Below are 131,570 nucleotides of genomic sequence, written 5' to 3'. Positions count from 1 at the left end.
GTATCTGTTCTTCGTACACTGTTTACATGCTGGAAATGTTAATGCCACACTTAAAATACCATCCTATATATTCTAAAGCAATTAACTCTCATTCATTCATTCATTACCATTGCATTCAAGCCCCAGAGCTAAGCATCTGTTTTCTGAAAAACAAAGTCATCCTAGCTGGAGATGTTTGACACACCCTGATTGCTTAAAAACAGTGAAATTCCTTGAGCTGAAGATATTTCCAGAATCCTAAAAACTTATTTTAACCATGTGGATTTTTAGAATATTGATATACAGTATTTCCATGATTTAAAGCAAAATCTAATTGCAATACCAAATCAACAAACTGGGTTAAAGCGGGAAGTCAAGGACCTACCTATCAAGTGCCTGATGTTCTTCCCACCGAGTGCGGTGAATGAGCAAATGCCAGGTATGACTGTGTGGAATATATGATTCATATCTTGAAGGTCACAGCCTGGGTCAAACCTCCTTTTACAAGTGTGTATTCTTATCTAGACTTGATAGTTTTGTGGGTTCCTTGCCCCCTCGGTCATGACAGCAGAGTAACACACAGAAAACATGGAGGTGACTCATCCACAGCATCAGCAGTGGATATCAATATGTAAGTACATACTGTATGTACCATGTCAATTTAGAAAATAAATACTTTTCCTGCTTGCATAAAGTCAGTTCTTTGCTAAACACAGTTGAGAATATTTAAGAAATACAATTAGAGCAGGGTCATTTTGGTCAACAAATGTGCTCTAAATGTGTAATGATTTAGGAAGGTGAACATAGTGTAGGTAGCAGTTAAAAAATCTGACTTTTCACTCTGGAATTGGTGGAGACCAAAACAGAGGTAACGGAAGAGTGAATAGCACACAGCTCCAATTGTTGCTCTGTGTCTGCTTGATCTGTAAATACGCCACTGTTTGCCAACATACATACTGAACTAAGTTCATAATATCAATGTTGTGTTTACAGCTTGTTTCCGCCATCCTCGGCTGGCTAATACATGTATTGCAGCTTTAAAACTGTCTATGAACTGTACTTTCTGCATTGTACAGTATCTACAGTACACTGCCATCCTTGCATTTGTAGTTGCACAAGTTTGACAAAAACCCACTAATCAGCATCCTTTCTGGTATTAGTGTTAGGTAATAGTGGTGTCTTGCATGGATTTTTCATTGGTGATTAGTGTTGTCTCCATTTGTCTATTAAACGTATATAGTCCAACTGTTTTTAGATATCAAGGTTTCTTTTTGTTTTAAGTTTCAACTACAGCACACATCAAGCCACTCTGGCCTGTTCTGCATTGATTACCCTGTTGATGGAGGTGTCCAATCGAATCAGTTTCATTTAATAGACATTTGCCTCCGTGGGCTTCACAGTCCATTCACAATATGTACCCCTCTGCCCTTAGATCCTTCCTTTTTGAAGGAAAAAAATAAGAAACTTCAGGGAGAGTGACAGGGGAGGGGATCCCTCATCCCTCTTCATGAGTTTACTGTAAGTACACATTTGTATCATCAAGCTTCATAAAGCCAAGGTGGCCTCTAGGGGTCACCAGGAGAGCCACTTATATGAACCTAGACTGTCTTCTGCACCCATAGTGATCCATAGTGATCGTTTAAAAACAAACTACTCATCTAGTTTGATTTGCAAATCTTGCTGTTTTTTTATATCAGTTTTTGTTTAATTTTATTTGTCACTATTATTATTTTCATTATTATTGTTTTTTACATGTTCTTGTTATGCTTATGTTTTGTTGGACACTACATTTTATTCTGATTACATGAGAATCGTGACATTTCTATTTACTTGTGACAGAGATGTTGATCCCAAACTTGTGAATCGCATCTTCAGCCTTCCTTCCATCTTCAGAATGAAACCAAATCTTTTATATTTTCCTCTCAAAAATAGAGATCTTTGGCACACCCTGCTGTTCAGGTATGCAATTAAAAGCTAATTAGTCAATTAAATCATTACATGGTATTTGTCAACCAGAGGCAGAGATGACCTCCTCACCTTTCTATTAAGTGCCCAGTCCTTCATGAGTGAGTGGGGGAAGATCTCCACATTCCAGAATCTTTAACAGGTGCCAAATCTCATGGTGCGCCGTGCAGGGAGCTGCTGGATCAGATGCACGGACAGGGAGAGGAAAATATAGTACACCGTCACTGTAGAAAATATATGGTGTGCCATAATGCGTCTGAGATAACGCCTTTTTTATGCATTTATATTTTCAGTGTCAAGTTTAATGCTTACAACCAATAAATCAATCAAATCAAACAGCTGTCTATATTGACAGTATACTGTATATGTTTCTTATATTTCCCTCACCTACCGCGAGGCCAGAGGTGAAACATAATATACTATCTATGGGTGAAACCTATAGCCTACACCAACCATCGCCGCTATTGGGGGGGTGAGGGGGGGTTGCAAAAGGAGGCGGTCCCAATGCGACCCCCACAGTTGAGGTTCAGAGGGTTTTACTATGCCGACCATTTCTCCAAGTGCATTTCGTAGTTTCTGGCTCAGAGAGCGACGGTCCCTGTGTGCGTAAAAACCACACAGAAGTCAGACACTATATCACCTTCAGGGAGAGAAAAGGAACGAGAGAAAAACGTGAGGAGGAAGAGCTCAAGATCCCATTCATCAGAGGAATTTACTCGAAGTTTCCCTGACAGGAACCTTGGGTAAGACTGAACACTTGATGATAGTATGTTACTTTACATAGAAATCAATTAGAATGAGTTTCTAGAAAAGATGATGCAGTTGTGTTTGACATGGTGTTTGTAGCCCATTTAACTGGGTTGATTGAAGGCTTCAGAAGAAGTAAAACCTGTTGCCATAGAAGCCTATCTTTCTTTTCAATCATATAGGCTATAGATTATAGTAGCCGAGGATGGAAGAATGACAACACATATAATGAGTATGTGTTCCTATTATGATCAGATGGCACACGACACTGGGACAAATGGCTTTGTTTCCCACTGTGGGGAGAGTGATCAATCAATAAAGAAAGAATCGCGTGTTTGGTACTCCTGCAGTAAGCGCCAAGTCCAGATGTCATGCCGATGTGCTTCAAGGAGTCGGTGACAGATTGCTGTCCATCTATTGTCCAGGGCGACTCGCGTTGCAGTGTTTAAATCTGTGTCAAACGCACGCTGCCTGAAAGTTAAAGTAGCCTTTGAAACAGGTTGGGAGGGGAAAAAAGCCAACAGCCCCGGTTCGACCAATGTTTAGGCTTACGCGCAGATTTTGCCTGGAGAGAGTGTTTCGCCAAAGTTTCCCTTGGCGCTGTCCACGCCGCATGGTAGCCTATCGAGGAAACGCACAGACTATTTCCTTTTTCCTCCGACCACCGAAACCATATCCGACTGACTGACTGAGTGAGATTAATAAGCGCAACTTGTTCTAAATAGCCTAACCATTCAGAAGCAGCGCACTCGGTTTGCGTCAAGACATGAGTGGTAGCTTTAACACCCGGTAGCAGCAGTTCTTCAGAGCACTTTGTCTTTGTTATCGTGGGCTAAATATGTGGAGGAAGAGCGCCCTGTGTATTCAGTCACCATCACTGAACCACATGTGATATTGTCTTATTAGTGTGTGATTGACAGTAATGGCTTTGAAAAACAAGAAATGGAAAGTTCTTCTGCATGTTTCTGTAGGTGTTCGTGTGAGGGAGAGTCCCTCTCTGGCCCAAAAGTTGCTGCAGTTTTCTTACATAATGAATTTATGATATTTGTATACATAGTTATATTCCTTTTTTTTGTCTGGTTTTTCATGTTGAACGCCATTACATTTAAATAAGAAAATAACATGAACTGCATTTAATTGATTTATTTTTTCATCAGTGATCAGTCAATTACAGAACAATTTATCAACAATTTTTTCTAACCTAAGTCGTTTTGTAAAGCAAAGTTCTTGAACATAGCCGTCTAACTTTGAGGTTTTTTCTTTGTCTTATGTGAGTGTAAAATGTTGCTCTGTGATTTTTGTGCTCTTGATCAGACAATAAGCACAATCCATACCAGGTGTGTCACTCCTGACTTATTCAAATTGTGATGGCCATTTTCACAATTTTGCAGACATTTATTGACCAAAAGATCAAATCTATGCCACTTAACTGCTAAGTGTCCTGTGTCCTGTAAAATGCTGAAGGTCGGAGAAGTTTGCAAGTGTGTTGCAGGTTGTGGGTTACTGACGTGTGTAAATGTGAATATTTCTGTGCAACAAAGTTAATATGATGGGAAACAAGGCACTCAACTGCAGGTTTATAGGTCATCATGGGGAAACTGTGGTTGTACTGGTAACACACGTGCAACTTTCTCAGTGTGAGACTTTGATCAAAGTTTAGAGTTACATTTCAAGAAAAGCTATTGAAAATATTTTAACATATTCAGGGACAGAGATAGAGTATCCAGAACACTTCTGAATGTGTATTCAAGGCTGTGTGGGGGACTGAGTGGGTATCTTTTTGACTTTGGCCCCCGATCTAAACGCCAACACCGTATATGGGGTTTCCTGCTGGGTTCACCACGGTGGGGAATGGGCAGATAAACCTGAGCGCGGTCACTGACCCGAGCGTGAGCAGTGATCAAAGTGGCCTAAAGTTTGAGGAGGGAGCCTGACTGGAGCACGGTGTGTGCCGGTTGATGATTTATCAATGTGGGAAGCAGCCAGCTGTGTTCCCCTGTCACACTACAGAGAGCTGGGACTATCTGAGTTTGAGTCAGCCCAAGTGTTAAGTGTCAGACAGGTTATTATTATCTTTGTCAGCGGGCTCGTAATCCGACGGGGTTGAACTTGACCATATCATGTGTTGTTAGTCATGGGAAAGTTATTGTCCTTTGTTGATGTTGTGAAATGGCATGTGTTCAAAAAGAGAATACAGTTTTATTGTGTGGTCTATTATTCCACTGAGGGACCTTTAATACATTTAAGGTTCCCTACAGGCACCTTAAACAACTTGTGTTTTCCCAACAACATGTGTTTTTTTTCATTGTCTTATGATAAAGTTCAAACTTAAAATTGATGAATTCTCTGTAGAGGGATGGTTTTAAATATTCCACTTACACTCCAATGAGCTGTTGTCCCTCTGGATTGATCAATTGCAAAATAAAAGTTCTAAAGTTAATATATGCTGCCTGAACCTGATGTTAATTTATTCGAAGACCCCGAGGAAATAAAACACTGTACACTTGGCAAGACACTCCACCTGGTGATTACAAGTCCAATATTCACTCTTTAATAGACAGGTCAGGTGAGAAAACTCTCTAGTTCAAAATGTAAGGCAAATAAAGACCTGTTATAAGTTGCTATATTAGAGCGCTTCAATTGTTATCATTTTGCATTCTGAACACGGCACACATGAGTATGGGTTGATTTACAGAGCCTGCCAACACAGTCGATATAAACTGGTCCTGATGTCACACCTGACCCCCATAAACACCTCTCATGTGGTGTGTTTATTTTTTACATAGATTAGTTTGTCTTAGTCTGAAGAGGGTCTCCGACAGCACATAGAAATACACATGCTGACTAAAACACCTCAGTCTGGAAGTTGCTTCAGACTTAGGTTAAACTATGCAATAAGTAACTATAGTAACATGTTAAAATGGGGATAGTTTTTAAAACATCTTTCGTCTTAATCAATAAATGTAGCATTTTGGATTGTGTTGACCCATAAAGACAGACTTGTTCTCAAGTGTACATCTGCCTGAAATGTCTGCCCAGAGTATAATTGCCCCTTACCTCCTGCTGCCTGCTGTTGGTTACCGAGCTATTTCTTAGAAAAATGCCCCGCCGCTTGTCAACTTGTACTCGCAACTAATGAAAGTTAATTGATTCCTTATGTAACTGACAGGGGCGTATTTTTTGTTTAAGAAATGCTTATTCAAACACAGCTTCTCTCCATTCTTCCTTATGACCTTTTCCTCCCGTTGATTTTTTCAAGTATAAGTGATCAAGACGATATTTGTGGAATTTCCATTCTTTTACTGAAACACGTTTTAGCTCAGCTGCTCCTTGGATGCTACGTATGTCCTTACTTTTTTATTTTTTTACTTTCTTGCATAGGCTATCATCTCTATCAGCTATGACATTATCCTGTTGTCTTCCTTCTAGAAACTGCAGACACCTGCGCACAATGGAATTATCAACAGTAAGAGGGTTACACATGCCCAAACTGTTCAATGTACCTTATTTATAAGTGGAAACACAAGTGGAAGTTATAGCATAAAGCAAAGGGCTACATCCTCTCTACTTTATTATTATGTCCAGGGGATGGACAAAACACCTGGATCACCTAACAGCACAATGCAGTCCGGTTTAAATACCAGCCTGAGTGAAGTTGGGAACAAAAAATGAACGTTACTGGGCTCATCATTTTCTTTTCATTGTCATTGTCATTATTGTCAGATTGCACTACTTTGTGCAGGTGTTCCTGTGTTTGTGTAGTACCTCCTGTATTACAGCCATGATTAGGGATGTGTCATCACATACATAACACACGTCTTTATTGTTGCCTGAGCTAACACGTACGGCCCAATGGATCAATACCAACTCTTCACTTCATCATGTCATGCAACAAAAAGTGGCGGACCTTCTATTGAGGAAGCCACCTCGGCAGCATTCAAGACATGCCCATGCTCATAAATCATCACTGAATTTACAGCTGAGATTAATTTTCCCAGCTAAATCCTTGTGTCAACACATATCGTATCAGCTTCTTGTAAAACAGGGTATTGCATTTGATCTTGGCTGCTTGTTTGCCCCCTGGTAATGCTTCTACCTGTTTGTGATATGCCATCTTCTCTACCACATGACCAAATGCTTGTCACTAACAGGAAATTGAGAACCTTGCTAAAAAGTTTGTATTGCTCTTAAAGCTAGTATAAACACACTGTTGAAGCTGCTTCGCTCACATGAGAGCATATGTGCTGAGAGCTATACAGAAGTAATTCTAATCCATGAAGACTTGATGATCTTCCACGAGAAATATAATATAATTCTAAAACTTACACAAAGTTTTTCTTGTAGTTTGCACGATTCTTCACACATGTACACAGTGTTTACAAATGTGAATACTTGGTTCACCATGTAGGATGCGAAGAAGCTGTTACGTTGTATGCATATTTTTCACGTCAACATTCAGGATTGGTGAATGTGGATCATCAAGTCAGAAAAAATTTAATTATTAATTTGCCATTACACCTATTCCATAATATTCCGGGTCCAGTGTAAAGCATGATGTCTATCATGTTTCAACTATTTAATACAGTATCACTGCTGTTGAAGGGACATTGTTAAAGTGTGTGCACTATTAGTGTATCTTTCTGTCTGACAAAGATATTTCTACAGAAAGAGGGTTTAGAAAAAGTAAATGTTAGTTCCAAAAGAAAAAAAAGTATTTTCTCATTAAGGCACTGCACATTCAATAGCAACATTATCAGCCAAATAATTGTTATTCAATTCAACAATTAAAAGTGATTTGGAGCTTTACAAAAGTGTTTTAGTTGATGAGAAATGTACCAAAATAAAAGTAATCTCTTCATACTCTTGCTGCAGAGTAGAATATGTGATACAGGTAGTGGCGGCCAATATCGCAGGACGTGTGCATGTGTTCGTCTATCCCCAGCCGGCACGTGGCTGAGATGAGCTGGTGCTGCCAGGCGCTGTTGGCTAAACCTCGTGCCTGTTTCTGATACACCAGCACCACATGGGCATCTCCTCATCTACATGTGCTCTTCCACTGACCCCCACTTGTCCCCATGCCTGCCCTGTTTGAAGTCTGAGACAAGATACAGATTGAAATTAATGGTGGTGAACGCTGCTATGTTTGAATTTTTTTTAAAGAGCAAACAGTAATTCTCTCACATCAACATTAACATTTGACACTTGAAAAAAAATCAAACTGCTAATCAGTATTCACCCTCCCACCTTGTTCAAACATTTCAAATGTCACCAAGTCAGCTTGGGACCTTTCACTCTCATACACCTTTTAGGGGCCAATTTGTTACATAATAGAAGTCACCATGGGCTGCACCAAAGCTCAAGAGTATAAGGTGACCATCCTGGTGCTCCGTAGAAGAAGATATGCTCATTGGGCATTTTCTCATAGTGGAAAAGGATCAGTATCAGTTAGTAGTCGAGCAGTCTTTTAAACCTGACAGGAATTGACTTAATGTGTTTTATTTGATTTAGAAACTAAATATCTAATTTATTTTTAATAAAAAGTTTAAAGTTAAGTTACCAGTTAGTTTAATACACATGTTCTTCAATATAACATGTGAATTTGTTCATGACTTGACAGCTTTAACCTTATAACCTTTGCCGCTCTTGCCACTCCCAAGAACGTGAATGTCTCTTCATTTGAAGCACATTTTGTGCCAAGTACCCGGGTTGCTATTGTTAAATTGGTGCAAATAAGTAATGCAGACATTGAGCAGCATGCCAGCTCCCAGTCCTCATCTTAAACATTCATCAGTATTTATACCTTTTAATCAATCAATCAAAACCGTCAATTGTTTTCACATTAAATTATCCACTGCCGAGTCTCTTACAAACAGTCCTGTTCATCTTGAGGGACGTATTTAAAGACACACCTATGACTAAACTGTCCCATCTGCCAATTGTCCATCACTACATTACACAACAGCAACAGTGCCCGCATTCTGTGTGTTGTAACACTCACATGGCACTTGGTATGGGTTCACCTTTGGCCATGAACTTTTACAGAGAACTGCAACAAATTGACCTGGCCTGACGGGTTTTCATGATACTTCTCAAGAGTCAAGAGAGCAGTGCGTAATGCTTTATTCAATGGCTCTATATAAGTTAGTAATAGTTTCTTGGAAATAGCTAAATAATTTGGTATTATTAATAAGTAAACTAGGGACTTCATCAAATTAATGGCTCAATTTGAACTAAAGTAGCCTAAGCATTTATTGATTATCGATTATGTATTGTAACCTTGACTCTCCAACCTTGACTCTCCAAAAAATAAATGTATTTTGATCATTTGTATTTGAGCCATCTCATCAGTGCATAGATCAGTTAAAATACGTCTGGGAATATCATATTTGTCTTCAGGCAAAACACAATTCAGCAAATATGATATTCCCAGACGTATTTTAACTGATCTATGCACTGATGAGATGGCTCAAATACAAATTATCAAAATACATTTATTTTTTTCAAGGAAGGTTCTGGAAAAGTATTAGCAAAAATGAATATGTGGTGATTTTTGCCTTTATTTGCTGTAATTGTATAATTTTTTTAATTGTAAAACCGAGGTATTTCTCTCTGGTCAGCACAATTTGGGATGTTGAAAGTGTATTTATTTTGCCGTTACAATTTATATTGTAATGCTAAACATTCACCACCAATGAGATAAATGAGGTGTAACCCTGTGTGGGAAGAACATCAACATCATGGGACTGCATAATAGTCCTCCTACTGTATTTACTGTAAACGGAGGACAGTGCCACAGCAGGCTCACTCATACCATTTATAGGGAGAAGAGTTGAACAATGTCTTGTTGTGATGCTACCGATCAGCCTGTTTATCACTGACAATACAAAACACAAATTGGTGTGTGTGAAGCTTCATCTTTTCCCTCTCCATCTCTCTGGAAATGATTGTTATCAAAGCTGGCTATTGCAACAGAACCTATTGCCATTAGGGGCTCTTACAGTCGTGGCTAAGTTAAGGGACATGTTAACTTTGGTCAAATAAGATGAGCAGATCACTGCACTAACACTTACGGTAGGGGAGTTTTGGTTAAGGTTCAAATAAGATTTGCCCTGATTTTAAGAGAGTCATTCATTTGTAGGTATTTGTACATGATACATTTGTTTAAAGATTTGTTTTATTCCTCTCCGGTTTGCTTTGAAGCCGCAGTGGCGTGGTATCAATGGCCCTCTCTTTGAGTGTTCAGTATGAATTGCAGTAGCAGTCATCTTCTGGCTGAGAGGACTCTGAACACAATTGAGCCACAGTACATCAGAGCACATCTAGAGGAAGCAGCTTACAACAGGCCACTGTCTCTCTGTGGTATAGAGAGGTGGATTCATTTGTGTCATTGGGGTCATTGGGGAGGCAGTGAAGGCTTTTTAATAGTTCTTAATTAATCTTAGTGTCGATTTGAATGTGAGTAATCTGAATGTTCCCAAATAGATCTTATCTTGATAGTGTGCCAGTCTTATACCTCTTTTCTCCTCAAACAATGGTTAAGGAAAAATAATGTTCAATGCATAATTATAGTTGTACAGTAATAACTGTTTTGTATTCTTAGTTATCTAAGGCATAAAGACCACTGTGTCATTTTGTGGAATCTGAGCAGGAGCTCTGAGAATCCACATGCTTTTGACATTACCTACACTTAAGTCAAGAGCAAACAAAAGCAAAAAAAAAAAAATCTAATTGACCTGGACCTTTGACCATGAGCTGTCTGGACTTGTTTTCTCTGCTCTGTGTTGTAGTTCTATGAAGCACAACAAAATCAGCCAGTATTTTATCCCAGCATGTTTCGTTCATGTCTTCATACGTATTATTGCCAAAGTTCCAAGGGATTGAAAGAGTGAGTGAATGAGGTCAGGTTTCAGGTAAGGGAAGTCACAGTGTGATCAGTAGAACTAAGTCATTGCTACATATGCAAATATTAGACATAAGGATACATGACGGTCATCATCGATCGCAGCCTTAACAGAAACCTGCAATGTCACTATGTACACACAATAGTTATTTCTACTTGAGCAGCTACACTATAATACTACACTTTTTAAGATTTAAATGAAATTGTAATTAGGTGAGAAACTGACTGGGGAAATATGTTTTCATGTCCGTAAAACATTCAAAGTATGTTGCATCATTTTAATTGACGTGTGCACTAATGACATATCCTTGGCTTTCTCCCTCTGCGTTAGATATTCAAAATATTGAGTGACATCAAAGGATCATCGTCATTGAACAAACGCAAACCAAAAATAGTGTGTAACGACTTGGACCATGGAGACGCCTGACTCAGAGATGAACATCTTATCCAACGGGAAAAGTCACGGCCTCGGTGAAGTCCTGAGTGGGCCAATGAAGACGTTTCAAGAGGATGATCAGTGAGTCTTCAACTGTTGTTTTAGACACAGATAAATGGCTGCCCTTTGTCGCTTACTGGGAATGGCATTTTAACACAGCATGCGTAAAGCACTTTTTATACTGAGTCTGTGTGTACTTGTGTGAAAACCACATCCTTGATTATTTCAAGTCAATCGACTTCGCAAAAGCAAAACAATGTGTTTGACTGTTTGATTTATGTGCCTTTGTACCTGTGATAAGAGTTGCCCATTGATAATGAGCAGAATTATGGATGTAGTGAGCGACATACAGAATGACATATGCATAATCTTTGCTTTTTTAAATGCATGTTTTGCTCGCCTCAACGGGTGGATCCTTATTCAGAAATGGCACTCAAACCGTCAGGTATGTCTTCAGAGATTTGTAATAAAGGTTTTTTTCAGCACGCTTATTTTCATAATAATGCAACAACAAAAAAAGCATCTTATTTTAACTCCTGTCCACTGCATATATGTGCACAGTATCCAGAGGTAAATAGAGAGACAATTGATAAACAGCTGTACATTTGCCCCCTAGATTCGAAGATCCCGATGGAGGACTTGAGAACGAGGAGTTTTTGCCCACTGAGGACAGAAAGAAATCGATACGCTTCACAGATGTAAGTGTAAAAGCCGAACTTAACAGAGATAAAAAAAACAGAAAGAACATGTTTTTTGTTTAAATAAAATGGAGACTTATTGTATGCTTTCCACTCCCTCCCAGTTTGAAGGAAAGACCTCTTTTGGCATGTCTGTCTTCAACTTGGGTAATGCTATTATGGGCAGTGGAATCCTGGGATTGGCCTATGCCATGGCTAACACTGGCATACTCCTCTTCTTGTGAGTAAATAAGTACATTTATTAGTTGTTGGCCATTTTACAAAAATAGGATATAATCTATAACTATATAACACAGGATAAATCACTTAAAATAAAGGTTGCCATAATGAATTGTCAATTTATTAACATATCAATGAGTTTCTGTGGAACTGTAACTATTCTACTCCACCCAAGTCTGTTAAATCGTCAAATGCACAACAAATTGCTTAAAAAGCCTATGATTCACTTGCTAATGTACTTTCTCAGGGATTCAGGGATTACAGCCAACTAGTGGGCTTCTTTGGGGGCGGGGGGTGGATACTAATAGGAGTGATTTATTTCCTGTCATTAAATCTTGTGGCATATCATGTTCCATGATATCTCCACCTCTATTCATGCCCTTTTTCTCAGGCTCCCGCCTGCGCCCTCGTTTTTACGTGTAGACCCCAGTTAAGGCGATAGCCTAGACTATTCAACCATTCGCGAGGAATCTCATTTACTGCCTTCTGCTCCTTGCAGAATGCAGCTGTCAGACCGTGACCCTGATTGTCTTGGTCATGTAGTCTGTGTTTGTGTAGCACCCTCCTCAGCATTAGCCTCAACTGTCAAAGTCAGTTTAACACTAGAGCATTCAGTATCAGCTCTACTAATGAAGGAAGCTGTAGGTCATTTCCTACGAAATACCTCCTAGTAATTGAGTCATTGGTATTCCAACTATAGCTGGTGACTGGTTTGATTGTAGGGCCTAAGTGAATCGGTGCAAAAGGCATTACAGTTACACTAACATTGAATTTTCAAAGCATCCTGTTGTTATCTGAACATATCAGGAGGAAAACTAATGTCAAACATACAGTGAACAGTACTTGCATAAATAATTGGTAAACTGCTTATATTTATTTGGGGACAAAACACGCAGGGGAAAGGGTATAAGCCTCCAGAGTGATTAACAGCATTACTTATGATGTGATTAATGTAGCATCAATAGCATACACCATTCTTTTATATTTCTTCATAAACACAGCATGTACTGAACATGCTAATTATAACATGCATGGGCTGTAGTTCAATGTTTGTAATAAGGAACAGTCCATCCATCTTTGCCTTGTTAATGATAAGGTGATGATACAGAGCCAAACACCTAAACCGTAGGCTATAATTGAGAAAGAGAACATGACAGTCAGTATTTAAAACATTTAGGTTTGTTTTCTTTTTATCCTTATAACCTATTTCAATGATACTGTATCTCAATGTAATCTTTCTTACTTTGGTTTTGATTACTTTAAACAACACCTTTGAGCTCAAAGTTTATTTCCTAGAAAGCAAATACTGTATATTTCTAGGCACTTGAACCTAACTTTTATAAATTAGATAACTTTAAAAGCTAGTGTTGCTTTCATATGTCTGTATTAAGTCAAATAAGTCAAAAAGGACCATAAGTTTATATAAATATAAATCAAGCAGATTTTTTTACCCTGTAGTTTCTAATGTGTTAAACTACAACATGTCATTCGTATACAGGTTTGCGCTGATGTTTGTGGCCCCTGTTAGTACTACAAACTGTATTGAGGCTGTGGAGGAGATTATGGCCTGTGGCGTTAAGAGAACTCTTGATCCACCGGCCGAGATACAAATAGACATTCTCATTCCTCGTCAGCATATTTCCAGTCGGACACAGAAATAGAGCAGGCATGAAAAGCCTGGTGCCAGTTTGCCAGGATCTAGAGAAGGATATTTCATCATTTACACTTGGCATCACACACACGCTTAACTTTTTCCAAAAGACACAAAGCCATAGGTTTAATAAATGCTACAGGTTTTCACGGCTGTTGTAATGCTGCTAATGACACAATTGGTCTCACCTCAGTTGTGGCTACAATGAAATATAGTATGCAAAAATGCTTGGAGAAGGCGTGAGAAAGGTGAATAATTCGGAAGCTCCCACCAATTAGGAATGCTTATCTGAAGACAGTGTTCGGACCTGCTCGGGTTTATCCATGTGTAGGACTATTGATTTTTTTGAATCAATTGGAGTACATTCATATTCAATGAGAGACAAACTTGTTATTTCAAGAATGCCTCGTTCCATGCTGAAAAATTGTTTCAACTGTCAATAAATGTGTCACAATAAAACAATTAGTATTTTGAAGCAGTGAACGGTGCTGTTCAGGACAGTGACATAGTGGAAAAATCAACTAGATTTAATGAACAAGGTTTTGTCCCTCATGCAAGTGTTTGATTGCAATGTATACTAAAAAAGGAATGCCAGTATTTTAATCCCAGGGGGATTTTAGAATTTAGTGTAATATAACGTTGAGATGTATAAAAGAGTATGTCATAACAGATAATGTAATTTTCCCTTCTGTGTTGTGTCACAGGTTCCTCCTGACCGCAGTTGCACTTTTATCATCTTATTCCATCGGTCTGATGCTCAAGGCTGCAGGCATTGTGGGTAAGAATTGTGTCATGTCATGTCTGTTGCTATATATTTTAGTGTACAGCTATGTTATCGAAATTACATGTTGGCCTCAAAGTCCAGCTACTTGTACCAAATTGAAACATCCGATACAGTCAAAGTGGTTAAGGACCAATTTTTCGACACTTAAAAACCATGCTTGACACCAACCGGATTAAAAGATAAACAGGCATGGATTACAAATGTAAAAAGATATATAGTGTGATCGCTTCAAAGTCTCACACTATGGTAGTTGGTATGCCAATTACTATTAAATTGTTGTTTCCGTGCCAGAATGATGTATTGGAATGATTTGGTTTTCCAGTCAATCTAACTTCTCCAATGGCTTAATGTGATTATGAAAAGGAAAATCAATGATAAAGGGATTCTGTAATGGGGATTAAATAAAGTTTGTAATATGTAGAAACAAACTCTGGAATTGACATCTCAGCAAACAAGTGAGCATTATTGTCTGTAATCTGCTTTCAGGAATTCGAGCTTATGAACAGCTGGGGTACAGAGCCTTTGGCACTCCTGGAAAAATGGCTGCTGGTATAGCAATCACCCTGCAGAATATCGGAGGTGAGGAGTCAATGTGATGCCAATGATTAATGAGTTGGCAAATACACTATGTCGACTGTTTGCAAACTCCCTGTGGGAGAAAACATGAATTATGCACCATAACGTAGTTAAGAGCTTTAACCAGGCCACTATATTCACTTAAAACAATAGTTTCACACGGAGATATGTGCCTTTAATTCTGCATATTGTGTGCATGTCTTCGGTCTACAACTAACAATTATTTCCATTATCAATTAATTAGCTGAATTATGGAAGTAAATGAGTGTCATCGGATTTTGAAAATAAAAAGCCATTGAATTTTAAGCACTGAATATTTATGCATTGAAATAACGTATCTGAATTTTTTGCAGCATTGAAACAATGTATCTACATTTTTGCCCGCACTGAAATAATGTATCTGAATGTTTTGCCTCTGAATTTAACTCATTACATTTTAAACAACAAATTTTCACCTTTATTTTACAATGTTCTCAAATTCAAAATCTAATTTTCAACGTTAAAAAATTCAACGTGCCAAATTCAACTGCAAAATCCCATGTATGAAATTCAGAGTAAAACTTTGGGGACCCAAGGAAGAGCAATCGATCATAGATAGTAGATTGCGTTCAACAAAGAGAGCAAGTGGTAAACAAACATGTTTCTATATATATGCTAGCCATTATATTCTTCCCTATATAGAAACATGTTTGTACTCACCCAAGCACCATCGTTACTTGTGTTGCCGTTTGACATGGCTAAAACCTGATTTGCCTTCCTGCATCAGTCAGGGGTATCCAAGGCAACAAGCTAATATTCCCACTGGCTCTCATTGTTTGAACGCGATCTAGCATCTATGATCGATTGCTCTTCCTTGGTTCCCCAAAGTTTTACTCTGAATTTCATACATGGGATTTTGCAGTTGAATTTGGCACGTTGAATTTTTTAACGTTGAATATTTAATTTAGAATTTGAGAACATTGTCAAATAAAGGTGAACATTAGTTATTTAAAATGTAATGAGGCAAAAAATTCAGATGCATTATTTCAATGCGGCAAAAAATTCAGATACATTATTTCAATGCTGCAAAAAATTCAGATACGTTATTTCAATGCATAAATATTCAGTGCTTAAAATTCAATGGCTTTTTATTTTCAAAATCCGATGACACTCATTTACTTCCATACTGAATTAATTAACAAACTGTCTGGTTTATAAAATGTCTATACTTGTGGAAAATGCTTACGAAAATTCCCTAGAGCATAAGAGGATACAATAAAGTTGTTTGTCCAACCAAGTCGGCTTTACTACCACCTAACAAAACAGAGAAAAAATCACTAAGATTCTCACATTGGAGGTTAAATGTGATCATATTTCAATATACTGAGTCTAACACAGTTGGAATCTGCTGATAGAAAACACAGTGTCAGTGTAATAAGTACGGCAATGTCACTTGTCCAAAGTGATGACTACATGTGCCATTGCTTAATGGATATCTTTTCTCTTTTTGTTTTTTATAAGTCAACGTACTTCAACTCAAGCATGCTTGTCCACACATTCTCACATATCCTTTGTGTTGTCTGTCACAGCTATGTCCAGCTACCTGTACATTGTGAAATCTGAGTTACCGCTGGTCATCCAAGCTTTCCTGAAGGTAGAACCCACCTCTGAGTGAGTATTAATCTTTATTAAAGGCCCAACATCTATTGATATGTATATTATCGAGTTGTGTTGTAAAAATATCACAAATGTTTTCCATCAATTTTCAGAATCAGATCAATTATAATTTTTAATTAAGTGACCGTGGAAAAAAGAAAAGAAAAGGAAGAAGTAGTAGCTTAGTTTAGCATTGGATTTTAGTTTGTTGTATTGTATTGTATTGTATTGTTTTGTTTGGGCCATTGTGATGAAACAGGATTAGACCTTGTCATCCGCTTCCTTACTTCATCAAACCCCTCTTTTGTTATTGTATATTGAGCCCCCTAGTGGTGGTACATTGTGCGTTTAAGTGCTTTCCATTATCATCATCACTGTGCTGCTAGTGACAGGTATGTGCCTCGTGCCTGCTGTTGGCCCAGAGCTCAGAAGGTGTCCATAGGAGTCAAGGGGCCTGGCCGAATAATTCCATCTGCACAATTCATTAATTCAGTCAGTGTGGGGTGGGGTGGGCTGGGGCTGGGGCTGGGGGTGGGGCGGGGGTGTGATGAGTAACAAAGCTTGCAATTGGCTGAGCATACGGTTAGGCATACACACAACATAAACCGCCAGTGCAGTCAGCTTGTTGAGGTAAGTGGTGTTCACGTCAGAGTCACCCCACAGACACGGCCACTCTGCATAAGGCCATGGAGGACTGAAGTGAATTCCAGTTGCCTGTTCGTATCTAAAAACAAACCATGTGCTCAAAAGGGATATAGCAGCGACTGCAGCCAAACCCCTTAATGAAACGTCTCAGACCTGGAAACATTAAAAAGAAAACTTCAAAAAAAATCTTGCTTAGAAATGTCTGCAACCCATGTCAACCTTTTTGTTTTACATATTGTAGCTAAACATCCAGACAGTCCTTTTAGGGATCTCACATTCGATGCAATACACACAGTTTGTGTTCCTCTACACCACTGCTCAGGGCCTGACCCGTCGAAAGGACATGTCGTTGGCCCTTTATCATTGATTAATGTTAGGAACAGAATACTACTTACATACAGTATCTGTGTATGTGTGTGTCCATGGCAGGTTCAGAGGCTTAGCTACCATTGGACTTGAAGTATGGAGTGCTATGACTCTCGCTTTCTCTGCGCGTCACACAGACACAAATGACAGCAGCAGGTGGTGTGACACGGCTGCCAAATTCCAAGCCGAGCATAGGGTTAGGTCAGCTCAGGCCTATTCAGATCAGGTGGCAGGAGATCTGAGCAGAATGAGTGGTGGGCTGCAGACGTGGGACTGGGGGTTTGCAGTGGAAGATTAGCATTTTAGCAACAGAAGCTCGAAAATGTTGTAATATAATGACTACAACTGCTATCATGGGCGCAATAACAAAAACAAAAGAAGTGAAAATAAGTATACAAAAACAGTGCTACGCAGACCCTAGTTGACACACATTGTAAAAAAAAAGGTCAGTCAGCCCTATGTTTTTAACACATCTCTCATAGCAAAATGTTCAATTGTAAGACAGTAAAATACGAAGATTTATAACTTGACCTTGATGTGTTCTCCTCGGAACTTGTCCTGGACTTTCCCTTAACAGTTCTGGATTCACAGTAGCCATGTGAAAGCTGATCGTCTGAAATTACCTTTTGACAAATTTTGAGGAAATGACCTGTGATTTGTGTAGCTTCCCTCTGCTTTCAAGAGACCCCGTAGCACACACACACACACACACACACACCAGACACACAAACACACACACACACACACACACACACACACACACCAGACACACAAACACACACACACGCAAATACACATGCACGCACACACACGCACACGCACACACACACACACACACACACACACACACACACACATACACACACACACACATGCACGCACATGCACACATGCACGCACAGACAGAGCTACAGTAGTGACATAGATCCTTGTATGCCCCAGTCTGTTCAGAGGGTAAAGAGTAACAGGCTTAGCAGCTTAAATGGGGGGCTATACGACACAAAGACCATTATACACTAAGGATTTAGGAGACAAGGTTCTTGAATGGTTTGGTTTCATTTGATGCCGCCAGATTAAGTTGTATGGAGAGGATGTCTTTTGTTGTTTGCGCATCTGAAGGACTGAGACACTTTTCACATAACAATAAACAAGCTGTTTAACCACATATATTACAGTATGTTTACTGTAAGCAGCCATTACCAGGTTGTTGGAGAGGAAGTGAAATATCCATTACCAATGTTGTTTCCATATAACAAAACTGGGTCTGAACACCATGTAACAGTCAGCTGTGCCCACATGTGGAAAGCACATATACGTGTCTTGTCATATGAGGTAGTTATGTTCAGGACATTTGGGACAGATATGTGTGGTGCCACCATATACTGTAGCAGATGATCATACGGCAGCATTGGATTCAAAAGGAAGCAGGGCTAAGTTTGGTCTTGTCATTCCATCATCACATGATTTTTTTTGTTGCCTTGATCCAAAACTGTGTAAGCAATGCTTTCAACATGGAAACATTTTGGAAGTGTGTTGTGGTATGGTGTGAGTAAAAAAGATGTCTTTAAGGAGGGTTGGTAAGAAAGAAAAAAAGAGACGGAGATGATCAAGGAGGGATGGAACACTGGTAATACAGTATTTACTGACTTGGTCAGCGCTGGCTGGTTTAGTCTCCACTATGTCCTCCTTTTCTGCAACGTCAACGCTCAAATAAATCATCAGAGTTATACAACAGTCTAGATCCACTGGTGACGGTGGGAGCAACATGAGCGGTCACATTTTTTCCACAATCTTAAGGCCAAGGATGTTCCAAGCAGGTTGCCATTGGTCTGCCAAAATGCAGCAGCTCAAGAGTAGTTTTTATAACAACCGTACGTCAGACAAACAAGTGCTCTCTGGCTATGTGGTTTAAGAAAAAGTTGCACCACCGACAGTTTCACTAAATGTGTAAACCAATGTTTCAGTATGCTACACCCTATTTTTTCTCTTTCTCTCTCTCTCTCTCTCTCTCTCTCTCTCTCTCTCTTTGTGTACTGTGCCTCTTTGCCAATGTTTGAAGCATCGAACTCCCCAAAGTAAACTAGATTTTTTTTTCTCCAAACAGTCTGTGGTACTTGAATGGAAACTACCTGGTCATCATGGTCTCTGCCAGTATCATCCTGCCCCTGGCTTTAATGAAACAGCTCGGTGAGTATAGAGCTAACACAGGGGTGACCTGTCTTGAGGTTTCATCCACCCAAATTAATTGAGGCATATTCATCTTCACATTGGATGGACCTGTGAAAAATCTTAAATAACAAAATTTTAATGGAGTTGCTTCAAAGTCAAGCAATTAGTGTGGGCCTTTTATCCGACCCCTTGCTGTGGGGAAACAGCAGGTGCCCAATTAGACATAATTTTCACTGAGATGAAAACACCTGACTGTAAACCTGGTGCACTTCTTGTGTAACTCACAGAGCTTACAGTAGTCCCCAACGACACACAAGGCCCAAATGTGTCAGATCAGTTTAGGGAGCTGTAACATAAATCTCTTTTATCCCTTTTTCTTTTCTTTTTTTTTTAGGTTACCTCGGCTATACCAGTGGATTTTCTCTCGGCTGCATGGTGTTTTTTCTCAGTGCTGTAAGTTGGTTGCTCACATAACGGCACATCATCACAGTGACTTTTCAAAAGAACCTCTCTCTGGCATGACATTTTTGGCACACGTTACATTCTTTTCCACCTTTGTCACTTTCCCACCCTTGTCTCTATATTCAGTGGTATGTGGCTATGTTTGATAAGGCGAATATAAGAGCTGCTTAGAAAGGTTCAGAATAAAACCTATGTACTTGAGGCCAAGTCACACTAATCGGATGCATGAGAAATGGCTTTTTGCAGCTTGGCCGTGATGATTATGAGTATTCTATAGAGCCCTTTGTTTATTGACTCTGACGCATCCCCCCATAACAACATCTTATATTTTCTACCATTGCTTCCTTACCATCATTTGTGCATCTCTTTGCAGGTTATCTATAAGAAGTTTCAGATTCCCTGCCCATTTGAAGTGTACTCATCCAACAGCACTGCTGCACACCTCGGCCTGAATGTCTCCAGCCATGGCCATGAGTACAACAACGGTCTGGTTCACGAGGAAGAAGATGACTCCTACTGCACCCCGCGCATGTTCACCATCAACTCACAGGTAGGTCAACAACATAGTCCACTTAACTGGATTGTTTTTTTGTTTTGTTTTTAAATCTGCAGGTGTACTCTACTCTACTCTGAATTCTCACACATATTTTGAGAGGCTTGTTGCACTGCTGTTAACCAAAGTAACAGCTTTATTATGTGCTCTTCACAGACAGCGTACACCATTCCCATCTTGGCTTTCGCCTTCGTTTGCCATCCAGAGGTTCTCCCTATCTACACCGAGCTCCGCAAGTGAGTCACCCCTGTGACCCAGGATATCTGATAACATGTTGATGCTAAATGATGCAATGAAATAACTTTCAACTCTCTGATTGTAGCCCAACACAGAAGAAGATGCAGAAGGTGTCCAACCTATCCATCTTAGTCATGTACACCATGTACTTTCTGGCTGCTCTCTTCGGCTATCTGACATTTAAAGGTGAGAATGTTATTCGCTGGCACCTTTTTTTGGGGGGGGTGGGGGGGGGGTGTAGTACAGCATGAGTGGTAAAATACAAATGTTTATGCAAAAAAAGCAGAGTCGTTACATTGATAGATGGTTCTCATTGTTACAAGTTACACAGTAAAGCGAAATGAGTGCTGCTTTGGTTGAGAGATACACGTTCATTGTGACTTAATCTAAAAAAATCGTTGTTTTGCTGGTTTCTATATCTTACAATGAATAAGCCATATCTTTAAAATTACAGATTTGGCCAAATCTACAGGGCCTGACAATGTGGTGATGAGGGGATGCTGCTGTCTATTGCATTTCTGATTTAACCTTTGAGACATTTCCAATTTGAAATTCAAATGTTGGTACCATTGGTATAATGATATTCAGTACTCATGGCAAGTATTTTTATGTATTGAGAAAAAAAAACAGAGCCTGCATGGTAGGCCTACATTATTACTTTCTATACATACATTGAGCTCGAGTGCCCTCTTGTGGTGACTATGTGCTGTCCAGTGCGAGAAGCCATTTTTACTGGGTGACCTTCACATGAGAAAAACTTTATTAATAAGGTGTTTTTTCCTTCACATTTCTATAGGTAAAGTGGAGCCTGAACTGCTGCACACCTACAGCCAGATTGACCCTTACGACACTTTGATCCTGTGTGTGCGAGTGGCCGTACTCACAGCCGTCACACTGACCGTCCCTATTGTGTTGTTCCCGGTACGTTTCTTGTTGATTTTATTCTCTGCAGTGCAAAGGTGTTGTATTGCGGCATCATTTCCTTACTGAGCCGTCTGTCTGCTTCTGTCCACAGGTCCGTAGAGCCATCCAGCAGATGGCTTTCCCCACCAAGCCTTTTAACTGGTTGCGTCACATTGCCATTGCTCTAGTTCTACTCACCTTCATCAACATGCTGGTGATATTTGCTCCAAACATCCTGGGCATCTTCGGCTTCATTGGTTAGTATAGCTCCGAACATAAAGCGGAAGTATTATCAGTAAAGTATCACAATGATGTTATGATTAGCCTATCAATGATTGCCCAATAGGCTTAAAATCATCACCATGACGTACTATGGACAAGTAGCAAACATGTTATCCTATCTACATAACATTAGAAAAAATCACTGGGGTTTCCTGACTTATCTATCCGTCTGTATGGATTTTTTAAAAAGTTTTTTCTACATTCTACATGACGTGATCATGGGTAACTTATTCCATCCCTGTTGACCGCCTGGACCCTCCTTTCGACACGGTGGTGTCTGTTATGGGTCAAGCTTTCTGGTTCGAAACAGAAAACAACATCAAAAGCAAAACTAATAAAATGTGACCGGTGCATGTTTACTCGCGGAAAACATGACGATCTGAGTCAATATTATTGTCATGCGCTGTCCTAAGGTTGGCGGTCATGGTTCAGAGGTCAGAGATGAAAGATGAAAACATTTTTAGTTAAGGGACGCCAAGGCCAACTAGTGCTAGCCCTTAGGTACACATGCAAGTCATTCAGAGCGGACTTGAAAACACATTATTGTACAAAAACACAACACAGATGTCGCAATATTTAGCTGTTTGTATATTTTTCAAGGGCTATTCAGTAGTTACTTCAAAGTAGCCATTCATTTTTCAACTCTGCTTGGCAAGATAATCTCTTTAATGCTTTGGCGCTTGGATTAACTATATACAGTAGTTACTCTTAATAAAAAGTATTGTATCTGTCGCCCTGATCTCAATGTCCACTGTCTTGTCTTGCCATAGTCATGTTAATATCTCTTCAAACACACACACACACACATCGCATAAGAGCTCATCATTCCAATCCAAAAGATCATTATCCTTTAGGCTGAGCTGGACCTGAAATGTAATGTTTGCCCCCATACATTTATTTTGACGGAAATGTACCATTGTAAATGGGCAATTGGCCATTCAAGCACAGAACAGGAATCACGACAATGGTGAAAATATTAGAAATATGTCCATTTCCTCCAGAGAAAATACATTTCATCTGAAAAAGATCACACGTACACGTGATACCATTTTTGTTTAATGCTGTATGCTGTATTATTAACCAGCCCTCTCTCATTCTCTATACAGGTGCCACGTCGGCTCCCTGCCTCATTTTCATCTTCCCCGCTGTCTTTTACATACGCATCGTTCCCAATGAAGAAGAACCCATGAACTCGAAACCTAAAATACTGGTGAGGAAAATGTTCCCTTTTACTGGTGCTTTATGTTAACCTAAGGGTAACACTTTACAATAAGGGTACACATTTATTAACTGATAGTTCACGCTTACTTACTGCTATTAATGTTTAGTTAATGCATATTAAGCATCAACTAACTGTTAATCTTTAGTTATAACGTTTAATTAATGATTGGTTAACAACTAAGCATAAATGTTATTTAATGCTTAGTTCATTCTAATTAAGCATTAGATAAGCAGTTAATAACAGTTAGTTAATGCTTCGTTAATGCTTATTAAGCAATAATTTAGCATTAACTATCAGTTCATTAATGTACCCTTATTGTGAAGTGTTACCAACATAAGTGATTAACCTGTGTGATATACAGGCTTTTTTATCATGGTACAGTAGATTGGACACACCAGAGTTCTTGATATTTAAGCATCTGTTCCACTTTCCCCCCTCATTTTCAGGCTGCCTGTTTTGCTGCTTTGGGCGTCTCCTTCATGGTGATGAGTCTGAGCTTCATATTCATAGACTGGACAACAGGGGGCGGCATGTCTGCAGGAGGCCACTAGATGCTGTTTCAGTGTGTGTGTGTGTGTGTGTGTGTGTGTGTGTGTGTGTGTGTGTGTGTGTGTGTGTGTGTGTGTGTGTGTGTGTGTGTGTGTGTGTGTGTGTGAGAGAGAGAGAAAGAAGTGTATGTGTGTGAGAGCGTTGGAAAATGGAGGGTAGGGGGAGAGTAAAACTGTTCAATGTAAAGGAAGCACTATCACCTCAGTGGGAACACACTACAGGGCTTCCCGGCACAGAGCCTGGGCTTCATAACAAAGTGAACTGTATAGAATGTCAGTTGGAATCACATTTATATTGATACAATTTAAATTAACTTTCTTGACTGTAAAATAACACATAACAAAGCCCTTTCGTAACGACTTTCAATAACTGAGTTTTAAAATTTGTATGAATAATCAGGGCTAGACAGGGTCTTTTTTTATTATGTGCGTGACTAAGTCCATCCATGATGGTGTAACGGGCCTCTTGTTGTGGCTTCCTCTTTATTTTCACACAAATAACTGCAGCTGGTACTGTACCGACAAAGAAGGCGCTATCACCTGTCAAGATGAAGACAGGGATGCATCAAAATGTACACAAGAAGTGGTTGTAAGAAAGTCATTTTTACACAAATATTAATAATTTTCCACAAGACGCACACATATCAGGACAGTCAGATGATCTCCTTTCTTAACCACCAGCACTCTGAATGGTTCATCGTGGTGTAATATTGGCCAACAAAAAGTGCTCTTAAGGCCTGCAGGTGACATTTCATTTCATGGTCTGTCAAATTCCAGAGTTGTTATGTAGTGTATCACATTAAGTCTGAGCTTTTGTTTCCAGATCTGCTATCTCTCTACAGAAACCCTGGTGCCTTTTAGCATCTGGAACAGCACACAAACATACAGTCAAAGGAAAACAGGAGTGTATATTTATTTAGCTATTATATCTGTGTCTTTAATTTTTAATTAACTATATTTAACTACTGCATATGATGAAGTTAATAATTATAGTACTACATTTATAATTAAGTTCTTACAAAAAATATTTTTTTTCCCCACACTTTATCACATCACAATGAATTCTTCTATTTATATATTTAAATACTACTCAAGACTCCATGAGTGAACATTTAAATCCCAGATGCAACAGTGCTTCACTGTTCACTGGATGGTAGTTTTCTCTGCTCTGAAAAGCTCAAGTGAAAAGAACAGTTTGACATTCTTGGAAAACATGTATTCCCTTTTTTCTGCAGAGAGTTCGGTGAAGATTCATATCACTCTCATATCTGTGTAATACACAACTACAGCCAAATTAGCTTAGCATTAAGACTGGAAGGACATGGAAACTGCTACCCAAACATGTAGTTTTGGAAGTATTTGCCCAGTTCATTTTAATTTTATTATTATTATTATTTTGAGGCAACAATATGTGGAAACCAATGTATAGCTACAGTATATCTCAGTATATCAAGTAAAACCAACGGCACTTACACGACTATGGGACACTTATTACCCAACCCAAGCTCTGTGGGTTTGATCAACGCCTGGGCATGCAGAATTATGATGAACCTGCTGGTGGGTGGGGCAGAGTTTAACAAATTAAATTGTATTAATTTGAAGATGTATTACGTTTTTTTTTCTTCTGCCCTAACGTTTTTGCTGTACCGGTTTGTTGTAATTGAACCTTTTGTCACCCTTGTTGACTTAGTAGACCTGCGCTAAATGTTTTGTATGCTGTCATGTACAGTCTAGATGGCGTAGTGAACTGTAACACAGGGACAAAGAAGTTCCTGCTGACACCGTCATTCATAGATATTATTGTGACACTGTACACCTGGCATCTAATAGTGAAGTGTATTGAGGTCCCATTCTGTGTTATATTAGTGTTATGAAGGCCTTATTTAAAGATGCTTATTCAACCTAACTGTTGTGATGTTTCAAACAGTGAGCTTTATTTAGGGAGGTTGATAGCTACCTTCAGTAATCATTCAGGTGATTAGCACTGACAGCCTGCATATACTGTACATTAATTTTGTATTGATTATTTAGAAATATAGATCACAAATGAGCAAGTTTTGAAAACGGCATATCATTTTAAAGCTTTTTTAAAAAACGTAGATAAATATTATAGCAAATAATTGCTGCTCTTAACCAAAGATGTTTTTTTGTATCATATTGCAACTCTCAGGCTTCAAAATGTCCTGGTAAACTATCCCATCCCTCATTTTATTTATATATTACTATACATATATCACTATTTTATGTTTGTTTAGCTGCTTTGATTCCGGATTAATCACAGATACATTTTTTTAAAGTATCACAGGGAAATATGTGGTGCACATATTAACCTCGTCCCTTGCTTCCCCACATGTATTTCCCCAGTGTTTGCTGAGCAAAGGGAGGTTTAGTTTGGTCATATTTAGTGAACAGGGATTTTCTTCACTTTGAGGGATTATGCCAAAATAATAACTCACTACCTACTGCTTTGAAATGCCTTTAGCTTTTAAAACAGGTGCCAACACATGAATACCAGACGCAGTATATCAATTTCTGCATTCTTCATGTATCCTTAAACAAATATGTGATACTCTATTTTTAGCTGTTGTTCAAGACAAAAGTCTTTGGAAAACGACACAACTATAAATGAATATCAAGGTACATGAATTTTGGTGAACAAGATGTGGCTTTATATAAATAATGTATATAAATGTAAACCTTTTATATTTGTGATGATGCATATTTACAGTAGCTTGTAAAGTGTACATAGCAGGTACAGTTTTAGTTTGCCAATAAAAATAATTGTAAATGTTTTTACATTGTCTCTGTTGTCATCATACCCCCTTGTTTAAGTGGCACACATTGTGTTAAAGCAAAACAGTAAAAGTCAACTACAATCACTCAGATTTGTTTTTTGCACGTGTGTTACTATTAACTTGTTTGACATTTAATTAATTGATTAGACATGTTTTAAACAATGTATGAATATAACAAAAAAACATATAGCCTATTTTGTGTACATCAGTTAAAAGAAGAGTTTATCGATTCCGATGTCAGTGTTCTTATCACATCTGGCAAGGCTAAGTTGTGTTTACACACTTAAAACAAACATTAACCCCAACCTTTATGCCACCATGATTGCTCACTGCTGACGTTATGCAAGAATACTTCAGGATTTGTGTAACATATCAACATTGGCTCAATTAGATTTTTTTATGATTGAAATAGCAGACCATATGCTTGTGTGTTGGTCTTTCTGACACCCTCAGCCAATTCAAATCTACATTACCTGCCACATTTAGGCTCCTATAAGAAAAACATGTAGCATAATGAACCCATCCACAGTAAGTGAGCAACATTTAAAATGGCGCATAACACATTTTCTCATAGGCTTATCAGCATATTAGGCTACTGTTTTTCACAAATGGGAATACAAGTTTAAAGACTTGTTGTGTTTTGACTTCACTGTATTTTAGTGTATTTTTCTATTTTAACTCACACAAATAGTTTAAACTGCCAGCTTTTTTATTTTGTTATTTTGTAAAGAACCCCTTGAGCTCAATTTATGAAAGGTCTAAAACAAATACAGATATTATTTATTACTATTAGGCCTACTGTATTATGGCTCTGGGATTTCTCTTAACGAAGGCATACAGCCCAGTAAAGTACCAGAGAAAATATATATTTCTGCCCATTTGGGGGCACTGTCAACTAACTCTTCTATGAGCCTGATAAAACATGCCAAGATATTTATTTCATAAACATGTGACATATAGACCCATTAGCCATTTTAACAACCCGTACTGCACCTTGCTTAGACCATCCTGTTCTTGTAGCCTATAGCTCAGAGTTGTTCAGACTGCTGTGTAACGTTGTGTGATTGCCCTGTGAGAGGCAGCATCCATAAGGAATGCAGAGGAACGGTGCCTCAGGCACAGTGCCCACTGCAGTCTGCACGCTCCGCGCGCCAAGGAAATCACGCCTCACTGGCTCCCCTTTTAATTGGCTCCACACAAGCTACCGCGGGGAGCTCACCTGTTTTAACAGGACTACTGCGACAAGTTGTCGAAGTGGCCTCGATTCGAGTGGTCCAATAATTCCAATAGTCGTAGGAATATCTGAGGGAGTGAGCACTAATTGGGCACCGACGAGGACTGCAGCAGCCGCTCGAGCGAGGGACGCGCTGCTCACCGGGCCGAGAAGACAAGTGAGGCAGTGTGCAGCGGATGCTGGACGGATAGGGCTCTGAGCGTTTCGACATGGACCATAGGTAACAGCCTCAGATTCATTGGAAGAACTCAAATGATTTGTGCGCACATGCTTCATCTTTGAGCTCCCTACATTAGCAAGATAGCAGGGGCATAGACTTTTTACGCGTGGGTATAAACTCTGGAATCAGTTGCTTTCCTCTCCCGGGCGCAGGCACTGCTCTGTTGTTATTTTTGGCATCGGCTGGTACGTTCAGACCATCAGCATTGAAGCACCTCTTTCTCTCTCTCTTTTTTGCGCAAGTGGTCGGTGCGCCCCTGCGTTTGGAGCCATGGGTTGTACGGTGAGCGCGGAGGATAAGGCTGCCGCTGAGAGGTCAAAGATGATTGACAAAAACCTCCGAGAGGACGGAGAGAAAGCAGCCAGAGAAGTCAAACTGCTTTTATTAGGTAGGTCACAGGTACTTAGTTATGTTTGCTGTTGGTGCAGAGAAGAAACATCTCCACTGTGTGAAATTCAGAAAATCCACCATTTGATTGCTATAAATAATAAAGTTTAGACTTGAATTAGCATTTAAACTTAACCATCCCATCAAAAATAACCAAGACAGGAAGGTGCCTGTGCACATCATATACAACACAGGAAATAATTCAGCCACTCAAGAGCTTGTGTTTCGTATTTATATACAACCTGTAAAACTGTATTCCTTAGCCAACAAAAGACACCATGCAATAGGGGATAAGTCATATATCATTAAGCCCATGACATGATGCACAGCTTCTCAGAGCTCTGAGCTGACATTTTGCCCAGAAAGCTTCATATAAAACCCGTAGATGTCTTAACATTAACAGGGTTACATTTCAACAGCACTACAGTCTATTCTTACAGAGAAAGACAGTATAAACAATTCCTCTGTGTGCGTGTCTGCTGACAACAGTGCAAAATGAGCTGTAATAGATTCTGGAGCTGTAAACACACACACACACACACACCTAAAAAAGTGAATATGAAAATAGGTTTATCTTTGAAACATGGTGTTGCAGTGATAATAGTTCATGACAACAAAGCAAGAGAAACAGCAACTCTTTCGGAAACAGCAAAAATCATATTAAAAGAAAAAAAGCAAACTGGAGACAGGTACAGGGCTTTGAGGTAACAGCATTACTTAAATATCCCATATCGACAGAGGACATTTTGACATGTCACAGTATGAAAAGAATGTTTAAATAATGAATGGCTGAAGTCACTGTCACTGGAATGGAATGGAGCCATTGTTAATGTCTTTTGAAACTTGTGCTTTTTCTAACTCTGAAATGATCTACTGTTGGCTATAAAAGGGTCTATTAATATCATGCAGAGGTTATCGATAACCTTTATGACAATGTGTAACATGTACTGTAGTGCAATAGTGTTCACAAGTCTTTTTTCGTAAAACTGGATATTTAGAAATACATGTTTACTTGCAGAATGCGTCAAATGTAGCCACCATAATTTTTTTTAGAGACCAACAAAGTCACATAATGAAGATAAAGTTCCATGTTGCCAATTACTAAAAGCAGTGCAAACACGCAGGAGGTTGCTGCTTGTTGACCTTTTACTGTAAGGTTGACCTGAGGACATAATGTGGTTGACAGAATGGTTGTATTTGTCCCCTGTTTGTATAAGAGAAGACACTGACCTGCTCTGGTAAAGAGAAGATGAGTCATTTGATGGCAGCAACTGAAGCATGATACATTTGCATCAAATTTTTAATGGGTTTCTCAATTTGGCCAAGTCTTTTTTTTTTATCTCTCTCTCTCTCTCTCTCTCTCTCTCTCTCTCTCTCTCTCTCTCATCACAAGTCCTTGGGCAAACTAAAAAGCTTGTTCCCTTGTCTTTTAGGATAAGACAAGTTCTGACGTTGCCAACGATGTTGTTCAGTGTTTAAAACAGATTACTTCTCAGGTGTTAGATTTATTTACCAGCTCATTGTAAGTGTCAGTAGGCACTATAGGGACGGACACTCACAAACAAAATGATATGGAAGAGACATTTTGTTGAGAAGTTAGCAGACATTAAGAGCTTTTACGCATCCTTTAATTGGCTGTGCTGATACTTTAAGGCATATTTCATCACTGGGCTGTAAAAGAAAACGTGACAGGTCCATATGAAAGTCTTCTCTCCCCCATCTCAGGGTTTTAAGAAAACTCTGATTGCACCGTGTTGCGCCATACCGGCGAGCTCTCAGTGTCATTGGCTGAATAGATGGCAGGTTGTTTGTTTTCAAAGTTGAAACCAGCAACATGAACTCATAAAAAGTGCATAAAAAGTCAACATCTCAGGAGTGAGGATCATCAGTGCTTGACATTGTGTGTATGCCAATACATACATGAACAACGCTTTTGGTTATTGATTGTGACAGTATCAGTATTTCCCAGTTTTCACTTTTTGATAATTATTTGTTATGTTGTAAATCTTGTCAATAGCCTAGTCAAGGGTTCAGTTTGGGTACAAATTAACTCAGTTGTTCCTTGACAAAATAAAATATCTGCCCCATCTGAGGGGCAGTTCCAGTTCGCCAGTCACTTATTTTTCCCCAAAAAATTATCCGTGAAGATATTCTATTATTTTTCTTTTTAAACTTCCTTTGGATCTGGCTTTAAATGAGCCTCCACTACAGCTCATCTCTTATTCCCACCGCAGGCAGATGATAATAATAGTGCTTCACAAACATGACTCACTTCTCTTAACAGAGAGGAGCTCGGGCTCAGGGTGAGATTGTCAATCCAGAGATGACAACTTCACAGCAGCCCACAGACTAAAGGAATATACTTACATACTGTTAGTCATGTCTATGCTGAACACCAATAAGTCCTGGCTTAATGCATGTGTGCATGTGTGCTGAACTAAAGGGATCCTCACTGCAAATCATAGCCAGGATACAGTTTTGACTTTGATTTGGATGTTGCACCCTTACAGCTTACACAGAGCTCTCCTGTATTAAGACGATACACAATGTCCATGAAATCCCCCGATAGAGATTAGTTTAAAAGAGTGACCTCTACTCAGAGAATATCAGAGGCAATTTAAGAATTTTTCTTAACGAGGCAGCTTGGCACAGTGGACTAACGAGCAGAGGCACGACACATCTTTCAGACTGTGTGTGTGTGTGTAAAACAGAGAGAGAGAGAGAGAGAGAGAGATAGAGAGAGAGATTTTGGTTATGTGAATGAGATTATAAGGTAGTGTATATATCTGTGCTTGATATTTAGCCTGGTCCAACCAGACCATCGTACTTAATTTCATTTGTACAGAAGGTCTGGAAGTGCTGTAATTGGCAAACGTTCACTCACTTGGAGGCGGGTGTCTGTTGAAGTTTAAAACTATTGGATCTGCCCAGCAGTGCCACTCTGGATTAGCCAACCAATCACATCACGTTTGGTCAGACGTATGTCATGAGCCGGCTTCTCATGGTGCGTTTCAGTTGTCCAGGGAAATAGGAAATTTCCAACTTCACTATAGTATTGTAGTGTAGTCTATGAATCTACCAGTACCTGGCAACGATAACTTGCTAGAGCCTAACGTTTAGTTATTTGGATGAGAAAGGTTGTAGGCGTCCATACTTTCCCGAGCAGATGCACTGGAACACAGACAGGTCGGAACTACCAAGTCGGAAATTTCCGAGTTCCGAGTATAAAGGAACGCAGCATTCAACTGAAACTGGAGCGCGACTTCGACGTCATCGTTCTCAGCCACTCGCTCTGATTGCTGATTGGACCGCCAAAAATTTGGACGAGGAGAATCCCACTAACACACCCCACCCCCAGACTGACTACTGAAGTGAAATGAAAATTGAGCGGAAGTAGGTAGGCAGGCGGAGCCAGGCTACTTGATATTAAGGGTAGTGAGTAAATAAATATTTTCTGAGGAAGGATTGTGGTTAAAGACATCCTGTGAGGGTTTAAGGTGTACTTAATGAAAACATTAGACCACACAATATATTGTGCCTGTGACAAAAACAGAGAACACGAAAAGAAGAAAAGGAGATGAAAGCTCCGACCAGCTGTAGAGTACAGGTATAATTCTTGACTGGTTTGTGCGGCATATTGCATATAATTCCCTTGATTCAGTGACATATTGATACAAATGGTAAATTTGGGTACGGTTTAAGCGCACCTAACTGCTCTGAGCCGCTCCTAATTTCGGTACTCCTCCGTTGGGGTAGAATATGTTCAGCATCATTTTAGGTTACAGCAGTTGGAGAAAGTGTGTCTGTTGAATGTATGATAACCGTTGTTATCCAGCAGTTTTCTCTTTGAAGCTATAATGGATGTTTTAGATGAAAGCTACAAATGTGCTAATTGGGAGACAGTTTTAGCTTAGAAATATATACTGGATGGTATTACTTCCAAAAGCTCCTTTCTCAATCCTTATCTGGTGCAGATGATAAACCTTCCCCATTTTTCATTTCACAAATCCCATTACAGTTATTAGAGCCATTTATAATTTAGGAGGCTGCTTTTATCTCTTTCCCTTCTCGTCTTTTACATATTCTGCTCTACCCGTCTCATACAGCAGGTGAAGAGTGCTAGAGTGCCTCAGCATGCGGCCAAGTCTTGTTACGACCAAGACATCATCAAGATGTTACCTGTGTCAACATCAATCCACTCACATTAGTTGCATTTGACGTCCAAGCCAGTTGACATATTGTTGGAGGTGCTGGATGTATTGTGGTAGGGCCTTGACCAGCGGCGGCTCGCCCATAGAGGGCGATAGGGCGACGCCCTCCTTGAGCCATACCAGCAAAAAACAAAAATATAATAAGGATAATAATAATGATGACATTTTTTATTTTTTTTGTATCTATAATCATAATTTATTATTTCAATACAGTTTTTACCTGCATCTAAGTCTGAATATCATTGTACAATCAGCGTCTGTGCTCTGTACCGTCACTCTGGGGCGATTTCGAGCTGGTTGAAAATCGCCCTGAGCGCTCTCATAGACTTCAATGTAAAACTTTCAGGCCTCCCAATGCAATCTCTATGGGTTCCGGGGGTGCTCACCCTGACGTGTTGTCGTCATACATAGGCTACAGTAAACAATGAACCAATTACAGTGACTGTTACAGTCACATGTTCGGTCTGCTGCCCAAAGCGGTCATATTCAAGAGTCAAGACCAACATAACTAATATCAACTCAGGCTAGGCTGGCAAGCTACTTGATCATGTCATTAAAAGGACTAAGTCCTTTCCAGACAAAATTTATTTATTTATTTATTATTATTCTTTCGGACAATTCCACACAATACACAATTTTCTCTTGCAAATATTCATACATCATACTTTGTGTTGTCCGAATGTAACCATCAAGCAAGTATCTACCAAGATGGATTGGAGGATCGTATAAACGTGGATTTTCACGGGGCTCGTTTGAACGGCTAACGAGGCTAGCAGGATGCTAAGGAGCTCACGCTATGTCCTGCTGCCGCTGCATGATGATTATGGACTGTATACTGGCTTTGTATCCATCCTGATGGCAGCACAGACACCACATGGATAACTTTGGATGTCACCCCTATGCATCATCTCTCAGAAAAGGTAAAATAAACATTAAACATCAATCTGCATATGGACGAGCCTGCGCCGTTCAACAGCTGATCCATAGACTGTTTGTTTACGCGGCATAAACCCGCCTACCGAGTAACGGTGCTGTAGACAGCATGGACATATAAAGAAAGGTAGACAGTAGTAACGTAAAGGAAGCCTATCTGAGGAGCACACTGGTAGATGACAAGTTATCTGTGATGGCCACGGCCAGATAATTAAATCATTTTAGAGCTAAAATAATTTTATTCAAGAAATTAACTAACTTAATGTCCAAAAATACTAGAGTACAATGCTTGTCTAATGTTGCCAGAGTGGTTATGCCAGGTGAACAGGAAAAACAAACTGTTAAATGCAATATGACATTGTCATATTAGCTATCTGATTTAGGTTCATTTTGGGTCATTTTACCCATCATGGCAACAATTGCCCCCCCCCCCCCTGAGATTATTGTCAGGAGCCGCCACTGGCCTTGACATCTTTAATTTCATTCATTCTTTTCATTTCGTCTTTATTTCAAAGCAAAAAATTAAAAAAGCAAGTTTGACAAATCATACAAATACACATAACACAAAACAACACTAATTATAAAGTGTCATAAACAATATTTCTAAAATAAATGTATCATCTGTGTCCGAAAAGGAGTGGGAGGAAGCCAAAGCTTATGTTATTCCACCCCTTATTCAACTGCTCATGATTATCTGATATTAATTTATCAGCTTTAAACAACTATATATATAACGTGCATCAAATAGTTTATATTTATACAATAACATACTATTATTAATTTTTTTTTACAAAGCCTTACAAGAAAAACACACACACACACACACACACACACACACACAGAGAGAGCTTGTAAAGCACACCCACAGTGGTGTACTGGTCAAATTAAGTTATAGCCAGGTTTAATATAAAGTTAGTTAGTGTATAAACTCTCTCAACCCGAAAAGGTCCAACTAGCTCATCTTTAAAGGGAACTATTAATATCTTTAAAGATGAGCTAGTTGGACCTTTTCGGGTTGAAGATGGCCTCAAAATCAACTCCCAAACCTACTGCCAGTTTCTAGAAGATACTTTCTTCAAGCAGTGGTACAGGAAAAAGTCTGCATCTTTCAAGAAGACCTCGATTTTAATACAGGACCATGCTCCATCACATGCATTGAAGTACTCAATTGCATGGCTAGTCAGTAAAGGCCTTAAGGATGAAAAAATTATGACATGACCCCCTTCTTCACCTGACTTAAACGGTATTGAGAACCTGTGAGCCCTGCTTAAACGGGATATTTACAGTGAAGGAAATCAGTACACCTCTCGGAACAGTGTCTGGGAGGCTGTGGTTGCTGCTGCACAAAAAGTTGATCGTCAACAGATCAAGAAACTGACACTCCATGAATGGAAGGCTTGTGACAGTTATTGAAAAGAAGGGTGGCTATATTGGTCACTGTTTATTTTTTTTGACATGTCGGAAATTTGTATTTGTAAATTTTGAGTTGTTTTATTATTCTCACTTTAACAGATGAAAATAAACAAGTGAGATGGGAACATTTTCTTTTTTTTATTTAGTTGCATAATAATTCTGCACACTAATAGTTGCCTAATAATAGCAAACCATATATATATTCTCGTAAGAAAGACAAAACCTCACTTTTACTTTTGTAAACATTCAGGTGTAGGTTCATTAACATTTTGGATTGACCGAGAGCACTGTAGTTGTTCAATAATAAAATTAATCCTCAAAAATACAACTTGCCTAATAATTGTGCACACAGTGTACATTAATCCAACACAGCTAAATGTATGCTGTAGAAGGTTCATTTATTTGCCTATGAACCTTAGAAAATGTCATTATGGGGTTATTAAGTATATTGGATTTGTGTGAGTGATTTTGAAATACTTACATAAAAACCCAGTGATTCTCGTTCCCAAAGATGCCAGTCATGTCTCCATTCCTCTGTGCCTGGTTGCCATGGTAATATCCATACTGAATGATACTCTTAATACATGTTTTATCCACTGACTTCATTCTGCAAAAACAGCAGGCATTAAAAGGCTTTCAGTGATCATATTTCACAACCATATCTAAATGTAACACAAGTCTATGCTAACTGCCAGTTGAGACATTTTAGATCAAAAGTCAACACAGGGGGAACAGATTTAGTAGATGATTATTCTGCTGCCTGTTTACTCCAAAATAAATCAATTCTTAAAAATAATTGTCCTGTCATACTCTAAAAAGAGCTGCCAACAGTCTAATGAATGCAATCTTAAATCGTCAAAGTACTGTCATTAAAAGTTGAATCTCAACACTTAAGAGATCGATACTCCTACAGCTTTGCTACCTCTTATTAGCAGGTGTACCTCTCTTTTAAGTTCATACAGATACAAATCAGTTGGCAGTGACACCACTTGATTGTGACCTGGATATGTATTCCCACCACAGGGCATCATTACCTTCTACACAGATTAAGTCTTTTTAAGAGGTCGTTTGAAGTATTTCCTCAAATATTAATGCCATTATGAAAAATTCATACAGTAGTGATTGATGGTTCTATAATCTACGGTGGCATTCTGACAATATCTAATTGTGATTGTGATTTTTTTATTACAACTAACAATTCATTTCATCATAGTGCCTGTTAATGTTCATTGCCCCCAATTAACATTATGTATAAAAGGCTGGCAGTTGATTATACTTTGCTTACTACTTCTTTGTTTGTTTTTTTCCATCTGTGATTAATGCTGAAAAGCTTTGCTGTTGTTCATTGTCTTGGACGTAATTAACATTAAGTAATCCCACCCGCTCTACAGTTACTTAGTTATAAAAACTAAATGGTTGTATTGATATTGTATAATTATTAATTCAGGTTGACAATTAACAACATAGTGTAAGCCTTGATGGTTTGCGATGTATGAATATGGATAAAGGTTTTGTGAATAATAAGATTGGATTCTTTGTCGGATGAGTTTATTGCTGCAGTAAAGGTTTTGATTCAGAGTGTTCATGTAGTTGAATTGTGTGGTGTGTGTCGAATAATATATACTTGAGTCTAATCAGTTTTAGTGCTTCCCTCTAAACAACTCAAGTATCTGTTTAATAGTGTATTGATCTCCAATTTCACCAGATGCAATGCAGAGGAGATTTAATACACTCTGCTCTCCAGATGAATGGATAGGTTAAGCTTTTAAGTGCAAGTAGTAAAGCACTGCTACAGCATGCGTCCTGTCTGAACCCTGGTTCCCCTGAATGAATCACATAAGTCAGGTACGGTTTATTAACATGTCTTTGAGCAAAGATGATGTGGTGGTTACAGCTAGAATTGTGAGTGACTGTTTGATTTGTTGCCAAAAGTTTATACCACCCATATACCCGTATGGTAAATATGAAACAACAGCATTCTCAATGATAGTGACATACAGTACCTTGTGCTTCTTGCATAGTGAATATGACATTATTCCCTTCTTTAATGGGAAAGTAAGTTACAGTATTTCGACTCACGCCTGTGTTACAAGTTACCCCATGAAGGGATCATTAGAGGTATTACCAGAGTGTGACAATATTCATAATAAGTCATTTCCAAGTCATACACAGGAAAATGTTAAAGTGTTTTTTTTGGTAACTTTGTTTGTCACTTACAACATAGGCTACTACAAATTAAAAAAAATGTCTTTGACTTTTTCCTCCATCACTGTTTACTTGAAGCTCCATCAAAAACAAACTGAGCCCAGAAGAAGCTGTGACTGAATGGGTCTGTGCTGTGAGTGTTATAGTTTCTCAGCCCACGTGAACATGTAAATGTGTTGATGTTCGTTATTTTGTTTTGGTGAGGCAACGTGGCGATGTAACCATGGCAACCAACCAAGTGCATGCACATGCCAGGCCACTTTTAATACTAGCTCTGCCAGGTCTGTATCATGGTATACCGACATGTAAACATGTTTTCCAGGTGGAAGAGACAGTAGCAGCAGCAGTGAAACAGCTGCTATAATGCACAGCAAACAACTAATCGTTGCAAGGGAATTTCATGAAAAAAAAATAGTTGTTGGTTTTAGGTTGACAGATAGGTCACAAGTACACAGAGGGACATATACGTACTCTATGCATGCAAAAAGGTTACTTTGTTAATTGCACTGACGAAGCTCTCTAAGATGAAGCAGAGGAGCAAACACAAGGGATTTTTATTGCACTGATGACATTTCCTTCCCAGTGTCCCTGTGATAATTATTTTCATTTCAAATGGCCTCCCTGTTTTAAAGATACCTTCAGAGAAATCGGGTTTGACTCTTAACCTTCCTCCTGTCTTAACTTGCTGTTACCATCCATGGTGTTAGCGGGTCGGTTTCGACCCGTGTCTGAAATCAGCTGTAAAAACCACTAAAAACAATTATCTATCATCCAGTTTGTTTCTCATCTCTTGGTTACCTTGTTAGGCTTCCTTATCCATGAAAATATTGTTTTTAATATTTTTGGTGTAGGCGGTTGGGCCTTTTTTTTGTCAGTATGCGCCTTAATTTCAATAAAAAAAATTGTAAAATGAACCTCAAGAGAATCATATAAATAAATATTTGGTTGTTGTGTTACCTGATTATCACTGAGGGGTATGAGAACACATTTCTTAACTAAATTAGTTTTATTTATTTTTTCATATTAATATTATTGACCTTTTTAACATCTATGGTGTTACTGGTCAATTACGACCCATATATATTTATTTCAGAAAACAGCAAAAAAACTTTTATTTCAGCATTATACAAACACACAATGAAAACTAGAAAAAGTCACAACACAAAATATAGATTTGTAAGGTCAAATACACAACAACCAATCAACAAATCAAACCAATCGAAATCAATTACTAGTTCCAAAACTAGTAAAAAAAACTGAGTAAAAGTCTCTGTGTGCATGTGTATGTATGTGTGTACAGATGTGTGATAAAGAGCAACACTTTTAGTGTTCTTTGCAGAGATATTTCTTGCAGGTAAAGCACAATACGTTTATCTTTCTGTCCTTAGTGCTTCGGCAGACCTTACACCACTTAGTTTTAGAATCAGGAGGCCATTTTGACCAAAAACATGATCCATAACTTGGCTCACTGTATATCTCCTCATTTTTGAATACTGCAAATAGGAGATGTGCACTCTGCAAGTCACCAACTCTATACTGAATTGGCCTCACATGTATGGATATGCCCGTCTGTTTGTTTCGCTTTTATGCAGGTATAAGGGTGAAAAAAGTCAAAATGAGAACCTCCCCAGAGTTCACATGATTGGGAGAGGAGCTGACTGTCATTGTGTTGGCTGACAGTGCACTTATGATTTCAGTTTTGGCTCTAGTTATTGTTTTTTACATCTTATTCTATAACCGGGTCGAAAACGACCCTAACACCACCAGTGTTATAATTTCCACCAGAGCATTTTATAATTAAGTGAAACATTTTTTATTTTTTTTATTTTGTTGAAATGGAGGTTCCTGACAAAGTCAAGAAATCTTGATGCAATAAACAAAATGTAAGTGGTTCTTTTATGCATTTGAAATCCAAAACGGGTCGGTGGCGACCCTAACACGAGAGGAAGGTTAAGGCTTAGCATATAGCCTTTTTATTTTATTTTAAGGTTTTGTATCCCTTTTTTTCTTTTGCATTTTCATGTAGCCTGAGCACATACTGTGTGTATGAGGCACAGCAGCACTGTTTGCCCTGTGCCACTGATTCAGCTAAACAAAACCCTCACTCCTCCGACAATCTGGTGTGCCAGCAGACTGCAGGATGGTTTTATTGAGCCCTTCTAGCAATGCAGCAACCATCTGTCTCATCAGTAGCAGTGGAATGATTGGTGGAAGGTTGAGCCATGAATATAAAACGCTTTCTAGATTTGTTTAATTATGTTTGTTCTTAATATTTAATTTCCTACATTTCCCATAGCAGTTGTATCACCATCATATCGAAAGCCACGTTTTACTTGCAGTGAATAGACAGTATTATTTTTCAGAATAGGGGATCTGCCAAAGTAAATAGAGAGATTAGATGAATTTTCTTTTGATTAGCACACTATTAATCTGTGATTGCAACTATGTACTGTATATGAACTTGTACGTAACGCTGTGCATCTTATATTTATTAGTTTCACATATCTTCCATTTCCTTACGACAAACCAAACACAAACATCGTTTACCTCCAAGCTCCTCTACATTGTATTGGGCCGCGCAGGAATTTCAAAATACTTGTCACACGCTGTTATCTGTGATTAATACACATTCACTTAATTAGTGTTATTACAGTAACAGGGACTCTAGCAGGGCTGAGCACATATTGATTTAATTCTAAATTACCTAGGTGATTGGTGTACGTTCTCTGCGTGATGTCTTATTCTTACGAGAGTTTGGAATCAGTCAGTAAAAACTAAGCATTCAGAGATCACGTGAGTAAAATGAGGAGATTGTCTGTTAAAGTGTAATTGATACCTCTTATTGACAGGTTTAACTTCAAATATGATGATTTAAAATCAAGACAGAATTCTTCTTATTTTTATTCAATGCTGTTAACCGTGACTCCTGCTCAGCCATCAAACAATCAGTCACTTTAACATTTGTTTTAAAATAACCAATTAATTATCTTGGAGTTCCACCAGTTTTTAAAGCGTCATATGTGATGTGTTGTTATGAGCAAGAAAAATAATCTCTCTGCCAGTGTCAATTCCAACCAATACCAATGAATTAAGCCTTGGGTATGGCAACAAGCATCTATTAGTGATATATGACTGGCTTTTAAGCAAAAACAATCAAGTACCAAAAATGCCAACACATGTTTAGTCAGAATCGTCGTAAAGTCTTTGCATGTCAGCTTGCATTTTTACAAGATTTAACATTTAAGAAGCTAAACTGATTTTTCGTATGAAAAAAAAAATCCTCAAAGTGATAAATCTACTAATATAAAAATTGTATATTTCCAAACATAATACATTTCAAATAACATCTAGTGCTCAAGATTAGACCCCAGATGGGATTTAAAGCTCAATTTTGAATCTAATGTCTCCATGAACAGCCAAAAATCTCCTGAGCCAATAAGAGCCAGATAGTTTCTGTCTGCACTGGCTGACATCAAGAAAGATGACCCTCGCTGACGGGGGAATAATTTGCCGGTATAATAAGTTTGAATGCTCAAGTGGTCTACAAAGGCGTATTGCTGTGTGTTTGTTTTAGCACTGCACTTTATTCCCTCAATTAGTCAGAGCGTGGGTTCTGCTGGTGAACCATCAATCCAAAGACATGTGCCTTTCTGTGCACTATCCCCGCATTTTATTTCCTCCTAGAGACTTGTAACTCTATCCACGTGTCACTATGCAACTGCCAAAAGCGCTTGAGAATATTAAAATTAATTTCAATTTCGCCAGGTGTCAAACTTTTTCAAGGCTTGAAATATGATGTATGGGTGTTTTTTATGCTGCACTGGTAGCACTGCTCCATTCTGGTACACGCTGAATATGTCAAATATAATAGAATGAACAGTACAGAGATGGCTGAAGAAAAAAAGAATCAGGACAGTGCTTCATTCATCACCTCATCCTATCACTGTGAAAAAGTACCACAAAGGATCTGATGACGTTAGCAGATTGACTTATTTTGCTGAAAAAACGTCAAGTATTACATCAGGCAGGATATCACTGAGATGTAACACGTTTTTGAGTCACTCTTCTTAAAATGTCAAGGGTGGTTGGATCATTGACTTGTAAGAGGATTCACAGTCGGATGTAACTGTCATCGCAATGACATGACATGATTTGTTTTGCTTGTGGCTTACACCACCGTTAGGGAGCATGTACAAAGAAAAGTGGATTGAAACAAGAATAGCACATTCTGGTTTTTAATGAGGTTGAGGAAGAGGAGAAGTTGCCTAAGGTGAGAAAATGTTGTATTGGAAAATGATGTGGCATTCGAGAGCAGTACCGGTGACCTGCTTTCAGTCATTCAATTAAAACAGGATGGTGCTGAAGGATGCACCGAGGTCTAAAAGGATCCAAAGCAGAGACGCTTACTTCTGTTATTTAAAGACAGTAGCGAGCTGCTCTCCTATAAGCTCAGTGTTTTTTTTAATAGATACTACTGCATTGGCTTTGGAAATTTCCAATTAAATAATTGTGTGATATATATTAAGCATCCACATCGCATAAAAGCATTAATACATTCGCTTGGAGCCCACGCAACGCAGGATTAAAAACCGTTAACATTGGCTGTGCAGTCTGAATGCAGCAGGAGGAATTCTACTCTGCAGAGAAAAGCAGTGAAGCTCCACTGCTCCCTGTGAGGATGATGACCTACTTTTCCACTTCAGGCGATAACATACTGTACTGTATCTGGCTATGTAAAATTCCTCCATCGGGCTTTCCACTCTGCATGTGAAAAAGGGCTTGGGGAGGTTGGTGTATGTGTGTGTGTGTGTGTGTGTGTGTGTGTGTGTGTGTGTGTGTGTGTGTGTGTGTGTGTGTGTGTGTGTGTGTGTGTGTGTGTGTGTGTGTGTTGGGGAGCTGCCTGACTTGGCTGAAACACCTGAGCTACTGATGCTAGTTTGTTCAAAGTCCCTTTGCCACTGTCTGTAGGTCAATAAAGAAAGAAGGCAGAGAACGGCTTGATTTCAAGCTTAGTGAAAGAAAGAGGAGGTCATTAAAAACAGCTTGCTGACAGAGGGCAATGTACTAGGAAACATACACAACTGCTACTCCTATAAATGACTGTCTTGGATCAACTTGCTCTCGCTGATTAATGTGGCCCTTCTACCGGCGCTACCTTCAGGAAAAACTAAAAAATTGTTTACCCCACCAGTTTGTTGTTGTCCATCAAACACTCTAACTTACACACACACACACACACACCCACACACACACACACACACACACACACACACACACACACAATATTTGGTTTCCTTTCTTCTACGAATGACCTATGGGAAGAGCATCTCTTTGATCGACCAGAACACGGTATCTGCTTCCAATGGCTAGGAACATTCAGGGTTTGGTTCTAAAGTTGGTAAGATTTCTAACAATATATATTTTTAATTAATTTAGAAAAAATAAAAGATAGTTGTTTATAAATTAAAAAAATGGTACTCATGTAAGTGGAAGATAATATGAACAAATTCTGGAATTCCAATCTGTTCTTAAATATTAGGTTAATTATAACCTAATTAATAAAGTTTGCTTCAGTTTTAACTAAATGCCATTGACATCAACCTCACCTACACTCATATTTCAGTAATTATTCATTATGGGTCAGGAAGAAAAACAGTACTTGCAATGTATTTACTCATATTTATACCTCAGTCCACTTCGACAGGGCTTTAAATAGCGACGGCATCATTGTTGTGTATTCTGCTCAGTGTCATTAACGCCCAGAGGGGGTTAACCTTTAAATGGCTGTAAAAGCCAGTTGGATGGGAGCGCTGCATGGTGGCCAGGGCAGTGGGCCAGAATGAGAGCGCAGGAGGAATCATGTCACAGCCGGGCCTGTGAGTCATTCTCTCATGGCAGTCACATAGACAATAGATGGCCTATGACGCTGGCATATGCTCAGACGTGTTACAAGTCTCCTCAAAAAGAATTCAATGGCAGTGGGCTGTGTGACAAAAAAAAGCCGCAAAACGCAGTGTTTGTGATTATAGGACTCACACGTATGCTGGGATATTCTGTTAAAATGGGGCAAAAGGGATTTATGACGTTGCCAGTTTCTAGACAACATAGAATGGTGTGTGCTCGTTAGTAAAGCTGTTCATCAATTCAAGACTATCCCATGCTATAATACCCACACTGTTTAGCGTGTCACAAAAAGTTTAACGATGTCCCAAATTGTGTGCCCAAAATTCCCATATGTAATAGGGCATCAGATTATCATTGTTATGATCCTCTATACTTCCCCTCTTGCATTTTAACAAATCTTTTTTTACAGTTTTATGACCAAAAAAAAGATAACAACGTTCCCACCAGCCTCCCCTGTACTTTCTGTTATGTGCACCATCTTCATACAGCACCATCAAAACAAGTCATACATTACATTTGGCAAAGATCAAAGCATCCCAGTGATACTATACTGTAAAAGTTCAAGATTCTCCTATGGAGTAAACTAAGGTGCTGGAAACTATTATTGTGGAACAGATATTTTTTGAAAAAGTACAGTGCTCACCATAATTTTTCTTTGTATATATTACAATTTCTATATTGTAACAAATGCATGTGTGTTGACTGGTACATAAACTGTTATGTTAATAGCAGTAATCTGCATAGCATAATCTGCTGTTCGTTGAATTGACAGAGACAAAACAAGTGATAGCAAGATGCTTTTCACTGAATGCTTTGCCGCTTGCTCTTAAGTATTACTCTCTCTGTTCACATCTGTTTATGATTTTGACATCTGTTTAAACCTCATAATTTACATATTGCAATTACATGTAGTCTGAATGCTAAAAATGTAATGCCAATAACTGCTTTTGTAACTGTTGAGCACATGATGATAAAGAACGTTCCAACACATTCACTCTAAAGCCTTCATAAACGGTCTCGCTTGTCATTTTGTTCGTATTTGCTTGACTGAACTCTGCATTTATGCGTAACCTGCAGATAACCTTTTATGAATATTCATTCATTAACCAGGCACTCTAGTTCGTCCTCGTCCCAGTACTATGTCTCTTAAAGTGGCTTCCACACTCATTCCTCTCACATGCTCAGTTTCTCTGCACACTCATCTTCCTCCTCTGTCTCCTCCCTATTTGTCCACCTTTACTGTCAGTGTCCTCTACTCTAACGGCCTTTTCATTACAGTGCCTTCTCTTCTCAAGCTTTCCTCCATAACGTCCACCATCTCATTCTATTTATATTAGTGATAATTAAAACTTTTAGGGTTCTTTTTAGCAGTTTTGACCTCCTCCCTGTTGTGTGAAGCTATTCTCATCAGGTTTATAATGTGACTATGCTTTGCCTAATGCTCATGATTAAAGCATATGGATCAAGAACAGGCCAACTCCCCTTGCACTGCAGCCCTCAACATTAATTCTAAGAATATGTAGACACTAGACAACCACTTGTCAAAACACTACAGTGTCTATAAGTTGCTCATGCAGAAACAAAGACATGATTCCCCATGGCTTCCCAGTTGCTTACAAGCAATGCCAACTCTAATAAGAAGTCTATCAAAATAAGAAGTGTGATGCATGGGATTAACTCCATACTTTATTTTTTTTAATACAGATTTTTTTTTTTGTAAATTGAAATGTAAATATATATATATATATATATATATATATATATATATATATATATATATATATATATATATATATATATATATATATATATATATATATATATGTATATATATATATATATATATATATATACAATGGTGCAGTCACACGGCATTACCTTTCCTTGTTAAATGGGTATAATAGAATAGGGCTGCAACTAATGGATATTTAGAATGATGTTTCCCCCTTTTCGCGATTGATCATTTAGCCAATAAATCAAATGCCACTTTCCCAGAACCCAAGTGTCTTCTTCTAATTACTTGATTTGTTTGCCAAATGGTCCAAACCCCAGAACTATTCGATTTAAGATGTTATAAAAAAGCAAAAAGCAGCAAATGCTAACATTTGAGAAGCTAGAAACCCCCAAAAAGTACTTGGTTATCAAAATGGAGGCTCCAAATGTTCTGTCAATTAAATAAATAGTGAATAAAAAAATATGATAAGCACTTAAGCAGAGAAAACAACCGTCCGATCCACTGCCCTTGTTTATCTCAGATGTGGATTCATGAGGGGGCTGGCTGGCTGACAGGTGATTGACCTTATCCGCGTTGAGAATATGTGTTTTTGCATGTCCGCCAATAGCTCATCAGTCCGTCAATGGAGACTTTGTGTCATCAGCAGTGGGTTACTGAGACTGTGTTGTCACTGGTTTGAGAGAATTGGATGCATTTAGAGAGATGGTTCTGTTTGTTTGTTTTTTTGCCTGGGGACTTGTGATCTTCACACTACAAATCATGTTGTTAACTTGCATTTTCAGGCACTCCCTAAAAAAGCAACTCAGGGACAATAGATAGGGGTGGAAGAAGCAAAAAAGGGAGGGTGCCATGTCTGGGTCGGTTGTAACAATGCTAAAGAGAAAGTGCTGGTCAACTCTGCCAAAACAGCACACAGAGTCCTTCTTTGTAATACTAATCAGTCCTCATTGCTGCTCCAGCTCGGTGGAACCACAGGGCTACATGTGCAGTGGATACATCTGTTCAGTTAGAATATTCAAAAAATGGGCGTAATGGAATAATTTAAAGTTGTTTTTACCAAAACTGGTTGAAGTTCTATCACATTAGAGAGTTGCTGAAATCAACCATGCATGTAGTCATTTGATATGCACATAAAACTGTGTTGGAATTCTGTGTAGTGGTAATTGATGAATCCCTTGCAAAGCTCTTTTTGTTCCCTGATTATAAACGTAATGTTGACTGTCAGCAATGTACTTGACTTAACAATGAGATGGAAGTTTGGTTATGTCCTCTAGGGATGAATTACAGTAACATTCTACATTGTTTGTTTTCATAAATACTTTTTGTGACTCTGAGATTGTTGCTCTGTCAGGGGAATATGAACTATTTATCTCCAATTTGCTTGGAAGACTAGCAATATAGAGAGAGGGATAATACATTCTATTTATTCTGATTTTATCATCATTCATTAACAGTTCCAGTCTAAAGATTAATTAAAAACCTGTATATAACTCTGTCAGCTCCTCTCTAGCTGCTGTGTTAAGATAACTTGAAAATAAAAAAACAAAAGTAAATTCATAAGATTTCCGCCTATATATCTGATGCTGTTTTTGTATTATTAGTTAATATTCATCTTCACTAAAGGAAACCTTGATGTTCCATTTGGACGAAGATGGCCGTTTCAGAGACAAAAACCTATAATAGATCCTTTGATAAAACATTGAGCTCCAATGGATAAGATGGTAAAAAGAAGTGGCAGCCTGGTTACATAATTTTATCCTGATGAGCTTTAAATAAGATTAAAAAGTTTCTACTTTCTCTCAATGTTAGGAACACAAAAGGATCCTGCTTTTTTTTAGCAGAAATAAAACATTTAAATAATGGATGTAATATTATTTTTCGTTGTAAAGACACAAATCATCTGGAGATCCACCCACCTACTGTACCTCTCAGCCTAGGAGCCTGTCTGGCAGTGTCGGCTCATTGGACAGCATGCATTAACCCCAGACATTGCTTTTACACCCCTCCCCTCGCCCTGCATCTACCCCCTCTCTCTCAGAGAAGTGCTGGATGTGGGTGAATATGATGAGTGTTGACAGCATGGAGGGGGGAGTGCTTGGCCCTTCTGCCTCGGGCTGGACTAGTGTTTGTTGGCAGGGCAGATTCAGGTGGTGTAAAGGGGACATAGCAAGGTGGCACGATAGTGACAGTACAAGGGAAAGAGGCTCATACACTATATACTTTACATTTCAACTACATAAAAATATAAGTACATCTCGTTCTTGATTCAAAGTAAAATACCAATGTTCTTCATTTTTAATCCTTACTGAATCGTTTAAATGATCAAGCCACATAGACGTTCATGCCCTTCAGGTTTTAAAGCTGTCTTGCCATAACAGTTAACAATCCATGATAGTGTTTCATTTCACTTTCTATTAATATTTTACATTATTTCAAAACTGCTTCAGATCTTATACTTTTCTAGATTTTTCTAAACCCATAGTTTATTTCAGTTTTCTGTTGATTGCAATGCAACCTACTAAAATGCATTGTATAAACAGTATATACTTTATGTGTTAACTTGTGTATACATGTGGAATGCATTTCTTTTCACCAAAACATTGCAATGTCGATGAAACAATATAAACCTTGTATTGTTTACATCCATGTCTGCTCGCTTGCAGCCTTTTTTCCCCCCTTTGCTTCCTTTGATGGCACATTGATGTGTTTCTTTGCGCATTAATTTGTGTAATGTCAGCAGAATAACATTACACAAAACATTTACAATTTATGGAAACATAGCTGCATAGTGGTCGCAAACTCCACACAATTCCTTTACATTGCACAGATTAGAACCTTGGTCATCTTGCACAATGAAGATTATCTTGTTTTTCTCATCATCTTATTGAGTCGTCACACCACAGTTGTGATTTGTTTTTGTAAACTCAGAAGTGAATATGATTGTGTGAATTTGGCAGTTAACAGCATTATAAATTTGCTATTTGACAGCAAACTCCTCAGATTTGGTTTCGATCTTACGGCTGAATTGCCATGAGACGATTACTTTGAAAAGGTAATAAATTGAAGGTATAGTCGCAGGGATTGATTTCCTGCTTCAAGTGTCCAAGTCATTAGATAAATGTATGGTTTTGTAGGTATAAGTTTTTGAGAATTGTCTAAATTGGTCTCAGTTCCTGCCTGGTCATTGCTGAAATATTAGTAAGCTAGGATCTTAGTTAAGCGTTTATGCAACGTTTATTTCTCTAAGCAAGGGCAGCATTTTGAAATTCCGCCTTAAGATGCCAAAGCAGTTTGCATTAGGCCATTGCAATTGAAGTAACTTAATGTATAACGTGCTCTCCAGTCATTGCTGACAGGGCAACACTTTCAAAGTGTGGGCTCAAAACATGCAAAGCCACATGTATATTTTTTTTTATTTCCCTCGTGCAATAAGAATTAGCTTGGAAATCTATTCCTACTATGCAGTATCTTAAAAATTCATGCTTACAGGCATCCTTCTTCTATCAGAGTGAAAAATAAAGAGATGAGACAATAAACAGTGAATGGAGGAACTTTTCATAGCTGTACATCATGTCCTCAAAAAGGAAAACGGGTAAATAAACAAGACAACCCAGAGTACAACATGTGTTATCAGTGGCAGTTCATTGCTGGGTCGCTCAAGTTATTTAAAGCAGAAACCGAGTTAGCAACTTGATTCCACACACAAAGACAACGGCTTGAAGTCACGTTGTAACTCTAATCTTTTCATGTTTCAACAGGTGCTGGGGAGTCTGGGAAGAGCACAATTGTAAAGCAGATGAAGTAAGTTACAACAGCACTCTTTATCTTACTTTATTTTTTATATTTGGTCTTTGCTGTTTAATCCAAGATTGGAACAAGAGTATTCACTCCAACACTCACACCTGATGATTTTCTGCTCGCTGTAAAAGTTGCCATATCTTATCTTCAGCATTTGATCCGGACACAGGCACTGATCTATAGCCTGGCACCGCCCGCCCATCAATTTTCATTTCCCTTCAGTAGTCACTGGCTGTGTTCGGAAAGCCATACTAACGTCCTCCCTCCTACATACTCAACATCTTTATACTACATACTGTCTACTTAAAGATCGATTGTGTATGCGAGGTGCGTCGAAACATTCACACTTAAGTATACTCAAGCAATAAATAATTTATTCTTCTTCTTATAAGATTCCGGCCGTTTAGATGCTGTTTAGCGTATTACCACCCTCCACAGGTTAGATATAGAACTAGATTTTTACATACAGTCCTGTGTTGTGCAGGAAATGCGGAATTGTAAATAAAGAATAAAAATAAACCTTCATTGTCGTTTGAAAAGACGCAGTACATTGTGGGGCGGTTGAGTAGGAAAAGTATCCAATACTTACCCAAAATATTCCCGGAAGTTAGCACTCATCCGGGCAATTCTCGCATACCCAAACTCGCATACCCAAAACCGTCACATACTCAAATTGAAGTCATAATGAGTATGAGTAGGGCGTCAGTATGGCTTTCCGAACACAGCCAGTCTGGGTCTGCGGTATATTCGCGGGTTTTCTCCTGCATATTCTTTACCTGTCCAATCAGCGAACAGAGGGAGTGGCTGAGAACAATGACGTGCGCCAGTTTCAGTTACAGAAGCCGGTGCATGACATACATCACGACCAAACTTTATGCGATTGGTTGGCAGATCCAGAGTGGCACTGAGCAGATCCAATAGTTTTAAACTTCAACAGACACCTGCCAGACAAATGCCCGGATGAGTACTAACTTCCGGGAAGATTTTGTGTATGGATCGAAAGGTTACTTTTCCTACTCAACAGACCCACAATGCATTGCGTCCTTTCAAACGACATGGAAGGTTTTTTCTTTATTGCTTCTGTATACTTCAGTGTAAACAGTCCGACGAACTTCGCATATACAATCGATCGTTAAGTAGATAGTATGGAGTATATACTGTACATGTTGAGTATGTAGGAGGGAGGACGTTAGTATGGCTTTTCGAACGCAGCCACTCTGTACAAATGAAATTAAGTGCGATGGTCACAGGACCAGGCTAGCACTGACAACCAATGAACCCATTTTAAAACAGATAAGTTGGAGCTTAATAGTTGTACAAAAAAATAATTATGTTGTTAAATAAAATAATTTTGACTTCCTCCTACGTGGTTTCTAGGGGACAGTGCGGCCTCTCCTGTTTAATATTGTCTTTCACTGATCACAGGGGGAATGAGCAGTACAAGAGGATATTGCAAATCCTTTGCACCAATCAGAAAACAAACACACACGCACACACACACACAAGGAAACACACACGCACACACACACAACCACACACACACAAATGCACAAACGCACGTCCGAAATGGCTTGATTATTCAAATTCCTTTGGGCAAGCTAGGAAATTGAATCCATGTTTTATGAGCTTGGAGATGGAACACTCCGTCACTTTCTAAAGACAGGTTATTAACACGTGCATGGGTACCGATAAACCAGCACTCTAGACAGAAGTTTTTATAACACTGGTCTGTTTCGTAAAATGACAAATCAATGTGTGACAGCAGAGAAATTCATGAATGCATAGATGGTCTCATGTAACAACTGAATAATTTGCCAACTATTTGCCCACTAAATTGCTACCGTTTGCATCAAAACACTCATTGTTAAAAACATTAATGTGGGGTGACGCCTTCTCTGCACTTCCCTCTGCAGTCTGATCATGTCTGGATGAATGCATCACATGATGGGTGCACTGCACACTAGCGCATGCATTCCTTCACACTCAGGTTCAGAGTTATAATATTGCAAGAGGTTGGCTCAGGATACTGCATCAACTGGGTGCTGCTGATGATCTGAGGCACTTTTTCTGTGTGTTAACCGCACTGCTATGCATTATCCTCCACAGCATGCTGTCATGATAACTAGGATGCAGAATGTACAGTTATGCTTCTTTGCAGACTAGGTAGGAATTGAACCAAACAAAAAAGCTGCTTTTCAACTTGAAATTGTTTTGCCTTTCCACACTTTGGAAACTTCCCATTAAATGTGGTTAATTTAGGTATCTGAAGCCTTATGATAACTTGAGATGAACTTTTTAATAACTATACTGTACATTTTGTCCCCCATTAACTGCATTGGAATCACTTTAGGAACAGATCTTTAAATGGCCAATGTGAAAAGAGGAAGGAAATTATCCTTTAATGAACGCTTTAAACATGTTGCATATTTCTGTCATTCCCAGGATCATCCATGAAGATGGCTACTCAGAAGATGAGTGTAAGCAGTACCGAGCAGTGGTTTATAGTAATACCATCCAGTCTATTATGGCCATTGTTAAAGCTATGGCCAGTCTCAAGGTAGACTACAGCAACTCCTCCAGAGTGGTAAGACACACAGGCACACAATCACAAAACAACAGTATGTAGCTGTTAAAGAAAGACATTTCTGTATATATCACTTCAATCATATTCTTTATTTTCATCATCCCAAACAAATCTTACATCTGATTGCATAAGCATGGGTTGGCCACTTAAGAGAACAGAGCTTAAGTTTGGCTCGGGAGTATAAGCACCCATGATCGTGTAAATTCCTTCAAATGTCAAAACTGTTTCAAATCCACAAAGATTGTTGAAAATCAGTGGTTTTATAAGAGTGAGCGCAGAAAGCTGACCAGCATGAAAACCGTCAGCATTGTGTGAGAATACAGAATTTACTTGGCTTTACCAACCGTGGACATATCGGAATCTCCCTCAGGCCACAACAAAACAAAGCCTGTTTCATCAGCAGCATCTTTCAGTTGTATATCTCTAGTCCTCAAGACTTATGCTTGCCCAGAATTCAAATTACAAGAGTTTGCCTTTGTTTCTATAACCCACAGTGTCTCTTTCACTTTTCTCACTGTCTTAAAATAATTGGACAGCAAAACTCAGTTGCATGCCATGCCCATTATCTCTGAAACAAACATTCACTCCCGCGCTTATCCGTATTACAGAATAACCCAGTGCTTAGAGAATATTTAGGGGCTGTTCTGCCTCTAGGAAAACACATTTTTTGTCGAGCATCATCCCCCCTCTCTGCAATTCTAGTTATGTCAATAACCCTGGTAAGCTGTGCGAGTGTTTTTGTGTGGGATCATGTGATTTGTAACATTTACCTGTTCAAAGCCCCCACCTCCCCTTTTTCAGCTGCTCTGTTCCATTTGTGTAACCTGCAGCGAAACGGTCCCTGTCTTAACCTCCTCCATCTTTGATCTGCTCTATCCTCAGAGTTGTAATAACACCAGCAGCTGCTGTAGCGGCAGTCAACCCACTGAGGGCTCTTCTTTGGGATTTGATTTATTCAAATGTGCTGGCATTTGAAAAACCCATTTAGTTTGGCTGGAACTTTCTGCAGTCTCAGCAATGACACAAATTGATTCCTTGTTTTGAAGGCAATGACCTGTAAAAGGAAGTCATTTGTTGCCCAGAATTGTCTGCTTTTCAGTTTTTTTAGACAACTAGCATCCACCACCTGAAATCTTTTCTCTTATGTGTTGCGACTTACATCACATTCCCAACCTCAATTGACCTTTCGCTAAACTCCTACCCCATGCTCCAATTTTCCAATCATGACTTAGCAACTTTCTGGGCTGGAAATTTAGATTAGATTTAGATTAAATGTTTAATCAATTAATAAAAAAAATTGGTTAATCACCATTAGGTGCAGCCCTAATTAACACACATATTCACTGAACCTCATCAACACATTGATTCAATTATTATACAGAAACACAGACACACAGACACACACACAAACACACCAATCAACATCATCAACAAGTCCCCGGTCCAGGCCGAGATCTGGTCTGCTGCCACCTCTGATCACCCACTTATCAGCCTATGAGCAAGCTGTCAGTGGCTGAACCCATTTCTCTGGGAGTGTGTGTGTCAGTGTGATTATAAAGGACTAGCCAGCGCATGTGCTGTATTGAAGCTGTTATCGAAGGTTTGAGGAGTCAGTTCTTTTCATTAGAGCAGAATGGATAGCCTTTTTTCCTCCCTCTCATATATTTGTCAAATGTCTGTATAGATGTGACAATACTCTCACTGACTCCCACACTAGCAATTAATGTGCTGCTGCTAGCCTGACCATAGTTGCACACATCAGCAATGTAGATATGCACACACACACACACACACACACACACACACACACACACACACACACACACACACAATGTGAGAAAATGGACATCACTACGCTGAAAAAAAGATCCAAAGAAAATATTAAAACTTGTTTGCCTACGAAAGCAGTGGTTGCTGCCTGACAGGGAAGCAGGCTGATAGTGAAATGCATGGAAAGACCAGAGATTTTTTTACAATTTTTTAAAAACATGTTTTATCATATCACTGATTCTGAATAAAGCGCAAAGGTGATTGTTATTTCATATCGACAGGAAGATGAAGAATTGAGAGAAAGCAAGGTGGCAGACAGCAGGATGCCAAACCACACTCTGTTATACCAACCCTGCATGCTGTTAAACTTCAGGCACACAGTCACCTCTCACATTACGTACGTGCTGAGACCAGATTGGCTCATCATGGGGTTCAGTGGTCACATTACATTGCTGATATCATAACCATTGCCTCCTTGGCTGTATAGTTCAAAGACACGGCCCTCCATGACTACATATTATTTATTTAGCATTATGTATCCAAATACTTGGGTACTGTTCGATATAACCATTATTTATAGTTTTAAGTTCCCATTATGTTACTGTAATACCATGATAGTATTTGAAGAACGATTAAAACTTGTGTTATGTTGTCCTTAAAGGATAGGCTCATGTCTGCCGTAGAATACTAGAGTCAATGGTCATTGTTGTTATTCCTCCTGCACATACTGGCTGCAAAATGATCCCCTTTCAATAGAAATGTCAATATAAGTGTTAAAAGACATAACCAAAATGTCTGATTAAAAGACTTACCTTGGAAAGACTCCTGAAAAGTAATTTTAGCTTCAGCAACAAAAAAATAGGCTTTTTCACAGATAGAAAGGACTGTGCATAACCATTTTACTGTAGTAGGTACACAATGTCATTGTATCTTTTTAATAGTTTTCATGTCTTTTTTGCTAGTGATGCCCTCATTGGAAATATCTGCTCCTGTGCCCTTTATCGCCCCCTACAGGATGATGCCCAGCAGCTCTTCTCCCTGTCTGCAGCTGCTGAGGAGCAGGGCCTCCTGCCTGAAGACCTGGCCAACGTTGCCATGCGATTGTGGGCTGACAGCGGCATACAGAGTTGCTTTACACGGTCACGAGAGTACCAGCTCAACGACTCTGCAGCATAGTGAGTGTGATCCCACTAAAGGGATGAGATACATGTTCTGGCAGCTTGCTAAAATCTATATGATTTTTAAAATTCTGCTCGTCGTAAAATTCATGCTGCCATACTTATCAATGTGGTCTCTATATATTAACTCTCATACCTGTGCATCGAACAATATGCAATCTGCCCATGCAATCTCTACACTGTGGGTTTTGCCACTATACATGTAAATGTAAACCTCACAGCCACCCGTCGAATGTGCTCTGTTTGTCATTTACAAAAGAAAATTGTCCAGCAACTAATACACTGAGCTTTAACAATTTTTTAATAAGGTTATAAAACATCTGTCACAGAAAAGTGACAGTGAGAAAAGTGCTGGTGCATTTTCATTTTTTATGTGGTCATAGAAAGGTCTTTTTAATATTCTTCACAATATGTTCAGTCTCTCTCATGTGCTCTGCAGTAAAAAAAAAAAAAAAAAATGTCTTTAACTTCTCTGGGGAGCAACTGACACTGGATGGATAGTCTAATAACTTCCATTTATTTCTACCTCAGTCGGTTTTATTCTTGATAATTGTAACCTTATACACAGTGAACAGAATATTGTGTGCTGGGGGAGGGAAAAAAAGAGACCCAAGAAACAACAACAAAATACACTTTTGCCATAAGATTTCACAGAAGAAATGAATTCACAAGTCAACCATCAGCGCCAGGAAGCAGAGTGACTCCAACCAAGATGTTGGCTAGAACAGGTAGTAAATGTGTACTTGCAATAGCTTGGTAAAGTAAGGTTGTGATCCACAGCAACTCAGAAACAATTTCTTTTGGAAGAGAGGCCTTTGTCCAAATCTACATGCAACAGTATGGGAAACCATCGCTTCCAGTAAGAAGTGCATGGTCAAACCCAAAGCTAATGTTATTGATTATTCCAACAATGTAGGCCAAAATCCCTTTGCTAAGCCACTGATAATAATATGTTACAAGTGCTAGCAGCTAGCATGTTAAGGCAGGCAGGGCACTAGGTTTAAATAGATAGACCCCTAATTGTGGTCTCTCACGATTTGTCAAGATTTGTCATTTGAATCTGCAGCTTCCCTTGTCGTTCATGTTTCCTATATCAATTGAAAAGGTTGCTATGTTATTTGTTTCACAACTTGTTCCAGCTGCCTTCAATGTCGTCAAAATAATCAATCGACTTCGGTTTATTTAAACCTGATTTCTGCCAACCATCGGTGGGAGCCACAGATTTCGGGGTGTGTCCTGCTTAATGCATTTGGTCATAAATTTATCATTTCAAGACTTCAGCATAAAAGTTTCAAACAGTCAAATGAAATGCTATTAAGTAAATATCCTTATTGAGGGCAGCAGGATATGACTCACTCCACACTAAATTCACAAAATTGCTAGAGTTCGTTATTCGGGCAAAATGCAATGTGTTTTCTCTCTGTCTCTTAGTTACCTGAATGACCTGGAGAGGATAGCCAAAGCCGATTACATCCCCACCCAGCAGGATGTGCTGCGAACTCGGGTCAAGACCACAGGCATCGTGGAGACTCACTTCACTTTCAAGGAACTGCACTTCAAGTGAGGCCACAGCACTGACCCGATATCAACTTTCATAGACGTTTAAATATTTTAATAATAAAAGACAAATGCGTGATAGAAAAACACGCAGCCATTTCCACGTCCTCAACTTTTTAAAAGTAATTCCTACAAGCCACACAAGAGCACAGGAAATATGATGGATGCTGAGTAAAAGGTAGCTTATCGTTGGTGATATGTTGGCAGCGATGCAAGTCAGAAACCTATCTTGGATACTAATGTACCAGGGTAAATGTGGCGGGTATTTCATCAAAGTGTTGTGTTAATTGAATTGAGCTGTATTAGTGTGAGCAGTGACATCACAATACCATCTTCCTCAACAAACTGCTAGGCGTCATTTTAGTCTAAAATGAATATCATGGAGGGGTGGTGGTGACGGACCCTACCGGCTTGGGATCTGCAACTACAGCTACTGAAGCCAAATTATACCAGCAATTAAAAGCTTTATCATCACGACTAAGCACTTAGAGCTGAGCGAATAAATGAGATCTCGCCCACTGTATCCTCGCTCTATAAAGCTAGAACTTTTATATACTGTAGTACTAACATTTGAGAATGTCCTCTGTGGTATTAGTGCTGTAGGTCTTGCATAAAATATGCTCTGACCCAGCCTGAGTGCTCTTGTGTAGGATCGTAATGGATGTTTAGAAATATCTCTTAATGGAGCGAGAGGTACAGTCAGTGTTCAAGCATTTGATATGTATCCAGGCCTGTATTTAAGCATATCCAATTCTAGTGTTTAAGTGAACATCTGTCATATATGTATAAGTGCACATATAGATCAATTGGCTTCTATTTATTTACATCTCCGTTGTTGGTCTGACTTTCTATCACCTGACCTTTGTAAAACAGATAAAAACATCACACCAGCAGCTGCAGGGGGCTCTGGTGTGACTCGCTTCCTGATAAACTCTTTGATATTTACCCTCCGCCACAGCCTCAATATTTGCCCTGAATAATACATAGAGGCAATCAATATGAAGAAAGTCATTTATTTTTTTCTAATTCTGTCCTGTTTGCCACAAGAAGGAAATACTTATAGATACAGAAATATTCTCATCTTTTGACTGTAGTTCAATTAAAGGAATACTTCAACCATACGGAACCGGCGTTCTATCAATATAAAATCGCTATTATAATATAATGAATGAGGTTTTTCTTCCCTCAGTCTTTCCTCAGTCTTCCCTTGGCCCCGCTGTCCTGTAAATCCTAACCCTACATTTTTACTAGTGCGATGTCACACTAGTAAAATGTAGGGTAAGGCAGTGAGACTCTGTGAAACACTCTTTCTCAGGCTAGGATGAACCAATTTAAAAAATGTTTGCACATATATACTACATAGGATCTCAGAGTTCAGTACACCTTCATATTCCCATCGGTAAAGTAGGTCTTTAAGATTCGTCAAAATGGAGCTTCTCAGGCGACTGTCGGCCAAAACAGATTGTGGGCGTGCTGAAAGCTCATATTTGCCCTCTGTATCATCAAATATGGCAGCAGTTCTGGCTGTGTTGAGCTTTCATTGTTAAGCTGTCTAAAGGGTTTTTCGCAGACCTCTTACAGCTATGATCACAGTTCTTAGGTCCCATATCAAAACACAATGTATCACCTTTGCTTCATCCGCTCTGCAGAATGTTTGACGTGGGAGGCCAACGCTCGGAGAGAAAGAAGTGGATCCACTGTTTCGAAGGAGTCACAGCCATTATTTTTTGTGTTGCACTGAGTGCTTATGACCTGGTGCTGGCTGAGGATGAGGAAATGGTAAGGGGGGGGGGATCCACCATCTGCTGTGTGTGTGTGTCTTCATCGACATGGATGATATAACCTTATTAGCTTTATAAATCTGGGCTCATTTTCACTATGAAGTAGTTTAGATTGTAAGACATTACACAGTTTTTTTAATATCACCTGTCTCTCCTTTATCATGGCTTAATAAAAGTGACCTCCAGGTGGTGGAATTGGCTTAAATTGAGCTTTAATGGTGCAGTTAAAGTTAAACTAATGGAGTAAAATGTTGTAATAAAATCATAATAACCTTCTTGAACCATTTGACAGCAATTTCTTGAAATTTGAATGAGTCTGCAACTCGTGCCCATAAATGACTTGCCAAAACAGGCCGTGAATGAGCTCCTATGCACTGCTTTATCCTCTCAATTAAACAATGAAACAATGTCTTCCCATGGTGATCTATGTGTTCAGTGGTGGCCATGAGCCGTGACCAAACTCTGCTTCTCTCTAGAACCGAATGCACGAGAGCATGAAGCTGTTTGACTCCATCTGCAACAACAAGTGGTTCACCGAGACCTCCATCATCCTCTTCCTCAACAAGAAAGATCTCTTTGAGGAGAAGATTACACGCAGCCCCCTCACCATCTGTTTCCCAGAATACACAGGTATACACAGTGGAATACAAGTGGCCTTCAAGATTCGCTACCTGTCCGTACTGTGTGTGTGCTGGAGAAAATAAATCTGGTGTTAATACACAGCCTAGGCTCTGTAAACTGGTATTTTAACAAACAAAAGGGGGTCACCATAGCTATAGCATCATGCACATTTACAAAGCCTAGGATGTGCATTAACTGGACTTTTTTTCCAGCACACAGTCAGTACGGACAGGTAGAATGTAGTGAGGAGATATTCGCCAGTTCTGACAAAAAAAGTGATTTTGACAATATGCGTTCTCAAGAATCAGTGACTCCACCTTTTAAATATTCATTGCACGACCACAGACAGGTCACTGTGGCTGCGGTTGGCACAGTGCTGGCCTAACTAACAAATCACAACATACATCAAATGTGATCTTTACTCTTATCTTAATAACAAATCACTTCTGTCCAGGAGCCAACAAGTTTGATGAAGCAGCCAGTTACATTCAGACCAAGTTTGAGGACCTGAACAAGAAAAAGGACACAAAGGAGATCTACACCCACTTCACCTGTGCCACCGACACCAAGAACGTGCAGTTTGTCTTCGACGCCGTCACTGACGTGATTATCAAGAACAACCTGAAAGACTGCGGCCTCTTCTAAAGGTATAGCAATAGTGATGACAGCTGGGTGGAAATATAAAATGTTGTCGGATGGTCTCATGTCATTGAAGTGACCTATTGAGTTAACCTGTAGCCAAATCAATTTGTCAATGAATCAAATAACCGGCAACAATTTGATCATTGATTTTGCTTAAGTCATTTTTTTTTACTGCTGTATGTCTTTATTTTTTGGTTGGTTTGTCAATTTGTCAGAGAGGGGGGGGGGGGGGGGTGGCTACATTACAAGCGCCAGTGGAGTTTTGTGGTCATAAATTATGTCATATTCGTGATTTTGGGCCAAAAAAAAATATTTTACAGAGAAAATATGTTTTTGTGATTTGGGTGAACAACATATTTGTGTGTTCGGAAGGTAAAGTGTAAATGTACTTGCTGAGTACCATAATAAACCGAATAAATTAGTCAACATAAAATCAAGTCATGCACATACAAAGAGTGAACCATTTATTGTCTGGTTTATAGTCTGAATGTGTTTTCTTTTTGTCCCTCCTTTTATGCAGGACCAGGCTTGATGCACACAGCATGCATGTGAGACTGCAACAGCCATGTGACGATTACTGCTTTTCATAATGAAAACCACAACAGACTTTATTCCTGGAGGGGAAACCTTTGAAGAACTCCAACAATCACTGATTTGAAAACACCACGCTCCCTGTCAATTGTGTTCTAAGTTTTTATTAACTATATTTCTTACCGCCCTCAACTGAGCGCCTGTAAATAGATATTTGACCAAGGACCTCCTTATTGGACAAGGATATCTAACAATCAAGGGCCACTCAACTGAGAATGTCGCTGTTTTTAAATTAAATGTTACATTAAATGTTAAATTATTGAACTGGATTAAGTAGAAAAATAATGGTCGCAAGAGTAAAACGTATCATAATAATTACTCATTATGCTTCGTAGCAAATGAAAATACGACGGCACTACAGTCCTTTTCATTATTAATAGGTCTCACCAGTTTGAGAAGCACTTGTTTAAACGGTTGTTATTTGATTTGAAAAGTCTCATAGTTTTGTATTCAAATATCTTTTAAGTTTAATTGTCCTTTCCTTTTTTTCTTTTGAAGTTTTTTTCAATTTATGTTAACCAATGAAGGCATTTTGCTAACCTTTTGACTGCACAGAGCTTATTTTTTAGAAGAAAACAAACGAGCATGGACAATGAAAATGGATGAAGGGACATTTTTTTTCTTTGTATGATGTTTACACTGAGTCAATATTCACAGTTGTAATATAGTGCTTTGTTCTGCATGACTGCCCATAGATTAGCTCCTGTCCCCCACAAACTGAATAACATTCCTTAAGCAACTTCCTTAAAAGAAACAAAACAGAAATGGTTATGTGTCACAAGATATCTGCAAGATTTTTAAGTGCTAATGTCTATTCCTAACACGGATTGTTCTGCACTCTTTGTTTCATTCCAAGTCTTTTTACATATGTTTGTGCCTTGACATCTGTTTACACTTGTTCTTTAGAGACATGCTATCTCCATAGTGTGAATTAGGGCTATTTCTACTCCACTTGGGTTCACATAATCCATGATTTAAGATGCACCACAACACGGAGACAAATGGATGATAGTGGTTCATTAATATAATAGGATAAGAGTCATTGACTTGATAAATGTAAATAAAAGTTTGGTCACATGATCTTTTTTTTCTACAGTGTGATGTGTCAAAAAGAAAAAAAAAGCATTTTATTCTGTCCCTCCATGTCTTGAACAAAACTCTGCTAAAATATACTGAACAGAATCAAGAAATATCACAGAAACCGACACCATTCGCTGATGAAGCCTTTTTTAAAGACTAATTCAAAATGCAGTTGGCCTATATTATTATAGTAATTTATGTTTAATGGCTCAGAACAGAACTGCAGACCTTTGCTGATTTCTTTATGGTAAACATGCAACAGGTGGATCTGTTGTGGTGCCACTAAGTCATTGGCGGAAAAAAAATGTTGAACATTTCCTAAAGTGCTGTATTTAAGAATTATTCTGGCGTACTTGAGAAATAGTTAAGTATTTCACTTCAATGCCACTTCTTACTTCTACTCCACTACATTAGAGATGAAAGTATTATCATTGTCACGTAACCGTATTTATTTGATCAATTTATTTACTAGTTTTCAGATTACTATTTGACATAAACTTATCTTATATAATTGCAAGGAGGTACATTTATTTTTTATATTTTACCAAAAAGATTCAAATGAATAGTCACCTGTGAAGCATACTTCCCTTTTATATCCCATCAATCATCTCCTGACCCCCCAGATGTATCATGCGAACCATTTCAGGGGCCCAACCTCTACGTTGGTAACTACTGGACTAAACTACTTGAACAGTAGGCCTACATAAAGAAGTAAAAACTATCTCCATCTCAACAGCTTAGCAGTGCAATGACGCTTACACAATGATGCATTACTATTGAAAGGGAAAAATGTCATGTATGATAGTATGTGAATTTCTACAGAACAGAGTGAGTAGCTACTAACTTTTCATCGTTCATACATTTTGCTGCTAATGTGTGTTTTTACTTCCATATGATTTGAAATGCAAGACGTTTGCTCATAATATTTATATATATGGTTTGGTGTTTTTACAGTGCTGAATGATTTTAGCAGCTCTCCCACCACTGTACCTGGCTGAATTGCAATACAAAGCATCAATACATCAACATCCGAGGAGGTGAGCTGAGGGGGCACAGACATGAATGGTTTGCTTATCTGCTAATTAAAGGAGAACTCCCCCTCAGTACCTTGTTTGCATTGCTAAACACCATTTAAGAAAAGAGTGGTAATAAATGGTGTGAAGGGGTTTATATGCAGCAGAGACAATGGAGAATGTTAATATGGGAGGTTCTGTTTAAACAGATCCACCAGGTGGCGACATGTAGAAATCAGTAAATCAGCACGTGTATAGAGAGGGTTTCATCCACAGCAGTGGTCCAAGACAGCTTTTACAGAAGTGCCTTTTTTGTTTTAACTCCACATTAGCGTACACAGCCTTGCGACACTACAATGAGTGATATTATAAATGAAGTAGAATTTGATTGACTACAACAAGCATTGCGAGCAATTTGCAATGTAAATTATATGTAAAGGCATTTGGATAAATGGTTGAATGGACAACCTTTAAAAATGATCCGTGATCATTTTACCTGGTAATTGGTAAATACAAAATGTCAAATTACCCACACGTGTGTAATACGACATCTGGACGTGTCCAGATATAGTCAGTCTATATCCTACAGTGAAGTTCTCTACAATAAATGTAGCCTACTGTAAATGCACATGGAGGTATCTTGTTTCAGGCGGCCTGCCATTGGCTGATTCCGTGATGCCCTTCGCTGATTCGCTGCGGTGAAAAGCTCAGCATCGTCAAAAGTCCGCTGACAAACCTTCATGTAGTTCAGAGGACTGAGAAGAGAACATTCAGAGTGACATCCTACATTAACTCTGATCGGCTGTAAATCTGTGCTCGGGATTAATATTGAACCAAATGGTAAGGTGAGCGCTGCTGCTACTCAATTGACTATATCTCTTTAAACGTTTACTAGCCTAAATGTGAAAAACGCCCCCATCACATATCTAATGCATATTGACATTTTGTTACAGGGACTATTAACAGGATCCTGAATTCACTGCAGAAATTAACTCACAAGCAATGGTAAGTTTATTTTATTTCCTCTCCACCACGTGTTTTCATATGCTTTGGACAGTTTTATTGATGCATTGCAGTGGCTTTGATTGTGAAGACACACATTTTAAAGTGTTTTTGTTTTGTCTGTTATGCACAGGGCAATAACATTTTCTTTTGTAGGCTACCTAGCTTCTTACAAGGTATTCCTTTTAATGACTGCTCTTATTGTTGAGTTATTGGGGAGCAGGAGTGTTTTTAATCCGCACAAGTCAAAGTCAATTCAACCCAAACTGTGTTTGCCAAATGCATACAACTGGGTGAATCTCTTCTCCTCGTTGTGTGAAAGCAGCCAAGGAGAACAGGGCATTTTAAAGGGTGCACACTGACCACAGAGCCCCACTGAGGATGTCTCTGTATGTCAGATAGGTCTCCCCCGGGGGCCAAATGGTTCAGCACCCACAGCTGTGATAACATCATGGCATTGTGGTGTCCTCACTGCTCCAAGCCAAACACCGGCAGGACAGGGAGGCACAGCAAACTAAATATTATAAGAACCTTAAATAACAAAACGTATGACAGCGAAAAGAACATGTTCAGCTCCTGTTTCTTTAAAGGATTTTTTTGGAGTTGGCTTTCTGTCAGAGGAAAGCTTGGTTAAATCTTGTTGTTTAGTTGTTGGAAAGATCATCTGGTTTAGAACTATAGATGGAACTGTACAAATCATCAACTCAATGGCTTTGATTTCGGGTCACCTGAAGGCTACTATATGGTGTGATTCATAATTAAAACATGATCACTAGGAGATTCCAACATGTGGCGGTCATTTCCTGCTTTATAATAAAGACCAGCCAACATCCTGTGAGTTAGGGGAGTCCAGAGAGGATACGTGCCTCTGCACTCCTCCATGATTCAGCTCCACTTTGTTCCAACTTCCCCTCTCTTCTGGAGGTAGGGAGAGTTTCCCCAGTGTTAAATGTGCATCCTGCTGTCTGGGCCAAGACCTTTTCATTTTCTGGGATCGTCGTGCTGCATGAGACGGTCTCCATACACTTCTCTGAGGTTTTGTCAGGAATGCTTCACTTGTAGCATTGATCACAGACCAGAATGATCTCAGCTGGTAAAAATTCCTTTTGGCCCAGTTCTGAAAATATCAGTGGGAACTGTTCAGGCCTAGACCAACCACGGCATTATGGGATATTTTGGAGGCCAGGCTAAGTGCTCTGCTGCAAAAAGCCAGCTGCAATTTTTTGGTCAGAATAAGTGAGTTTTAGTAGAATAGTCTTGCATTTTTATTCTGTCTTCACCACTAAGTGTCTGTCTGTTTGTCTCATTGTGCAGCTGTGTTTAGGAGATTCTACCGACTGCCTCCGAGACCAAATGCAGTGCGTGATGAGATCCCTGCAGGACCTGAAGCCGACCAGCAGGCCCAGGCCACTGAGTGAACCGTGCGTTCGCTCCTTCGCTGTCACGCGGCTCTGTAAACTGAGGGCACAGCAAGAGAGACTGACCCGTCTGCGTGCTTCTGACGCCAGTGAAGGCAGCACATATGACTCTGCCTGCTGCCTGGCCAGCCCTCTGGAGGAAGAAGAGGAAGAGCTGCAGCAGCATGAGCGCTTGACACAAGGCTCCCCGAGCAGTGAGAAGAGTCTGGACTTTGACTCTGGATACTCTGAGGCCTCCTGGCAGGATGAAGGTGTGGTGCTGAGGAGGACCAGGAACGTAAGGGTCTCCTCCTCCGCCTGCCTGCGTACAAACAGAGGGCCTTCAGGACGCATTCGGCCCAAATCCACCTCTGACGCCTGTCTGGAGCGCTGGACCTCCTTTGAGGCCAGCGACCCGGAGGATTGGACCACGTCGCTGCTGAGTCGCAGCAGGAATAGACAGCCCCTGGTTCTGGGGGACAACAGCTTCGCCGACCTCATAAAGAACTGGATGGACCTACCAGAGTGCCCTGAGCCAGCACAACTTCAGCCCAGTGCGGGCCGGCGCCTGGCCAAAGACATTTTGGTCAACATGCGCCGCAAACTGGCAGGGATGTCTAAGAGTGTGGAGGTGAGGCCGAGGCCGGCAGACTGCAACAGGGTCAGAAGGGCAGCAGAGGCTCCCCAGAGAATGTCCTGTCCTGTTGGACTGCAGGGTCTCAAACCTTTCTTTCACCAGTCACACACAGGCCTGCATCAATTAGACACTGACTTCCATCACTTCACCGCTCTCATGAAGACAGGCAGCCGACAACCCATCATATGCAATGACATTATTGGATACATTTGAGTGAGGCTCTAAGTACAGACTGACTCTTTAACACAAATGTGAATAAGATGGTTCTATTTTAATAATTAGATTTTTTTTCCACGCTGTTGATACATTTGGAATAAAGTTTTTACTTTTGATTAAGTTAAAATGTGTTGTATTCCTTTGTCAGTTTGAGCACTGCTAAGTAGTCTACCAATATGGGTTTTTCAATGGCTGAGAGCAGGTCCGGCCAATGGCCGATATATAATGGCAATATCAGGTTGTTGTTGTTTTGTTTGTTTTTTTGCATTTGAAAAAATACAACAATTTAATAAGAATTAATGAGAACAAAAAAAAATGACACAGAAAAATGTTGTATTGCCAAAAGGAACTTCTGGATCTCTATCCAGTTGTCTGTAATTATTGAAATAGAAAACATTTCCAGGTAAATTAAAAACGCGCTAACATTGCTCCTCAGCAGCCACACTGATGAGGTTGCCTGCAGGCATAATTTGATAAATTGTTTTAACCAGCCTCTTGAGCCCAGGTATCGGCCACTGCCAATGATCTGAGATGCCATTAATCAGTCTATCTCTAGTGTTAAAGCTCCCATATTATACACTTTTCGGTTCTATTATACACCATATTATATGGTCTTAGTGGTCCCTAATACGTTTTTCTTTAATTGTTTGCTGAAAAAAACTTTCAGATAATTTATTGTACTATGCTGATCTTCAGCTAATCTCACAATGGCCTATTTTAAAAAAAAGAGCTGCAGCTCCCCTCGTAAATATACAATCTTTGAGCTCCCCCCGCCCCCTGTCCGGAAGCGAAGCCAGATACGCCTCGCCCTCTGTCTGTCAGGGCCGTGGACCAATAAAAAATAGGGGTGTGGGCTGCACAGTGGAAGCTTCTGGCTTTCCAGTTTGTGAGGTCAGAAAAGGGGAGAATTCTGACTGGAGTATATTGGGTGGGGGAGGGGTGGTGGTTTCAGAAAGGGGGAGAGTGAGAAAAGGAGAGTGTTATTTTTTTAAATATTTTGGCAGTCTCTAGGCACACCGTGGACCCATGGATATGTTATAACACATTTAAAAAGTGCATTTAGCATAATATGTGACCTTTAAGAGTTACCTTACTATTCTAGCCATCTGTCATTGTTCTTTTAAGCAATAGCTCACGACAGACACCGCAAAATATGAGGTCGAACAACGCACCTTAACTGTGATATTATAAGCGTATACCACGGCCAGAGGTGAGCTATTGGTTTTATAAAATGGATACAAGTATGGCAAAATGAAAGAAATAGACAGTCAAATTAGAATATTTTATTATATAAAATTTTAATGAATACAAAAAGTAGTCATACACTTAACATAGTGGTAGAAGTGTCTGCTATTGTCATTGATGGAATATCTTGATTCAAGCACTGAAGCATTTAAGCTCAATCAGCCATTCTTTTGGCGGTCACAGTGGGAAAAAAACAAAGTAAGGGCTTTGAATCTTTGTGAACCAAGTAAATTCACTGTTTAAAAATTGGAGGTTGCGTGTGGAGTGGTCATCATGAATTGATAAATGATTTGCATGAACTGTTTTAAAGATGGTAAGGGAACAAAAGCCATTTAGTCAAGAGGACAGATACAACATGGTTCCTCAAAAACACACATTGTTAGCACGATTGTTCAAACAGAATTTAATCTCAAACAGCATCACACTCGCTGAATTACACAATGAATAAATTACTTCTATTAAACATTTCATTAGTATTTCTTATTAGAATTCAAATACAGGAGACTACAGCAGAGTATAGATGCTCAAAAGCCATCCAAGGACACATCAACGCCTCGAGATGTGCCCAGCTTCTGCTCTCTGACCAACTGTTTTGGGGATGGAGTGGGGCGCACGTGAGATTGGGAGCTGAATTTACACAGGACAGCTGTGTTCAGATGTCATGAGCACCCTGGATCGCCAAAGTGCTGCACCCATACCGTGCCAAATACTGCCTGTTATGACTGCACCCCTTCAACATCGTGCTCAGTCTGACCTCAATTAAACCTTGAACACAGGCCAGCCCTTGCCCCAGCAGAGCCAGAACAGCTAATCCATATGCCTTGGCAAAGCATCTTCTCAACCTCTTAGCCTCTGAACTCTTAAAAGACACGAGCGTTACATGTTCATGAAAAGCAAAAAGTTACCTAACAGAACCTTCTGGTAAAAATAGTAAAGAAATAACAGTCTGCTAAGTTTCTCTTTTTGCAACATAATTATTTTTTTTAAATGAGGAAATGGATATCAAGGACAGGACAATAGATTAGTCAGAGTGAGTCTGGAATGATTCACTTCACATGATCAAAGTGTGATTTACAGTTAAAAGGTATTCCCGCCATGCCAGTTCAATAATAACGGCAAACTGTTTGTAGAGAGGCAACAAAAAGTTGATGGACAGTGGAGAATCTTCATTTTAAATAACAGCGATAGGATTGGGTTGTTTTAAACCGACACAGTGTCATTGGAGTGTTAGATTAGTTCTATCATATTGGATGCTGATGGCCTTACAAGAGCAGGTATCTGATGGGTGGGGCTGAGTCAGAGTCCTCGTCTTCAGCAAATGAAGGGATCAACTCCAGCATCTTCTTATGTGGAGGGATATCTTTCCTGGTGACCATCCTCACCACGTCAGACACGCTGCGAAAACACAAACGGGATATGTAACTTCTGCGTGGTCAGGAGTAGTATGATGGAAAAACTATCAATTTAAGATAAGTCTGACTCATTTTAACATTTGTTTTGTTTGTTTAGCTTTTAAAATGTGTCTGCTCTTCATCAACAAGCGCCATGAATATTGCTCTCTCCTGCCAGCAGACAACAATCTTTCACCATTAGATTTTTCCAATTGTCAACGAATTCAGTAAAAAGTAAATGAATTCTCCTAAAAAGTAGTGTATATGCCTTCATGTCCAAAGCTGGGAGACAGAACCCTATACCTTTTATATAATAAAAAAATAAATAACCCATGACCCATACTGTAGCAACTGGGTGACATCACTACAGTCTATTGTTCCCTCATTATAATGATGATTAAGCAATGTAGTTTATTTTAGTCAATCCAACATATAATATCCAGTTGCTGGAAATATTCACTACACCAAATGTGTGTTAAATGCACATTTGAAAATGGTCCGAAACAAAACTACATTGTCAAACAGTGTTAAGGAACTATGTAACTTAATTCAGTTACTTTATTAGTCAATGGTTACATTGAAATTTGTCTTTCCGCATAACCTTTTTTGTTTGTTTTAAATGACCCATTTTGAAGGATCTACATCTTCCAGCGTAGGGATCAAAAGGACTCTGGGCCAAAAACAGGGTGGGGAAGTCAAAAAAAGTACTAAGGCACTGTCTGGACAAGAAGAAAGCTATAGAATAATAAGAATGCACATACAATAAAATTACAAAAATTTGTTATCTTCTATCTTTAATGGTATTTAACTTTCAAAGTACCATGTCCCCCCTTCACTGGCCCAACACAGGAAGCTTGGGGCAGGGCGACAGCACAGGAAGGGAGTATTGGAGAGGGGCATTTGTCTTGCACAGCCTGCTGTCCACATGGCCGGCACTCTGCCCCTCTCTCCCCCCTGAAGCTAAATCTAACCACAACACCAACACCAGCTCCCCAGAGACATGAGCGCCAAGAACCATAAACGGACGTGGTGCACTCACTCTGTTTTCAAGATGAACTGAAAGGACCTCAAAACAATTTTAAAATTGTGATTTTCTTATTGCCTAAACGTTCAAAGTTAAACCTGGTTTTATTTATTAAAATGTTTCCCTTTTTATCCTGTGATTACAACATCCCTCTGAGGGAGCATTTTGTGCAGTGACTAAGCTGTTAACTGATGAGGAGAGTCCACAGCAGCACAAGACATTTAGATGTATTTCACACACCCTGGGGCTCATCATAAGATGTGTTTTTTCTTAAGTGCTGCAATGTTGAACAGGCCCAAACGGCTTGGCTCTTCAGATGCAGAGTTCACGCTAATTAACCGTTTAACTCTTGTCCTCAACAAACAGAATGACACCCGAGCAGCAGCGGCCTCAATCGTCACTGTGCAGTGATGCATCGGTCGTGTGTCAACAGGGCTCTCTCCTCACAGGCTCACAAGGAAACACCTCATCCTGCCATTAGCCTCTAAACAAACACAGGGAGGCTGTGCATTGTGATTGTTTGTTTATCGTAGAGTTGCTTACCATGTGTATAGACATAAATAAGCAAAAATCGTACTGAATCGTTCTTATTTTCACTGGACATACCTCTTCTGGTGTCTCTCCTCTTGCCCCATGTATATGGCGGCTTGTCCATAGTAGAGCTGGGTGATGCTCAAGCTGTATTGTTCCTGCACAAGGACAAATAATTAAATTTAAAGTACAATATGACACACATATCAAGGCATAAGTAGTGTATGGCCTGTGTGCATTATTGCATGGTCATTTTCTACAGAGACAGCAGTCCGCAGAGCTTAAAGTCTGACGGTGACCAGTGGCCACAAACGGGTCAGGAAGCTTTTCAGTGCCTCCACACAAACAAACCAAGGGGAACCCGGCCATTCAAAGGTTAAACGAAACCTGGAGCAAATAAGATCACTTGCCAATTTATTTTCCCTTGGCCTCCTCAGAAGAAACTCCAGCAGAAACAATAAAGCAAACATCAGGGCAAGGGCAAGAAGGTGCGTGCATTGAAAAGACAGGTTTAAACAACACCACAGGGTAATTTACAATTTCTTTAGAGGGTTTGAAGACTACTATCCAGGTTGCAGCTGGTTTATGAAATATATTTTATCTAGCTGTAACAGCCATCCTTTTCTTCATGTTGTATACGTGTGTATTATTATTTAGAATATTGATTGATTTATTACATGGCAAAGGGCGTGTTTTTGTCCGCCCGCAAATTCACCCGGGAATGGCAGCCGATGTCAGTCTGGCAATGGCGCAATCGGGAGTTTAAACTTTGGAAACATATACTTTTGACCACTCACATTTCAGTGTTTGTTTTGTATCACCCTAAGCTTTTCGTTTAAGATAAACGTTTATTTGTTTACTTTTTTACTCAATTTTGGAAACAGTTTTTTTTATATATAGCACCACAAAGTTGGAAGAAAAACGGTGTATTTTGGAGTGCGTATATAAACACCACACTATAATACCCCGGAAGCATCACTCCCTTGGACGCCGTGACAATAGCATTGTGAACGTATCAGTCAGAAAAATAAACATTCTGATGGTTAGAATGATCTATCGAGTTTAAATGCAACAAGATTAGTAGATTTTTTTTTTAAGATATTTTTTGGGCATTTTTATGCTTTATTGACAGTGCAGAGAGACAGAGGTGAAATGGGGCAGAGAGGGGAGTGACGTGCAGAGAACGACCGCGGGCGGGAATAGAGTAGTAGATTTAGGGGCACTTTACACGGTGAAAACGTGAGTTTTCCCGTTTTTGGTTTAAAAAAAAAAAACCCGTTCAGACACAATTTATCTGACATCTTCACCCGTACACAAAGTTTTCAGAGGAAACGGGCCGAAATCGCTGAAGTAGCAGCCATGCCAAGCCAATAGTCAGCGGTGACACAGCCTAGTAGATAGCTCTTCCGGTACAATTTGATGCATAAAACCTTACTGTAACCGAAAATTAATGCCACTAACGTTCATAAAGCGGTTGGTGTAAGCTTGGGGTTACAAATATTGTAAAAGACAAGCTTTCTGTCCTCTTATTTCACCGCATTGAACTCGGAAAAACAGCAGACTTGCTGATAGTGAAGGGGCTTCGTGAGCGGATATTTTCCTGTTAGGCGTACTTCAAAATAAAAGTCAACTCACGTGTGTCAAGCGAAATGCTATGAATGTTTAGCCAGTGAAATGCTTTTACTGTGAAGCCGTAGCCTTAATGCTCCTTTTGTTGAACAGTAGCCTAACTTAACCGCTGCACGCTGATAGTGTTTTTTTAATGTAGAGCCGTGTCCCTGGCATATAGAAGTGACACACGTTTATTTAGCTAGAAAAACAGGCAGAGCACAACTCTTTCCATATTTGCTTGTAGGAGCGATTGGTGGCACGATAACAAATGCATCAGCAACAGCACAACGTCCATGAGCACAACGAATACAGCTCGGTGATCCGCCATTGTTGTTGTTGTTTTCCAACTGGCGCACGTGGACCTACAAAGACGGCGCATGCCTATTTATATCCAAACGCAATGCGCATGTGTGAGGGTGGAGCCGTGACGTCAGCGTTATCAGGGGAAATGGTTTCGGTGTTTACAGGAAACCAAAACCGTTAAGTTTTCCAAAAAATCCTCCCTCGGAGGTGATCTCAAAAATCTGCGGTTCATGCCTGCGTTTGCGTTTGCGTTTGCTGTTTTCCTGTAAATGATATAGTGCAACCGCAGAAATTTTTCTGCGTATGCACCGTTTTGCGTGGCCGTGTAAAGTGCCCCTTAAAGACGTGAAATAGGGCTCAAACTTATGTCACCCCTCAAACAAGTTGATACAAGATGAAATGGGAACACGGCATCATCTATTGGCCTAGTACTTAGTACTTAAAAACAATGTTTTTAAACTAATTTACCAATGTAAGCAAAGTCCATTAAAATCAATAAATAAAATAAATAAAAAAGTGTTGCTTGTATGAAGGTAAGTAGAAGCCTTATATGCAAAGTTACAGGAGTACACATATGATCTGGGGGAAAGTTGACGGTTCAGCAACAGCATGACCTTCCTCCAGGATGTCAGAATAGAGTCCTGTAGTTGTGAATGGAAGGTGTAAAGTGGACCATCATTTCTAACAATGGGCATTGTGTCCACTGGAGGAGGGTGAACAGGGTTAGGTGGAAAGAAAACATGCATAAAATATTCACTCATTAGCCCCGGGTGTGAAGAAAGTGTGTGTTTCCTCACGAGAGGAATGAGAGGGCCCTACCTTAAGATACTGGATCAGATCTCCCAAGGTCATTTCCTGCTGACCGCCGCGTCTGCCCTCAACCAGGAAGTCATCCCACAGGGTGTATTTCTTTCCTGCGACCTGCCGATGGACACGTTACATACGCCAACACACACACACACACACACACACACACACACACACACACACACACACACACACACACACACACACACACACACACACACACACACACACACACACACACACACACACACACACACACACACACACACACACACACACACACACACACACACACACACACACACACACACACACACAAGTTGACAGATGGATTACTTTTTGCTGTGACTGAAGGATGTGCAGAACATTGTTTGGGTCCATAGCAGAAGTCCCGGATAACTCGCACAGACAGAGAGACTGCATTTTTCATCACCGTGCTATAAAGCAGCTGAGAGCAATCAGCAGCCCTTTAAACTCTGCGGTTTAGACACCAACAAGCCACTATGAGGTCAACAAGGTGCTTCCTCTCATATGATGAAGTGACTCTCTTGCCTTTCTCAAGTTTCCATCTACGAGACTTAGGCTGTGTATTAATACCAGTTTTTTTTTCAGCGCAGACACAGTACAGACAGGTAGTGGATTGTGAGGAGATATGCACTGATTTAAACAAAAAGCTGTTCTCCAGAATCCACCTTTAATTCAGTTTGAAATGTTATCAACCTGATCCGGTAGAAAAGAAAAGAAAATGCATGCAGCCATGTGTAGTCAGTGTAATTTGGGATAGATGATTTAAGAGCAACTCGAGAAAAGGTCGAAGAATGTTGCTTAGAAAACTTGTATCCGTGTGATTATGAATGTGTTGCTCTAGGCGGTGAAATAACAACATAGGAATTTTTCCAGACACCTCGCCAGAGTGCACTTTAAGTAGCTGAAGTTCCAGCACTGAGGGGCCACTTTTCCTTTCTGAATTTCCTGTAGCTATTTGGGTATTCCGTGTTAAAGAGAGACACTGGTTTAAACAAGCGTTGACTGTTTAAAAATAACTGACTCAAAACAGAAAACATTTGTAATGTTGTGCTCAAACTATTTTTCAAATTCGCAATGAGGTAATTAGAAGAAACTAACTCCATGACTGTTATGTATACAGGGCAGTGTTAGTGTATCATACATACCCCAGTGCAATGTTTTTGCTGACCAGAATGTGTCTATAGCGGAGTGTTGAGAGTATCCAAACCAAGTACTGAAAGCTCTTATTTGTCATTTGCCATTTGTGATGTCTTAATACTGATTTTTCAGATCCAAAATCTATACTAAATACTTACTACCAAAGTTCAGATACCATGTCAGCAAGTTAAATCTAAACCTTGAGTTTTATATCAGTTTAAAGGCATGAGTTTGGGCTGTATGGAATGGACATTTTTTATTAACTCAAATTAATAATAAAAAAGACATAACCGCATCAGAAAAGAAGCATGAGTCTTGTGAGTCATAACAAAGCATGACACACACACACACACACACACACACACACACACACACACACACACACACACACACACACACACACTTACATTCACAGAGACAACTTCTTAACAGTTCAAACACTTCTCTCTCTCTCTGCTGCCTCAGGCTCCACTGTCCTTCTACAGCACTAGCCGTCACAACCCTCACATCCCATGAGATCACATTTGAGGACAGACGACCCGACAGCTAGAGGAATGACCTTCCACCTCTAAACAATGGCAGAATACAAAGTCCTGACACCAAGACGGATCAATTTAAGCCCCTGCAAACCTAAATGCAGTGGTTTCTGCTGTCGCTGCACAGATATTGGTTATCACATGAACTCACATGTTTAACATAAACATACTAATCCATGCAGGTAGGACCACAAAGGGGGGAAAACACACCACCTGACCTGAAATGGCTTAGGATTTCTCGCATGCACAGAACTATTTCAACATATATGTCGGACGACCCCGCTCACACCAGCGCTGTCTGCTGAGAGGAGCTGTGAAGATCAAAACTTGGCTCGAGATGTGAATACCAAGACTCCGGCTAAACCTGGGTCCAATTATCTCTGCTCCAGCAGCCAAGGGGAACGTTTTCGACTAGCCCTCACAACTCCCTCCACTTATGGGGTTTGGGGTTATGGGAGACACACCACTTGAGGCAAACTTCTACTGGAGTCTGACAGGGTATCTAGGCCCTTTGTCCCATTTTTTTGGGACAGAGTGCTTTTTGTTTGCAAGATGCACATCTTTCCCCTGGTCATGTTAGCTTTTACAATGTTTACACAGAGTGAATCACAATTACAACCTAAAACTTTCCTCCGGCAGAACAGAACTTGAGACTGAAATGCACATACGGTACAAAAGACCATTATTCTAAGTAATCTTGCAAACGCAAAGTCATTGTTGGAATTTAAAATGGACCTCCTTCGCTCAGTGGTTTTCATGCAAGAGTTTTTAATGGGTGCTTTTGTGTACAGATGCTTATTTTACACAATGCAAAGCAGGCATGCAGGCTATATTTACTCGCTCTCCTCCCTTCCTCTCTCTCATATCTGTCGCACAACTCTGGCAGCAAATTCACTGCCCTATTGGTCGCCATGCTAGAGTGACGTCAACTATTCAACGCTATATGGCAGGGGAGAAAAAGTAAGCAAGAAAGCTGGAACCAAACTGGCTGCTGGAAACAATTACAAACGGTTCCCCACAAGCACAGCTACAGCATTTGTTTGTGTCATGGAACCTCTGCCAGTATTCAAATGCAAGAGAAGAAATGTGAAGCGGACACTCATTGTTTTCCTCTCAGTGTGCAAATTGAGGAAAATAACACAAAATCTGCCCGCAAGCAAATCTCTGCAGTAATACACAGAAACACATACAGTTTTTGATTATTCAATAAATCAACTGAGCTGAAATGGACACTGCACTAACAAACAAGGCCAATCGATAGGAAAGAGCTACAGTATACTGATAATAGTATTACATAATATCACCACACAGTTAAAGTTGGGCAAGGTTGTCTGGAGGTTAGAGAGTAGAATTGCTGTCTTAGGGGTCTGCTTGGTGGCCAATCACAGCTGCACAAAATCAACTGGGCCTCGTTTGAAGTGTCCATTTTGAAAATGGCATGCTAGGAGTTTAGAGTGGGCTCAAGGTAATGCATTAAAAACAAGTATAGTATCCAGTGATGAAGATTAAAAAAAGCTAGAGCTAAACCACATGAAACACAAACTCGTCCCCTATACTTGACAAGTTCTTTTGACCTCAGGTAAAGCCTTATTTACTTAAATATCATGGGTGCTGTGTTAAAGTACTGATCAGAAGCCTGTTTGGAAAAAAAGCAGAACCATCAGGATTTGGGGTGGTTAAAATACAATCAAGTTTGACTTCAGAGGACCAGACAAACGGCCACTTTGCCGGCTTGAGTGGAATAAAGCCACGGTGCTGGAAATATAAGTTTATAATCTTTCTGCTCTGTTTTTGGAGGACGGCCAAGTCTGTCATGTGCTCCACAGATAGTGTGCTGTTTTATAAATATGGCTTTGAACTTCCCTCTAAAACATGACACAGCTGGTCTTTCCAAAACAATAACGGAACATAACGACATTTAAAAAAATGTTTTATTGCTTCTCACTTCACGGCTACGCCCGTCACTGTTACACTGACGCTATGGCTGACCGCAAATTATATCATTTGAATACAAACTGTCCTTTTGAAAGTAACAGAAACACAAATCATCTTAAATTCATACTTTCATATTTGGCCTGTTCCCCCTTTTCCAGTCCTCTTGTCCTTAGATAAAAGGCCACATTTAAAATGTATCTTTATAAATGAGACCAAATCCTTTTTTTGTCTGTGTGTATGGCTTCTGGATATAAAGTGTGGTGATAAAGTCTCTCTCCTTTATGTGGCTTGTTCAGACATTCGTTTCCCCAACATTTGACACGAACATCCCAAACTTAATGCTGCTTCCTCTTGTTGACAGGAAGCCCTGCGAGTTCCCCTTGCTCTTCCTGAAAAATCTGACCTTGGACAGTATAAGCATCCAGGAAAATATTAATATTAATCTCATCATACAAAAAGACACATATCAAATATCACATACATGCACACCCCTTTATCCTTCCACATTTCTAGCCATTGAACTGTAAAACAGGATCAGAAATGAAAAGACAAACAGAACATAAGAGATGTTCGAAGTTGACTTTAGCAGTTATTTAGCAGCAGTTATTGTGTCTTTGTACAAGACGTACATTGAATGCATCTAATCCAAAGAACTTTAACTCAAAAATGACCTTTTAGCGGTAGGCAATGTAGCAATGGCCAATCAAATGTCAGCCATCCTTGAGCAAATATACACACCAACTTCACAGAATGACACAATTCAAAAGGTCAAAAGCATCTGGCTTCATCACAAAATGTTATTTCCATTGAGTCACATTACAGTCTGAGATTCTCTGGGAATACCTGAGTCAAAAATACCAAGCTTCGCTGTGATAGTGTGGGACAATGATCAGAGGATAACAGTTAGCTGCAATGCTCTTTAAATATATTGTTTGTCAATTTTATCACATTTTATAATTAGCTGTAGGTTAACAGGTTGTCACTCAAAAGTAATAGAATTGAAGAAAAATAATTTAACATTAATATTAACATTTAGAGCACTGGAAATTAAGGTATTCCACTAAGGCAGTTTAGCAGCACAAGACCTGACACACAAAAAGTATCTTATCATAACAAGAGCTACTGAATGACGGAACCCAAAAATAGACGTCTCTGGCTGTGCTACATTCCCATGCCCTTAAGTGTATCCGCCGCCGGAGGAAGTTTAGTACTGGATAAAGATGTGGAATGAATCCAAGTCAGATTGCGACCCCCTTCAGGGAACCCAATCAATGCTGGTCATTTTGCACAGGTCGCTGCATGATTGTAGTGTGAGTTTTAATCTTGCCCTTTAAGACAATGGAGGGTTTTTTTGGATAAAGGAAGCTGAGATTGGTACGCAAACTTCGATAAGTCCTCCTCCCTGCAGACTGCCACAAGAAATAGCACACTCCTGCCTCAGCTTCATTATCTGGCCAGAATCCCAACAGTGGAAACATCTTTACAACCAACTGTGGCTGTAGGCCTGCTTCTTCAAAGGGAACTCTTTTCCTTTGGTAAGCTTCAAAGTGAGCTTTAGGGAAGGCAGATGGAGCATCTGTGTGGTCTTTTTAGATCATATTTTTTATCTTAATCTCCTATAGCAATCTGGTAACTCTTTTACCAAGACCTCATGTCCAAGATAAGTCCTTGATTGAGCCTCAACGTCAAGCCACAGTTCACTTCTGAGCATATGGCAAGTGATGCAGCTGACAACTGTTTATGCTGCATATTGCAGTACAAGCATCTATGCAAAAAGGTTTTTGAAAATACACAAAGTTAAATCATGGATAGTCTTTTTTAATAGCAGTATTACATGGAATAACACTTTCACTGTAAGCTACATTTAAAGATGTTGCATGGGACAGTTTTAAACGACTATAGTTGCAACAACATAACATATTCTTAAAACTAGTTCATAGCAAATAAAACGATAATTCCGGAAATATATTTCATTTTATAACAACTACTGCATTTGCTGGAAACATGAGTGGACAATCAATGTCTTCCTCACCCATCCAGTATTAACATGCCTTTCTTTACGAAAGACTTCTATGGCACAGAGCCAATGGGGACGTGCAGCGATACTGGCAGCGACATTACAAAATCAATGTGGAAGCTCACAGCTGTAAATGTTCTAGGAGGTAAATAATAGTTTATAGTTCATATGTGTGTGTGTGTGTGTGTGTGTGTGTGTGTGTGCTATAATGAGTAAGGATGTTTAAAAAACTTTAGCATGAAACCATAGTCAATGCTTCAAACAATATGTATTAGGAGAGAGCTGGACCTGCCTGTTTGATTGTGTAATTGCTCATAAAGTTTTTATTTATATATACAAATTTAATTTAATACATGATAATTGTTATTGAACATATCAGTGTACTTGGATAATGTCTCGGAAATGAACTGTTGTTCATTTTTAAAGCTGCGCTGCTTTAAAAAAGAAAAACAACTTTCCATTGTAATGACATCAATGTAAAAGGAGTACAATGCAATCCGTGGACTACTCTTTTAATGTTAATGTAGAGACCAAACCTATCAAAAATAAGGCTGGTTATCTACGGGTTGTTTATGTTTTCCTGTATGGCCTTTTTATAAAGAAAGGGACAAAAGTACTGTCATGTAAAGTGTGCCCTTTGTCTGAACGGGAGTGTCATCTGCTACCTGATCACTATTGATCACCACTCTCTTTGGACTGCAAAGAAGAAACAGATGGCTTGGACCTCCAACTGCTTACCCTAGAGAATTGACAGGATACCAGCTTACACACTCCCCAAAGACATTGAAATACATCGAGAAAATATGGCCAACAAAAACACAACAACATCAAATAATTGGACATAGATGTTTTTATGTATCTTGGATAATAAACTATATTTTTTGTAAGACAGCTTCTCATAAACCTGTGCAGGGCGGAGCAGGAGCTCAGCAGACACTTCTCAGACGAGTGCCGAGTTTGTCACACAGACTAAAAGCAGTCCGTTCCTTTTGAAAGACCTCCATTGACGTGTAAAACAGCAAACAGAATCTCAATGTGATTGTCTTTCAAATGAGAAGATAACAGTGTTCCACCTGACTGGAAATGACCTGGGGCAGAAGGTCTGAGTCAATAAAATGCTCCTCTTACAAATGGGCCACTGACATGCTGGGGCCTGCAGACACACTCGGGACAGCCATAGTATTACGACTAGAGCCACAGATAAAGCAATGAATTATCATCATCATCAAAGTGGCTCATCTACAAAAGACCACGAATTATGAGTGATGGTGCTACAGCGTTTGTTTGTGTCATTCAAAGGGATCAATCAACAACAACGCACACCTCTTAACATAAACTGTGACCCCTGTGCTCTTAGCTTGTATCATTGATGAAATGATTTTGTATTCAAAGGTCACAATCTTTGGTTAAGTGCATGGTGTAATGCAGTATGGAATGATGTAACTCTCCCATGTATTGGCCACTGGAGTAAGTTATTTATATCTGCAGATCAATATGATGTTGAGTTGTTGTCAGCAGTAAATAAGCTGAAAGATTAGCCGTTGTTGGACACAAACAAATGGGACAGACTCAATTCAATACCGCTCACAAGGGGTTGAACTCTAATCAAGGAAATTAAAAACCACACCTACAAAGATACCCAGATACCCAGAAGAAATATTGCTTCACTTTAAGGCATGATTCCAGGTTTATCAAGATCTTAACTTTGCACACTAAAAAGAGAGATACCACAAGTACTTTTCCCAATTAAAAATGATATAAATAATAACTTTGCCCAAAAGCACTTTATAATACAAGGGAATCAAGAGACAGCTTTTTCAGCCTAATAAACGCACAAGCCTCGACACAACATGCAAGCATTAGGAGACATGTTGCATTGGCTGTTTTGTACAATACTTAAGACTCTGACATAAAGATGACGAGAGACCTTTTTGTAGTTTGCCTAAAGAAAGCTTCCAGATTTGTATTGGGTTATATTACTGGCTGTGAGCAGAAAGAAGCAAGGCACATGTCTCAACATTGGATTGGTAGCCATTACGTTTTGATACAGATACTCATGCTTTCCACAGTATGAATTGTAATCACTTTGCAGTTGCATTAGCACAATAAACGATTTATTTTGACTGTAAACAAGCAATATAATATCCAAGTGTGTGTCTAATTCTCTACAAAGGAAACCAATGAATGAAAAATAAAATAATTATTTGTCATTTAAGCATACAAAATAATATGAAATCCACTAATTAGGAGCTATTAACAACTCTGCAACCAGGGTTTTATGGATGTACTCAAACTGTTCCATTTCCTTTATGAGCACATTCATGTGGATTTTAAGACCAGACCAGTAAATAGTTGTTTTATTTCTATTTCCATTACTAAACCTCAACATGTGTGTGTTGTGAGTCAGTGCCCCATGTGCAACGGCTACAAAGGGCAGGACTCCATACAGTCTGCAGACAAACCAACTATCCTGCTGTGCCTCCCATAGCCGAGGACACAATCTATGTGCTTCATGCACCACCTGTGACATTATTATTACAGAGAGCCAAGCAGGGTTTTGTGTATGGATGTATGAGGTAACAGTTTCTGTGTGTGTTGCTAGAGAAAGCAGGAAAGAATGATGCGGCATAATGTTATGAGAATTCATGGGTACATTTTGTAAATGCATGATGTCAGGAGCAGCCTAGAAACTTAAATTCATTGTCACTAATGAGAAACCTGCAGGCCATATCCTGCCAGCATCGGTGCTGTAATGAGTGGATAATGAAACAGGATGACAGAGACCTCTAATAACTCCCACATTCTACTACTTCCCCTGAGTCCAACAGGCCTGAAGAAAATAGGATGTGAGAAACATGCTTAATACTGGGAATAACAATGTAAGAGTCAAAAGAGAAAATGGAAAGACATATCATTGACCTCATACATGCAGGATATAGTGCTTAAAGACTGTGGCTTTAGCTGCATGGACCAGTAAAAAAAAGTCAGCATCCCCGCCAGTTATCTGAATGTTACCACAGGGTACTAAGCTAGTTAGCAGGCATTCAAATGTCTTAAACTTTAGCTTGATTTCATTTGGTTTTGGAAAGTTAAACTGAAAGACACAAAACTCAAAACCTGTTATACTTTTTGCTTTAAGCTCCCCATGCATACTACTTTAATCATATGCCTCATAGATTGGTTGTAATGGAAAGGAAGGCAATGGCCAATTCATTGTTCATGCTATTTTACATATTTTGAATATGATCCAACAATTCATTCAGAGTAAAGTATATTATCAAGCTTTAAGGACCCTTCAGGAAAGAGAAATCGGCATCAGTGTTGAGACAGTTAGAGGCTTGAAGCAAGAGTCAGCTATCTGAAGGGTCGTCTTTCTAACCAAAAAGCCACCTTTGTCATTGTCACTGGCCTGGGGATTAAATATGTATGAGATGAGGAGATATGGTTGAGGATGAATTGAAAGAGCTGCTAACATTCAAACCCCACTGGCTTTTAATTTGGCTACATTCATGCTGAGTTTTTGAGCCGGACCACATACTGTATGGTGCTAAATACAACTTTTTATTGAATGATCTCCTAAGTCTGTGTCTAACCGTTTTCCCACTTAACTGTCTAACCTGTGTGATGTCTGATGTTACAAAAATAAACTGTGCATGGCCATAATATTGCTGTTGATGACACAAATGGGAAGGTAACGATCTATGGGGAACTAAAGAACAGCAGAGACGGAACAATACAACGCAATTCAACAGATGACTTAAAAACACACAATGACACCAACAACAAAAACAACTGGAAAACAACAGAAGGCACAAGCCGTCTATGTTGATCACAGATTACTCATTACCCCGTGAGCACAATTCACGTATGGGGCTCCAGTTACAAACTGCACAATGCAGCTTCATGCTGGAGCTCCCGGTGGAGTACTGAGGGCCGCGGATCATGTTCACCCTTTTTCTTACACTGGCACAATCCGAGGAGGCAAACACAGATTTAACCACATGAGGTAAATCTCCTCCATTGTTGTTTTTTCTTTCCCTCTCTGAGCCAGTCCCTGTTATTTGTGTGACAGATGTGTGACCTTCAATTATAAACATGTAAGTCCTCAAACCACACATTCCTTCCCATAAAGGCCAGGACACACCGGCCCGATAATCGCCGTCGTAGAGTCGGGAGGGGGCGGGGACACAAATCTGTTTGGTGTGTGCCGTGAAATCGGTCGTCGTAGATGTCGTCGGGCTTCTTTTGAGCCGATTCAATCGGCGGCTGGCAGTCTTTCAGTTGGAGCAATTTGATTTGTGGAGGGCTAGCGAATCAGTGAAGCCCGGAAGTGAGGCGGGTAGCACAAACAGCTAACAACAGTTAGCCATCGTTTTAATGTGTTTGTTTGTTTCGTTCAGCGAGTACTCACATGCATCAACCCTTGTTGACTGCTCGACACCATGCTCGACACACCCTGCTCTTTATGGTCCATAAATATAAATACGTATTTCTATCTATGTTTATGGTCTAGAGAGCCGTCCCATCATTTCCGGCTTCCGTATTTTTTCGGGCCACAATACAGATTAGCGCCGCCTGCTGTTATGGAGACATTACGTCCCGCGCAAGCGCAGAGCGTACGGAAAGTCAGCAGTCGGTTTGGTGTGTTCTTTGCACTTTTTCGGCCGCAACGGGAAGACTGGAGCTCCCTGAATCGGCAGTGTCCATTTTCGGGTAGTCGGACTGGTGTGTCCTGGCCTTAAGAACAACATATAACCATCCCTTGACTACTCTGCGAAACTGCAAACATCTCTGTTTCTTCCTTATATCCCCAATGGTGGATCGAGAAAACAAGATGCCAAGTTGATTCTTTTTTCCCCTGAGTAAGTTATGAATGGAGGGTTATCAGAAACAAGCTTGAGCAGATGAACAAAAAAAACCCTGTCTGCTCCTGGTGCTCTACATACTTATGTAGAAAGATCAGGTATAGACAGTGCACACTGGGAAATCTGGTTCCAATACACTGCTTCCAGCGAAGGCAGGAAACTGCCCTCATTTCTGTAGGTAATTAACAAAGAACCAGTGTGACAGCCGACCTTGGAGAGGCTTCTCTGAGATCAGGAGCCTGGCCTACAACACTACTAATTCAATTAAGAGGCTGAAAGGGCAAGCTGGGGAAGGGGGGGCACCAAGGGAGCGTGAAAGGGCACGCAGTTAAAACCAGGGTGTGAGCACAGAAATGGAAGAGGGAGTGTTTCCATGGTACACAACTAGCAGGCAGCCTAGCAGACAAGTCAAGGCAGCATACACCAATACAGAGAGTTGGGCATGGAGCTGGAGGGGTAAAGGATGGAGCTTTTAAATACCCAGCTATAACATGTCCTCTTTTGTCCTGGCCTCAGGTGATGTTTCTCTGTGTCTTACTGAAGCTTCACCTCAATTAAGACCACAGGAGCACAGCACTCGTTAGACTTTGCTGTGCTTGAAAAAAAATCCTTGTATGTTTAGTGATGTCGTTTTTCTGCTAAAACAATGCATGCACCGTTTATGATCTGAGGGAAACTCCTTGCATCTTTCAGTTACAAAGAGTTTATTAAAAGGTGCTCAGAGAAATTTTCAGTTTTTGTTCATTCTAACCCCCTTTGGACAAAAGCAGTAGTGTTTTTACTACCCCAGCTGTTGTTCATGGGTGACCCATGACAAAGGCATTAAGAAAAACTATATAAAAAAAAGCATTAATTGCACTGATGCAAATGTAATTTATGATCATCAGAGGAAAATTTGGACTGTTAGAAATATTGAAGAAATGAAGAAATATTATAAATAAAATATAGCTAATGTGTTAGCCAAAACAAATAACTGTTATACACATCCAGAAGGCACTGAGCAATATAGGTATTCTTTTGTTTAGCTCTTACACTGCTACATGCTCCCCGTTCACTAGCTTGTCACTAACTGTGTCTGCCTGCCATGCATACAGACATGATAGGAGTTTTTCAGCCTTCAGAAACAGCCTTGCCAAACTAGATACCCCTTTTAAGGCCGGTGCCTTGTTGGCCCTGACTGAAAAACATAAACACAAGGCGGAAAACGATACTAGAGAATCGCACACAAGGCCAGCATCCCGTTTGTTTACATATTTGGGTCTCCATACAGAGGACAGCAGCGAGGGCGAAGCCAGGGGAACTTCCTATTTTGGGAAACAGCTGCTTTAAAGCAACAGTCACTGGAAAAGGGCAAAAGCATGTTGGGAGAATGAGCAGTCATTTAGAGAACAGAGTGTGAGTGAAACAGTTATGTGTGGACATAGTGGAACACAGCCACATCGAAAACATATTTTTCAAAAGCCTTCAATCACAACAAGTGAGGTACGTTACGGTGGCAAACATCTGGCCGTGTTGTGATGTGGGGGTTAAAATATACTCCGCTTTGGATGAACACTGGCTGGGCCACCAGTACTACCAGTGAGATGAGAGTATTGTTACTTGATATTAATGAACTGAGGCTGATCTCATGGGGGGAGAGGTCTAAGTCATTGCAAAAGTAAGCCGAGCACTCGATACTGCATGTCTGATCAGTGATATTTAACAGCTGCACGTCTGCAGTTGCTTCAAATCCTGCTTAGTAAAAACGTTCTCTAATCTCAAGATAAGTGAACATTGATATGGATTTTTCTGCTTTCATTGCTGCCATCTTAAATCATTCATATTTATACCATTCAATTTGATTTCCACTTTTCAGTAGGGCAGTGGGGTAGGAACAACATTCTGACAAAGGGAACCCTAGAAACATCTGCAAATATAATTAAAAAAAAAGTATTTAAAAATTAGTACTCAATTATTAGTTTTGGTATTTCTACATTAATTGCAATTTTATTTCAGGCTATAGTTTGCAATTGACTCGATGTTGATAATCAAGATATTTACAGTAATACACAACTTACATTTCGAGTGATCATATCAAATGACCTTGACTTCATCTTCCCATGCTGTGTGTTTTCAGAATGAAAGTACAGCTATCTATGTGGATCATCTAATGCATAAAAAAGGGGAGAGTAGACTCACGGAGCTGAACTGACTTTTTTTTAGAAGGCATCAAAAGGCACAAATGTTGATCGAATGCATTAATTTTTTTTTCGTTTGGCATACATTACAGCATCTCCCACTCAGATGGCTGAGGGGTTCACCAGCCATCTTGCTCTCTCTCTTTCTGTCTCGCTCTCTCTATCTTTGACGTGACTAAACAGTAAAAGTGCTTTACTCATCTACGAGCTCCTATGAATATTCAACTTTGTAATATTTTCCCTAACCCTCTAAACACTCTCTGGACCTCAACCTAGCTTTTTTCTCTGGTCTTTGCTGCGGCTCCTCTGCTGAATTGAGCTGGAAAATGTAACATCTTCCCAACCCTGAGACTTAATGATTCAACACTTGAATGCATGACCTCTGGCTGGGATGATGTCAGGTATACTTTGTCTACATTGACTGCAATCATCCACTGACTGTTGTTGAGTGTATCCAACTTTCCATGCTGCTTGGGCAAATGCTTGTGTTTCGGCCAGCGGAATTTTAGAAGACCATAGGGAAAAAAAGAAAGTCATACAAGTATGTGCAAACATTTTGACCGCGATTACGGAAAACAACTGTGAGAACAGCGGGGTCTTTGTGTGCAAGGAAAAGGGCATGCATGGAACTCCAGCACTGCGCAGAGAAGTCACAGCTGCCTCTGTCATCGCAGCAGACTTGAATGCAGCTGCAGCATTTTTTATTTTTTTTTGCCTGTAACCGGACCTACACTGTCTCAGAGCTCCCTGTCACTGCAGCCTCACGTCCCACAGGACACGGTTACCCCACTCACTGACCCCCAGTGACCCCCCCCCCGTCTGTCAGAGGTTTATTGCTCTCAGTGAGAAAGCTGGCAAAGGCATCTCCAATATCTGGTCCTTTCAAGAGGTGAGATATTGAGGGGAAAAGCAGTCGGGCCTGTAAAGTAGGGTCAGCAGAATCATTTGACTGGATATGCTTTTAGATTTGTCCTAAAATGTGACCCAAAGAGTGGTTTGGCATTTTGAATCTCTGGCTGGTAACCATTTTGTGTTTTTGTTTTAAAGCTCGGTATGACCTCATGAACCGGGTCTATACTCAAACAGTAGGCTGGATCGGGTCCTAAAAGGAGTCTGTCTGAAGAGAATAAGCTTCTGTCCCTTTGCTTTGAATTACAGTTGCCTTGAATTCAATTAATTTGTGCAAACACAGAAGCCAGACATGGGTGTACTTGTTCCTTACCTGCACCTGAAATGCCCTGAGGATTATACTGAGCCAGCTAAAGACTGGGTTTATATGCGAGAGATGGACAGTTAGCAGGGGTCTTTTATACTCTGAGAGCACCCATTCATGACTTAATGCTCTCCAACCAGAGAGGAAGGGCGTAAATCTACAAAGGACCAAACAGATTTATCCCCATCCTAGACAGGCTTAAATTACAAATGTATATACAGTAAGAGTCTGTCAGGGTGTATAAAGTGCCTTACTCAGGTCCTGTTATGTGAATGACTGCTGTGGGTGCATAGAGTTGTTGTTACTCACTTCGAAGTGCTTGGGCGGGCTTGGCCAAGAGAACACAAAGTGCTGGACAGACAGGGTGAAATAGGCTCCGCGATAGGAGCTGATCTTCTGGTGACCCTGCACCAGTTTATACAGCTCCAGACACATCAGGCCTGCCACTGCGGCTGTGGTCGTGGCTATAGCTGGGATGATCCTTCCAGCGATGCGTTTACTCTGTGAAGGAGTCAGAGGAAAGTTCGTGTTTGAAATGCACTGCAGGTAATTGAGAGCTGGACAACGTAAATGTAATATTGCCATGTCAACTTGAATCAATGGGTTCCATTTTTTTATTTTATTTTTTTATTATTAATATTCTTTTTACAAATGCTCATACTTGAGTACAATTTTGAGTACTTTTCACTTGTTTGAAACAATGCAAAGTTTCAGCATTCAAAATCTTCCTTTCGTGTAAGCAATAAAGCAAAATGTACTTAAACTATCACAATTATGCATTAAGTGTTTTGCATTTGTTATTACAAATTCATGAACAAAAAAGAAGCTTTTTGACATTACAGCTTGTCCAAGTGCAGATCTTATGAAGTACTTTAACATCTGTTGAAAAGTTTGATCAGCATCGTGTATCATATTTGAAATGGTTATGTGTTGTAACATTTCAAACAGCGAAGTCAAATATATTTAGTTGAGTAAAAAACATTTTTACAATGTTCCATTCGGAAATTCTGAGGAATAGTGGTCTAAAGCAGAAAACAATTAAGTAAATAATAACATTTCAGTTTACTGAACTGCTGTTTTTATATTCCTATATATATATAGTATGTGTGTAAAGAAGAGCTTTGTTTGATGTAATGCATACAGTACAATACATCAAGTTTTATCATATTACACAATCATCGGATCATTTCTACAGTATATAAATGTCATGTCACATGTGCAGTAGATATCTATACAGGATCAATATTCATATTGTAATTCTAATACTGACACCGACATATCCCTTAGTTACTGTACAGTTTGTACTGTGAATATATTGTATTGAGTTGAAAAAAAGTATGTAAACAGGGTTGGATGTTGAGTAAAAGTTTTTTCCCCAACAAGATTCAACATGTGGAAATCTCTATGAGTACACAAGGGTAACGCACTTTTGTCTCCCCTCACTCAGCAGTACCCATCCCCCCACCCTCCATCTGTCTTGGCTGTGTGTGTGTGTGTGTGTGTGTGTGTGGGGGGGGGGGGGGGGGTTGGGTGTGTTTGTCTGCAGCCGAGGCTGGTACAAGACCTGGCTCAGGTGTCACCTCCCAGGCGACAGGTAAAGTGCTGTGATTAGTTCTCCTCCAGGAACAATGGGCGAGCAGGCTCCTTCTGTGGCTTTAGGGCAGGTGTGCCCGGCACAAACTCAAAGATATGAACCCCAAGGGAGCGGGAGCAGTCTGCAGCATTTCTATTCTTTTTCTAATCTATTACCGCCTCTCACTTCAACCTCATCTCACTGATTGCCCTGTGTATTCTTTTTTTACCCTGCTCCACAGAGATTTGATTAGATGTTGCACTATAGTGAAAATGCTGACCTGGTGCCGATCCACTGCGGGGATGTTGTAGTTCTCTGCCCTCAGGTTAGATGCGGCCACAATATAGTCCATGTGGAAGTTAGAGTCGTCATCCTGTGAAAGACGGGATTGTTAAACATACAGAACACATCAGTCATCCATATAACACACTCCAAAGCGTGATACACAAGAAGAAAATATATCTATGTGTGCATCCAAATCCAAGCCAAGTGACACATCCCTTTTCTCGGCTTGCCTGCTTTGGGGCTTTGAAGGCTTTGTTACTGTGCAACTTCAATCACTCTAATACATGACTTGGTCACCCCATCAGAATGCAGTTGGAAATCAGATTTCTGTTGTGATCGACATGGCCAGTGAGGTCATGCCTCTGCTGCTGCGGCTCTACAAAAGGCTGTGAAGGCGACTGTCACTCAGGGATGGCTTTAGGGGCAGTGAGGAAGCTCCTCGCTCGCAACCCGATGCATGCGACACCCTCCTACGCACATTCCATCTATCTGCAGCATGACCTGGGCACGTAGGGATGATAATGAAGACGAAAAAGGGGGGAGCGCGGCTAGTTTGGGGATCCCATTCTTATTTGAAATGACATTCGATATGTGCCTGACTTACCTCATGCGCCTTTATTGCTGCATCTCCTGAGTCACTGAATGCGTTACCACAACCTCATTAAAGGCTGCCTTTTTCATCATCTTATATAGCTACTCCAAATTCCCCTAACGCTCACCTCTGCAGCTACAGCAACTGCACCCTGTCTGGCATGCTTTGTTTGGAGCCTGGAGCAGGCCATGCCGGGAATTAGGATTTTTAACTCTGCACTCCACACTCCCAACCTCCGTGACTATAGACAACAAGCTTGTATAGAGGTGAGAATTCTAATTGTTTCACTCCTTTGACAAGGTTTCCCAGGAAACCCGGGAGCCCACTGGAGGGGTCATAGATCAACAGGTAAATTGGATAAGTCAGATGCAAAGGTCAAATTTCCCCCAGTTAATTTGAACTATAACTAGATCACATTCATACTCAGAAAACCCAAATTACACATTATGTTATTAGAAAACAATTGCCTATGTTTAATGTAACCACTAAAGACATTAAAACAAGAATTATGTTTCTGTTTTGAAATGTGCATGGCACATATTGTGGCACTGATTTATGATTAAATCTAAATTGTACAAGTTCTAGGTCCCTTGAGAGTGTATTTTCTCCCATTTCGTTTTTGTAGAGTTGTATCTTTGGGTTGGTTCGGTGAATGGGTTGACCTGTGTACTGTTTCACAAATTTGTCATGAATAAATAAGGGAGTTTGAAGCCAACCGTTAACCCTCTGATAATTTGTTTTGTGACTAATTGCCAAGGTTGCACTGATTGGTCCCTTTGTGATTAAAACTGGTTTTCATGGTGGACAATTCGAGTCCAAAAGCAATCTTGAGTTTGGACATTTCTGGGAGCTTCAGGGAGCACAGCACATTGTCACAGTTAAGAGTACAAAGTGTTGGCTCCCCAGCACCTAGCCACAGGCAATTCAAGATGTTAACCAAGCATAAGCCTGATTTAATGTTCCGGCAGAGAGTCCCTATTTGTTGATAGGTGATGTGAAGGAGTGCGAGGAGGGACATTGACCGTGGCTTTCTGCACAATGGACGTGCTACAGAGGGAAATCTACCTTCAGGGCTTAGTGTGCCACTTCAAAAACACCAATCCTTATATCCCTACCCTCCTACATCTGTTCCGTGTGAGCTGGCAGACTAAAATGTCCTTTTTGCTATTTGTGTTCACACAGCTAACCCCAAGGTGTTATACCCCCAGTAGACACAGAATACAAGCAAGCCCTGTTTCACAAATCTCTTGAGTAAAAGCACAGATTCGGGTCTCCAGGGACCTAAATATGAAAAAAAGGGGGAGCGGGGGGGAGGGGGACATATTATTCAAGCAACTATAGATTTGAGTGCAGCTCCCTGCTAACACTGAGCCGCCAGCATGTCTATATTGCTTCTACTGCAGAGCGTGCAGTAGAGGTGTGTCACTGCACTCTCACGCGCCCCACACACATCCTGCGTCTACCTCTGGAGCGCGTCGCCTTACCTTACTGCTGCGTCTCTCGGACTTTTCTCGGACACACATGCAACGTCTCAGCAGCTGCTGCTGCTGCAGCGCTGCTTCTAAAAGCCCTATCTTTCTACATAGAGTTTTCATCGATAATTCCCATCAAAAATGAAGTTCTTTCATGTCATCTATGATGCATATGATTTATATTGAGTCTGGACAGTAATCCGTGTGCCCCATTGCCATTTTTTTTCTTTTTTTTTGCCATATGTTCGCTTGTTGGAAGTTTTATTTTGAAGGGGACACACCAGGAAATGGTGAAACTACAGCGAAAGCTGCCAGTATGAAGTCAATATGACTCTCAGCAGAGTATTTCAAAAATCACTTTACTGATTTATACGGGAGAGAGAGAGGGGGGTGTGGTCGGGGAAGAAGAAGGCCGTAGACACAGATAGAGCAACGGAAAACTGTTGCGCTCATCATGATCTTTTTTATTTCTTCACTATATTGGATCTCTATATGTGTCATTTATCCAAAAATGAAATGCCAGAACTAATTGAAAATTAGGTTTTAAATCCCTCGGATTTTGATTGCACAATTAAATCGTGAAATAAAGGGATTATTCGCGTATACGACTGAGGGATGTTTTATTTTGAAATAAACACACCGGGTAAACGTGTAACTAGAGTGAATGCTGCTGGTATGACTGTCAGCAGAGTATTTCTCTATCAGTTAAAGCACAGAGACGCGAGAGAGACGCGCTGCTCTCAGAAAAAAAATAGGCGAGCCTCCTGAGGGGAAGGGGAGCGTCGCTGCAGACGTGCCTCCGACGCGCCTCAGCAGTGCGTCTGAGGTTGGATGTGTGCTCGCTCTACGTTGATTTCACAGTCTGTGACAAAAAGTCAGACGCAGACGCGAGGTAGACGCGCAGTAGAGGTAGGATGTGTGTGGGGGCCGTCAGCCTACCTTCTCAAAGTCCATGGGGTTCATCTGCATGGCTGAGCTTTTCACAGACGGTGACGCCAACTTTCCTTTCAACTCCTCAAGGCGGGCTTTTTCTGGTGTAAAGACATAGAGAGGGGAGAGAGGGGGGTAACGAAAAGAAACGAGGCAATGCCAGAAAATCTCAGCGGGTTACAAATAACTCACCAGCGTCATCACTGTCCCTGTCTTTCTCCGCCTTCATCTCCTCATCAGTGGCACTGATCTTCACGGACGACTGGGAACTGAAAGATGGAACACGGACCTCCTCTAAGATCTTTCTGATAGAAGCGCAGTCTCTTGTCCCGTTGACTCCATTGATCTGGCCGTACAGATTAGCCGCTGCCACCACATACTCCATATGGGTGGTCTAAAACACAAGAGTGAAAATATAAACTGATAATTAAGCTGAAGCCGTTTGCTTATGTCGTGTTTTAATAGCTAAGATCCACATTGTACAATAACACTGTATTTAGGTGACTGATGCATAGAATCGCAGGCAATGTAAGCCCTGAGTCTCAAACTATTTATAAAACAGAGGAGCTTGTAAGATAGATGATATTTGCAGAAGGAATTTCTTTTGGCAAAAAAGTGGACTTACACACTTATACTCTTAGGTTCACCTTTAGGCACTTACCCTAGCCTTCGCAAATGTAAATGAAATGAAATCAGTTGTATTTGCAGATGATAAAACAATTGTAGCATTGTCACTCAAAGGTGGGAGCTTAAAAATGATACATGTCAAACTTATGGAAGGGCAAAAATAAATGGTAAAGGACAAGAGAGTCAGATGGCAGGAGATGGAAACAATGCAGACGCCAGGAAAGGTGAGGTGTCATGATTGGGGGAGTCAGGAAAGCAAATCTTCTTTGTGGGCCATTGTGAATTGTCTGTTTCTCACCGCTATAACGGCCTCATTAAAACCTTCCAAATTACAGTGTTTTTTCAGCTCAACATAAGCTTTGTTTCCCCTTGAGATGACAGTGTGTAGAAATCAGCTTGGGCGATCTAGAATGCGAACACATGTCGGGAGCGAGATTATTATCTGCCTTTTCATTGTCTGTATGCAGGTGAAGTGGCGTTCACAGGCCAGATAAGAATCCGGTATATGGTGGGAGTGAGGAAGAGCCACTAGGGGAGAACGGGGTAAGTAGGCACACTTTTTACTCTAGTGAGAATTGCTCATCACCAAAACATCTGTCAATAGCCATTCCTACATTACATTGAAGCTTAAGGTGTTGGCTTGAAATGTGTGTCTCTCTTTTTTTCCAACTTATTGTAATGAAGAAGTAATTTACCATCAAAGACACTCTGACACATTGTGACAACCAACCCCATCAAGGGGTCGGTTGTCAAACACTATGGGGTTGTTTGTCACAATGTTATCTTAATGGGAAAAATCTTAAAAAGAAGGCAATGAGGCAGAACCAAATTTGAAAGTTTAATTGCATTGTCAAGTTGACAAATAGGCCTACATAACTTACTGTAGCCTTGGCAGCTGGTCTAGTTTGGGATGCACTGGGTTGTTTTGATTTTGTTGCCCTTTTTTCTTTTGCTTGCTAGCTGCCTTTTCCTGCTCTATTCTTTCCTTCTCTGGGGTGTCAGTGAGGATACAGCTTGACAATTTCTTTCGTTATTGGGTTCCTTTTCTGGCTGCAGCCTTGAGATAACATGTGACAACCAACCCCCCAAAAAATTTGACGACCAACCCCAACCTGAATTTCTTGCTAGCATCAAGGCCAACAACCATCTGACAACTAATTAGCTTGCTAACAACAATCTAAACTATAGCTTACCCTTCACACTTTCTGAGGGTAACAAGTGTTTTGTTATAAACCCATTGTGTAAAAGCCTAGAAGAAAAATACTGAGAAGCAAAATATTTTGAATTTGACATGAAAAACACAAAACATCCTCTCACCTGAAATGCAGCCGTCTTCCTCCAAGGAAGTCTATGTATGTGACCTCTGATCCCAATTCTGGACCTTTTTTATATCAACATTTCAGAGCTAGCGCGCTCTGGTGGCGAGATATAACGAATGTGACATCCAACCCATGTGACAAATTACCCCGTTCTCCCCTATCAGACCAGATAAAGACAGAATGCCAGCGGCCTTCACCAAAAAAAAACTCAGCATTTCTGCAGTCATTGCTGTATACTGTTTTAGGGTACATATCAGGATTACTACCGCAAGAGGAAGCAGGGACCAGACTCTACTCACATTGTTGGGGTTAAAGGTTAGCGGGTGAGGGCATCTCTTGGATCCCGACCAGAAGGGCAGACCAGTAGAAGTCACCTAGATAGGAAGCAGTTCAAATAATACACTCATCACAATGATCAACAGCCGGATATTTTACATGAGAAACATACTGTAGTTTACTTAGTTCCTACTTACGAGTCACTTAGTCATTATTCTCTTATCAAATATGACACCATAGTTTTTTCAACGACATCTTTGACTATATTCCAAACAATTCCCTTTTTAAAGAAAGACTTGTTACAAAGACTTCCTTCCACCTTTCATCATAAACAACCCACTGTATCAATGTATAGCTTGATAGAACCTCACTAGAACTTTAGCTTTCTGACACATAGCTGTCTTCCCGTGTCAAAGCCAGACTATTATTGTTATCAGTTGTGTGCTGACAACACAATTTGTATGTCTGATAGAGGAACAAAGGGAGCCGAGAGCTTTGATGTATCCAAATGGTCTGTATGCTGGGAAAAAAGAGAGAGTCTTCTGCTGGTGGTGCCAGTTTTCACTGCAGGGGTCCCCCCTCTAGCAGCCAAAAGGCATCAACAACATTCTCCTTTTCTAAATCTGGATGCAGATGGCTTTAAGGCAGAACATGGCATCAACAATGCTGCCAGATTACTCACCCACACCCGCTCAAGAGAACACATCACTCCCATCCTCAAAAAACTCCACTGGCTCCCAATACAGCACCGAATAAATTTTAAGATCCTGCTCATCACTTACAAAGCCCTCAATAACCTTGCCCCCCCCTACCTCACCGACCTCCTCAAACGTCACTCCCCCACTCGCCAACTCAGATCATCTGACACTAACCTTCTCACCCCCATCACAAGATCAAAGCACCGTACCACAGGAGACAGAGCGTTTGCCATTGCTGCCCCAACCCTCTGGAACTCCCTCCCCATAAACATCCGAAATGCAGACTCAATCAACTCATTCAAAAGCCAACTCAAAACTCACCTTTTCAAGAACGCATATGACCCCTGACCCACCCACACCGCACCTGACTATTCCAAACCCCATCTTAAATTTGTATCTTGCTTTCCGTTGTTTCCGTTTCTTTTTTTTGTTTTGTTCTTTGTTTCTTTTCTTATGTAGGCCTATTGCATATTCTATGTCATGTTAAGCGTCTTTGAGTGACCTCCAAAAAAGCGCTATATAAATTTGATCAATTATTATTATTATTATTATCCTTTTTTTTTTTTAAATGATACCGGTATTAAATTCACAATTTTATGAAACAGACTCAGCAACCCATCACTAACTTGAAGGAATAATCAACAATAAAAAATGTTTTAAATTAAGTGACTGAAACAACAATGCAACTCGATAGCAGGCACAAATGAAGTATAAATACAGCAGATACACTGTACAACTTAACATTATTCGTTTGCATTTACAATATGAGGTCTTTTTTTCTCAAAGGTCATTTTAGCTACATCCATATTTTCACATCTCTCATTCTATCTTTCCTTTGTACATTGAGTTGAGCCTTGTGTGGAAACTGATCAGTGTAGATTCAGTCCTGTGCGAAGACTTACACCCACCAAAGTATCTGTTATGTTATGTAAATGTTAAGTCATGTCATGCGTGTGTTCTCCAATTTGTCAGCTTGGTTTGTGACCGTTAACTGACGTTAGCTGCCTTATCATAGTTCCTCAGAAAGTTTGTGGTCGAAAGCGACTTTCCAAGAAGTCAGTGAAAATGTAACTCTTGTGTAGGTAACAAGGACAAAGAGAACTACAGAAGAAAAAGAGAAGCAAACCATTAGAGCTACCACAGTTTCCCTATCGTGAAATGTGATTATGAGGCTAAACAAATGTTTATTTTCTGGATTGGTGTAAACACTTATTGTAACATATGAGATCGGTTCATTTGAACAGCATGAGACATAATAAAGCCAATAGTTGTGGATTCTCCAAAGTCGTTTATGGGAATGCTACTATAAATATTTCAGCAGAACTGAAATTCCTCTTCAGAGGAATGTCTATAACTCTACAGGGACATATAATGAGGGTAGAAACGGCCAGTTGCTGTACTGGGACTGGGGTTAGTGAGGGGTCTGTTTGGGTTGATACTGATCCGTGCCCCCCCAAGGTGTGACATCATTCTGTCTGCATGCTTCACCAGATTACAAACCCTCACAACCCCTATTTATCAGCAATGGCTTTCAGTAGTTCAGGTTTCAAACGATAAAAGGACAGTGGTCCCTGAGCCCGGGGGAAATATGCTTTGTGACCTGGTGTTGCGAAATGTGAAAAAAACAAAACAACGATTGTGCCAAATCACATTAGAGTGTTTGATTGATTAGTATGCAGGGATCTGACATACTCAACAGTGCCCCTATGTGTCCATAATCACAAATTACAGCCATACTTGACTTTGGTTATGTAAATGGACACGCATCTAGCTATAGTGGGCCCCTTTGTTTACATACCCTTTGTGTACATACCAGTTCACAGAGCCTAGGCTGTGTAAGAACACTGGATTACTTTTCAGCGCAAACACAGTACGGACAGGTAGCGGATGGTGAGGAGATGTTGATCATTTTTGACACAAAAAAAATTGATTTTGTCCACAAGCATTCTCCAGAATCGCTGGACCCACATTTAAGTGAGAGATGCTGTTTTGTTTTTCCTCTTGTGTGATTTTACCTGTCCAGAAGGGAAACAGTGCAGAAGCTGTCGGATCTCGTTGTTGTAAAGAGTCTCCCACTTGCATCGTGCCCATGTGACACAGTCCTCCCAGCTGGTTGGTCGTTGTCCTCCAGCATTCATGTCCTCCAGGCTGCTCCACACACCACCAAGAACCTCCAGGGCCTCAGCGTCCCCATGGCCCAGAGTCCGCTCTATAAACCCGGCATCTCTGCTTGAAAACAGTGCAGCAATTCCCTTTGATTTAATGATACACATGCACTAAACAGAAGGTACTGTAGTAATCTCTTTGTATGATACATGCTCAGTGTCAGACTTCCAGAGTAATTTTTTTTGAATTTTTTATAGCAGTATTTTGTCAACAGTCAAACTATGAGCAGAATATTTGTTGCGGAACGTGAAAAGAGGGAAAGTCTGGTTCTATCAAGAGCAGAGCAGAATGAATAAAGAGATCTTTGTAAATTAGTAGGGCTGCAACTGTCGATTATTTTCTCAATTAATCGATTATTAATCGATTAGTGTTTTGGTCTGTAAAAATTGTGAAAAATGTTGATACATTTTCACACAGATATTTCAGTTTACTGTCATAATAGGATTAAAGAAACCAGAAAATATTCACATTTGAGAAACTGAAATCGGAGATTTTGGATTTTTTTATAAAAAATTACTCAAAACGATTAATCAATTATCAAAATAGTTGCCGATTATTTTAGTAATCGATTAATAATCGATTTGTCGATTAATCGTTGCAGCTCTAGGGTGTAGTCTTGCTTGTGACTCATAGGGGATTCCTTGGACACTTGGATGTGATCTAATAAGCAGAGGTGAAGAAGGTGTTTAGAAAGCTTGTATTGTGTCAGTGCAACTTCATGTGTCAGCTGATCTGCGTGCGAGTACAAACAGAAGGGTTGACAGTTTTCCGTAACTTCATTAACCAATCCATAAAAATGTACTTTACATCTAGCCGAGTCAATTGCATTTTCCAATCAAATGTTTTCCAGGACAGCACCACAAAGAGGCCTCTGGGGAAAGTATTCCTAAATACATGTTCTTATCTAAACAATCAGTGTAATGTGAGAGACTTTAATGGCTAAGTGAACCAACCAGCACCATTTCTGCTCATCTCCCATTTTTGCTTTAAAGACACAAGACAAGTGCTTTACAATGATGGGAGGGTTATATCAAATCTCACAAAAACAAACAGAGAGACGTTGCAAACCATGGACGGATTAGAAGGGCTCCGAGGCTCTTAGCTCGGACAGAGTCTAGGCCTTGGAGGCTCAAATGTGTCTTTGACGTGCTGGTTCATTATAATAAGGTCAACACTTTATGGTAAGATCAGGGTATTTCAGGGTGTATGACATAAAATTCATGTGTTATCAAACTTGGAGATTGAAAAAATGGGATACTGCTTATTCCTGAATTAAACTAATCTCTTATCGCTTTCATTAGATGTTTCTAAACCGGAGACTGTAAGTACAGTAAGTGAGTACAGCCTTGGCAGGAGAGACTGTTTATGCCATGTGTATAAGGGGTTTACTGCTAAAAGCCAACCACATGTTTTCCTGGTTAATAAAACAAAATAATGAGCTTGCACAACTTCATTCACTTTTGTAGGTCTGTAGGCAACACTTGTTGTGGAACACGGTAAATAGCTTGAGGATGACATCATATCTTACCCCAGGAAGAGATTCAGATTTTCAGGTGTTTGTTTGAACAGTCCTTCAAACTGATCTCTGGCCCACTAAGAGAAATGCAAAGTGCAAAGACAACCCCACTTTAAATGTATGTTTTTACATATAATACATCAGTTATAAATCAGTTAAATAATGACATTTCAGGCTGGATAAGTATACACTGAGTGGCTAATACGGCATACTTGTAAGAAATCTAGGTTTTGGCTGATATGGTCATATTATAGATGACAGAGAAGCATGGATTCAAATCTGGTGTATTTTGTTTTAGCCAGCAGAGTGACTGAATGAACATCACTGTTGTTGCGTTTAAGGGTTGATAAGACTTTTGATTGGCCTGCTTTTTCATTGAAATGTCACAACAACTTGTGGTGGATTGCACGCATTGATGCCCACCCAAGAATAATTTCTGAAAGCTTGAGTTATCCCTTAACTTCTCTTTTAGAGTCATTGTCTGGTAAAAGGTTTCATTCTTCCAATGATATGAATGTTTCTTGGCATTCACTGCAGGGTCAAACAATCTGTGTAACTTAAACACAAAGCTTCATTAGAAGTACTGTACCTGCAGGGTGTGCTCAATGCGATGAGGGAAGTTCTTGAGCGTGCACAGAGGGATGGCTTTATTAGAACTGGAATTGACCCGCCCATAAGAATCTGTCAGGTGAGGGACAACCACCAGAGTGTGACCCTGACTTCCTAGAGTTCCTCCCTCCAGCATCGGCTTCTTGTGTTGGACGCAGAGCCCATCGAGGTAGACCCCTAGGCAGCAACAAAACAAGGGGTTTCTCGCTTAAATGTATATACTTTTACATGATTTTGCTGTAATGTTCTGGTATATTGATTGACTCATATAATAATGGTAATGAAGACAGAGTAAGTTCCCTCACTGGCTTCCACATTATCAAGGGCTGCAGCCACTCCATCGAGACCATTGAAGAAGTTGTAGTCATACACTTCTTCACTGTCAGGGTCCAGGCGATTCTGGTGAGGGGTGATATTAATCCGCGGGTTCATCTCTCGAACAGCTTTCGCTGCAACTTCCGATTTAGGTTTCTGTGTATGGATAAGCAAGCAAGTGGGCTGTGCGTCTGGGAGATAATGTATGTGAGGAATGTGGGTAAAATTGCATGCAAACAATGGTAGCAATGACAGACAGAGAGAGAATTGCAGGAAATTGTATTTTTTTAAACAAAATCAACATCCAGCTTTGTTATTGGAGCTTTCTATGAAACTATTCTTGGAAATCATCAGGATCTAACGCCTAACGGAAACATCCTCTGTCTTATAATATATTATAATTCATGTGGTATTTTTACTGTACTGTCAAGACACTATAGTCTGAGTGTCTTCCTGTTGTACAAAAGTGGAATCAGCACATTTATCTCTGGAATTTCGGAGCAGTTGAAGATTTTTTGTCGACATACTGCACTCAACTATCTGTTGCGTAACTCGGTGAGATACTGGTAGTTGTTTACTCCGACTCAGATCAGAGGCCTGTTTCAGGTAGCTGGTTTTGAGGCAACCCAGAGTTTGTTCGCTCTGAGTTAGTGGAAACTCTGGGTTTTCAGTTTCAGGAAGCAGGTTCAGCGCAACCGAGAGTCAGTTACTGCGGCAACATACGCCGTGGGTCTAACCTGCTCGGGAGGTGGTTAGACCTACTCTGAGTTTGTTTTCACTTTACGCTGCAGCTCCGACTGAAGAAAGAGTGTCCCTGTCACAACGCGTCCCTGTACAGTTTGAAGCAAAATCACTCCAAAGAAATCTCCATCGGGATGTTTTTATCATTTCCTGATGATTTTACGTTTTGATCGATAATTAATCTGATTAGTAGCCTAGTTCTCAGCCGTTCATATAGGCGGCCACCTTACACATCGTGAACATGCTCTACATTCAGATTAATAAACCTATTTGTATTGTATGCTTTTTAACGTCTGTGTCACTGAACAGATTTATGTCAGGTGGAGTCATGTAACCATGCGGCTGCACGCGATCGTTACTGTTCACTTGTGCGATCCTAAAGTCACAGACGAGCCTCGTTAAACAGCCTAATATGAATATAAAAATTATATAATAATTTAAACTGTGATCACTTGAGGAAAATGGATCTGGTAATAAATAAATCGGGCTCTTCAATGGAAAGTCTGTTTACTGCACAGTATTAGGCTATAGCTTGCCAACATATTATACAGCGAATATAAAACACTGTCAGCAATGCTGTGCCGCGCCAGCTTAATACTTTACTGCTGATATGCGTAACTTTTTAAAATAGACTATGGCTTCTCATACGGAAGCAAAATTATTCTCTTGACAAAAAATGTTTGCTCTGTTTTTTTCTGAATTGCAGAGGAGATTAGATCAGAGTTATGAGATAATATCCCCGTTAATTCTTCTCCATACCATAAACTCATTCGTTAATAATTCTAACCCTAGTGGGAGGAGCAGAGATTTTTTTTTCTTTTCTTTTTTGAGAAGTGGAGAAGTGGGAGGATCAATCATTTGTTTCTTCTGTTTCCATGGTGATCATGTTATCAGCGATCCATTGACGATGGCTTTTACGCACACGCTCAGAGTTGATTAACCCAACGCTGATCCACTGTTCTGAAACCAAAAACCCAGAGTTGCTCGTCAATCCTGCGCTCTGAGTTAACCAACTCAGAGCACAGGATTTAACTCAGAGTATGTAAAACCAGCTACCTGAAACAGGCCTCAGCTGATATACCCCTAAAATAACCTGCAAAACAAAACAAGCACAAATGGTGGAGAATGGCAGCTCTGTGAAATTTAACACAAGCTACCTCATACAGTCACAAAACCTTCACCCCGAAACCTGTCCCTTTAGCCAAGCCCTCTGACTCCTTCCACTTAACCAGGTCAAATAAGAAGTGATGTAAGGTGGCCAGATAGAGTGAGATTCTTCAACACCTAGAGGGGCTGCTTTTTTTCTCACCCCGATATCCCCAGACCTGAACAGGAACTGTCGGTTCAAGTTGGATCTTTCTATGAAGTCCATGTCTGTCACTGTGATGTGCCCCTCTTCTCCAGCGCCCAGCCCAATCAGGGCAAAGTTCTTTAGAAGCTCACAGCCAATGGCTCCAGCTCCAACCTTTAAAACATTACAGAGAGACAATGGTAGCATATTAAATGAATAGTGGCTCATGCAATGCAAGTTTATACATTTAAATTAAAGTTTGGACAGATATAACTGCTACAATGATGTAGCAGAAAATTATTCACATATCATAACTTGTTTTCCCTGTGCCAATAGAAACACATGCATCCACTTTTTTTAAATTAAACACACAGTAAACAACAGTAAAAAAATAACACTTTCAAAAGGAAACAGAGAAAGGGCTTGGCACCGCTGAACGGCCCCCTGCACACCAAGAGATCAGCGCCGGCAGGAAATGCCACCTGAATCACAGGCGCTTCCTGCATGTGCCATCGTTAACACCAAGCAAGATCAGAGGAAAAAACAACAGATGGAGCTCCTGCATTACCAGTGCAGAGTGTGCCCCCTGCTGGACAAACACTGAACCTGCCCTCACCAGGAAATACTTCAGCCTCTCAAGCTTCTCCTGGAATGCTGAGCCGAACACAGCAATCTGTCCATCATACCTTGTGCCTCTCTGTCACAGAGGAAAAAACAAAGAAGTTTGTTTACAACCAAGTTCTGACTGAATGGTCCTGACCGGTGTATTTGAAATGTGTTTTAAATCGAGGCATCTCTTAACATACAGCTGAAAAACAGCTCTCTGCCAGTTGGTCCTCCTCTTCAGGGAGGCACTTCAGTCCATCAAAATATAACCACTGCTGAAGAGGCGTGAATTTCCCACTACATGCCTGCAGGAACATTATAGTGTTTATAGAGCGTATGTATAGAGCAATGGAACTAATGTCTGAGGCAATTGACCTTTGACCTCACCTTAATAACTTCTTGAGCAGCAAGGCCCCCGATGAAAGCATTGACAGGAGCCAAGTCCCCCTGGGCTGTGTAGGACAGGTTACGCACAGCAGCTTCATCCAGCTGTTCCAGCTGGGCGACCTCATTCAGCTGTCTCACTATGGCAATCAGGGCATCTGCATCTGGCTGTTTGGGGATGAATCATCTCAAGAAGTCAGTGGAAAAAAATGCTTTCTACAGATAATCAAGTGTGATTCACTTGTCCTGTCATTTTGAAGTTATCATACAACTTGTTTTGTAAGATGTATTGAATATTGGCCGTGATATCCGGTCACCTTAACTGACCTTGGACCGTGGACAAGGGAGTCGCCCCTCTCTCTTCACAAAGCTATGGAGCGCTTGGAAAGCCAAGTGCAGGGTATTGTAATCGTTCTTTGTCAGCAGCTTATGGTCCAGTAGAGCCTCACTCAGTGGTTTCTGCAATGTATATTGTAGCTCTATTACAAGGTTTAAGAAAGGGGATATGTGAAAAATAGAAATAAATTAAAAATTATGATACTTACAAAACTCATCATACAGGGCTGTTTAACCTCTGTCACTACTCCACCTCTTTCATACTCAGAAAAGGCTGAGGTGTCACCGATGCTGAAGGAGTACTGCTGGTCTGGTGATGGAGTATGACATACAGATAGTGAAATCAAAACTAAATCTAATCACAACTACACAATTCGAATTGGACTCTCTTTAGAATAGTTGAATATGTCGAGCATTACTACATGACTAAAGAAACAAAGTTATCATGGCAAAGTGACACTAACCGCGGACTCTGATCTCCACAGGGCCGATATGGTTGAGCTCTGTCATGCCTTGGACGTTGGAAAAAGAAACTTTGGAGCCATCTCTTAGTCCATGTTTCTGGTCATCTGTGCAGAACACCTCTCCAGGGTTCCCCTTAAAAAAAAACATTTTAACAAACATTTGATTTTAAGCAAGTATTCTAGTAATCATACTCAAGAAAGCTTATTTTCTTCTCTTTTAGAAAACCTGTCAAATACATTGGATCAATCAGAAAGGAGAGAGGCCTTATATACATTTCCAATAGATGTAAATGTAACCCATCAAAACTCTCAGCAGGTTATTTTAAGTAATACTGGATGTGTTAGAGAGTCTTGTATGCACCAGTGACATAAAACAATAAGGCGGTTTTACCTTAGTGATACTTTGTATCATCGCTGATTTAGGCACCTCTCCATCCTTGTCCAAGACGACAAACTTCTCCCCAAAGTCACAGAACAACTGACTGCAAATAAATCATAAAGTTTTCATTTCTATATACCGTCCATTTTAGCCAGGTTGTCTTACCAAAGACCAATATCTTACTGTCAGGCTATATTAGAAGAAAAAAGCCCATGCACAACGATTTCCTGTACTCTGCAGCAAAAGGAAATACCAATCATTTTCAAAACAAGAGCCTTACTGAAAGCAATTATTTAAAGATGAAGTCACCAATTCTGGAAAATGCTTGTAGTCAAACTCAATTTGTGTCAAGATCAGTAAATATCTCCTCACGATCTGCTTGCTGCTGAATATTATTATACACAGCCTAGGCTCTTTTAACGGGTATGTAAACTAAGGGTCTCGGACCAACCCCCTGTAGCAAGCAACATGCCTCTTTAAAGAGCCTAGGCTTTGTATGGTGAAGCAAATTGTGAGGAGATATTCATTGATTTTGACAAAAAAAGTTATTTTGACAACAATAATTTGCTGATTCCACCTTTAAAAAATTGACTCATGTAATTTGTCACATACAGTCATATGAAAAAGTTTGGGAACCCCTCTCAGCCGGCATTATAATTGACTCTGCTTTCACAAAAAAAATATAAAAGTGGTATGTCTTTAATTTACCAGGAACAGTTAAGTACTGGGATGTTTTCCAAACAAAGATTTTTTGAAAAGCAGTATTTGGTTGTATGAAATAAAATAAAATGTGAAAAACTGGCTGTGCAAAAATATGGGTACCCTTGTGGTTTTGTTGATTTTAATGCCTGTAACAGCATGTAAAACTGATGACTTTAAACACAAAGTTGGTTGGATTATGTTGTTAAGCCTTGAACCTCATATAATTGTCTGTTTAATCATGAGAAAATGTATTTTAGGTGCCTAAATGCAAGTTGCACTTCTCTTTGACTCTCTGCTGAAGTGAGACAGAATGGGATCATCAAAACAGCTCCCAAAAGATCTGAAAAACAAAGATTGTTCATTGTCATGGTTTAGGGGAAGGCTACAAGAAGCTTTCCCAAAGGTTTCAATTGTCAATTTCGACAGTAGGGAACATTGTCAGGAAATGGAAGGACACAGGCATAGTGGCAGTTAAACCCAGGCATGGCAGACCAAGAAAAAAACAGGAGCGGCATAGGTGGAGGATTGTGAGAATGGTTGCACACAACCCACAGATCACCTCCAAAGACCTGCAAGAACATCTGGCTGCAGATGGTGCATCTGTACATCATTCAACAATGCAGCGCAATTTGCACCAAAACATCTGATTTTTATAAAGACCAAATAACTTAATTTTTGTCTCATCAGTCCAAAGCATTTTCTTCCAATATGAAGCTGGCTTGTCTAAATGAACTTTTGCATACTCCATGCAACTGTATCTGTGGCGTGGGCGCAGAAAGGGCTTCCTTCTCATCACCCGGCCATACAGATGTTTTGGTGCAAATTGCACTGAATTGTAGAACCATGTACAGATACACAATCTGCAGCCAGATGTTCTTGCAGGTCTTTAGAGGTGATCTTTGGGTTGTGTGCAACCATTCTCACAATCCGCCGCATATGCCGCTCTTGTACTTTTCTTGGTCTGCTAGACCTGGGTTTAACTGCAACTGTGCCTGTGTCCTTCCATTCCCTGACAACGTTCCTTACAGTAGAAATTGACAATTGAAACCTTTGGGAAAGCTTCTTGTAGCCTTCCCCTAAACCATGACAATGAATAGTCTTTGTTTTTAAGATCTTTTGGGAGCTGTTTTGATGATCCCATTCTGTTACACTTCAGCAGAGAGTCAAAGAGAAGTGCAACTTGCATTTAGGCACCTAAAATAGATTTTCTCATGATTAAACAGACACTTCTATGAGGTTCAAGGCTTAACAACATAATCCAACCAACTTTGTGTTTAAAGTCATCAGTTTTACATGCTGTTACAGGCATTAAAATCAACAAAACCACAAGGGTACCCATATTTTTGCACAGCCAGTTTTTCACATTTTATTTTATTTCATACAACCAAATACTGCTTTTCAAAAAATCTTTGTTTGGAACACATCCCAGTACTTAACTGTTCCTGGTAAATTAAAGACATACCACTTTTATATTTTTTTTGTGAAAGCAGAGTCAATTATAATGCCGGCTGAGAGGGGTTCCCAAACTTTTTCATATGACTGTATATAGTTTCTTCATGTTACTGTATGTCTGTCTAGACAACCGGTCGCTTTCTGCACTTTATTTGAACTTGAATTTAAAAAATATATAATACATCTTATACATCTAGCAGGGGCATGCTGAGCATTTCCTCTCTTTACATTCGCTTCCTCTTGGCGTTTTCGACTGCAGGTTAAATTGGAAGTGTTTGTTATTGTGTTAGCATACTCATCTCATTATTTCCCTTACCCACAGAGTCCTCTGGTGTCTGCTACAATGAACTGAATTCCATGCGAATGGCAGAGATCACCAAAGCGCTTCTGATCATCCAGCGAGGAGTCAGTGAGGACCACCACCTGAACAAATGACAGTCCGCCTCCATAAAGAAAAGTGTCTTTGTTTGCTACTGACTGTTAGAAATCACCAAATCTTTTTAGTTATAACTTACAACAACAGTTTTGAAATGTGGGCTGGAAGGTAGAATTGGAAAATTAGAGAATGTAATTTATTATGCCTTGGCAGGTTGATGTTAATAAACTTGTACAATCATAAATAAAACTGGATTAATTGTGTGCAGCTGTTAAACCACCGAGCATTTATAGGACATTAGGTTTGATAGTGAAGTACCTGGAATTGCCGAAGGAGGTCATCATGCAGTGGTCCAGTGTGGGCCTTCACAAGCACATGTGGGTTAAGGGCAGACAGCTGTTGTAGAGAACATGTGGCCCGGTTTTGACCAAGATGAGCTTCCTTCAGGAAAAACTGATGCGACAAATGAAAATCAAGGTTGACAAAACAATCCCAACTCAAAGGTCCACCTTGTTTGTTCTGGAGCTTTTGACTGTGACACAATAGTCTTCAAGGTGTCATGCAACAAACAGTTAGTGCTCAAACGTTCCTAATTCTGGGCACCTATTGAATATTTTCAACAGCTTTTTCAAAGGTCAAGAATCAACCATCAAACTCAAACTTAACCTACCTCTTAAACTAATGTGACTGTGTGTACCTTCTAGATAATGTTGCTCCTGCCCAATTTTCAGTTATTTTATATCAACATTTTATTTTGTATTTATGGTACCTTGTTTGTTCTTTCTGTCTTCCTCCTTTATTTTTAATATAAGTTATGTCTTGTCTTAAAATCATGTTGTTAAAAAAAATTCAAAAATGTCATTTAAAGGTGCTACAAGGAACTTGTAATTTTTTCTCTGATAAAGTACATAACAGCAAACAAGGCCATCAGTGAAAAGAATGCTATTTTTATATAGTTTGTCTTTATGCTTTTGTCATGGGTCCCTCACCCTCAACTGTAGCTGGCACAATAAAAACACTGCTGCTTTTGTCCAAAAGGGGTGCAAGAATTAACAAAAACTAAAAGTTCTTATGAGCACCTTTAAATTCTCAATGGCTCCTCTAACAGGAAATCCTCTAGTCTAACTTCAGACACAAACAGTATATCTCCTGTAAGATTATTCTTTCATCCATATTAAAAGATCAACACCATGGGGTGGCCGGCGTAGCTTATAGCCTACCTGGGAGGACAGGTCGGCCCACACTGTCTGGACCTCGTCCTGGACCGTGACAGACTTGACTCCGGACAGAATCACATTCTTGGCTATCTCAACTCCAAGTCCCCGCATGCCTGCAATGAGGACGTTGGCTTTGCCCATCCGGTGCATGGCGTCATGGCCCAGAACATACCTGTACAGGTAAAAGGACAAGTAGACCCGATATGACAGCAACCCGTAGCCCACTGTTATTTTGCCGTCATTAATGTGCAGGGAATAGCTACTTACAGCTGTCTGGAGTAGAATCCTTCGTCGATTCGACCGGCTTCGGACATGTTGCACTTGCGGTTAACTCCAATATGACCAGACTCAATTGAGGGAACAGCAGGACGACCTTGACAGTTATAGCTAGGAACAGAATATAGACCGGCAGTGGCCAATGGCTTTATAAAAGTATTTCACTTTCGTTTAAAAACCAATTCACTTTCGTTTTAGAGGAATATTTGCAAGGCACTGTCGTTCTGATATGGGATAGTTCCTGTCTTGGCCTCAAGAGGGCGATTTAGGACAAATACACTCAAACCTCCTACTGCTCCTCAGAAAATCTACACCATTTCAGTCTGTTTTTCTTCAAGTGGGCTGGAAGAAGGAACTGAAAGATATGAGTGCGAGGGGTAGGCTACAAAAGTGAATTTATTCGAGAATTTTGAAGAACTCAAATCTCAAGGGTTTCATTTATTTATAATAATTTACCTTGTTACTAAGTGAGTTCAACTGAATATCTGACCTTTCTGAGACCCCGTTTCCATTTGTCTTTCATGTGGTTTGTGTCATCGGATCACATGTGGATAGCTCTAACTACAGGTGGAAACACTCTCAAGACGCATTGAAGACGTTTTGAGATCGGATCACAAAAACCACATTCGGAGGTGGTTTATGTCGCTTGTGTCGCGTGTGTCCGCATTCAAATAATAGTGGAAACAGCTATGTGACTCTTGTCCACATTAGGGACCTCCTACTCAACTGCCTGAGCGGAAATACGAAGAAAATGCTTCACTGGCGGCTGCAACTAAAGGTTTTAGTGTGCGCCCAGTTAAAAGTATTGCAAATGACAAGCTATCTGTCCTCTGTTTTCATTTAACCGAGTAAAACTGTGATAACACGGAAGTCGCTGATTTTTTTTTCTGGCGCCCTGCAAGCTGCAGGCATGTGGAGCGCTAACTTCCTATTCTTATCTGCTTCAAAATAAAGGTCAACTCGCGCTTGGCTAGTAACAGGCTTTTAATGTGAAGGTGTACAGGAAATGTTCTATTTGCACAAGGAATAACTTAACTGCATTAATATAGAAATCCATGGACTGGTGGCGGTGACAAGAGTTTATCAGAGGCAGACGTTAGAATATCCACACAGCGAGCACACATCTTTCACCAGCCAAAGTGGCGTGATAACTTACTCGCCTAAGAGTTTTTACTTTTATATACTATCTATGATATTTCCCGCATTTGGCGAGTGTTAATGTAGAGCCCTCTAAGCAGTGTTGTGCATCGCTCCTCCTTGTCTAAACGAGACAGTAATTATCTCGTCAACCTAGACTGGTAATTATCTTTGCATGCAATGCATTTTAATAGCAAATGCGATTAAAACTGTGGCACTGTACAGCCCTGTATGTTTACTTGTTTGAACCCCACCGGTTAAAAACAGCAATGCAAACGGAAATTATGTAGGCCTACGTGTTGATTTAAATACAGCGCGGGTAGGCTAAATGGAATCGGATCACATAGACAATTAAAGAAGTCACATTTGAAAATACAAGTGGGAACACACGGACTGAGAGCTGGCCACCTTAGATCGGATTACCAAAGTCAGATGTTAAAGACAAGTGGAAACGGGGTCTGACACAATGGATTAATAAAGTTTATTTTACACTAGAAAATTGTGTTCACACTCATCTGCTTATTTTCTGTTTTTAGATTAAATCTTTGAGACATCACATCTAGTCGTGAAGCCAATATGAAGCCAATCATACTACAATATACACTTACGTATAAATAAAGGTTGAATACATTTATTCAACCCTTATTTATATGCAAGAGATCATTAAGGGGTGACCCTCATTTACAATGACGTTGAGTTGAGGAACACACATGGGTTGTGAAATATACTGTAACTCATGCTACACTGAGAACAGTAGGCTACTTTCACTGAAGTAGCAGACATCTTGTAGAAACTATACACACTTCAGTATACTGTTGACACAAAACATACGCCTGTGTACCATGTAACCATGTAAAGCAAAGTGCTAGCCTATAGCCTAAATAAAAATGTGTTTACTTACTTGCATGCCTGGAGGGGATCTTTTAAAATGTCCATGGTGACTAAAACATACACCCAAGTATTGCTTAATGTGTCTGTCATTCGTTTTAACAATCTCAGCGTAGCGTTAACAAAAAACTTCAAGAAGAAATCACTTCCCGCTTAGGAGTGACCAGAAAGAATTCATGTATCAAGTAGAGGTTACAAAGATGACAAACCATTAAGTTAATTGTGGTGTGTACATGAGTAACAGACAACCACCAAGACACCTAGACCTAAAATAAAAAATAAAATAAAAACAGTAAATTTTCAAAACATAAATAACTAGTAATGAATGAACACATTTAAAAACATCAGACAAAGTGTGAGCTGTTGATACAATTTATTGGACAACACTAATCCATGTAAGGTCATTTAAAATGTGCTTTTTTCTTCTTTTTACTGTAGTTATATATCAAAATGATTTCTTATTGACTTGTTCTGCTATGGGATATAATTACTGTATAAAGCCAATAAAAACAAAGCAGATTTTTTAAATATGATTTTAGGCTTTGACTTGTGAGAAGCAAACCATTTTGGGGCAGCTTATCGTAAAACCTCTCCTGGGAATCTGGTACTCCCAACTTTATAACAACATGAAATATTCCTTGTATGGACCTTATCTAAATCTATTTTCCACTGCCATGTATTTTCGCTGTCTCAAGGACTGGATGTGACGTTATTAACACTGTTGTTTTGGACAGCTTGTTTGATTAGTCCCTCGATATCTAAGCCCTCCATAAGTGCTCAGACCAGAACAGTTTCTCATATAGCCTTGCATATTTCTGTTTCAGTTTGCCTCTGTTGTAAGCTATACCTATTCAATATTTCTGTGTAACATCAAGACAAACCAATGCCGGATCGTTGTGGTCAGAGGTTTGGGAACAGTGACACCTTGAGGAATGACACTCTGAAGTGCACTTTCCTTAGGAGGAATATAACGCAGACTTTTTCAAACAGCCTGTGATTACTGAACTTTGGATTCAGTGGTAGATGTTTAACTTTTGGATAACACTTCTTTATGTGAATGATAGCTTTTCTATTAGGACATTGTATGATGCTGAATAGCCTAATTTATTGGAGTTACACAATATCCTACAAAGACACCTATAGGCCTAAGTGTGCCTTCATGTTAGTGTTTTTATGTAGGCCTAGGCTACTATCCGACTATCCATTGAAGGTCACGTTATAGGAGGTGACTAGAGAATGAATAGTACATGCTTTTCATAGCTTCCTGACTGGAGTTGTCTACATTTGAAGAATAACTTAATTCCTCATCTGAAAGCAATGCGTTTTTGGCAAAGATCCCACAGGCGTGGATGGAACAGACGTTTTTTTTCTTCTTTTTTTAAATAGCCTAGATAAGCTTTTTCCTGTATATTTGACCCAGTGACGCCTTAATGGAAACAAGTCATAGTATATATGATATATGACTCTTAAGAGAACGGAAACGATGAGGGTATTTTAAACGTGGTCAGATTTCGCAACTATTTCATACTTCCTTGTTGCGGGCGCGGCATTATAGGACAGCTCCCACTTGAGGTAGACTACATCAAAGTCAAGTACGTCAGAATGACGATAGCATTTCCAGTATTCAACTTTCAAAATAAGTCTTAGCTTTCACACTCAAGAAACAGGTTGCAGTGTTCCCCGATAGGCACTAAAAAAAGAAGGTTGGAATTGTTGAATGAAGGAAGTGATAGGCTATTACAATTTGCGTTGAGAAAGTGAGAAAGGCAATCAAACAAAACATTACAACAAATAATATAGGCTAGGTCCTGCACCGATTTGTATGAATGGGCTAATCAGAAGCATGAGTGCCAGGTTGGTTCTGCTAAATTTCAAGAATGTTTAAATTAAAAGTAGAATTTACTAAACAAACTTAAACGTATATGTTAGCTTAATATGTGAACTATAAGTTAATGCAATATAGGCCAATGTCTTGAATTGTTTACATATTATTATCATAAATATTATGTTTAGGCTTGTAATTGTAGGCTATATAAATACAATTGAATGTATAAGCTATTGAATGTCATTACTATCATCACTATCGTTTTTTCAACAGGGTCATTTTACATCATGTGAATTTCCCCTCTTTGTACCTATTAAAAAAGTGTAATCTTTTGTTGCTGTTTTGGTTGACTCACACTGAATGAAGATCAAATCAACAGTTGACCATAAATAAAATTAGAAACTTAATATTTGATGAGGCATTGAAGATTTGTTGAAAGCACTAGAAGTGATTTGAATCATATTCATCGTCACTCACTTTAAGGACTTTGTCCTGGGGAGCCTTTATTTTGAAGGGGAGTGTTAGGTCCCGTATGCCTCTAGACTGTATGTTAACTCCACGGCTTTATTAAGTTCAGTATCCGTGCATAACTCCGTGCTAGTGGGACTAGGTGCTGTCAGGTGAGTGCGCTACTGCAGGTCATTGAGCGGAGCTTCACCAACACAGGACATTACTCTTAAAGAATTCCATTTTTGAGACTGTAGTACAAATCAGGGTTGACCCATTTCCAAAGCGAGGTAAGAGGATATTTTTTTAAATGTTTTTCTTCATATGGAGTTTGTCTGGAGTAGGCCTATAGTTATTGGTCCAGGAGTTAATGAATGACTGGACTAACTTTCCTTATAAATCTCAGCTTATTGCGCATTTCCTGCACAAGATAACATTGTAGAAGTTATTATCAAATTATCCTAACTATTGTCATTTTGACTTAAATGTTCTGACTTTATGGAGAGTTTTGTGTTTACATATAAAGTAAATTGCCCATTGGTGAAATACAATATAACTACTGAATAATTTGCTTTATATGATTGAGTATTCATTCAGTTATTATTATTATTATTAATATTATTATTATTATTATTATTATTATTATTATTATTATTATTATTATTATTATTATTATTATTATTATTATTATTATTATTATTATAATAATAATAATTATTATTATTATTATTAATAAATATCATCTTTTTTTACTGTGTATGGCTCTGGAGGACTAAACATTTCAGGGGTTGCTTGCTTCACATGTTGCAGCAAGTCATGTCTTGCCCATGGCAGCTTTCATCTAGACTCAACCGACTTGTTATTTTTCAGTTGTATAGCTCATTAAGTTACACAGCCATGCCATACTTGTGCATATCCAATCCAAATGATCTCAATAGATGCACCATTTAGAAGAAAAACAATATGTATGCTTTTTTTAAAACAGCAGCTACTTACCGTAATAACAAGGTTAGGGGAGGAAACTGCAGCTTTTGCTTTTTTCCTCTTTCTTCAGTTATCTGTTGAATGTAAAACGTCTTGTGGTATTACTCTTGTCTCTTAAATCTAAGCATTCCTCCTCTGTTTTCCTTCTCAGAGCTCCTGCCGGCTCTCCAGAATGTTCTCTGTGAGGAAAGTTTCTTATAGGTAACACTCAATCACGGTGGACTGTGACGTGGAGATGGTCACTTGGGCCGCCTTGTTGACAGTATGCATATGGATACAAACACAAACTGCCTCGGGACAGCACACATGTGCTTCTGCTCCACGCAGGCGGCCGGATTTCTCTGTAAAATACTCCCTCCCCCACTTCCAAACAGACAAACCAATACAGAACATAGAAGTCAACTTGGAGTCGGGTCAGCCAGAGGTGTATGTCGCATGCCAGAATATAATAAAGGCAGTGGACTCTTCAATGGAAACATTATGGGAGATGAAAACTGGACCTGTTGGCAGTCCTGACTGTGAAACCTGTCAGCTGTGTGACATAGAAACGGATCCTGGGGAGTCGGTGGATACTGACAACCAGGTCCTGCTTTTGGATCCTTTTGGATGGCCCCTCCTTTTGTACGTCTGTGGGAGTACTCAGCATGGGATTTGTTTCTCCGTTGAAGTTGAATCACCAAAGCCAAAGTGTTTACACAAAAAAGGGCAAAACTCTACAACCGACTGTCCAGACTGTCTGGCCAGCCCGCTTGGCACCAAAGTCACCATCGTTAAACAGGGAACGATATCGCTCTTCTTTGTAGCGGCCTCTGTCGACGACAAAGTGACACAGAGGTATCCGAGGAGGTCGATATCAGCGGTGAGGCCTCTTTCAACTGAGGACGGCTTTCATATGGTGATGAATGGGCTGACGGTGCTCCCTGGTCTACGGGACTCTTACAAGATTGATTACATCTACAGCTTCTCCACAAAGGACTATGTCTACTTCCTGTCCCTGCAGAGGGAAAACCCATTTGACAGCAATTCAACTTTTCAGACTCGTCTGGGACGGCTGCCGATAGGAATCCCTGAGGTGTGGATGTACAGGGAGGTGGTGCTGGAGTGCATGTACAACCCAAAGCGCAGGAGGAGACGGAGGGATGGTTTCAGGAACATTGTGTATAACGGGCTACAGGCAGCACACTTCGGGCGAGCCGGGAAGGACCTGGCTGAGGAGCTGAGGGTGAGCGAGACGGAAGACATTCTGTATGGGGTGTTTGCAGAGGTGAAGGAGTATGGCCGACCTAAAAGAATCTCGGCCCTGTGTGCCTTCCCTCTCTCCAAAGTGAACGAAGAGATCGATTTTGGCGTGGAGGCCTGCTGCAAGTCGGGGTCAGAGCAGCTATCCAGAGGTCTGTTTCACTTCCAGGCACGCGAGAAGTGCCCACATGAAGTGAGTAACTGTTTTTCTTCTTTTTTTATGTTTGTGTGTGTGTGTTTGTGCCAGGCTGTCATCAGAGCAGAGGAACAGTACAAAGGTCGTCCCTATGCCCAGACAGGAAGTGACCTATCCAGACAAACATTGTGTAATGAATGAAGTCAACTGAGTGAGCAGATGTGGTTTATCATTAAGCTTATATTCTTTTTCTATTGTCTTGAGAAACATTGATAGTATTGTGTTCATGTACTGCAGTTAGTACATGAAGGGAATCTTATTGACTGGAATAGTGCATGCGTGTTGTTGCAACTCTGATGAAGGTGTGTGAGAGAGTAGGGCAAAAATGGGAGAACTGGGAGGGGTGGATGAGTCAGTAGTGGGACCTGCACATTACCACACCATCCCTCTGCTCTGTTAAGTTTCAGTCTCCCTTCAGTGAAAAGGCCGACAACTGTTTATGGTTCCGAGCTTTGATACGAAACTGTTTCATCAGATATGTATTTTAAGATACAACACGGCTGGATGATCGCGCTGGAATGACTTCTTCCATTTGCTGCAACATTTAATGTTGAAGTATTGTGTCCCCTCATGGTCCCCTTTGTTGATACGCCACCAGAGGAAAATGGTACTGGAAGATATGGATGCCTTGTTAGGTTAAATCCTAACACAACACGCAGAGCTCAATTTCATAACACCTTTCATTGAATTGAGCGTTTGGCTGTGGTTCTCCACAAAATAATAAAGGTGTGGTCTGTTTCCTTTTATGGAGTTCAAACTGTGTCCTCTGAGCTCTCATAGCCATGTGTACACCTATAGGAATGCGTGCCAACAAACACAAGTTATAAATCCGGCTGATAAAAGGAGGAATTTCAAGGGGAGGGACAGTGTTGGACTGTGCCTGGCCTTTTTTTTCTTTATAAAACATGTTTTCAGGCATTATTTGATAGATGTAGATAGACAGGAAACAGAGAGGAGAGGGGGAAGATATGCAGCAAAGGGTCCAGGCCAAATTTAAACCTGGGACCGCTGCAACAAGGACTAAGCCTTAATGGCATGTGCCTGGGCCCTGGCTTATACGTTGGAAATAATATTGAAGATTGTAGGGGTAGACAAAAAAATATTCACCATTTTGCTTAATAATTTATAGTTGTCATAGCAAGGCTATAAGCGTTAGGTACTCCCTGAGTTCAAGTGAAGTATTTCTAGCATTGGGATGTGTGTACAATAATGTATTCAAGCTTGAAACGGTGAAAACAAAGTGACTGAAAAGATCAAATGATGTTGGAAATGGGGCATTCAAACTGTGGTAAGCAAACAGGGGCATGCTGGGGCAGGCCAGCTCAATTGACTTGCAGTGGAATGTTTACCATATACTGCATTCAACATAGCCTCTTTCTTCTTTAGAATAATTACCTTTTATTTCAACAAAGTAACCCATGCTCAGCCAACTGTCCAGTCCAGACACATCTGTCACCTGCTGTTGTGTGATGTGTGTTTGGAAGCACGTAAAGTCCAGTTTCATTAGCGGACAATCTGCTCCAAGGAACAGTCACAAAGTCAACATGTGAAGCCGGAGTTACTGCTGTTTTATGACTTTGTTCCTCTCGTAGCTTGTTGCTATGACTGGAGGCCAGACTAGAGCACTTCCTCCCTCAGTGGATTAATTAAGATTATCTCTTTTTCTATCATCTCTCTCTTTTTATAGAATATGTGCTTCGAGGGAGACAGAGCCACATGCTTTAGATTTCAATCTCACCTATGTGAATCCTTGTTGCTGACTAAGCGCTCACGCATGTGTTCTGTATGTGTGTTTCTCCTCCTTGTACAGAGCTCCTTAGGTAGTGATGTTTGCAGTTTAAAACCCACTCTGGTGTCAAAGCCGTACCACAGACTAGACCTCTTCAACAGGAAAATGAGAGATGTCCTCTTCACTGCCATCCTGGTTACAACCATTGGGAATCACACGCTGGGCCACTTTGGCACTTCAGATGGACGGATACTGCAGGTAGCCATATGACTGAAAAAAGGATAAAAAAGTATAAACTTAGGGTTAGGGGTGCTCATGGGTGTGTCATTTAGACCAAAAATATAAGTTTTCCTGCTAATTTTTCAAACATTATTTCAAATTAGCAAGTTAAAAATGTGTATCCATTCACTGTCAGAAGCATGTGAAAATAAGACTCACAAAGATCTAAGTCCTTCATAGCTTCTCTTTTTCTCGTGGTTCAGGTGATTCTTTCCCTGTCCAATACTATTGTTTTTGCAAACTACTCTCTGGGAGCGACTGAGGTGTCCAGAACAGCAGCTGTGTACTCAAAGGAGTCCCTTCTCTTTGTGGCTGGAAATAAGGTATACATTTTATGATATCTACTGCACGTACTGCTTATTTTTTTAAAAGAGACAGGGGCACAACAGACACACAAATATGTATGGAGAACGGGTTCGAGGGTGGGAGTTGCCAAATCCAAGCCCCACACCCCATGCACTTTAATCACATCATAAAATAAACACTGATACATCTTAACGATAGTACATATACTACAAGTACTCAATCCTTCATTTGTATTGTTTAGTGACACTGCAGAGCCATGGTTAGCGTGTAAATAATGTCAAGAAGGTAGGCAGGAATACATAGATTATACAAGTATAATCTATGTATTCCTGCCTACCATTTGACAGTTTTTCTCTCTTTACAATTGGCTTGCCCCACCCTCCCCCTTTCCTCTCTCCCTTAAATCCAGATGTTTAGGGTGCCCTCTGCAGGACCAGGGTGTGCACATTTCACGACGTGCCCCATGTGTTTGATGGCTCCACGCTTCATGAACTGTAGCTGGTGTTCGGGAATCTGCTCCAGGCATCATGAGTGTGCCTCGGAATGGAACGCCTCTTGCGCGCCTGTCATAACCGAGGTACGTAGGTTCGCTGGTGCTAGTTGTTACTGATTAGCCAATGCATGAAGTTTAAACACCAAGTGAGTCATAAAGTCCCATTCATCAGACTGATTGTACTGAGACACTGATTGCTAATCTGGATGACAAACCCTTTACACTCCGCTCCAGTTTTACCCTAAAACGGCACCTGCTGGGGCTGAGACCGAAGTGACACTGTGCGGCCGGGACTTTCAGTCTCCACTCCGACCGGCCATCATCAGTGGCAAAACCCACATCATCACAGTGGGCTCCGGGACTTCGTGTATCGTTGTGCCAGAGAAAAGCAATAGTGAAATGTGAGTTAGCATATGTGCAGCACACACGCAATTCATTGAATAAGCATTTATTTGTTTAAATGAATTAATATACAGAATTTTCAAACTCAAGATATCTACACAGAATACATACATACAAGACACATCACTGCTTGTGTCCTTAATACAGGTTAGTGTGCAAGATTCAGGAAAAAGCGCCAAACAACAACCTCACCATCAGCCTGGACGTGCACGAGGGGGAAGTGGAGGGCCAGTACTCAATCGAAGGCACAGCTCAGGCGTCGGGCTTCTCTTTTGTGGTGAGAATGCAAACTCTTATGACATTGGAATCTTTTGAAAAATGACTTCTGCACGTGTTCTGTGTGTAATGTAACACTGTTAAAGGCCTACTTCACCGGTTTGAATATGAAGGTGTATTGAATTCTGAGATCCTATGTAGTATAAATGTGCAAAAAAAAAAAAAATCAGTTCATCCTAGCCTGAGAAAAGGCAGAAAGAGTGTTTTTTTTAACCCTATATTAATCTTACTGTGACATCACAGTAAGATAAATATAGGGTTAAAAAAAAATTACTTTGTAAATATTACTGTGATGTCACAGTAGGAGAAATCACAGTAATATTTACAAAGTAAGGTTTTTTTTTAACCCTATATTTATCTTACTGTGATGTCACAGTAAGATTAATATAGGGTTAAAAAAAACACTCTTTCGGCCTTTTCTCAGGCTAGGATGAACCAATTTCAATTTTTTTTGCACATTTATACTACATAGGATCTCAGAATTCAATACACCTTCATATTTAAACCGGTGAAGTAGGCCTTTAAGTCATCAAATATTTCACCCTTTTTTTTCTTATCAGGTGCCTAGCATAAATGATATCAGGCCTGACTATGGACCAGTGTTTGGAGGAACATCGGTTACACTGACAGGCAGATATCTTAGTTGTGGGTCACAGAGAGAGGTCTTCTTTGATGACAAGAAGTGCAACTTTGAAAGGTGGGAAACACAGAGGACTACTTATATATTGCTATCACTTAACTACAGTCTACTACAGCACATATCATTTCACTGTATTAAGTTCCCTTTTACATACATGGTGGTTATAAGTATTGTTCATACTTGGTAACTGTGATCTCTGTTCTTTTCAGTTTAAAGGGAGTTGGGAATGTTTCCTCTATCGTCTGCCGCACAACAGCAGCAGCAGCTGTGGGGAAGGTTCCTGTGAATGTCTACATCAACAACTTTCAAGTGACGACCAATAAGATGTTCCTCTTCAAGAAAAACCCTGTTATAACCTCTGTTAAACCTAACTGCAGTTTTAAAAGGTAGGACACTGATCCCAGTCTGCTCTGTATCTCAAAATGGACTGATATTACTCTGAAAAATACATTCCACCACTTCATCATAATAAGACGAAGAAATGTCATTGTTATTATTCACATGCTCATTTGCATATGTGTCATACAGTGGTTCTAAGATGGTGATAGAAGGTCAGAATCTGGACTCGGCGCACCAAACTGTGGTCCAGTACACTTCCAAAAATGGGAAAACTTTTCAACAAGTAAGTAACATATTTGATTTTATCCGTGTTTAAAATTAAACGACTGGGTTGAACTACTTACATTCTATTTCTATTCTGACCAAGTTGTCATACATGTGGGTGCAAAAAAACCACATTCAAATACAATAATTTGACATTAACATTTAAACTAAAGAGCGGTTGTGAAGGCAAGCCAGCTATCCGTTAGCTGAACTCTGTTTTTCTATGATGGCAAACTATTACAATGGTTTTGATATCAAACGCTGTTTCACTTAAGGTCTGCAACGGCACAGCAAATGCCACACATATGGAGTGCTGGGCCCCTGTGTTTTCTGAGGAAATGCCTGATGATAAGTCTGACACAGGAGAGATCTCTATTCACATGGATGGAAAAAGTGACCTCTGGAAGAGACGTTTTGACTACCATCCCGATGCCAAAGTTATCCCCTTTGAAAATGATGACAAAGTGTTATTTCTGAAACCAGGAGACACAGAGGTTTCACTGCATGTACGTTTACACAAGAGCATTCTTCAGTGTATTACAAAACACCAATGACTACCTCTTGTCTTTTAACATTTCTACTTTTCTTTCCCCCACATATGATACAGCATAGCAAACTGATTACGGTGGATGTGTGTATGGAGATCATAATGACTATTGGGGGTGAGAATTGCAAAGCCAAGGTGCTGTTAAATGAGCTGACCTGCAGGATTCCTAAAGGGATGGTTATTCCCAGTGAGGGATTGCCTGTCAGGGTGAGAGAGTTTGCTTTGAAATCATCCAACACAAACTATATCACTACCAGGAAAAATTGATACCACATTAAATGTATATACACTAGTAATCTTGTGCCTTGCTGTAGGTGTTTGTGAATGGGGAAGTCTATGACGTGGGTACAGTACTGAACGATGACAACCACAAGACAGTGATTGCGGGCATTGTGCTGGGCATCTTCGCTGCATTGGTAGTTGGCGCTCTACTTGCACTGTTTGTGATGATCCATTTGAGGAAAAAAAAGAGAGGTGAGAAAAATCAGCTATTTCTTGAGTCCAATTCTTGTAATTTTGCTAATAATTTGTAAACATGAGTTCTACATTTCAATTCCTAATTCTGCAATATTTTCTGTTTACTATCTACTCAACCAACTGTGAGTTTTTCCCACCACTTTAGTGATCTTTTATGAATCGATTTTCTAAATCACATTCTCCTTTCAGCCAACATAGAGAATCGTTTATCAACGATGCTTTCACGGAACCGCATCGGCAGCGGCCACAATATCTCCCCGACAGGTGATTACAGACGAGGTGAGGCATTCAAATTCATTCATTAATGAATCCATATGAAATGCTAAGCACTGCCTCTATCTATTAATTCCCTTCCCTTGTCTTCATCCCGTACACCTTACCCTAGAAAGTGTAACCTTTAATAATATGTCAGATGTACAGTATAAATCATCGTAGAGTTTTACTGAGACCGCTAGATAAATAGTTAAATGTGAAACATCATGCCACAAATTGTTGTTTTTCTAATGTTTTTCCTTGTGAAAGAAATGACACCAAAGTCAATGGCAATGGGATAAGGAACAAACTGACTAGTAAAAGGTCAAACGATCATACATTGTAATCATTAGATGGTCATATTAGATTATAAAATGGAATATTAGATGTTCCCCACCTAAGCAATTATTAAGATTGTATGTTGTTATCCCATTCAACCAACCCTTACATAGAAACAAAAAAAATAATTTGTATGTACGTAAGTGAAGAATTTGTGAATTTAACAACCAACCAAAACACATATTGCATAGTCTACTTGGTAAGGGTAGCAACAAGAGATCAAATTGCCTTTAATTTACGACAGCCTCATGGTATGGCCCTATTTTGTGTTTTCTCCTGTCTGTTATAGTCGATCTGACCAGTCAAACATCAGGTTCAGGAGGAACGGCCTTCCAGGGTTTATTGTATGCTGCCAGCTCTGATCATCTGTCCATTCCTTTAATGCCTCGGGATACCATCTCAATGGTCAGTCTAAGTTCTGAACTTCTTGAAGAGGTCAAAGATGTCCTTATCCCTGCTGATATGCTCCGAATTGAGGATAACCAGGTTATCGGCAAAGGTAGGCCTTTCGTCTTCTATAATCTTTGTTTTCTTTCGTTCTTTCCTTCAAAGGTTTTTTTTGCACACAGTAAACAAAACAATCCTATTTTTCTTCTTGTGCAGGCCACTTTGGAACAGTGTATCATGGATATCTGATAGACAGCAACAAGCACGAGACGCACTGTGCTGTTAAATCACTCAACAGTATGTGAATGTATATTTTATTATTGATCTCAGCCTTATTGGAGCTGGTGGCTGTTGGAGCAGTCTGTATGACAGTATTTTGTAATTACAGGGATCACAGATTTGGGTGAGGTGGACCAGTTCCTCAGAGAGGGCATCATCATGAAAGGTTTCCACCACCCGAACATACTGTCTCTGCTGGGCATCATGCTGCCCAAAGAAGGACTCCCTCTGGTTGTTCTACCATATATGAAGCATGGGGATGTGCGTCATTTCATCCGCTCTGAGAAAAGGGTAAATGACGCAATAAAACTTAATGGAGTTGAGTTCAGAGTGTCTAGAGTTTGTGTAAACTCTGTTTTATACTTCTCTGTCCTCAACAGAACCCAACAGTGAAAGACCTGATAGGCTTTGGGCTTCAGGTTGCTGAAGGGATGGAGTATTTAGCCCGGAAAAAGTTTGTCCATAGAGACCTGGCTGCACGTAACTGCATGTGAGTGTGATTACTGGCCCTTGACGTGTCAGTGGAGAAGCTCTGTCACACCTCAGTGGGCCAATGAACTGTCTATACCGGGAAGCCGACACATCATCTAAGCCTCAATGATGCCACCAAAAAAATAAAATATTTTGTAAAATTCTAGACATTTAAAAAAAAATCTGTTAAAATAAGAGTGTCCATCTGAAGGTGTCTTGGTGGTATTGTTTTTGTTGTTGTCCTAGAACTGTTAATTTGCCTCTGCACATTTAAGAAATAGTTAGACATTTTGGGAAAACACTTTCACATTTCACCTGTGCACAGCAAATCTCCAAAGGGAACATCCCTGCTCTTTAACAGTGATTTTCCTAACTGGTGTCAAGTAAAGTTTGCCTTGTTACACCTCCATTGTAGGAAGCTATGTTCAATGTAATCAATATCTTAAGATGCCTTCTCGTTTCAGGCTGGATGAAAACTTCACAGTAAAGGTGGCCGACTTTGGCATGGCAAGGGACATCTATGACAAGGAATATTACAGCATTCAAGATCACAAACGGGTGAAGCTGCCTGTGAAGTGGATGGCCATCGAGAGCCTGCAAACACAAAAGTTCACTATTAAGTCTGATGTGGTGAGTCTACTTCATCCAGCCAGCCTAAATATGCTTGTTACAACTATGGTGTATGCATCCTAAATCTTTTTTTGTATTTTTTTTTACCAGTGGTCATATGGCATTTTACTGTGGGAGCTGTTGACCAGAGGTGCCAGCCCATATCCAAATGTGGACCCCTATGACATCACACACTACTTGTTGAAGGGGCGTCGCCTACCCCAGCCACAGTTTTGCCCTGACACTCTGTAAGAATCATACACGTTCTCTCATTCATAACCACATAATGACATAACACAACTGCTTCACGATTTTATCATTTAGTCTTCTTCAGGTTTACTCAGTTCCCTGTAAATAAGTTATTTTTAAGCTCACAATGGCTGTTGTTCAATAGTTCACTTACCTGCTTACATATGTTACTCACATACTTAATCATTCACTCATTAAGATATTTATTCATTCCGCAGCTTTGCTATCATGCTGACATGTTGGGACCCGGAGCCTGAGAGCAGACCCAGCTTCCATAGCCTGGTGGCAGATGTACAACACATCCTGTCCTGTCTGGAAGGAGAGCACTACATCAATCTGAAGGTGAACTATGTCAACCTGGACCAGCCCAGGCCTTACCCCTCCCTGACTGGATCTGCAGACGAGGCTGAGGCCTCAGACTATGACACAGACGACCATGCTGCCAGCTGAGGGTGCAGAGACTCAGGATCAGGACAAATGTTGGAAAGCATACAAGAAAAGAGACAGGTGATCATAGCCACAAACCTGAAGACATAGAAGGTTGTTTTGCTACTGATTTAAAGGATACTGTAGGTATTATGAACTCTTATCAGAGCTGATTTGTAGCAAAATGAAAGACAGCATGCAGATGGAAGTAATATTTTCTTTTTTCAAACATCTGAAGCACAAGTGTGAATGAGACATAATGAATGTAAAATGTGCTTTTGTTTGTGGAATAGGATATACACAGGACTCTGTCGCTGTTATATAGATATATTTCTCAAAACCATTGCCTTGACATGGGGGTCTATAAATGCTGACATGTGCTCAGGGGTCCAGCTTTTTACATATTTTAGACACATTCTTTGTGCTATGTAGCAAGAAAGAATGTATATGAGTGGCCGTGGACATGCGAAGCCGTTGCACTGAACGCAGAATATCTACTCAGATTTGGAGCCGCTGATACTCAAAAGCTCTGCACCCACTGAATTATACAGTGAGCTGTCTGTGCTGTTCCGAAATGAACTGGGGCTAAGAAAACGCATCCAGTACCTGTCGTCATCACTAGAGGGCAACCAATGCATCCTTTCTAAAGCAGAATTCTGTGTACTGCTGCAGTGATGCTTTGCACTACAGCAGACAACAGCTCAACAAAAAAGCACAACTATATTTGTCTGAACCGCAGAACAAACTCACTCTCACAACTCAATCAACGTAGCGTAATAATCCGATAATACTGCACAATCGGCTTGTTTTCCTTCATGTAATTAAAATGATTTTCACAGCAAATTTGGACTGAAAATGACATGCTTGTGAACCAAAATTAAAATAGGTGGTAATAGATTTGATTTAGGTATAATTGACCATAGTGGCATTTTCCCTCCTTCCATCCAAGACTGAACCTGTTATTATCTTTTTCCTCTATGTTGCACTGTTAAGAGTGTTTTTGTACAGCCAAATGGTTGATTGTGCATGCAGGCGTGTCAACAAATTAAATGTCTCCCTCCCTTTGCTTGTTTTTCCTAGACTTATCCTGTGAAAAAAGATGGACAGTTTGACTTAAGACTAACGTGTTTTTTCTTAAAAAAAATTCTGGTACTCTGATAAAAAAAATACTCATCACTACAATAAAAGAAGGTACAGAATGTATCTTGTATCAGACAAAGGTCTGAGGCAGTGCGGCTCTTGTTCCCTGCCTGGTGGATGAGAGAAAGAAAATGAATCCTTAGAGGTACAAATTGTGCCAGCTCAACCAGAATAAAAACTGCATGATTCTGCCTAATCTGTATCTGGCATTTGTATTAATATTCTATGAATATTTATGTAAAAAAAAAATATATATATATACTATATATATATAATTGGATTATCCTTTCCTATCAGGTACTGATTGAAGAGTTGGCAGTAATAATGTCAAGCTCTGTTTGTGTTCACAGAGAGGAACATGGTTTTAAATTGAGGCGAGGTTTGCAGCTAAAGACAAAATTATGGATAGTTTTTTTTTGTGTGAGCCACCATCGCATTTAGGATTTACCTTTCGTTTAAATTATGCAGAAGTAAACTTAGGATGTAATGTGTTAAATGATTTCTTCAGGTCAGTTTTTTTTCAGTTTAAGTATTTGTTTTATAAAAGAGACATTTGTTCCTCTGTTTTGACCATGAATCTGCTTTCTTATAGTTTTGCTTTGGGTTTGATTTTATTTATAATGGTAAGAGTGTTTTCATTGAGGGGGGAATAAAGCTCGCTCAGTCATCTAAACAGGTGTGACTTCAAATTAAACATTGTTGACGTTATAAACTCCACTTGTTGCTCATTGAAACAAAAAGGACTGATGACCAAATTATTCAATATATATATAATCTGATCACTTGGGTTTGAAAAAATCTCACTTCTTTATTTCTTTAAAGAGGACCTATGATGCTTTTTGACTTTTATGACCTATAAACGTTGTTATGATGATTCATAGTCATGCTTAACCATACTAAATTATCAAATAATGACTTACATGCATTTCGACGTATTCCCTGCTGACCGTCTGGGGTGTCTGTTCAGAGCACTAAACACTATTCTAGCCAGTCGAGAAGTCACGTCTTCAAAGCGGTCTACCCTTTCATAATTTGTGACGTCGCAAAAAAATGTGTGAAGTCACCACGCGGATGTTTCCATGTATGGTAATGCTGTCACTTCCCTGTTCGCGTCTGCCTCGCGCCCTTATAGGTCCATGCTCGCGCTTCCCGCCACTGAAAGTGTTCCGGAAGGAAGGTAACCAATCACAACGGAGTGGGGTTTGCAGGAGGGGGGCGGGGAGGGGAGCGGAGATTGCCGAAGCACAGGCGGAGGGAGCGGAGATGGCCGATGCACACACACTCAAGTGTTGACAGGATGTGCTGGATCGCCTAAATAAGAGAAAGAGCTTCCCGAAAATCTACATAGTTTTTTGTGATGCGATTCGTGTCAGGTTGCTCTATAGCAGTGTAAAACAAGAAATTAAGACCAGAAAAGTAGTATAATAGGTCCTCTTTAACTAATTTATAGGGGATCATTTATCATTTGTTAAGTTTTGCACTGTCATGAAGTGGGTCAAGCACAACTAACACTGGATCCTACACATTTCATGATGCAGGCTGAAAGTTCCTTTCATCAGATCCTGCCCATGTATTCCCAATTGTACATCCCCTACGTCCCAACAGACATTTAACAGTTGTAACCTCTCATACCACCTCCAAGAAGTGATGGAAAAGATGTCTATTTTTCCGACCTACTTGGTAGTGTTCATGTCATCGCGCAGTTCAGGTCAGTTGTATGATTGCAGAGATGGTTAGAGATGTAAGCATTAAAGCATACTGAGCACTGAAAAATGACAATATAGTTGAATTACATTTCTGTTAAATAATCTTCAACGACAACCTCTTGCAATAATGTTTTGAGTTCATTTAAACACCATTAAAAGGCGGAAACTGGAAATAACAGTATAGTTCCAAGATGACATGAATGTGGCATAAATTGAGATTACCTAGGGTTATGAGTAGAAGAACTAGTACAATGACTTATTAAGGATGTCTGAATGGACAAACAATAAGCTGATGAGGAATTGAACCAAGTGTCATGGAATCAATGATAAGCCTGGTTTCCTTGACGCACACACAGACACAAAAAGACAGACACACTACCCCATCTAAATCCAGTAACACAGTGAGGGGGAATATGGCTGCAAGAGCAGCTCTATAAAGTGTCTGGTCTAAAATTCCTTTTGTTGTCTTCAAGTGTATATATTTATAAATATTTTACACTTTTCTATCACACTGACCCGGTATTGAAGCAGAGTTCGGTTGAAATCTGCGAAACTGCAAATATCATACAGCAACTGTCTTTTCAAGACTTGACACAAATTTGTCCTCAACAGACTTAATGGGAGATAACAGGAAAAAGTATGAAAAGCCAATTAACACTTTCAGTGTAGTTGGCACAATTTAAATCTTAACTGTGGAGCATTGGTGTGTAGAGTCATTAGGAAAGTGTGTTGGGGGAGGGGGGGGGGGGGGTTAAAAATCTACTTCTGTACATGTAAATAATTTTTCCAGACAGGAACTGCAGTGATTTATAATTGGACCATTGCTTTTAAAACATTTAAGGAGCTGTTGGACTTTGTGGCAGTAACGTCAGATGTCCTGCACTGCACCACAAAAAATGGCTGGAAGAGTGGAAAAAACTAAAAAAGTTGCGCGATTCGCTGTTGTTGAGCCTTTTCTGGCAGGTGTTTTGAACTGGGCTGTGTATTCACCCTATGAAGTTTTTACCCATCGCTCAGGGTCACTCACTTGTTCAAGGTGTTGGTAAGAAAAAAGTCTGCAGAGGAAGACAGGGAAAGAAAATATGAGAATGTAACAAACAAACAAAAAGTACAGTGTTTGGCTGTGTAAAGTCTGCTAAAAATGCATACACAAAACTAATTCAAATTATTTTAATTACATGTAAATGTTGACATTCCATGTATCGTGTCTTTAGTCAAATTTAAAATTAAACTATACAATGGTTTGCAATGTTCTCAATAAATCATACTTTTTAATCACCATTGCCCTTAAGAAATGGACTGAATCCTCTCGATCTTAAAAGCCTCACTTCCTGTGCAAAATATATTGCAAGTGGGCTTGTAGCCTTTCTCTCACATTTGTTCTCTGAATTGAATCCACTATCCTTGAGCTTGTGTACCATCAGTAGCTGCCTGAATAGCGAGGAAATCTTCCTCCCTCTCCCCTCGCTCTTCGTCATTGTTGCACTGCATTCAAAGTGAGGATGAAGAGCTGAGAGGTCACAGATGGAGAGAAGTGTTGCGTTCGTTCTCGTCTCTGCTCTGCGAGTGAATATCTCCACAGATGGGATTATATTGAGGGGCAAAAACACAAATTTGCAAGGGCAATGAAAGCGCTTTAGAGGCACAAGGCCAGGGAAATAGCTAACCGTACTTGTTTAGAGTTTTTCATCATCCATCTTGTTATCGGTTTATGTCAGGGTCTTTCATAGCTTCTAAATGCATTCTGCTGCTGCAAAAGATATAATACATACATACTACATACTGAACACGTATGAGATGACCACATGAATAAATTATCTCAGAATCTGCTGGCTATTGCTGACCCTCTTATACTGTATTTCATTATTGGTGTTTTTCAAGTACCACATTGTAGAGTTACTTAATAATTAAACACATTTCAACATCCATGCTTATTAATTTCCATGATGATGTTGTACCATTAAAGTACACAAGGTAACCCTAGAAATGTGAACTCACATAGAATACTGTTAGAAAGTCTGTTTTCTCTCTTACTTATGTATACAATTACTAAAACTCTACACTGTTTATTACTCGGTGCTCCAGACATGTGTGCATTCCTTATATACATCCTTGGCATCTCAACGGAGTATCTTCAATGAAAGGGAGTTCGTAGTTATTGTAAACCTTCCGGAAATCATGTTCATATCCATTGTTCAAGAAATAAGACTCTAATGGGAAATGCCTTCACCTTCACTCTAGTTTTTAGGTGTCATAATTCATTTGCCCATCCTTTTGGGATTACATATTCATAGTATATGGACTGCAGTGTCATTGTACTGATTAGTGATTTGGTTCAGATGAACTACCATGTGTTGGCATACTGCTGTGTATCTTATAGCTATAGCAATTTCTTCTCCTCATCCTTTCAGTTTGGTTGTTTATGGATACTGCTTGTGCCAGAGGTATTTTTGGGTGACACGATCAAATCCAGGTGAATCATCATGGCACACTGGCAGCTTTCCCCTTGTCATCAAGTCCCTGAAAATCATGTTGGTTATGTTAAATAAGGCCACATTTGGCATCGCCTGTCTGCAAGATAGCTAGTCAGATTACACCCTAAAGCTACAAGAAGCAGTCTTTTCCCTGAAGTTGGGAAGTCAAAACCATCATCCATTCATATTTCAGTTGCTCATCAAAGCTGTACACAGGCACATTTGGCAGCCATTTGACAAAACAGCAACCATTAATGTGTTAGCTCCCAGAATCCTGTCTATTCCCAGTTCTGTTTACTGACATAGTTTCTTATTACTTCCTCCATATGTTTATCTCCAAATGTATCTACAGTATGTCTTCCTTGGTTTAGCCTCGAAGGATAGTGCAAATATAAGCAATGAAACCAAAAAGCCTGCCATATATCTAAATAAATAAATACTCACTATCCCTTAAACATTGTGTATCATCTGCATACATTGACAAATAATGTGTGCTGGGATGTGTATTTTGATTGGGTATTTCAATTGCTATTGGAAATAAACTGAGCAAGTGATTCAATTCGAATAATTTCAAACCTGAACTGTTTATGCCATATAGTTAGCTTCTTCCCATAAACAAATACCTATTTACTCTATTATCAAACTGTACTTGTCACGAGGCAGAATGTCATTTTATGTTATAGCATACTTTTACTTAGTATTTATATTTGGGTTCCAGTGTGACTTATTTATTTGTTGTGTTTTTACATTTGACTGCATGCTTTTATTTTGACTCTGCCCACCCCTGATTTTAACGAATCTGTTTAGGTTTTTTCCTAGGCTCTTTTAACCTCGGTGACATGACATAAATTAAGTAATTTAACCTTTTATATTTTCATTTGTTATATTTTATTTCCAAAACACTCACATATACTTGCTTTCTCACCTTGTACCAAGTGCCACAGGATCAATTTCATTATTTGGAAGATGTCCGTTTTTTGACTGAATGAGAGAACAACATTATAAAAATGTCACAATGAATGATAATCTGATCCACCCAGAGATAATTTAAATACACACTTAGGTTTAGTCATGTTTCGTGTACCCCACTGACAAGCTCATGCCTTCACAGCCACAAACCATTCCTCCTTCATCTGTGTCTGCCTTAGTAACAATTTGTACTGACAATCATTGTGGCGCCTTCAAATTGAAAACATTAACACCCCAACATTTGCTGAGACAGTGGCAAGTTTTTAGTGTCACACTAAGCTGCAGCTTTGGAAGCAGCCCAACATCATGGGAAAAGTTTGAGTGGTGAGTAGCCTACATAAGTGGACTTCTGTCTGTTGGTGCCATATCATGTAGGCCTATAGGACACGACCCCATGCAGAAACACAGAGAACATGCTAACTCCACACTGAGTGGCTTCACCTTTCCAGATTGGGTTGGAATATGGGTCCGGCTTACTGTGTTGCAGACCGCTGATCCACCATGCCACTCATCCATGAAATGCCACATAAAACTGTACAGTTAGTGGGTGTTATTTAACAAGGAGTCATTACAATGATGGTAGCACAATGGTAGCCTATCAACGATGTTAGCCATCGTAAATTGGATTTAGACGGGTTGGTAGACAGAAAATGTGGAGATCTGTATTTGTCTTCCAAAAGCCCTGCTGTGGCTTGTGAGTCTGTTGCTATGACAACCACCATTTGATACCAGTGATGTGTGTAGGAAGGCAGAGAGATATGGGTGAAAATTAGCAAACTGCTTTATGCATGTTTTATAATCTATTCATAATTTTCATGTGTGTGTGTGTGTGTGTGTGTGTGTGTGTGTGTGTGTGTGTGTGTGTGTGTTTGTTTGTGTCGGGGGAATACATAAAATGAGTTTGAAAGAGCAATATACACATACTCCAAGAAATATCATTCATTTAAGTGAAGTGTAGCGTAGCACTGGGTCATATTCCTTCACATGATTAATGCAAGGATTGTTATACTGTATATGCCTCAAAGTGAATACTTCTCTGGGAGTACAATGAAAACATATTTTTCTTTCACTAAGTCACTGATTACCATATTTGGCCCGTCCTCCTAATGAAAAAATGGTGACCCACATCTTTCATGAGAATCAGAGCCACCGCCATGTAACATCTTTCCAATGTGCTACTTAAAGCAAGTTATCAAGTAGTATGTTATTCTTTATGGCTATGTAGAAATAGATTTGAGTTGCATTCAAATTTGGACTTTTTGATTGATTAAAGATGAGTTTGTGATTTATAAAGTAGCGGATAATGACCATTAAACTGTACAGTCAAAAGTAGAATCACGTCTAGAAATACAGTATATACTATATATAAAAATAGCAGGAACTAAATTAAATGTATCTAATATTATGTTATTATTTCTTGTTATCATATAATAATGTTACAGGAGAAAAAATATATATTTCAAATGTGTGATTATTAGACAGTGTATGAAATGTGATAGTTCTGTATCAGCTGTAGCCTGCAGCAATTAGAAAGAGTCCTACTGTGTATGAAAGCAGGTTAAAGGTTCGGTAAGCGGAATGGTCAGTTTAGCTAACTTCCTGTCACTGACTGCAGTTAGCAGTCCCCTCCCTCATCCCCACATTAATGCAATGCGGTCTTCAAGCAGCGAGTTATGAAACGCGCAAATTATAAGTGATTACTGTATGAATAAAGAGCGATTTAACACTTATATTCACATAAATAAATTGCTTACTTCACCTTTAAGTGCCACTGGAGAACCAAACGCAGCCCTCATAAACTCTGAATTAGCGCAAGAGAACTCAGAGATGAATTGCCTTCCTACATGAGTGGAGAGACTACAGTAATTACAAGGATATAAAACCTTTAAAGTATGTTAATTTCTTTAATGTTGTAGCTTTTTCCCAAGAGCATGACCCTAATATTAAAATGAAGGCCCTACCAAACTTTGTTTCCATTGAATTGTAATATTTTCAATGTATTAGGGCTTTGAAATCGGGACGTATAGGGCTTCTTTTTCAACTTTCCTGTCCCATCAGTGATATTCACTATGAGTCTGATTATTATAAACTGTTGACACAGAAATCGTAGGTCCACCCAGTTGAGAGCTTATCATCATTGTGGACATCTGGTCTTGGTGTGTTGCGGTAGCTATGGTAACCTCAAAGAGCACCAAATGTTCTACTTGAAGTGTGAGGGCATCATCTGTGGCACTGTGCCTCCCTCCCTGTACAAAGGCACACAGTCATGGGGTTTCTCCAACTGTCTGGACCATCTTTTCACAAAGGGTCGATACACTTACATTTTCTTGCAATTACCTCCAAAATATGGACGTGGATGAAGTTTATTTTCTCTCTGAGATTTTGGCAACAATTCCAAGAATGATTAAAATTATGTTTTTTGGTATTCTCAGCATTTAAAAAGTACCTATCAAATATATCTTTCCAGAAGTCTTGTCACAGTTATCACTCTGGAGAAACCCTTGAACACACTGTCAAAAACAATTCAAAGAGTAAGTGTTATTAGCCTATCTATTTGATAACGATGGGCTTTCCGAAAGGCTGGTAGGAGAGAAAAAATTAACTTTATTGAGGCCACAAGTTACTATATTGAGCATACAAGATATTTATGTGTGTTCATGTTTTAATTCTTTTGAAATACCCTACGATAAACACCGCTGTAAAGTGGGAAAAATATTGACAGACTCCAACATCCAGGATCAATAAGCAAAACATTATTAAAACACAAACTGGTCTTTGCTATCGTCATAAGGCAGACAATGAGCTACAACCTAATTTTTTAATTTAGAGGTGTCCTCTAAACTCCACTTACAGTATAACATTATATTTTGGAAAGTACATATGAAAACAATCCAAAGGGCCCTCCCAAAAATCCATTTCAATCTAGTAGGCTAATGGACTTTTCTATAGCTGAAAACCCTCTTTTACATAATTTACTTTAAAAATGTCAGATTTCAAGAATGAGTTATTGTCTAGCATTGTTTGTACATAATGTATATTTGGAGATTGTTTCTTAGGAAACTGCTTGAATGTTTCCACTGATGACCATGCCTTCAGCCCTTCAAAGGTTTCCATCAGAGACCCCATGACTTTAAATATTTCAGAGCCTGAAAATTAATTCATTCATTAATTAATTGAAAAATCCTATTCTCTTGAAACAAAAGAGAAATTAGGATGATTTATTTTTCAATAAAAATACAAATATGAGCCAGCTTCTTCATCTTGTTATGTGTGTCACTGTGTAACCTTCTCACTAAATCCCGGAGAAACAATGCAAAAAAGTCTGATTTTATATAAACATAGCTCACATTCCCTAAAAATCCCTTTATGAAGAAGAGTAAGGGATTTCAGATACAGGCCAGAAGGCATATATGTTGCAATAGTGAAGCAGGGGAGTCACTCGAGTCCATTCATAGACTTACAAATACTAGATTAACTAGATGCAGCCATGGTAACGTAA

At 39.8% G+C, this 131,570-nt stretch overlaps 5 protein-coding genes across 6 annotated transcripts; 4 read left to right on the top strand and 1 right to left on the bottom strand.

Moving 5' to 3' along the window:
- Positions 1 to 11,004: 11,004 nt before the first annotated feature.
- Positions 11,005 to 23,993, top strand: slc38a3b (solute carrier family 38 member 3b; the record flags this gene model as incomplete). The annotated part of the gene is made up of 16 exons (XM_080025335.1): positions 11,005 to 11,108; positions 11,452 to 11,472; positions 11,644 to 11,725; positions 11,830 to 11,945; positions 14,300 to 14,373; positions 14,866 to 14,958; positions 16,524 to 16,605; positions 19,706 to 19,788; positions 20,165 to 20,223; positions 20,606 to 20,782; positions 20,942 to 21,021; positions 21,108 to 21,208; positions 21,819 to 21,943; positions 22,038 to 22,182; positions 23,314 to 23,417; positions 23,876 to 23,993. 16 exons carry the CDS (start codon positions 11,005 to 11,007, stop codon positions 23,978 to 23,980), a joined length of 1,551 nt encoding a protein of 516 aa, XP_079881461.1. The 3' UTR covers positions 23,981 to 23,993.
- A 4,503-nt stretch (positions 23,994 to 28,496) lies between these two features.
- Positions 28,497 to 58,948, top strand: gnai2b (guanine nucleotide binding protein (G protein), alpha inhibiting activity polypeptide 2b; the record flags this gene model as incomplete). The annotated part of the gene is made up of 8 exons (XM_080026488.1): positions 28,497 to 28,614; positions 48,773 to 48,815; positions 51,255 to 51,396; positions 54,181 to 54,341; positions 55,776 to 55,904; positions 57,551 to 57,680; positions 58,159 to 58,312; positions 58,758 to 58,948. The coding sequence occupies 8 exons, from the start codon at positions 28,497 to 28,499 to the stop codon at positions 58,946 to 58,948; spliced, it is 1,068 nt and encodes a 355-aa protein (XP_079882614.1).
- Positions 58,949 to 62,370: 3,422 nt separating this feature from the next.
- inka1b (inka box actin regulator 1b) lies at positions 62,371 to 65,002 on the top strand. 2 transcript variants are annotated; one of them, XM_080026486.1, is made up of 3 exons: positions 62,371 to 62,469; positions 62,583 to 62,634; positions 63,946 to 65,002. In XM_080026486.1, exons 2-3 carry the CDS (start codon positions 62,632 to 62,634, stop codon positions 64,876 to 64,878), a joined length of 936 nt encoding a protein of 311 aa, XP_079882612.1. In that variant the 5' UTR covers positions 62,371 to 62,469; positions 62,583 to 62,631; the 3' UTR covers positions 64,879 to 65,002. The 2 variants fall into 2 exon arrangements, with proteins under 2 accessions (XP_079882612.1, XP_079882613.1); XM_080026487.1 differs by having other exon boundaries at positions 62,387 to 62,474.
- A 1,219-nt stretch (positions 65,003 to 66,221) lies between these two features.
- Positions 66,222 to 107,120, bottom strand: uba7 (ubiquitin-like modifier activating enzyme 7). Its single transcript, XM_080026481.1, has 24 exons — positions 106,294 to 107,120; positions 106,030 to 106,198; positions 105,128 to 105,262; positions 104,750 to 104,856; positions 102,292 to 102,382; positions 101,901 to 102,033; positions 101,646 to 101,746; positions 101,428 to 101,559; positions 101,104 to 101,268; positions 100,917 to 101,021; positions 100,727 to 100,807; positions 100,129 to 100,284; positions 98,069 to 98,234; positions 97,744 to 97,940; positions 97,167 to 97,231; positions 95,488 to 95,698; positions 92,798 to 92,872; positions 90,745 to 90,946; positions 90,562 to 90,653; positions 87,554 to 87,646; positions 86,010 to 86,201; positions 71,806 to 71,907; positions 69,148 to 69,230; positions 66,222 to 67,521 (listed from the first exon to the last, which is right to left on the bottom strand). The coding sequence occupies exons 1-24, from the start codon at positions 106,338 to 106,340 to the stop codon at positions 67,389 to 67,391; spliced, it is 3,033 nt and encodes a 1,010-aa protein (XP_079882607.1). The 5' UTR covers positions 106,341 to 107,120; the 3' UTR covers positions 66,222 to 67,388.
- A 3,624-nt stretch (positions 107,121 to 110,744) lies between these two features.
- LOC307249649 (macrophage-stimulating protein receptor-like) lies at positions 110,745 to 123,595 on the top strand. The gene is made up of 21 exons (XM_080026479.1): positions 110,745 to 110,889; positions 111,735 to 113,015; positions 114,829 to 115,005; positions 115,230 to 115,349; positions 115,742 to 115,909; positions 116,060 to 116,226; positions 116,375 to 116,504; positions 117,064 to 117,200; positions 117,353 to 117,529; positions 117,672 to 117,765; positions 118,022 to 118,252; positions 118,354 to 118,500; positions 118,608 to 118,767; positions 118,960 to 119,049; positions 119,651 to 119,860; positions 119,965 to 120,045; positions 120,137 to 120,318; positions 120,408 to 120,517; positions 120,963 to 121,128; positions 121,219 to 121,355; positions 121,575 to 123,595. The coding sequence occupies exons 2-21, from the start codon at positions 111,819 to 111,821 to the stop codon at positions 121,804 to 121,806; spliced, it is 4,113 nt and encodes a 1,370-aa protein (XP_079882605.1). The 5' UTR covers positions 110,745 to 110,889; positions 111,735 to 111,818; the 3' UTR covers positions 121,807 to 123,595.
- The last annotated feature ends 7,975 nt before the right edge of the window (positions 123,596 to 131,570 follow it).

This window comes from Ammodytes marinus (genome assembly GCF_949987685.1).
Source record: "Ammodytes marinus genome assembly, chromosome: 4".
NCBI lineage: Eukaryota > Metazoa > Chordata > Actinopteri > Uranoscopiformes > Ammodytidae > Ammodytes > Ammodytes marinus.
The sequence above is the reverse complement of the archived record's forward strand: the minus strand, read 5'-3'. Positions and strand labels throughout refer to the sequence as shown.

Bases quoted from the DNA above. Each gene is read 5' to 3' on its own strand.
- uba7 (XM_080026481.1), bottom strand. From the start codon at position 106,340: ATGTCCGAAGCCGGTCGAATCGACGAAGGATTCTACTCCAGACAGCT. The intron at 101,560-101,645 runs GTAAGTATCATA...TATACATTGCAG, and splicing joins AGCCCTGTATGATGAGTTTT to AAACCACTGAGTGAGGCTCT. The intron at 90,654-90,744 runs GTGAGTTATTTG...TCTTTACACCAG, and splicing joins CAGGGACAGTGATGACGCTG to AAAAAGCCCGCCTTGAGGAG.
- LOC307249649 (XM_080026479.1), top strand. From the start codon at position 111,819: ATGGTCACTTGGGCCGCCTTGTTGACAGTATGCATATGGATACAAACA. The intron at 117,766-118,021 runs GTAAGTAACATA...GTTTCACTTAAG, and splicing joins ATGGGAAAACTTTTCAACAA to GTCTGCAACGGCACAGCAAA. The intron at 118,253-118,353 runs GTACGTTTACAC...CATATGATACAG, and splicing joins ACACAGAGGTTTCACTGCAT to CATAGCAAACTGATTACGGT.